Source organism: Capsicum annuum, chromosome 10 (genome assembly GCF_002878395.1).
Source record: "Capsicum annuum cultivar UCD-10X-F1 chromosome 10, UCD10Xv1.1, whole genome shotgun sequence".
In the NCBI taxonomy this organism is placed as follows: Eukaryota; Viridiplantae; Streptophyta; class Magnoliopsida; order Solanales; family Solanaceae; genus Capsicum; species Capsicum annuum.
This window is the reverse complement of record NC_061120.1, coordinates 196,556,512-196,700,690: the sequence shown is the minus strand read 5'-3', so window position 1 is coordinate 196,700,690 and position 144,179 is coordinate 196,556,512. Positions and strand designations below refer to the sequence as shown.

The 144,179-nt window shown below is 34.8% G+C and overlaps 1 pseudogene; it reads left to right on the top strand.

Moving 5' to 3' along the window:
• Positions 1 to 44,879: 44,879 nt before the first annotated feature.
• Positions 44,880 to 140,140, top strand: LOC107855227 (annotated as a pseudogene).
• Positions 140,141 to 144,179: the final 4,039 nt, after the last annotated feature.

The following is a 144,179-nucleotide window of genomic DNA, read 5'->3' as shown; positions in this document are numbered from 1 at the left end:
GACCTCAGATCAGGCTATCATTAGCTCAGTATCAGAGATGGTGACATTCCGAAGACAGTTTTCAAAACTTGGTATAGTCACTTTGAATTCTTAGTTATGTCATCTGGCCTTACCAATGCCCCAGCAGCTTTCATAGACTTGATAAACTGTGCATTCTAGAAGTACTTGGACATGTTTTTCATAGCCTTCATTAATGACATTCTTGCCTATTCCCAAAGAAAACTGATCATGCAGATCATCTTAGAATTGTATTCTAGAATCTCAAAACCCATTAGTTATCATGATTTTTGCTTATATCTTACATGTCAGCTCTATGATCGTAGCTTATACTCATGCACGTCAGCAATCATGAATGCCTATAGTTCCTAGTACAAGGAGTTCAAGTTCACTCAGTATTACGAATCATGTTCCATGAATATAGAAACTCAAGACTTAGGTCATGCAGCTCATGACTCATGTACTCATATCAATCTTCATAGTATGTTCAGTTCCCATGACTTATGTTATACCCCTAACAATCAGCTAAATTCACATTATGTTATGCATATCCTCAGCTTAGGTCTCTTGGTGAATCTATGATATTGACATTCTCTTCCTAAGGCCTCAGTTAGGTATTAAATTTTGTATAACATTCATTCATACTTTAGGTCCTCATTTTTTAACCTTTTGGTGAACTCTCCTTATGAAATGATGTAGTGATGAGTGATTGCTTATATGGGAGAGAATAAATATTTCATGTTTAGGAAAGATTTTTGCATAGTTGTGATACACAAGACTATAGTAATGAAGATAAACTTGAATTTCATGTTTGTTTGCAAGTAAATAACTAGCAATAAGTTGTATTCAGTTGCTGAAGGAAGGGGAAATTAGGATTTTTCATGAGATTAGAAGATGAGAAAATACAGAGTGTGAGTGTTTATTCAGACCCTCGATTTATATCAGTCTCTATCACGTAGTTATCAGAACCCAGAATTTAGTTCTAGTATGAGTCTCAATTACAGTCTCAGTTACAGCTTCAATTACCATCTTATTTACAGTCTCAGTCACAATCATAGTCCAGTAATCAGATCAGTAACTCAGTTTAGTTTTAGATTAGCTTGCCCATAGCGTACAACATTTATTCAGTTATTATTATTCTAGTACCTTAGTTTACAGACTATTTTGGAATTATGTTATACGCTTGGTCTTCCATTGTCAAATAATACAGTCTTCACGTATTCATGCTCAGTATATCATGTTTCTCAGTCAACTTCATACATAAAATACTTTATAGTTTCAGTCCATACTAAGTACAGTTCAATATTACATGACCATTATTCGCTATCAGCCATTCAATTAATTAGACAAGTTAGTATGTTTATGCATTCAGGCTCAACGCCCATGTGAATATTTATAGTAGTCTCAAATAAAGTGTCATACTGGGGTGGAGAGTATAGTTGAGAAAGTATTCGAGGAATATGTCTAAGCTTGAAAATTTGTAGTTGCAGTGCATAAGGCTTAGTCAATCTATCTTATATAATGATTCATAGTCCTCGCCTCATATTACAAAATTTTAGATAGGATGTGATTTCTTATTAAGTTATTTTATTCAGCCTATGCCAAGATTCCTTGCTCCCTAAAGTCACTAGAACTCTATAGAAAGAGTGTCAAGGAAATGCTCTAGTCGTGTATTAGTTTTCATCATGAGTTAGTCTGTAAGCCAATAATTCATTTTAGCAACTAGGCAGACAAGTTCATATGGTTTGGTTTCCCATCTTTCCATCTAGTCGCACTCTCTGAAGCCTCATGAATGTAACTATTCCAAGATGGAGCAACCAAGTAGTTGCGTGTTTATCTCAGTTCATGTATTATACCCCAGTTTTAGATCCAAGATATTCAATCATGACTCAGCTCAGAGCTGCCCTATGTATTATCCTAGATTTTCCTCGGTATCTCAACTAAGTCAGCATTCTTCAAGGGACATAATGTCCTAATGGGGAGATACACCATAACCCCTGATCTTTCATGTCCTAAACCTCCCAGTTTCTCTTCACGTAATGAATCTAGTTTTGAATAGTGTGTACTCATGAGTGGACCCTTAAGTTCCAATTCCATCCGTAAGACATGTATTCAAGGGGCTCAATTCAGTTCACGATATTCAGTTCATGTATCACATTTTAGGATCACTTATGTTCTCATATTCCTATGCATGCGTGTTTAGTAACTGATCTCAAGTTCAATTGGTGATTTTGTGTTCGTGAAAATCTTTCCCACTAAAGGAGTGAAGAGGTTCGGCATGAAGGGAAAATCTTAATCCTCGATATGTCAGTCCTTACCGAATTCTCAGTCGTTTTGAAAAAGTTTATTACCAGATTGAGTTACCTTCAGATCTAGATTCAGTACATCTAGCATTTTATACCTCCTTGCTAAAGAATTGCATAAGTGACCCAGCAGTTGTAGTCCCTATAGAGGCATAGATATTCAAAACAATCTCTCTTGCGAAGAGGTCCTAGTCAAAATCCCTCACTAATCAGATTCACAGACTGAGGAACAAAGAGGTCCCTCTAGTCAAAGTTCTTTGACGGAATTAATCCATTGAGGGAGCTACTTGGTAAGCAGAAGAAGACATGCGGACCAAGTATCCTCACCTCTTCTCCGCAAATTCAAACTCAGCCCAAGGTAACAGTTTTCCCTTGAACTTAATCAGTTCCATGCTCAGATTTCCCTTTGATAGATTTGGTATCAGTTACCATTGAATTTTTTAGTTATGTATTCATGCATCAGATATTAATGTTCAGCATGAGAAACTCAGCTTATCAGTAATTTCATTCATGCATTGATGAATCATGTTCAGCTAACTACTCATGCATCAAATATGCATGTTCATTATAAAATTTCAGCATGCCAGTAGTGTTGGTCATGAAATCATGTTCCAGTCATGCATGTCCAGTAAACAAGTTTAGTCTGTCAGTATTCCCAACCTTGTTAGTCCCATTCGAGGACAAATATTCCCAAGGGGGAGATATTGTAAGACCCTAAAAAATCCTTAGCTTAACTAAGTCCTTTTAGCTTGTTAAAGGGGTCTCAAACTTAGAAAATTTTAGATAAGTATTCATATTTAGTGTTATTTTAGACTTCGTAAGTTAGCGAGTCTACTTTACAACCTTTATGACCTTAAAGTAATGATTTTTAGGTTGAATCATGATCAGTAATGTCAGTGGGTGTTCCCGAACAAGTTTTGGATTTTTTGGACTTTGTTTGGATCATATTTGAAAGCTCAAACCAGTGCATCAATGCGATCTCAATACGCCGCATCACCCATCGCGTCGATGAATATTTTCCTCCAGCTCTCAATTGAAATTCTAGTGAATCGACATGGACTCCATGTGGCGCGTTAGCCATCGCATCGATGACAATAATGCAGTGCATCGGTCTACGCATCACTAAATCAGTTTTTAATCATTAAAAAGTCACTTCCTCAGGGGTAATTGGTTCTTTTCCCACCCTATGTCAACCCCCAAAACATGAGAATAAGCCCCTTTATAAGAAAGATTCATTCATCTTTCTCAAAATTTCTTAAGAAACAAACCCTAGGATATCCAATTCAAGATTCAGCCTTTAAGAACACTCCATCAATCTTTGCAAATTGGAATACCAAGGTATATCAAATGTTCATCCAAGGGTTCCTTCCACCATTGGAGTCCAATAAACTCTTTTAAACTTTAAGCAAATGGATTCCATGACTTCTATGATTTGGATTCAAGTGTATTCATGATTATGATATTTATTGCGTTTTTATACCATGATTAAGTGCAAGATTTAAATAATTATTATGTAAGTAGTATCATGTGAATTTATGTTAAATCCTTGAAATTATGATGCTCATGTGTTGATTAGTAGTATGTGCATATACAATGCCTTTGAAGTGTTTGATGAGTTATTCATGTGAATTAAATAGTGGGATTATATCATGTTAGCATGCATACTAGTTATAGAACCCAAGGATGCTATGCAAGGTCATGTGATTCCTTACTTTTATGCCATCGAGTCCTGGGGTATTTAATACCCGACAATTTAGCTGATTACATAGATCCAGTGTTAGTTACATAATAATATCAGTCATGTCTTGATCAATAGCACTCTCAGTCAGTTATAGAACTCAGGAAAAATTTAGTAGACTCAGTATCAATCTAGTCCAATTCATTATTTAGTTCAGACCTTAGTAAATTCAGTCAGTTAATAGAATTCAGTAGTATTCCATCACTCAACGACACTCAGTGAACTCAGTTCAGTTAAGTTAGATAGTATAATCAGTAACAGTTCAGTCAAGCCTAGTATGACTAGGAATCAGTTCAGTGTCTATTCAGTTGGGAGTACGATTCAGCATTGAGTGAACCCAAGGATGGGGACTCACCTGCTAGTAGAGGGTGTGATCCTTAGAAGTAGTCCTATGTTCCAAAACTACGTAGCCAGCATAGGATGAAACATCAACCTTCCAATTGAGGGTTGATGAGGTGTCCTACCTGCCAGTTGAGGGTACTACCATTCTCATTGATAGCACCTGCTAGATGAGAGTGACTCAGCTTATCTTTACTTGTGGTACGATACTGACACCCTTCTAGCTGGAGTTATAGTTAGACCCTAATCTATTTAGAGTGGGGAATGTTGGTTAGATGATTACCTCTCACAGTCTTAGTTTCAGTCTTCAGAATGGAACTCAATTTAGTTCTACAAAAATTAAGACTGTCAGACACAGTCACTCAGTTTAGTACGTAACTCATAATAGTTCCACAGAATCAGGATTGTTAGATATAGTCACATAGTTAATAGTAATATAGTATCAGTGAACTCAAATATCAGTACACCAGTGATTCAGAACTCAGTATCCAGTGTTATCATAACCTTATTTGCAGTTTACGTATTCATGTATGTACTCTCATCCAGTTATGTTCATGCTATTCAGTCAGCTATTATTAATGCATATGAATCCATGCATGTCAGCCTACCTCACTTAGCATACCAGTACATTTAAAGTACCGACTCATACCTTTCTTTTGCGCTATGTTGTCTTATATCATAGGTTCAGACGCACGGGCTCTCGATCATACTTAGCAGCCCGATCCATCAGCAGTAGACTAGTGGGGAGTCCTTATTGTTTGACGAAAGATTTATTGTTCTTGTATTTTAGTACTCCATTTATTTCAGTAGTCAGAGTTAGACGGGGACTTGTCTCAGCAACTCCTGGTTCAGATAGTAGAGACATTTTTAGACATAGAGTATTTTTTAAACAGATGTTTAGTTTACAATATTGATTTCAGTATTCACTAATTGATTTTTAGTTTTGAACCTTATGGCTATTTCCACCTATATTCTGTATTTTTCTATACTGTAATTTTGTTATTACTACAGGTACCAGTCATGGGTTAGATTGTGATCCTTCAGGATTATAAGCACCGCGTAGCATCTGAGGTACAGACTCGAGGCGTTACAAAACTACAAGATAATTTCTTTCATGAATTTCATGTTGTATTCATGATTATGGTGTTATTTGAGTTTTAACCCATGATTTATTACAAATTTCATATGAAGTAATTAACATGGGTATAGGGTTATGTGAACTTATGTTAAAGCCCTTTGAATTGTGAGATGGGATTGTGAACATGATGCTTGCATGTTGATTATTATTATGTGCATAAGTTATGCCCGCAAGCATTTGATAAAATATTCATGTGAGTTGAATAGTGAAATCATAACATGTTAGCATGTATTTAAGTTTATACCATGCAAGTGTTTGATAAAATGCCTCAACGGATGAATTGTGACAAAGTGGTTAGTTATCATGCTTTCAAAATTGTGCTATGTTTTACTTTCAAAGCTATCGAGTCCTGGGGGTATTCAATACTCAAAATTTAGTTATTTACTTAGAATTCTAGTAGCTACAGAATAGTCTCAATGATGTCACATACAGTGTACTCAGTCAGTTAACCAAACTCAGTGTACTAAGTCAGTTACAGAACTCAGTGTACTCAGTCAGTTAATAAAACTCAGTGAACTCAGCCCAGTTCAGTCATCTAGCATGATCAGTAACAGTTCAGTCAAGCCTAGTATAGTCTAGTGATAAGTTCAGTGTCTATTCAGTTGGGAGTAGGATTAAGCACCAAGCAAATCCAGGGATGGGGGTATTTCTATCAGTGTAGGGTTTGATCCTTAGTAGCAATCTCTATGTTACAGAACTACGTAGGCAACGTAGATTGAGATATCTTCCTCCCAGATAAGGGTTGATACATCCCACACGAGTTTTCCTACTAATGAGGATTGATGAAATGTCTTCCTACCGGATAGGGTTAATTCACAATCATTGTTAGTATCCCTTGGAAAGGTGCTAACACCCTTCCAACTGGGGTCACATATTGGACCCCAACTCAGTTTATAATCGGGGTTTGTTGGTTAGATGAACACTCCCATAATTTTAGTTTCAATTTCAGACTCAGTATAAAATCTCAGTTCAGTTTTTCAGAATCAAGATTGTCAGACATAGTCACTCATCTTAGTACCGAACTAAGCTTAGCTCCACAGAATTAAGACTGTCAGAAATAGTCTCCCAATTAACAGTAATACATATCAGTAAACTCAGATATCAATCATTCAGTTATCATTACTCAGTATCCAGTATTAATGTGATCTTAGTTACAGTATACATAGTTGTTTGAATAGTATTGCATAATCAGTAATTATAGCAGCTTCAAAGATACATGTACTCTTATTCAGTTATATTCATGTTACTCAACCAGTTATTGTTCATAAATGTGAACCCATGTATATCAGCCTACCTCACTTAGCATACCAGTACATTCAAAATACTAACGCACATAGGTTCAAACGCATGAGCTCCTGGCCGTACTTAGTATCCCAGACTATCAGCAATAGATTTAGTAGAAAGTCCTCATAGTTCAAGGACAAAGTTATCATTTCAGTATTTTAGTAATCCAGCATGTTCATTAGTCTAAGTTAGTTGAGGACTTGTCCCATCAACTCCATGTTCAGATAGTTTGAGGCTTTCAGGCTAGATTATTTCAGACAAATGTTCAGTTTTTAGTATTCAACATTTATTTTTTAGTTATAAACCTTACTACAACTTCAGCCTAACTTTCATAGTTATTTCAGTATTATTATTTAGTGCTCACAGCAGGTACCAATCATGAGTTAGCTTGTGCTCCTTCGGGGTCGTAAGCACCGTGTGGTGTCCAGGGTGCAGACTCAGGGAGTTACACTTAATATGTTCAATAAAAGGATTATTTAAGTTTATACCTTCAACAAGAAAATTGTGGATTATGACTTGTGACTCTTAGACTTAGGTAACTATAGTTTTGTCGTCTACCATCTTAAAGTCCTAAAATCTTGCAACAATGAACTTTTTCATTTTGACATCCTCTATTTTATATCCTCAAACATGTATTTACTTTCTTTTGATGTCTGTTACTATGTATTGTATATTATATTTTAGTTACTGCATTATTTCATATCTCTACATAACCTATAGGTCACGCCATCACTGAGGTCATGTCGTGGAAGTATCCACTAATGCCTGTACTATGGTAAATTCTCTATGTGACACTCTTAGGATGCAACTCTTTCACAGATTCTGCTAATGTAAAATGTTTTATGCACTGGACTACCTTATGCATACCATTCAATGGAAATTATTGTACCATTACTTGTTTGTCGAGGTCATGATATTAATTATTGAAGGTTATTAGACACATATTTTTTTACTTATGTTTTATGAGTTACAAATACACAGTGAAGTAACTCATGACCTCTTATGATCATAACAATATAATACAACTAATTGTAACAAATTAATTAACAATAATAGAAATTATTATGATAAAGTAAAAGATAACAACCTGAAAATCATGATAAAAGAGAATTAAAAATTATTTACCAAGAAACTAACAACACAATCTTATGATTTGGACTTTTATTAGAGATAGAATTAGGTTTTCATAATTTGTACTCTGTAAAATTATAACGTACGACATTAGTTATGAATTCAAATATTTTTTAAGAATAATAATAAATTAATTAAAATGAAAAGTATTATATGAATTTAGTTTTTGAATTCTTAATTCTGATTTAAGAAAGAACTCTTTCATAAGCCCCAATACAATCTACTGCTTTCCTTACTAATTGACATATTTTCTTCACTATCATTTTTTATTTTCATAAAAAAAAATTTAATATGGTATACTTTGATATCTTCATTACAGTGATTTCATATATCCAAAGGATAACTTTATTGTTGGAAATTGATCTCATAAATGTTTTATCACATTGCTGTCAAGGTTCTTCAAGCATAGTAGTTTCATCAGTTTCATTCTCCGGCTTAAAAGTAAGTATTTTTTTACTTTTAATCTATATCTAATAATACTATTTCACTTTATATTATGAATATTTTCTATGTGTTAGATTTTAATCCATATCTAATAATGTTATTTCATTCTAGATTATGAATATTTTCTATGTGTTAGTGTCAGTTTGATTAGTTAGGATTTCTAAATAATCCGATTCAGAATTTTATTTTATATTATATTAAGAGTAATGTTCTTAAGTTAAATGGTTTAACTAATAAGAAAGACAAGAGCATCTAGGTTTTCCTCTCTAGAAAACATAGGTAGCTGCACATTTTATCGTTGATCGCATCAAAATGGCCAATATGGCCGCTGGTCAGCCTCCGTCTATGGCTGACCAACCCTATCTTAACAACTTTATTTTACTTCCTACAAAAGGTACGGAGTCATAAATACTGCAACCTATATCACCAATTCTAAATTATGCGAACATTCTAAAATCTAAATCTTTTATTGAGGGAAATAATAGTTCGACACATAAAGTGGATCCAATTCCTATTAAGAAGCAGCACTTTATTAATGAAAGTCCTCGTGTAAGGTGGATTGAGGAAGAGGTTAATAGGATAAACATAATTAAAGGACTAAAATATGCGGTCATTGGTAAGTTTTCATATGAATGACCTGATTTAGAGAATCTAAAACTGCAACTCCCTAGGCAGCTTAATGCAAAAAGTGTATGTAATATTGGTCTATTGAGACATCGTCACATTCTTATGATATTTTAAAAAGTTGAAGATTTTGTTAAAATTATGCCGAAAATAGTCTATTACATTAATTCCAAGAATGGATACTTTTGCTAGATGAGACCTTTAATTTATGACGCTAAGTTTAATCCTAAGGTAGAAACTACACAAGCAATGGCTTGGATATCTTTTCCTGGCCTTAAACTAACATATTTTGTGAAAGAATCTCTTTTGACATTAGTTTTTGCTATTGGTAAATCTATTCACTTAGATAGCTACTGTGAACAAGACAAGAGCTAGTTGTGCTAGGGTTAAGGTGCAGGTGGATATTATAGTTGATCTTCCTAATTATTTTTAGATGAAAATAGTGAATTCAATAACGAATGAGGCAAGAGTGGAGAAGGTAAAAATTCAATATGATTTCTTGCCTAAATATTATAAAAGGTGTATTCTTCAAGGACATAATAAGCAATAATGTAGGATTCTACATCCTGAATCAAACCAAGGTTACGGAGATGATGAAAAGCAAGATGTTTCAGTACATTGTACTGATAAGAACAAAGTGGAGGAATCTAACAAGCACAAGGGATGGGACAAGGTGGAGGAAGAAATGCTCAAGCGAAAAAATGGAACCCTACAAGAAAGATATTTCCCATAAAGGGATACCAGGATGAGAAGAATTTTTTTCCTGACATACAATGCAATGAAATCAGTTTAATGCTCTAGTAGAATTGGAGGATGAAAACAAACAAAATAATAATAATAATAATAATAATAATAATAATAATAATAATAATAATAATCAACTCAAATCATTAAGCAAGTTGGGAAAGAAAAAGAGGTGACGTCAACTAGAGAATAGGTTGTTAGCTCCTTCCATTATCAGGATAATTATAAAAAAAAAAAAAAAAAAAAGAGCCAACTAGTACTAAGGAGGAACCCCTGCCAGACAGGCTCTGCCCCAGTTAATGTAAACAATTTAAATCATGAGTAGAGAGAGAAAGAAAAACACTAGCAATGCATAACTGACACTTTCCAAAGTGACTTAATAGTTTGAACTCTTAGATATTTTTTTGGTCTTTTTGGAACTAGGTCAGGTCACTTTTGGGCTTGACCCAATCATTGGTAATAACATTATTTTATCTTTATAAAATGGGCTGCAACCGATTTAACTTAAAAAAAAAAAAAGAGTAATGTTTTAGTGATGACCAGTTAGAATTCATGTGCAGGAAACGTATAGTAAATTAGTAATATATTAAAAGTGTAAAAGTGTGAAAATCTTTAGAAAAGCGATTTGAACTTTTTATCCTTCATTAAGGGGTTGTTTAGTACGAGATAAGTAATGCAGGGATTAGTAATGCAGGGAATAGCAATGCAGGTCTTGTAGTGCTTGGATTATTTTTTTACCAAGTGTTTGGTTCATTATATTAAAAAATAGATATACCATGTATTGTGTTTGATTCAAAATGCTACAAAAATCTCCTTTACAATTATACCCTTAAATATCTGTGGGTTTTCTATTTCATTAAATTAGTCAAGTTAAAAATTAAAATATGAATAAAAATTTATTACTAATTTTTAGGTGTGATGTGTCACTATCAAAATTCTTGATAGCTCCATATTCGATTGATATTGGATTTTATTTAGCAACAGACAACTCTCTCTGAATAATAAAATTTGTAAACTAATTTATGTTAATAAATTTATTCGTACAAATATAAAAAAATAAAATCAAGAAAATTAAAAAAAAATGTTTAAAAGAATTTGAGAGATATTTTTGTCTTTACACATATTAGTCATATGGTATTAAAACTCATGTATTACTAATACCACCAAATGGGATGTATAAGTTATACACCCTATAATACCATGTAGGGTGTATAACCAATACATGTATTAGTTATATATTGGTCCAAAATCCTACCAAACATAGTACTAAATAATCCCAAACTTAATACATGGATTATTTCTCATAATACACTCTACCAAACGCCTCCTAAAAGTCTATACTTTGTACAAAATCATATTCATGAGTTCTAGAATCTAAGGGAAGAAATTGAGAATCTTAAAATATGTGGAAAGAAATTATCAGTTTTTATATTTTTTTATTAATTTTTTTCTTCAGTAAATTGGCGTACACTAATATTAAGCAAGTTATAAACTATTTGTGATTTATTTACGTGATTATTTTCTTATTATATAGTCAGGTAATATTATGTTCTAGAATCTATGGGAAGAAATTGAGAATCTTAAAATATGTGGAAAGAAATTATCAGTTTTTATATTTTTTTATTATTTTTTTTCTTCAGTAAATTGGCGTACACTAATATTAAGCAAGTTATAAACTATTTGTGATTTATTTACGTGATTATTTTCTTATTATATAGTCAGGTAATATTATGATAATAACTTTGAAAAGTCAAAAAAAAATATCAACAAAAGTAAGGCACATGTCACACAGTACAATTTCGACAACTTTTTAAGGTTAAAACCATAAGAAAATAAAGGTTTTAATATGCAAATAAGTAAGAAACTTATTAGTACTAAACTCCTATATCGATGGGGGAAAATCTTTATCTTTTTGATAAAGTAAAAAGTTTTACTTCTATAAATTGAAAATCATTTAATAACATACACAACGTAAATTTTGAGATGACCTGCTTAGGGGAGATTCTCAATAATATTTTATTTTTAAAATTTTTTAAGTCAACCGACCAAATCAATTTAATATATACCATGAGTCTTTTTATTTTTTTTGTTATTGTTATTCAGGATATCTTTGTTAGTTTTCGCATGGTGCCTGTTGTTTCGCTCTCAGCCACATGGTCATAATTTGAGTTCAGTCATATTGATTCAAGTTGTCTTCTTTCATTTATTATCATTATATTCTTTTTTCTTATCTTTATTCCTTTTAGTTAAAAAATTTTAAGATTATACATGAATTATATATAATCAATTATATATGAATTATGCATAATCAATAATTGATAATATATTCTCCACTTTTAATAATTTTTCATGTTTCTCTTTCTATTGAAATTTTTTAATAAAAAAATGGATGAAACAATTGTGTTGTTGCCGAATAAAGTAGCCAGAAAAATTAAAGATTTATCTCACCACTAAAATCAAAATTTATACTATGGAAATGATTGTCTCTTTTTGTTGCCACAAATTTTACACCTATTAAAGGTATTTATTAACGTAATTTATTAACGTAACACTGTATAACACTATTGATTTGCGTTGATTCGATTATTGTTCGTTTTCTCTTTGAAGGGTTTTGGAGACCTACAGCTATTAGTATTGACATTTATTTTATTATGTTTGATTATAATTATATTAGGTAGATAGATCAAACAATTAATTACTTATTCGATCTTTGAGCTTTATTCCGTTCTGGAGTCTTTAATTTTCTATTTCTATTTGAACTACACACAATTTTATCTTACATGAATTCTTTTCTACTTGCACTTAAGAATACAACGACTACTTCTAAATAAAAATTAAAGGATGTATATTGGTCGATTTTATGTATCACCGGTTAGTTTATTAGTTTTCTACTTCTAAACACAAGAAATCATAACCAAATCAGTAAGGTATTTATTAATTTTTTAGCCTTAATGATTCGATTTTTGATTTAAATTTGAAGTTAAGTATATGCAGTATGATTTCGTATTACTTTAATGTCTATTTTATAGCTTAATTATAATTAATGTCATACACACGTGTAAAGCACATACACTTTACTAGTTTTAAAAAAGTCATACTGATGCATTCGTTCTCACTTTGTATGAGGTTTGTGGGTGCGGATTAGGCGCGGTAAGTTTACTAGATAATAAATACGTGTGTATTTATTTTTATATAGTGTATTTTGTGAATATTATTGATTGGAATAATTTTTATTTTTATCTTCTTGACTTAAGATATTTTATTAATTCATTTTCTAGATTAGATATTATCATAATTAAATTATCTAGTGTTTTAGGATCCTCGTTAGTATTATGTAACCTTTTGTATTCTAGGTATAAACTATATAGTTGGGTTTCTATTTCTTTTAATGATTTATTCTTTTCGTAAGATGTATCCATTAATTTATGTAATTGTTAAATTCTTTGTAGTAATATTCATTAACTGTTTTTCTTCGTTCTTGTTTTTTTTATTTTTATATATTTTATTAATATATTCAATTTTACTGATATTCATATTTTGGGGGATGATTAAATGGTAGTTGATTAAATGTTTTGCTATAATATTCTTTAGTTTTTTCTCTTAGTTTTTGTAAATCTTCTATAATATTTTTAAGATATTCTAAATATTCTATATCTTTTGTTTTAAAGTATTCAATTAAATTAGTTTTTATAAGGTTTTCTGTTAATCTTATTTCTTCTATTTCTTGTTTCCAATATTTTAGATATTCGTACTTTATCATTTTATTCTAAAGTAAATGTATAATAATCTATTCTATTTGTACTATATTTAATATCTTGTTTGAGGTTATTTATGCTACTAACTATTTCTTCTTGTTCTCTTTTTAATGAATTTCTTAAACCATTTAAACTTTTATATTTGATTTTTTCTAGAATTTTTAAGGTTTCGTCTATCCATTTTAATTTTTCTATTAGATTTTTCATTATTTCTCTAATTTGTTTTCTATAATTAATTTCTTTATGGAGGTCTTCTTAGTTTGCTCTAATTTTCTTAATATATCCTGACATATTTAGTCTGTATAATATCCATCTGAATCTAAATAATATTGTTGTTCATAATATATGTGTAAGTTTTCTATACTGTTTAATAATTCTTCCTCTTCATAATCTTGTAATTTTTCCCATATTATTTTCTTTATGTCCATAATTTCTATATCTCTAAGTATATATAAAACAAGTATTTTAATATCCTCTGTCATTTAGGCTTGATTAAATGTTTTTTCATAATATTTTTCAGTTATTTGTTTTAGTCTAAGTAGTTCTTGCATATTTTCATTAAGGAATTCGATATATTTTACATCTTTAGTTTCCATTTATTTGTCTAAATTTGCTTTTATTTGTTTTTCTACTAATTGTACGTTTCTCATATCTTTTTTTCAAAATTCTAAATATACATAATTTATCATAGTTAGTGTGTGGGTTTGGCATGTAAGTATTTATAAGAGTAGTTCGGTAGGTGTGGTATATAATTAATTCTAGCCATAAAGTATCTACCAAATATTTTTCTAATATGATTTTTCTTATATCCACTATTTCTATATCCTTAAGTACATATAAAACGAGTATTTTAAATTTATCTACCATTTCGTCAGATAAATAATTATCCATATTCATAAAATTGTTATTTTCAAAATATTCCCTTCAATCATGCACATAACAAAATATGATCACTTTAGATTGTTATATACTAGATTATTCTTAAATAACATATTCTTTGGTTACTATTAGCATGGTAATCTGGATACTTTTCCCTTAAATAGCGCCTCTACTTTGGTTACTCCCCTATCACGGCTTTCTTGCCTCACCGGTTTCACCTTTAGGATGGCATAGTTCTTAGGAATTTTTCTCCTTTTCCACGTTGCTAATAAACTTCTTAACATGCTATTTTACGAATAATTCTACTATAAAGCAACTAACATGAACTTATTTTATTATATCATGATTGTTAGAAATTTATGAATTTAGTTATTCATAATAGTAAATGAATATACCTGTTCTGGTAGTTTTGATAATTTTAAGCTTTGTTCCTCCATAGATTTTTCCATTAAAATATACCTGTTTTTTTTTTTAATAAATAAGCAAAATTTTTTATTGTGGACAAGGGATTTTTTTGCTTCAATGTATGAAGGTCTGCCTTCATCTGAGCAAGTGCTCGTTTATTTATATGAAAATGCGTACACTGTTTTTCTTTACATCTGTCAGCTATTTTACAAAAATAAGAAAAATGTTTCTGCAAAGAGTCCTAAAGCTAATGTCTAATCTAATAATGGAACTACTTGCCAAAAATCTAATAATGGCACTACTTGCCATAAAAGACTAAGAAAAGTCAAAAATCATAGTTACATGATATTTTAATGATATTTCAAACTAATTGAAAAGAAAAGTAAGACAAACAAAATGAAACAAAGGAAATATATTTACAAGGTGAAAAGATAACTTTGTTTATGTACTTTCGATCATTATTCCCTTAGTACTTTATTATATTAACCTATTTGTACTTAATAGTATTACATTATCTCTCTTATTTTGGAGTTTTCCAAACAATTCTTTCAATTTATTCTTCTTAATTTACTTTGGGTTTTTCCTAACAATGTTTTTCAACTTGTTCTTCTTAATTATATTAGAAGTATTTAAAATGTAATCTCCATAACCCACACCACTATATTTTTATAACTTTTTTTTTAATAATATTCATTAATCTTTGACTCCACATTCGTCATATTCATAACTCATACTCTTAATAATCGTCATTACTTCTATGTCTCTTCAAGTTCAAAACTACTACATTTAATACAATAATTTTGTTTAAAGTATTATTTTTTTTTCTTAATTATCTTAGTAGTATTAAAAAGGTCATCTCCATAACTCACACTTCTTCATTTTCATAACTTTTATTTTAATAATATTTATTAATCTTTAACTCCACATTCTTTTATTCATAACTCCTACTCTTAATAATCTTCATTTATTTCTATTTCTCTTCAAGTTCATAATAAAAAATAATTTACTTATAAAGTTTAATATTTTAACAAAATTTTCATACATTTTCATTTGGTCACAAGTGTTTGTCCCTCTCCTCTTTTTCATTAGAAACTACACTTGATTCTAAGGTATGTTGCATTTTTTGTTCTTTTTCATACTCTTTAAAATACTCTTTAATTTATTTTTATATTTATTTTAATAATATAATAGATAATTTATTTTCACCACATTATTTAGAAACGGTTGATTTATGAACTTACTTTTTAAAATTTTTTTTTAATGTTTGTGAAAAATAGATCAGTGATTGTTATTGTTTGAGAAATTAAACCTAACATTCAAAAAATAACAAAATCAAAACAATGATTATAAGAATTTCAGCAGAAGTATTTTTTCTAGAAAAAAATATTGAAAACTTCACAGAGAAAGAAAAAAAAAAGGGAAAACAACTAATAATTTGAAGCGTTAGATTTTAGATGATTGATTACTTGACATACATTAATAAAACATGTTAAAATTAAGAAAGCACGTTCAAATATATAAAAGTAAAAAAAAAAAAGCTGGACAAAAAAAATTACTTATCTTCATATACTTTTTCTCAGTCATGTGTTAGTTAATTCGTAAATTAAAATGATGAAGAAGAGAAGATAACCTTGAATGAGAATCTCTATGAACTAAATATAAATTTTTATAGGCAAAAAATAAAAACTTCGAAGAATAGTTAGCTAAGAGTTAAAAGGAAAGAATAATCTTATTATCAACACAAGACAATCAAATTTTCTCTAAACTACAAAGAGAATCAAAGATAAAATATCCAATCAAATTCTCTAAGAACTATAAAGAAAAGCAAAGAGAAAAAAATCAAATAATTAAAAACATGAGTTAAAGAGGAAAGAAAAACCTTGTTGTCAACTTAACATAATCAAATTCTTTCAAAACTTCAAAGAAAATAAAACATATTAATCAAAGTCTCTAAAAACTACAAAGAGAAGCAAAGAGAAAAATTAATTTTCTTTTTAAGGAATCATATCATCAAAACTCAAACAAATAATATTACATGTATAATACAACAACAAAAAAAAAAACTGTCATTATATTAGACATATCAATTCATTTTACCTCCTAAAATTGAACCATGCATAAATATCTAACTATTTTCATTATAATATCTCCTTGTAATCTGCAAAATTAAATAAATAAATTAAAATATTAATCAACGAAAGAGTCAAAAGATGAAGAATATGGAGAAATGAAAATAAAGTAATCATTATATATAACTTAAAATAATTTTTTATTAGTGTGATTTTAATGTATCATAAACTTGTATAATAAATTTGAGGGTTATGAATGTAAAAGGATTGAGTTATCAATATTATTAATATCAATTAAGGAGATGATTTTATAAGATTAAATAATTAAAAAAAATGAGAAAAAATAAAAAAAAAAAGAGAAAAAAGATAAATAAGAATGGAGACCATAGAGAGGTGTCATGTCACCTCTTCTATGACTTTCCTTTATATTATATAAGATTACATACAACTCTCTTCGTCCTATATTAGTTGGTTATTTTTCTTTTTACATACACATTCAGAAATTATAAATAAAAAAGTAATTTTAATAATTCACTTCACAAAAAACTTCTTGAAAACTTTACAAATGAGTGTAAACACTTTAAAAAAAAATTGCAAAGGTAATCTGAAAAAAATTTAATTAATACTTTTTTGATTTAGTAAGGTAATAAATTAATATGTGACAACTATTTTTAATAGGGATATAGCAACCATTAAACAAAAGAACTCATAAATGGTAAAAAAAAAAAAAAAAAGGAAGAAGAAGAAAAACCGTAATAAATGGGAAAAAGACGCAAATGATAATGCAAGATTAATCAATTGAAAATTGCAATTAACGGCTATTGATCATGAAATAATTTTGTTTATTTCTGTAACTAATGGACATTAAAAGCACCCAAAGTGGTTTAACCTCAAATTATCAACCAGGAAAAGTAGACAGAAGTACACTTCACCATCTCAAAATACTGATCATACTTTTCATTGACACATTCCTCACAAAAATATTATTTTTAAAAAATATTTGACTATTTACCTTTATTAATATCTTAAATATAAATATAATATAATTTCATTAAATATCTATTTTATTTAGATATTTGTAATCTTCAGAAATAATTACTATTACGGATAAAAAGAAAAAAATATACTTAGTTTTGTCTTGATAAATAATTTTAGGCAAAGATAAGCGTATGACATTTGAAAAGGTAAATTGGTCTAATGTAATTATTTTTCATTGCTAATAAACAGTTTAAAACAAATGTCATAGAAAAATTACAGTAAAAAAGTAAGCGTTATATGGTAAATCATGAATGTTAGTGTGATAAGATGAAACATAATGAAAAATATCTAAAACGGAAAAGGGCCTAAAATGTCCTTTAATTATGTAAAATGATGCAAAAACGTCCTCCGTCTATTTATTGGGCTTAAAATACCCTTTCCATCTACCTATTGAGCAAAAGATGCCCTTCTCGCTTACCTATTGAACCTAAAATGTCTTTCCCGTCTACCTATTGAGCCTATTTTGCCTTTTATTTAGAAAAATTACGTAAAAAGACCATCCTTAAAACGTAATTACATAAATAATAATACTTTTTCAATATTACAAAATTATTATTTTTTTACATATATAGACATTTAAAAAATCAAAAAAGATAATTATAATTCCTAATTTAATGTTATAACTAATTATCGATTCATCTTAATTTAAGAGATATATTTTCAATTTTCAAATTAAAAGTGAAAAAGATAATCTCTGCTTTCGAATCTTTCTCTCTTATTTTCAAAATTCAAATATTTTTAAATAAATTAAGTATTCCATTATTTGCTTGTGTATATTCATTTTATTTTCATGTATCTTAATCAACTAGTATTATTTCATTATCGTGTAATTTTTAATTCTAATGTAATGAGTTAACCATAATTTTTTATGAATAAATATTAATAGAGTAAAAATCATTTTGTTGGAAGTACATTTATACCATGTATTTTTATTGTATAAATATAATTTATGTCAAAGTCAGATTAATATTATATTTTTGATATAATTTATGAAATAAATATTCATGGTATATCTCATTATGTTGGAACTACTTTTCTTGTTAAAAATTATTTATTAAATATAATTATATATTTTCAGTATTACATGATATAAACTTTTTATATCTAAAATATACCATGTATGTTTATAAATAAATATAATATGGTATAAATATAATTTGTATGGTATAAATATACTATTTATTTTTATAATTATATAAATATAATTTATATAATATATAAATACACCATGAATTTTTATGGTATAAATATACCATATATTTTTATGAAGGCATCGTGAAAGCAGACAATGAAAATGAAAAATATAAAATTTTGATATATTATATAAAAATGTCTTTCTGTGTATGTTGCCTAAATAGTACCCCTATTAATTGTTGGTTATTATTAAGCCCGGCAACGGATCGAAACGGAACAACCGGAATGATTTTACCGAAACTGGATCCGATACAGGAAAGAATATCCGGTGTATTATACCGGAACCGGTACCACCAAAAAATATGGTCCTTCCACCCCGATCCGGTTGTCACCGGTGCGGTACCGTGTCGGGCCAGTACGAAAATCGAAGTTCCGACGTTTTACTATTTGCATCTCACTGTTTGTTTAATTTTTTATTAATGTTATGACTTTTATAATAAAAGAATGTATGTATAATTATAACATTTACTTTTTAACTTTAAAAAAATTAAAAGTATATAATTATTTTAATAATTTAAATTATTTTATTAATATAATTATAAAGTTATGCTAAAAAAAGTTAACACCAACTTGATATATAATTTTTAAAATAGTTATAAGTTTAACTCATAACATTAACTTTTTATTACATAACCTTAAAAAAATTATATTTATTCAAATTTAATACATTACGTTGTACATTTATTATAAATATTAAAAGAGAATCTAATCTACACAGCCACCTTCTAGGAAGGGTTTTGTTTGAATTAGATCTGTACTCTAGAATCTTAATATCTATAATGTCCATAATATTCTATACGTAAGTTATCTATTTCTATATTTTTCGGAATTGGTCTTTTTCCTTGTTCTTCCATTGCTTCCATTCCATCATCACTATTCTCCTCAAATATTTCATCTATTTCGTCTTCAATCTGGAGTGGTAATTTTGGGAGCCCAAAATTTCTTCTTTCTACATTAATCCAATCTCTAAATAATATTGAAATTTTCAAACTATCTTTCGCCAACGAATATCGATGATCTCCAATCATAAATCTTCCTGCACTAAAAGCTTGCTCCGATGTGACTCAAGAAGCTTGACTTGCTAGCAAATCTCGAACCACCCTTGATAGTTTTGAAAATTGTCTGGTACGGGTCTTCCACCATCCTAAAAGTTGTTGTTGTCCATTTGCATCACTAATACATTCCTGATCCTGAGAAATATATGAATCAAAATCATTACTGCTACAACATTGAAGATCAAGTTCTTACCCATCTCATCATCTAAATCATCATATCTATGTCTAAAAGTAGGTGGTACGACTGGCGCAATATTATGTTCCATAACTTGATACATGTTATATAAACTCCTGTCTTTAGGTACTATGCTAGCACAACACGTTTCAACCGATGGCCTTTAATGAGGTTCAATTTCTAAATTAGTGTAAATTTTTTGAACCATCATAATTACACCATGTTCTTTGTAAAATGGGTTGGATAAAGTAGCTGTCAAATAAATTTGTGAAATCGAAAAAAAATATTTTTTAAATTTGTCAACCATAACGTCAATTGCCTCTTTGTAAGGACAATTTTTTTTATAATTAGCAAGTACTTTAGAAATAACAGTAATATTTACTAAAACGGAAGAAATAGTTGGAGTATATTGTGCAGATACTGTGTTCGTAGCTTGATAAAAAGTTTTTAAAAATTTATAAAGTTCTTCTATTTCAATCCAATATTCAGAACCTAGCCTTAAATCATTAGCCGTATTAAGCGAATTATAAACTAATTGTATAGGTTCACGATACACACTAGCAACTTCAAGCATTTGATACAAAGAATTCCATCTAGTAGGAATTTCTCTTGGAACTTTTCTATATGGAAGGTCACATTTTTTACATTGATATTTAAAATCATCTATTATAGGCTTTTTAAAAAAAAAAATAAAATAAAACTACATGCAATGCGAATCTTATAACAACCATCTCCAAATAACTCAACACCATCATGTACTATCAAATTTAAAATATATGCAGTACATCTAACATGAAAATAATCATTATCCATGGGATATAGTCTAGTATCTAAAAAATCAATGGCTTTCAAATTATTAGAAGCATTATCTAATGTACATGTCATAATTTTATCAATAAGTCTAAAATATTTTAAGCATTCCGCTATTGTAAAAGATATATATTTACCGATTTTAGGTTTGTCAACATATTTATAAGCAATAATTCCTTTTTGCATGTTCCAATGGTGATCAATCCAATGAACCGTGACAGTAAAATAATCATTACCGATAATACTACGATCCATATCAGAAGTAATAGATATTCTACCATCAAATTTACTAAATAAGCAACAAAGAAAATGACAATGTTCACCTTGAAATTTAAAAATATCATTTTAATTGTATTTTGTGAAAAACCTTTCAAAGAAGGATTATATACTCATTGAATATAATGAATAAAACCGGGATGCGAAGGAAAACTGAAAGACAATCCCATAACAACAACCATTTTCGCTAGTTCTTTTCTATCTACATCTTCATTATATGTCAATGTAGAACTTGAGCTAGTTGGGTTAAACCTATCTAAACGCGTTTGAACCATATTACCTCGCGCAGATTCTTCCGTCAATGGTGTACCACCTTTTTTTGCCTTAGCCTCATTTTCTAGATGAATAAATTCTGTATTACATTTTCTCAAATGTGTAATAAGCAACTCTGTCCCACTATTTCCCCTCACAGTCAAATGTTTCATAACTCTCTTACATTTATTGGAAGTAACAATATTTTTTTCCTTATCTTGACTCATAAATTGCCAAACTAAAGACCGTTTAAGCCGTTCAGTACCTTTGGCCCTACTAAATTCCGGTAAAGAGGGAAGTACATCATTGTCTTTTGATATTTCCGTAACTGGACTAGTAGGGGTAGGGGTTTCGCCTAACCCTTGTACTTCTATATCATCTTCTTCCGGTAAGTCTTCCTTAAAATTATTATAACGCCTACTTAGTGTTTCATGGTCTAATTCCATATCGGCACCAACATTAAAACCATTAGGTTGTGATAAAGAATTTTCATTAAATCTAGGCGATAATGAACTAGTAGTAGCATTATTTTTTTTATTTCTACGAAAAACCTTACCAAAGATTGGTCTCTTACCACTACTTTTATTTGCATCCATAATTAAATTTAAATATAATTAAAATGTTAAAACAAGCAATATAAATATTATAAATCAAAAAATAAACATAAGACTGTAAGCAAACAAATATAGATATTAAAAATAAAAAATATAGAGATTAAAGTTGGAACGAATATACCGAACGTCTGCGTAAAAGCAGACGTATACCAAATGTCATAATTGAAATATGATAATTGAAGCTTGTAGTATCTTTAAAAAATCCACAACTCTAATTAATACAAAAATTATAAATATTGAGTATGAGAATATTAAGATTTAAGATTTAGAGAGTATGAGAAATTAAGAAATTTGTGAGAAAAAAAATTGATTTAAAAGGATATTTATAGTAGAAAATTAATGGTGTAGTGGACTAATTGGGAGGGGGAGGCACAAAATAGCCTTTTCCCCCTCCAACAACTATTTTACAACGATCAACAACGGCCAAATTTTTTTTTTTTTTTTTTTAAAATTAATATGCACCGGTCAACGCCGGACCGGATCCGGCCAACTGGCACCGAAACTGGTAAATCAAAACCGAAAGTACCGGAAAAAATGCCCCTCCACACCGGTACCGTATTCTGGATCGTTTGGTATCGGTAAACCGGTACAAACTGGTACCATTGCGTTACCGGATCGGACAATGATCGGAAACGGACCTGAACCAGATTAACTCTGGTCCGCCGCCACCCTTAGTTACTATTATGTCTTGAAATCACAATTTAGAGAATAAACAATAAGTTGTAAGGATAAAATAGGAAAAAAAATTATCTTTCTATTTATGGTTTCATGTAAAAAGAAAAAATAAACAATTAATATAGGATGATGGGAATAGTATGTAATTACAACAACAACAACAAACCCAGTGTATTCCCATATAGTGAGGTCTGGGGAGCGTAAGATGTACGCAGTCTATACCTCTACCTCTCAAGAAGTAGAAACGCTGTTTCCGATAGACTCCCGGCTCGAGACACGGCATACTAAACAAATTCATAGTAAAACATGGAATAAGATGGTATAACATAAATACGACACCCACAAGTAATAGTAAACAGAGAAAAGTAAACAGACTCATAATAAGGCGTGAAACAAGGTATCATAACAAGAATAATATTCCCACCAAGTAATTCCCTACACTAGCGACCCAAACTGACCCTAGCCTTCTGCCCTAATTCGCGTCTTCCAGATCTTCCTATCTAGGGTCATGTCCTCAGTGAGCCGTAACTGCTCTATGTGCCGCCTAATCACCTCTCCCCAGTACTTCTTCGGCCGACCCCTACCTCGCCTAAAACCATCCAAAGCTAGCCTCTCACACCTACGAACTGGGGCATCAAAGTAAAGAAATTCTACACTACAAGCGTAATATACATATGATATAACTCCATTTTTTTTACTCTCTTTGTTTGTTTTATTTGTCATATTTTGACTTGACATATTCATTAAAAAATAATTATTAATATGATTATTTTATCATAATACTCCTATAACTGATGGTTACTATAATATCTTGAAATTATCATTAAGAGAATAAATAATTAGTGATAAGGATAAATAGGAATAAAAATTATCTTTTTTTTGATAGGCCAAAAATAATAAGTAAACATGAAAATTCAATAAAAAAATCAATGACAAGTAAAAGCAGACGGGAGTATATCACAAAAGGCTCAAACTGTATTGAAATTCTCGTACTATTTTTTTTTGTCCAATGTTTGAAATTGCGATTGGACCTCGATTTATTGAACTGGCCTTATGCATATATAGTCTGATAAAAATATAAACACTTCTTACCACAATTTCTTTTTTTATTCATAATTATAAACCAAAGCTTCTTTCATAAGAAAAATTAAATTAAATAGATTAAAATAGCAGGATCTTACACTTCCATGTCCTCCATTTTTCTTCGAAAAAGTGAACTAATTCTTGTTCATGCTTTAATATATATTTCGCCAAGGAAAAATAAATATAAAGATGCTTTTTTCATTTCTTTCTTTTTTGTTGGCTATGGAGATTTTCTTTTTTTTGTTGGCTATGGAGATTTTCTTACTTTTCTTTCGAAATATTATTCCCAAATACTATTTAAATAAAATTGGTATAATTTTTCAAAATTTCAAAATTTAACAAACTCATAAGAAAAATCCAAAAATAAGTTAAATTTGTATTCATGTCCCTTTCAAAGAAGATTAACATGACCCTTACTAAGATTAACGTGTCCCTTACTCAAAGATGACATACGATAAATTGAGAAGTACTGGTCCAATTTTTTTTTATAATTCATATCCAAGAGCAATTCAATTTTCAAATACTATTTTCAACCTTTTTTCACATACTATTTTTTTTTTTTTCAAAATTTATCATAAAGGAAAAAACACTTTACGTTTTAACTTTCATAATCCACAACACTAGAAGTACACAATGATAACATCCTTTCGAAAACACCACACAAAGCCTTACAACAAATTTTCTTCATTGTCTTCACTGTTGCAAACCTTCTCGTCATACGCCTCCGCCTTCTCCTACCGTATTTTCCCCTTCTTTTACCGTCTTTCGCCATTCTTTCTCTTACTTTTTCTAAACACATTTTAGTTTTTTGAGGAATAGTTTCTTTTCTTATAAATGTATATGAGCTATGCAAGGATAGTTGCCTGCATGACACGGTGTCCACCACCGTAGAGGGGTGGTAGAGTTGTCCTCTTTTGTCCCCGGACATTACCCGAGAATTTGTTTACAGTTTTTTATTTGTGTATAAATGGGAATGAAACGGTTTTGTAAGAAAAGAGGTTATTATATATATGGGTGGTTGGTGAAATAAGAGAAATATGATTTAATGATTAATGCAACGACAATGTAGGATGTCCGGAATTTTCTAAATTGGGTTGCAATTATGTTTTATTTGTAAAATTTTTCTTTAAATAAATGATTTTATTTATGGAAAAGGATTTTATCATATTTGTTTGTTTCTTTGAAGTTTAAGATTTTTATAAATCTAAGAGAAAGATTTACTCTCTTAATAATTTTAGAGTATTTTCTGTATTAGTTAATTGATCATACTCATATCATATCATAAAATCTTTTTATAGTATTTTATGGTTGACGAATTTATCATTATTAAAGATTTTTTTTATTTGTATTTACACTGCGCCTGTTGTTTTGATAACAAAATAAATTGCTACTAAATTTTATTTAGATAACCTAACTACTATTTGTTCTAATTAAGCATGTGAACATATGATAATGTGTTTTTATTAGATATTTTGGTTCAAATATTACAAAAAATTTGCATGCATTATCAATTGTTTATTAGATAGTTAAATTTACCATATAAAATATGTCATCTTCTTTAATTATACATCAGTTTTAGTGAAACATGCTTGAGTTTCTCTAGCTTATTGAGGTTAATGTGTATAACTAAAAGAGATGACATATTTTAATTAGTGATTAATTTATCTACGTAATGATCATTTAAGAATACATACAATTTTTTTTTTAAAAAATTAAAGTAAAAGTGTCTAATAAAAATATTTTATCATATATTCAGATGTTCAACTAAAATAATCGTAATTTAAATATCTAAATAAAATTTATTAATAAATTAATGAATTGTGGACGTACTAAACCTGAATAAGAAGTTTGACAGATAACGTGGGGCATCGATATTAGTGAGATAATGCTTCATGTGTGGTATACGATAGTAATAAGTTCACATTTCTAGCAATGAAAGTGCCTTAATCATGCAAATTTTCTTTGAAAGAATTAGGTTGACTTAATAAACAATTTTAGAGAAATAGATATCGAGCTAATTATCAGTGGCAGAGATTATTATTAAAGGAGTTATTTCGTTCCTGGGATAGGATAGAGAAAAATATCTCATGAAATTAAGAATTCCACTTTCTTATATGGAATGGTTAATTCAGTCATAACCAAATGTAGAATAAAATAATTTCATATGTTATCTTAAAATTATTATTCTTATTCCACCTATCAATCAATCAAAACTATAAAATCAATAAATTGATGGAACCAATTGACCTGCTCCAACTTCGTCTCCCCGAAGTTCAAATTGCCAACCGCCCTTTGGTTGAACTTTTGCTAACCTACTAACTTCAATCAGTCTACCTTAACGAGGGTTATGCGAGAAGAAATAATTGTAGTTTTGACCCACCACTCTTAATTAACTTAGTTATTTATTACCCAAAACTTTTAATAAATACTCAAAATTTATTCACAATTTCATAGAAATAGGTTAAATATGTAAATTGACTAAAAGCACGTTCCGGATCAACTGAAAACATTAACATACCTGATTGAGGTTATCTTGATCAAAAGTTGACCAATATTTGGTTCAACTTTCTCAAACTCAATAACCCCATTAATGACTTAAATTACTTACGTATATCTAAAAAATTGATACTACTCATCCCGTGAATCATAAATCACATACACAAACTACGGAGAGACTTAGAATTTAAAAGATGAGAAAATTTCAAATTTCACAAGCGATCAGGAGAGTCGTTACATCAGATACCAATTAAACAACCGTTCGTCTTCAAACGGGTACACACAAGACAAGAAGGGGAAATAAGGAGTTACTCGAATCAGCAAAAAGATGTGGATACTTGCTACGCATGTCTGCTTCAGTCTCGCAAGTGTCCTCTATAGGAGGATTCTTCCACTGAACCTTCACAGATGGAATCTCCTTAGTCCTCAACTTACGGATATATTTATAAAGAATAGCAACAGGTTCCTCTTCATAAGAGAGGTTTTTATCCAACAGGACCAAAAACCAACGAATTATGTAGTTACCATCATCATGAAACTTCTTCAGGATAGGTACATATAACACAGGGTGAACTCCCGACAAACTCAGAGGCAATGCCAATCTATAGGCCACCGGCTCCACACACTGAAGAATCTCAAACGGCCCATTATATCCAGGGCTAAGCTTACCTTACTTCCCAAAATACATGAAACCCTTCATGGATGAAGCTTTGAGCAATATTTGCTCACCCTTCATAAAGTGCATATCACTAATTTTTTGATCTGCATATTCATTTTGCTTGCTTTGAGCCGCTATAAGCTTCTCTTAGATGAACCTAACCTTCTCTAATGAGTCTCTTAATAGATAATCGAATGATAACTTCTATTATTTGCAAACTCAGCCAAAGATAGAAACTGATCCCAATGACCTTCAAAATCCATCACACACGCACGAAGCATATCATTCAATACCTGATTCATTCGCTCGAATTGCCCATTGGTCTGAGCGTGAAAAGCTGTACTAAGGTCCAACCTAGTACCCAACTCCTCATATAACTTCTTCCAAAAGATAAAGGTAAATTTAATACCCCTATCCGAGATAATAGAAATTGGGACCCCATGCAACCGAGCAATCTCCTTAAGATAAATCTTGGCTAACTTTTCTGTATTATAAGTCACTTGAACTGGAATGAAATATGCAGACTTTAGTTAACCTATCAATAATAACCCATATAGAATCATACTATCGCAAAGTCTTGGGAAGACCAATAACTAACTTCATAGCTATCCTCTCCTATTTTCATTCAGGAATGGTCATCCTCTAAAAAGTACCACCAGACTTCTAATGCTCGTACTTTATCTGCTGGGAACTTTGGCATTTAGCAACAAAATCAACTATGTCACGCTTTATCCGCCCCTACCACTAATGTTGCCTTAAATCAAAGTACATCCTAGTCACTCCAGAATGTATAGTATACTTCAAACAATGAGCCTCAGCTAGAATAGTAGAAATCAAATCATCAACACGAGGTACACAAACTCGCCCTTTAATCCAAAACACACCATCACCATCAAGATTTGCCTATTTGGACTTACCCTAAAAAACCTTAGCAGGAATGTTGCTTAACTTACTTAAATTGTTTAGTCTTGCTTTGATCAAGAAATGTGGACCTTGCCTCAATGCTGGCTAGAATTTCTCCCCCCAGTCACCTCAAGTCGAATAAATTTGTTAGCTAGAGTCTGAATCTCTTTAGCCGATAGACGCCTTCTAGAATTCAAATAAGCTAAATTACCCATACTTACTGACTTCCTGCATAATGCATCAGTGACCAAATTAGCCTTTCTTGGATGGTAAAGAATGGTGATATAATAATTTTTAAGCAACTCCATTTATCTACGCTGTCTCAAATTCAAATCCCTCTACGTGAATATATACTGTAAACTATGGTAATCAGTGAACACCTCATAATGAACCCCATATAAGTAATGCTTTTATATCTTAAGCATAAAGACCACAACAGCTAACTCCAAATCATGTGTGGGATAATTCTTCTCATTGGGCTTCAATTGCCTCAAAGCATAAGTAGTAACATTCCTTTCCTACATCAACACAACACCAAAACCAGAATGTGAGGTATTACAATAAATAATAAAATCCTTACCCTCTACCGACAAGGTAAGAATAGGAGCGATATTCAATAAGGTATTGAGCTTTGAAAGCTCTCCTTACCCTCATCAGACCAAATAAAAGGTACATCCTTTTGAGTCAACCATGTTATACGAGTAGCAATAGAAGCAAACCCCTTCATGAACCTGTGGTAATAACTTTCTAAGACAATAACTTTACGAACCTCTGTCACTGAAGTAGGCCTAGACCAATTCTTAACCACTTCAATCTTCTGCGGGTCTACCATTACTCCTTTCTTTGAAACTATATGCCCCAAAAAGGATCTAAAATCCAACCAGAACTTACACTTAGAAAACTTTGCATAAAGTTTTTTCTCTTTTAACAAACCTAAAACAATCCTTAAGTGATTCTCATGCTCCTCTTTACTCTTAGAATACACTAGAATATCATAAATAAAGACAATCATGAAAGAATCCAAATAGGGTTTATATCTTATTCATCAAACTCATAAAAGCATCTGGAGCATTAGTCAGCCCAAAAGACATCACAAAAAACTCATAGTACCCATACATGGTTCAAAAAGCAGTCTTAGGAATATCGTCAAGCCGAATCTTAAGTTGATGATGCCCATAAATCAAATTAATCTTAGAAAATACGGATGCACCCTGTAACTGATCAAATAAATCATCGATACAGGGCAAAGAATACTTATTATGGATCGTAACTTTGTTCAACTGCTTATAGACTATACACATACGAAGACTACCATCCCTTTTCTTTACAAATAAGATAGGAGTACCCCATTGAGAGGCACTTAGATGGATAAAAGCCTTACTCAACAAATCCTGTAACAAGGCCTTTAGCTCCTTTAACTCAGTCGAATCCATCCTATAGGGAGGGAATAGAAATAGGATGAGCACTTGGATCTAGATCAATATAGAAATCAATGTCACGATCTTGTGGCATACTAGGCAAATCTGTAGGAGAAACCTCTTGGAACTCATACTATAGAAACTAACTCAATAGATGGGACCTCTGTGAAAGTGTCTCGAAGATGTGCTAGGAAGGCTAAACAACCTCTCCTAATTAACCTCTTTGAACGTAGAAAGAAAATATGCTTCATTGGAGCAAGACTATAATCACCCCTCCCACTCAAGTCTATCCATTCCCTAAAAAGTCATAGTCACTATCTTAGCATGGCAATATAATGTAGCATGATATGGAGACAACCAACTGACACCCAAAATTATGTCAAAATCTACCATATCTAGAATCACTAAATCTGCCTAAGTTTAATACCCCATAAGCATAATATAACAAGAATGATAAACCCTATGAACAACAAAATCACTAACATGGGTAGACATATGAATCGAAAAGTCAAAAATTCACACACCATGTCCAATCCCACAATAAAATTAGTAGATACGTATGAAAAAGTAGAGCCAACATCAAATAATATAGTCACTATCTAACCATAGATAGGAATAATACCTTTAATAACATCGTCTGATGCCTCTGCTTTGGGCCTGCCTGGAAAGGTAAAGATGTGGGCCCTACTACTAGTCTGAACGTCACCTCTGCCAAGATGAGAACCACCTTGATGAGGTTGATTACCACCCTACCTGCCTGATGACCACTATGACCACTCTATGGATGACTGTTACTATTACCACCACTTTTCCTACCTCCTGGAAATAAAGCTCTAGGAGCATACTGCCGGCTAGACTAACCAAACTGCCTCACATTTAGGACAAAACCTCTTGATATGACCAACTCCGCTGCACTCATAAAATAAATGATCTAAGGTAGGCTGCTGAGCTGACGAAGATGAAGTGAGGTAACCACCAAAGTCTAAAAATTGATCATTAGATCCTAAAAGACCACCAATAGAAACCTGTATTATTGACTGAATAGAGTAGGCAAGGTATCCCTATAAACTCTGACCTTTAGAATAAGAACCACTAAAACTTCCTTCTTTATGGGCCTTCTTTTCTACTGCTTTGGAATAACCTTCTTGCCTTATGCCTTTCATTTTCTTGTCAAAATCAAATGTCTTCTGAAAATACCTACCTATAGATGTCATTTAAAGAGCAAAAATCTAGCGACCTGTATTCAAACTCTTTACAAAAACTGGACACTTACGTCCTTATTTTTGGAAAATAAGATGCATATTGAGATAATGAATGAAATTTAGCCTCATAGGCTGCAACTGATATGTTCCCCTACTTAAGATTACTAAACTCATTCTTTTTTCTATCTCTCAAAGTATGAGGCCTATACTTTTCTAGGAAAAAAGAGTAAAATTTAGTCCAAATTAAGGGAGGTAAACTTGCATCTCTACACTCTACATAAGCTCTCCACCACATCTTATCATCCTTCTAAAATTGAAAAGTAACCAGCTCTACACCATACCTCTCAACTACACCCATATTATGAAGCCTCTTATGACATTCAATAATAAACATGTAGGCATCTTCAACTCGATTCCATGAAAAATAAGAGGCTTTATCTTGATAAACTTTCAAAATAACTCATGCTTATTTTCGGTCATCACCGAACCCACTAGCTATCTTAGAAAAACATCTAACCCTAATACTTCTTCCATCTGAGGAGATACAGGAAAAGTATATTGCAACCATATATTCTGGATAACGGGTTCTATAGACATAGTCCCTGCTCCTGCCAAAGAACTCAGAAAACTTAGAACCTGCTGAATCATAACAAAAGATATCTAAATCAGAGCTGCGCCTACCTGAACTGGTGCAATCCCATCATGAACCGACACTTGTTCATTCTACTAGCATAACTCCATCCTTTGCTACCTTAAGCAAATCCTCATGTGGGGGAGGAGATACTGGCCTCTCCCTAGTAGGTCTTGAAACCTGAGCTCTGCCCCTGGTAGGCGCTACTTTCCTTACTCTACCTCATCCATCTTTTGCATGGCCTCTACCCTAAACTGCAGTCTTGGTAGCCAGTTCATGCACCTCAACTCTTCCCCATTCTTTTGTGTTCTTACCATCTGTGAGAAAAGAGTGAAAAATGTCAAATACCAATTGGAATCACCAAATACCAATTGAAATTAAGTAATAGCACGTAAGATAAAAAATTTGAATTTTCTTATTACTCTATAGCCTCTCAAAGAAAAGTACAGATATCTCTGTACCATTCCATAAGACTCTACTAAACATGTTCTTATACGACGAGATTGACAAATCTTGGGCTCTAATACCAACTTTTTCAAAACCCAAAAGGCCATGAGTGGCATCCATACTAATCTTCCTGTAGGAGAACTATCTAAAAAAAATCATTACCTAATCACTTAGTTAAGATTAAAATGATATTATCATAAAACTAACTTAATAATAATAATAATCTAGAGTTAATTATTATCAATGCAAAAATCAACAAATTACTCACTGAAATCCCCAAGACCCAAAAGTCATCATATAAGAACTCCTAACAAAGATCATGTCTAAAAGAGATATCCAAAAATAAAATAAATAAAGAATGTTTCATTTCTCTAAAGATAGAAAAGAACAAATAGGATGACCCATGGTAGCCTGGAGACGGAGTGCTCACCCTTGGATTAAGATCTACTATCAAACTCTAGAGGGGAGGTCATGTATGTGCCTCTGGAATACTTTTTGCACTAAACAAAAGAAGAGCATAGGGTAGTATCAGTACAACCCACTATGTACTGGTAGGTATTATAAGCCAACTCAATTTAATAACATGTACACAATATAATTCAAATTACAAGTAGATAGGCATCATCACATAACAATTACTCAATGAATCAACAATACAACAATAATAGGTAAACAGTGCTCACAAACAAGCCACACAACCATCAAGAGTATCAACCTTACTGTAAATATCCACAGAATCAATATAAATATGTACACAAATTCATGACCATTGGGGAACAATCTATGTTCATGTACCGTACCGACGTGGTACCCGATCCTCAATAACAAATAATGTCAATATAATATCTGTACCAGCGTGGTACCCATTCCTCCATAAATAAGTAATATCAATATACATATCTGTACCATTATGGTACCCAATCCTCCATAAATAAGTAATAACAATTTACATATATATACCAACGTGGTACCTAATCATCTATAAATTAGTAATATCAATATACCTATTTGTACCAACATGGTACCCAATCAACTACAAATATAAGATTCGCCAAAATCCTAACTTAACTAAGTCCGTTAAAGCTTGAAAAGAGGTCCCAGACTTAGAAATTTCAGCTAAGTGTTTATACTTAGAATAATTTTAGCCTTCATAAGTTGGCGATCCTATTTTATGACCCTTATAACTTTAAAACGTTGATCCTTGGATTGAATCATGATCAGGTGTGTCAATAGGTCACTCCGGGTGAGTTTTAGATTTTTTGGGCCTTGTTTGAATCATATTCATATGACCAAAATAGTGGGTTGATGCAATCTCGACACATATCATCGCCCATCGTGTCGATAAATAATTTTTCCTTAGCTTTCAATGCAATTCTAATAAACCAATTCAAACTCAACGTGGCTAGTTGGTCATTGCGTTGATGCCATCGATGCGGCACATCGGTATGTGTATTGCTAGGCATGCTTTTCAGTAATTAAATCATCATCCAGAGGGGTATTTAGGATATTTTCTCCACTTCTATTCAACTGTAAAACACCAGATTAAACCCATCAATAGGGAAAATACTCTCAAGAATAAACCCTAGTCCACAAAGTCAAGATCAAGATTTAAGAAATTCACCATCAATCTTCACAAATTCAAGCATCAAGGTTTATTAGGTGTTCATCCAATGGTTTCTTTCCACCCTTAGAGTTTAAAAACCCTTTTCAAATTACAAGTTGATTTCTTTCACTAACTTCATTATGAATTTGATTATATTTATGATTATGATGTAGTTGAGTTTACAATCGATGATTAGTTATAAATTTCTTGAGAAATAAATAGCATGTGTGCGTTGTTATATGGTTTCATGTTTAAAACCCTTAAATTTGTGAGTTTGGAATTTTGATCATGATGCTTGCATGTTGTAGTATAATCACGTGTATAAATTATGCTCCCCAAGTGTTTGATGAATTAGTCATGTGAGTTGAGTAATGAAAGCATATCATGTTAGCATGTATACAAGTTCATACCTTTCAAATATTTGCTAAAATGCCTCAATAAATGAATTGTGACAAAGTGTCTAGCTATTATGCTTTCACGATTGTGCTATGTTTTACAATTTATGCAATTGAGTCCTGGGGATATTTAATACCTGACAATCTAGCTACTTACCTTGATTTATAGTAGTTTCAGAATAGTCTTAGTGATATCACGTAGAGTATTACTCAGTTAGATAATAGAACTTAGTATATTCAGCCAATTAACAAAACTCAATGTATTCAGTTAGTTATCCAAACTAAGTAAGCTTAGTCCAGTTTAGATAGATAGCATGATCAGTAACAGTTAAGTCAAGCCTTGTATAATCTAGAAATCAATTCAGTATCTATTTCGTTGGGAATCAGTACCGAGTGAACCCAGGGACGGGGGTATTCCTATCAGTAAAGGGTTTAATCCTTAGTAGCAGTCCCTACATTACAAAAATATGTAGACAATGTATGTTGAGATGTCTTCCTGCCAGTCTAGGGTTGATACATCTTGTAGGAGTTTTCCTGCTAGCGAGGGTTGACAAAAGTGCTTTCTTTTAGAGAGGGTTAACTGATAGCCATTGTTAGTATCCCTTGGCAAAGTGCTAAAACCCTTCCAAACGGGGTTATAGGTTGGACCCCTACTCAGTTCATAATCGGGGTATGTCAGTAAGATAAACACTCTTAAAGTTTTAGTTTTAGTTTTAAACTCAATATAAAATCTTAGTTCTATTTCAGAATCAGGACTGTCAGATACAGTCACCCAGCTTAGTATAGAACTCAGTTTAGTTTTATGGAATTAAGACTATCAGAAATAGTTACTCAGTTAACATTAATATAGTATCAGTAACTCAGATATCAGTCATTCAGTATTTTTAAATTTATCATCTAGTGTTAATGAAATCTCAGTTACAGATTCATAGTTGTGCATAGCATTGCATAATCAGTATTCACAAAAGTTTCAAATATATATGTACTGTTATTCAGTTATATTTATGCCATTCAGTCAGTTATTGTTCATGCATATGAACCCATGCATTCGGCCTTACCTAACCTAGCATACCAGTACATTCAAAGTGAAGGCTCGTACCTTTCTTTTGCACTATGATGTTTTATATTATAGGTTCAAATGAATAGGCTCTTGGCCGTACTTAGCAGCCTAGATCATCGTCAGCAGATTTAAAGGTGAGTCCTCATAGTTTGAGGACAGACTATTATTTTAGTTTAGCAGTACTTCAGTAGTTAGAGTTAGTTGGGCGTCTATCCCATCATCTTTACTTTCAGACAGTTCAGCTAGAGGCTTTTTAGACTAGAGTATTTCAGATAAATATTCAGTTTACTGTATTGATTTTCAGTATTCAGCATTTGATTTCAGTTTTGAATCTTATGGCAAATTTTTTGCCTATTTTCTACATTAAATAGTATTATTATTCAGTGATTGCAGAAGGTAATAGTCATGGGTTTGCTTGTTATCCTTTAGGATTATGAGCATGGTGTGACATCCGGGGTGGAGACTTAGGGCATTACAAATTTTGTATCAGAGCCTAAGGTTCAGTAGAGTCCTTGAAAGTCTGAAAGCCACGTCTAGTAGAGTCTTGAGCATGGGTGTGAAGCACACCACACTTATGGACAAGAGGCTATGTGGCATTTCAGGAAAAGTTTCCCTTCGCTCAGTATTCATATCGTGAGAGTGATCATGATCTTAAGTTATATTCTTAGTCTAATCCTTTTCTTACTTTCGTTTACAGAACATGCCTTCCAAAAAGAACAATAAAAAGAGAACAAAAAATCAGCCAGAACCTCTACCCATCCAGCCAGATCCTCAGGACAAACATGTTTCCTATGAAGAATTTAGAGCATCTTTCACCACTCTAGCTTATTTTGTAGTAGCCCAGAATGAGTGCCCAACTGTCATTCTGGACAACCCAGTAGCCAATACTGCTGTAGTTAGAATTTGGGACTTTACCAGAATGAATCCTCCAGCCTTTACTGGGTCTAATTCAGATGAGGACCTATAGGAATTCCTTGATTGGGTGCAAGAAGCTATAAATATTATAGGGGTGATTGTGAGTGAGGGCACGGAGTTTGCCACATATCAGTTGTAGGATGTGTCTCACACATGGTTCAAGTAGTGGAAGGTAGAGAGGGTAGCAAATACAGGGCCCGTAGAATGGGAGGAGTTTGCCATTGCTTTTGTGGATAGGTTCTTCCCACTTGAGTTGAGGAAAGTAAAGTTTTTGGAGTTCGTTAATCTGAAATAGGGCAACATGACAGTGAAAGAGTATTCTCTCAAGTTTACTCAGTTAGCCAGATATGCCTCTCATGTCATAGCAGATAGTAGATCTAAGATGAGTAAGTTTGTGTTTGGTGTGTCTAACAGTGTAGTCAAGAAGTATAGGACCGAATGCTGATTAAGGAGATGGACATATACAGGCTCATGGTCCATAACTAAAAAATTTAGAAGGCTAATAATAAGGATAAAGAGAGGGAGAACAAGAGAGATAGAACAGGTAACTTTAACTTCACATAGCCTGTTAGAGAATAGGAGTTGTTCTCAGTTTTACCCAAAATATTCAGTTCCAGCTCCATCCTTAGCCAGTTCTCCACTGCCAAAATTCAGATATGACAATAAAGATAGGTCAAAAGGTCCTAAACCTTAGGGTAGTGTTAGTAGTGCCCGAACAAATCCTCTTTTCCAAAAGTGTGGCAGAAACCACCAGAGTATCTGCAAGGCTGACAGTGATATATGTTTCAGATGTGGCAAGCCAGGCCATAGGGTTAGAGAGTGTCCTTAGGTGGGTTCTCAGAGTTAGCATAATTGTCCTTCAACTAGTCTAGTCGCCCGAATCAGCGGGTGCTACTTTCCCGTGCCACCAGTGGGCAACGTTCAAACAGGCTTTATGCACTTTACTTCGAACAGGATCAGGAAAGTTCTTCTGATATTATCACTGGTACGTTATAATTTTATCATTTATACGTTTATTCTTTCCTAGATCCAGTAGTTTCTTTTTCATTTATAACTCCTTATATAGCTATTAACTTCAGACTCTACCCTAGTGGGTAAATCTATCATAGCTCGATGGGTATACAAGAATTGTCTGGTTATGATATCTCAAAAAGTCACTTTAATAGACTTAGTAGAATTAGAGATGACCAATTTTGATGTCATTCTCGACATGGATTAGCTTCATTCATGCTATGCTTCATTTGTCTACAGAAATAGAGTTGTCCATTTTCAGTTTTTGAATGAACCTGTCCTTGAGTGGAGGGGTAGTACTTCAGAACTTAAAGGTCAACTTTTTTCCTACCGTAGGGAAAGAAAAATAATATCTGAAGGGTGTTTTTATCATCTCATTTGAGTTAAAGACTCTAGTTCAGATACCCCTAATCTTGAGTTTGTTCTAGCAGCATGTGAATTCCCCGATGTGTTTCTTGAAGATCTTCCAGGAGTACCTCCCAAATGGGAAATTTACTTTGGAATAGACCTTCTTCCAGATACTCATCCTATCTTTATCCCTCACTACAGAATGGCCCCAGCAAAATTCAAAGAGTTAAAAGAATAGTTGAAGGATCTCCTAGATAAGGGATTCATCAGACCCAACATATACTCTTAGGGTGGACTAGTTCTATTCGTGCGTAATAAAGACGGTTCTCTTAGAATGTGTATAGACTACTATCATCTAAATAAAGTCATGGTCAAGAACAAGTATCCACTTCTCAGAATTAATGACTTGTTTGACCAACTTTAGGGTGCCAGCTACTTTTATAAGATAGACCTTAGATCAAGCTATCATCAACTGAGAGTCAGAGAATATAACATTCTGATGGCATCTTTTAAAACTCGATATGGTCACTTTGAATTCCTAATTATGTCATTTGGTCTTACAAATGCTCCAGTAGCCTTCATGACTTGATGAACTGCGTGTTCAAGCAGTACTTGGACATGTTTATCATAGTCTTCATTGATAACATTATTGTGTACTCTTGCATTGAACATGATTATGCAGACCATTTTAGAATAGTATTACAAACTCTCAGAACCCACCAATTGTTTGCCAAATTCAGTAAGTATGAATTTTGGCTAAGGGCAGTAGCTTTACTTGGTCATATAGTTTACGGTTATGGCATTAGAGTTTATTCTCAAAAGATCAAAATAGTAAGAAACTAGCCCAGACTTATCTCTCCATCAAATATCAGGAGTTTTTGGTTTGGCTGGCTATTACCAATGGTTTCTTGAAGAATTTTCATCCATTACATCCCCCATGTCCAAATTGACTTAGAAGAAAGTCAAGTTCCATGGTCAGATTCTTACGAGAAGAGTTTTCAAGAGTTAAAGACTTGACTCACTATAACATATGCCTCTAGAAAGATTATGCCCCAGAAAAAGAATTACCCTACTCATGATCTTGAGTTAGAAACTGTTGTATTTGCCTTAAATATTTAGAGGCATAATTTGTATGGTGTACATGTAGATGTGTTCACAGACCACAAGATCCTGCAGTATGTTTTTTCTTAGAAATAAGCTATGTTAGAGAAGATGGTTAGAGTTGTTGAAAGACTACAACATGAGTATTCTGTATCATCTAGGAAAGGCTAATGTAGTGGCTGAGGCTCTCAGTAGGATATCTATGGGTAGTGTTGATCACGTAGAGGATGGTAAGAAGAAATTATTCAGGAAGTTCATCAGCCTGCCCGACTAGTTGTTCCCTTAGTCTATTCAGCAAAAGTTAGTATGTGGGTGAAGAATACTTTATAATTATCTCTGGTTTTTGAAGTGAAGAAAAAGCAGGACAAAGATCCCAGTTTAGTCAAGTTGAAAGAGTCAGTCAAAGATCAGAAAGTTAAAGTTTTCTCCTAAGAGGAGATGGTGTGTTGTGTGCCAGGTGTAGATAACTTGAGGCAATAAATTCTTGCAGATGCGCATGGTGCACGTTACTCTATTCATCCAGGGGCCACCATTATGTACCGATATTTATGAGAAATCTATTGGTGGAGTGGGATGAAGAAGGATATTATAGAGTTTGTAGGTAAGTGCTTTACGTGTCAGCAGGTTAAGATTAAGCATCAGAAGCCTAGTGGATCTATGCAGGAGTTCAGCATTTCCATATAGAAGTGGGAGAAAGTGAACATGGATTTTTTGATGGGTTTTACCCATACTCGTCATCAACATGATTCAATTTAGGTCATTATAGATAGGATGAACAAATCATCTCACTTCTTGCCAGTTCATAACTCTTATTCAGCTGAGGACTGTGCCAAACTCTATGTCAAAAAGTTGGTCAGGTTACACGGAGTCCCAGTAGCCATTATCTTAGATAGAGGTACCCAGTTTACCTCTTATTTTTGGAAAGCCTTCCAAAATGGGTCTTGGTACCTAAGTTTATCTCAGTACAACCTTTCACCCTTAGACAGATGGTCAATTTGAAAGGACTATTCAGACTTTGGAATATATATTAAGAGCATGTGCCATTAACTTTAAGGGTTTTGGGATGACCACTTTCCCTTGATTAAGTTTGCATATAATAACAGTTATTAGTCTAGCATTCAGATGGCTCCATTTGAGGCAATCTATTAAAGAATATGTAGATCTCCCATTGATTGGTTTTAAGTTGGTGAGACCACAGTGGTAGGGCCTCACTTGGTATTTGATGCCTTAGAAAATAGTTTAGTTGATCAGGGAAACCTTAAGATAGCTCAGAGCCAATAGAAATTGTATGTAGATGTGCGAAAAAAAGATCTTGAGTTTGATATTGGTGACTTAGTGTATTTGAAAATCTCTCCTATGAAGGGAGTGAAGAGGTTTGGCAAGAAGGGGAAACTCAGTCCCTGATATGTCAATCCTTAGCGAATTGTCAGTCATTTCGGAAAGGTAGCTTACGAGCTTGAGTTTCCTTCAGACTTAGCTTTAGTGCACCTAGTGTTTCATGTCTCCTTGCTAAAGAAGTGCATAGGTGACCCAGCAATTGTAGTCGCAATAGAGGGCATTGATGTCCAGAATGACCTCTCTTATGAAGAAATCCCAGTCGAAATTCTTGTTTTTCAGGTGCGTAGACTAAGGAACAAAGAGGTTCCTCTAATCAAAGTTCTTTGGCAGAATTAGTCTGTTGAGGGAGCTACTTGGGAAGCAGAAGCATATATGCGAACCAAGTATCCTCACTTCTTCTCCACAAACTCAGACTTAGCTCAAGGTAACAGTTTTCCTTGAATTTACTCAGTTCCATGCTCAGATTACCTTTATAACTCTGTATCTATTGAGTTGCTTAGAATTATCATATCATGCATAACTTTATAAAATAGTTCAGTCATGTGTCATGATTTTAGAACTTAGTCATGCTTTAGTTATGCATTCAATATGATAAATCAGTATATTAGTATTTAGTCAAGTAATCATTCTTTATTTGTGCATGTTCAATATATATAAATTATGTGTATCAATATTCTTAGCTTAGTCAGTCTCATTTAAGGACGAATGTTTCCAACGGGGAGATATTGTAAGACCCTGCAAAATCCTAAGCTTAACTCAGTCCGTTAAAGCTTGAAAAAAGGTCCCAGACGTAGAAATTTCAACTAAGTGTTTATACTTAGAATTATTTTAGCCTTCATAAGTTGGCTATCCTATTTTATGACCCTTAGTAGTAGTCCCTGCATTACAGAACTACGCAGTCAGCGTAGGTTAAGATGTCTTCCTTCCAATCTAGGGTTGATACATCTTGTACAAGTTTTCCTGCCAGCTAGGGTTGATGAAAGGGCTTTCTATTAGAGAGGGTTAACTTATATTCATTGTTAGTATCCCTTGACAAGGTGATAACACCCTTCTAACAGAGGTCACAGGTTGGACCCTAACTCAGTTCATAATTGGGTATATTGGCTATATGAACACTCCCATAGTTTCAATTTCTGACTCGGTATAAATTTTCAGTTCAATTTCAGAATTAGGACTGTCAGATATAGTTACCCAGCTCACTATAGAACTCAGTTCAGTTCTACAGAATAAGGACTGTCAGAAACAGTTACTTAGTTAATAGTAATACAGTATCATTAAAATCAGATATCAGTCATTCAATTTTTTGAACTTATCATCTAGTGTTAATGAAATCTCAGTTACAAATTTATAGTTATGTGTATAACATTGCATAATTAGTATTTACAATAGTTTTAGATATACATGTACTCTCATTCAGTTATGTTCATGCCCTTCAGTCAGTTATTGTACATGCACATAAAACCATGTATTCAGCCTTACCTCACCTAGAATACTAGCACATTTAAAGTATTGACACATACCTTTCTTTTGTGCTATGATGTCTTATATCATAGGTTCAGATGCATGGGCTCCTAAACGTACTTAGCATCCCAGATCACCAGCAGTAGATTTAGTGGTGAGTCCTCATAGTTCAAGGACCGAGTATTATTTCGGTTTATCATTAATTCAGTAGTTGGAGTTAGTTGGGGGCTTGTCCCATCAACTACATTTTCATATAGTTCATTTAGAAGCTTTTCATACTAGAGTATTTTAGACAAATGTTCAGTTTATAGTATTGATTTTCAGTATTCAACATTTGATTTCAGTTTTGAACCTTGAGGCATATTTTTTGCCTAAGTTCCACATTATATAATATTAATATTCAACGATTGCAGCAGGTATCAGTCATGAGTTAGCTTGTGGTCCTTCGGGATTATGAGCACTATGTGACGTCCAGGGTGTAGACTCAAGGCATTACAATAAACAAATAATATCAATATACATATTTGTATTGGCGTGGTACCTAATCCACCGTAAACAAGTAATATCAATATCAAAATTAGACTACCCCATAGCATTCAATACGATGTACCAAGTTTACAAGGACATTTAAAGTCAAAAGAAAATTCCATCAGATAAATTTTCAATAAATATTTACACAAATCTCAAAATCAAACTATCATCAATTTCAAGCATGTATAAATACCAATCAACAAACATTAAATTTAGGAGCATACACACAATTTAATCGAGTCTAAACTCTAATTAAACCATAACCTACCTCAACAAAGAATCCAAATGCAAGCAAATTTAGGTCTTGCCCTTCCGTAAAGCTTTTGAATGATTTGAATCTGTCCATATGTATAATCCCCATAAAGCACTGCAAAAAAAGGTCTATTTAAGACCAACATTTAGGGACCGTAATATAATCTCTTCTCTAAAAATATATTTATTGAGACGAGATTATATTCCCATCCCTAATTGTGCGATTTATTGCGAAGGTATAAAATTTGTTCCTAAAAAAATTTAACTGGTCTTTAATAATTTAGAATCTTAAGTGGTAAAGAAATACAGCAATGTAATGCCCCAAGAACCCATCCCAAGACGTCACACGGTGCTTAAGGTAACACGTGGCCTCAAGCTAACCCTCTAAGCCTGTCATCACTTTCAGAACTCACTGTAACACAATCATGCTAAGATAAAGAGGAATAAGTATGTCATGACCATGCTTAGATACAAAATAATAATGTCCTGTACAACCAAAATACTGAGATCCTGTACATACTGGCACACTAATCTGACAAAGCCTCTACTACATAAGACTGAGGAGACCTTGGGATAGATCCCCAACTGACTCGTACTGAACTAAAAAAAATGACCATCTATCAGCAAGACAAAATGAGAGATACACGTCCTCGAACCATGAGGACTCACCAACTACAGAGATGTAGAAGAAGATACTCGAAAATCACTGTCGCTGCTGAGACTGAGCACCTGAACCTATATCATGATGAAATATAGAATACTAAAGAGTATGGGATTCAGTACTTGGGAATGTACTGAGTATGCGGGGCTGGATGCAACATTTAAATAATATCATAAATGTATAAGAAAATCATACATGCTGACCATGATGATTCTCTTTGCTTGAATTATCTGAAACATTTTTCTCATAAATCATCAGTAGTAATACATGCTTCATAAATCTCGTAAATCATTTATCTCAACTCAAACTCTTTAACTCATGACTTAGAGTGACTCAGTAACTCAAGAGACTTAAATCATTATGGACGTGGGAGTTTCTTATAACCGACATGACTACACCATGTGAGCCGTATGGAGTCCAACATTTTGCCCTCATAAGGAGAGAACCCAACATTGGCAGGGGTGTTGTACTCTTGCCAAGGAGTACAACCTCAATCTCATCTTCACAATCTCATACTCGGCCTTTGGCCCACAATTATCAACATCAATCCTACGGTGACACGTAGTTTTGGGGAAAATACCAAATTTCCCACTCGGTACTAAATACTCCTCCTAGACTCAGCTCAGAACGTGTTAGGAAATCCACCTCTATCAATATCAACTCATGGTTCTATTATAAAGACCAAAACATAAATATATATCTCATCTAAAAATTATAAACATCTTGTGGATTCCTAACTCGACTCAACTCAACACAAGCTTTTTCAATATCAAGTACATTTGTTTATCAAATCATTTCAAATATCAACAACTTCATGAAAACACCATAAGACTCATTCTTGCCTCTCAATTTCACATATCAATATACATTCAATAGTTGAATTTCTCATGGAAAGGCATAACTCATGACACTTGTCTCAAATCATTCAAAAATCATCAATTAGTAATAAAATTATTCAACTCATGGAACTTGACTTAAATTGATTAGAAATCATCAATACATAATGATAATATACGACTCATGGAATAAATTCTCAATTTAAGAAATATGATGGTGAAATATTCATAAATATCAAACTTATTCAACTCAAATCTCGTAAATCAATAATAGAGAAATTTGGGTGTAAACCCACTTGCAATATCATGTAAATCAATAATAGAAAGTAAATCTTTAGGCACAAGAACAAAAGGAGTGTTCTTCTTCAAACCCCACATACCTTGGATTTTGATTTTTTTGGAGATGTAGAAACTTGTTTGAAACTTCTTCCTTACACTTTGAGACCAAGATTCTTGATGCCTTTGACTTGGGGAACTTAATTATTGAATCACTTTGAATCACTATGGAGGATTCTTGAATTTATTTGGAAGAAGATTGGATTTTTGGGTTTTAGAAGAAACCCTAATCTCTAGATGTTTCTTGGAAGAGGAAAGGAGAAAAGAGAGAAAATAATCTCCTCTTATCTACTTATATATATATATATATATATATATATATATATATATATATATATATAGGGCCATAAGGAGCGAAAATGACCAAAATACCCTTTTGAAAAATTTGAAAATTGCAGATCGGGGCCTGGACGGTCGATCTGACGGTCCATCAAATAAGCTGACGGTCCACCAGGTCGTCCGTCACTCAAGTGACAAATCTGGAACGTTCTACCTCGGAGTGATGGTCAGAGTGACGGTCTATCAAAGGGTGTGATGATCTACCAAGTCGTCTGTCACTCGAGGCCCAGGAATGGGACATTCTATCTTGGCCTGATGGACCCATTTGACGGTCCGTCAACTTGTTGACGGTCCACCAACCAGGCCATCACACAATGGCCCAAAAATAAGGTTACTGCCTTGGCTTGATGGGACACTTGATGTGCCACCAGGGACCTGATGGTCCGCCAAGTCTATCGTCAAACCTGGGCGTTCTGATACCGTTTAGTAAAACGGCCATAACTCCTTCGTCCGATGTTAGATTTTTATGAAATTAGTATCGATGGAAAGCTTATTCAATGCTCTACATGAAAAAAGTGGAAATTACAGAAATACAACATGGTTTAAACATCAATCACTTTAGAAGTTATACATATCCATTCAAAAAGACAGATTTAGGCTTAAGGAATGATCGGGGTATTACACGCAAAAACTCTAGTAAATTTTTTAATTAAAATAAAATTCATTTAACATTATCTTTTTAACAAAATTAGCCCTAATTTGCACCTCAATTTTCTCTTCTCACTGTGCATGAAATTTTTAGCTTCTCACTGTGTGAACTTTGATCTAGCTAGTTGCTTTGATTGATAGTAGGATTCACGTGTTCAAAATTCCTGACACTCAATTCCCTATGGTGAGCTCTACTTTACTTTGTTTTTCCTCTCCAACTTGTTTTGTGTTTTATCATAAATCTGGTGTTAGTTTGCATTAGTTTCAATGAAACCTGGTGTCTTTTTCATTTGGTTTGGTACAATTTTGTTTATATTGTTTTGGGTATGTCTAACTCTTGAATACTATGATTACTTTTTGATAAATTTGGTACTTGAGAATGTTGTCAGTAACTCTAGCATAAAACCACCATTTATCTTATATTTATTCGTCGTTGTGATTGGGGATGAGTCATTATCATATGTACCAAGAGTCATTACCTTCTGTTTATTCATCATTGTTTATTCTTTGATAAAATTTGTCTCTCTAAATCATTATGGTAAACTAAGCTTGTGGGTCATGAATTTTAAGAAAGATAACATAGAGATTTACAATCTATAGATTTACAATTTTTATGTTTATGATAAAACATGATTTGCCTATTGTGGATCCAAAATAGGGAACACAACCATAACAGAGGGTTTCGAATGCTACTGTTAATGTTTATGTTGCACGATAAACATTCCAAATCCAGTCATAATTTTTGCACTGCTCTCTTGGGTTTTTCGTAAGAGTCTAGTGATTTTGGATGCATAAAACCTTATTTTGTTAGCTTCTATATTTTTAGCGATAGTCTTCTATTAATGGAAATCATTGTGGTATTTGGATTCTTCGCTCTGATAAAGATAGTGATGGTGTCAATAGGGCCTTTATTTCTTTATGCCTTCATTGAAGTGGCCAAAGGAAAGGGAGCTTTCAAATATGAAGGTTATGTGCTAGCAGGGGAAACCCTTATTTCTAAATGCATAGAATAATTAGCAGAGAGGAAATGGTTTTTCAGGACTAGATTAATAGGCCTTCAAGTTAAATCTTTGCTAACTGTAGCCATCTATGATAAGTAAATCCGCCTTTCAAATGCGGCAAAGAATACTCATTCACTTGGTGAGATAATAAACTATTCCACATTTCATACCTTTAAAGTTGGTGAATTTCCATATTGGTTTTATCAATTATGCACAAGATGCATTCATATATGCATTGCATTAGTCATAATTTATTATGCTGTGGGACTGGCTAACGTACCAGCTCTACTATTAGTTGTAGCAAGTGTGCTAGGAAATTCTCCTGTTGCCAAACATTAGAACATATACTTGACAGAGCTTATTGTTGCACAAGACAGAATTCTAAAGGCTATAGCAGAACCCCTTATTAGTATGAAAGTGTTGAAGTTGTACTCATTGGAAAAACATTTTAAGATTTCCATTGAAAAACTAAAATAAGAAAAATATTGATGGTTATCAGCAGTGCAGATCCAGAAAGGCTATTACCTGGTTTTGTTTTGGTCAACACCAATCATTGTATCCGCAGTTACTTTCGGGTCTTGCTACTTACTCAAAGTACCTCTTTATACCTATAATGTTTTCACATTCCTTACCACTTTATGAATCATTCCAGAACCTGTTAGTTCAGTTCTTGATATTCTTGGAGTATTCATAGAAGCAAAAGTCTCCTTATCTCAAATTATAGAATTTCTTGAGGCTTTCGAGTTGCAAAATAGATGTATTGAGTAGAAGTACAGGGGAAATAAACTTGAGTCTTCCATAATCATCAAGTCCAATGGGATATCATGGGTAGCAAGTTCTCCTATTTCTGCAGTGTAAAGTGTAAAGCTTTACATTAAACAAGGGAAAAACTAGCCATCTGTAGAGAGGTTGGTTCTAGTAAATCAACTCTTTTAGCTGCAATCCTCAAGGAGGTTCCATATGTTGATGGCCTAGTGTAACGCCCCGAATTTGGTACCTAAAATGATACATGGTGCTCATGATCCCGAAGGACCACAAGCAAACCCATGATGGATATCTGTACCTGTACACTGTATAATATAACATAATAATATGGAAATATATATTAAAAGGCCATAAGGTTCAATACTGAATGTAAGCTGAATAATATAACATCTGGGTGGGATAATAGAACACCCAAAACAAAACTAAAAGTACTAAAGTCTAAAATGTAATAGTCTAGAAAACCTCTACACATGACTGTCTGAATGAATATGGAGTTGATGGGACATGTTTCCAACTAACTCCAACTAATAAACTAATTAATGAAATAATAGAGAAATAATCATGTCCTTGAAGGATAAGGACTCACTTCTAACTCTGATTGCTGAGGCTAGAATCTACTGCTGTTCTGGTGCTTGTGTCTCTGAACCTATGGTATAAGACACCATAGCATGAATGCGTCAGCACGAATGAATGTACTGGTATACATATAAGGTAGGCTAAAGGCATGGGGTTCATATGCATGAACAATGATAATAATAGCTGACTAACTATCATGAGCGTAAGAATACATGCATGAGACGTAATAACAAACACTGATATCATGAATATACAATAATTGAATCTGGGTAATGATATCATGACATATAGATAACTGATATAACTGATAACATAAGTGACTATAGCTAATAGTCCTGAATCTGATGGAACTATCTGAGTTTTTGTAATGTAACTGTGTTGACTGTATTTGACAGTGCTGCAAAACTGAAGAACTATCTGAATTTTTTTACTGATACTGATACTGAAACTGTGTGAAGTAGTTATTTAATTGAAATGACCCTAATGAGCCATTATGGTTGCATTGGGGTCTAATAGGTAACCCTAATTGGAAGGGTGTCAATACCGCGCCACTAGTTAGAACAACTGTGACGAGCCTATACTGGCAGTTACTCAAAATTAGAATGGTGGGAACCCCAAACTGACAGATTAAGCCACCTTATCAACCCTAGACTAATAGGTTAGATGTCTCAACCTATGCTAGCTACATAGTTCTGGAACACAAGGATTGCTTCTAAGAATCACACCCTAATATTGCAGGGGAATTCCCATCCTTAGGTTTGCTCGATGCTAATTTCTACTCCCATCTGAATGGACACTGAACATGATTTATTGAACTGAAAATGGATTTAGTTACTAAATTTTGTTAACTGACAAAACACTACGGATATATGACAATTCACTAAGTACAAGAGATCAAGGTGATTTTTTGAGTCATACGACCGTGTGAAGTCTAAGGATTCATAGCTTGACTGAGAGTATCATGAAAACATGACATGGATCTAGGCACACAACTAATATTTTGGGTACAAGTACCCCCAGGACTCGATGGAAGGAAACTAAAAAACATGACTCACTTGAATACATAACAATTACCCTAATAAATTTATTGAAGCATTTCATCAAACATGTGATAGGCATAAACTTGTACACACATGGAGATTTCATGATATCATGATAGTAAAGCAATTTTCCTTTATCTAAGCATTTAATCAAACATATGGTAGGCATGGTACAGGTAAATATCATTGTACAACAATTAAATATTTTGATTCAATTCTAGTTTTATCATTCAAAGGTTTAGTCATAAGGTTGTATGAATCTATATCTAAAATAATTAAACCCACATAGAAATTATCACCCAATATGGAGTAGAATTCAATATCTCATTTATCAACATGAACAAGAGAAGCCCAAATCATGAAATCATAAAGAAAATCCATAACTTGAAGTTGGAAAAGGGATTCTTGGGCTTCATGGACAAAAAGAGTCCATGAATGAACACTATGCTTACCTGGGATGATGTTCTTGATGTTCTATAGAGGAAAACTTGAATTATTGGCTTGGAATCAAGCACCTAGGGTTTCTTGTTCTTGAGGATTGATCCTTGAGAAAAACCTTAACTGTTGTTGTGAAATAATAATGGATAAAATAAATGAAATCGGATATAATTGGGTATATATAGGAAGGTGGTAAATGACCAAAATACCTTGTTAAAATTACTTAAAATAACTAAGTAGATCATCCGATGGTGGGGTACGACGGTCCATCCAATCTCTCTATCGGACTGAGAAGGAACTAGGACTTACTGCCAATGAGTGACGGTGGGGTGTGATGGTCCGTCATTGCATTGATGGTCTGTCGGACCTTGTTGTTGTACATTTCCAGAAAGTTAAGTCACTACTCGATGCAACAGTCATGTTTGATGGTCCGCCGCTTGTCCGATGATCCGTAGCCCATACCGTCACACCTGGGTGATTTTTCTACTTTCCGTATCTCGGCCATAACTTCCTCACCTGACACCGGATTTTGATGAAATTGGTATCGATGGAAAGCATATTTAATTTTCCACGTGATAGAAAGGGAAAATATTAAAAATTCCACTTGTATAAAAATGAATTTGTATATCAAAGAAAGTTTTCCCATTCTTGAGATGACTTCAAGATAAGAAAAGGTATGGGTGTTACAATATCTCCCTATTGAGGACATTCATCCTCCAATAAGACTGACTGATTGGGAAAGCAATAAGCTAAATATGAACTAAACATGAATGACTAAAACATGATCTCATGACTGACAGGACTAATAAGCTAAACATAACATACTGAACATCCATATCTGAGGCATATGTAACTGATTCATGAATGCATGACTTAGTGTTCTGAGGAACTAAGTTTTATCACCATGAGAATGCATGTTTGATGCATAATTATGTAACTAAACTGATACATGAATGTATGACTGAGTATGCAATGGTATTTGATACCAAGTTTATGACGAACACTGAAGCTGAAACTGAGTAAGCATAAGGAGAACTATTACCTTGAGATTGATCTGAGTTGGCAGGGAAGAGGTGAGAATACTTGGTACGTATATCTTCTTCTACTTTTGAAGTACCTCCCTTAACGAACTGATTTTGCCAAAGAACTTTAACTAGAGGGACTTCTTTGTTCCTCAATCTACGAGTCTGATAGTCTAGGATTTTGACTGGGATCTCTTCATAAGAGAGTTTATTTTGAACATATATGCTCTGAATAGGGACTACAACTGACGGGTCACCTATGTACTTCTTGAGCAAAGAGAAATGAAAGACTGGATGAACTGAGGCTAGATATAAAGGCAATTCGAGCTTATATGCTACCTTGCCAAAGCAACTGAGAATCTTAAAGGGACTGACATATCAAGGACTGAGTTTTCCCTTCTTGCTGAATCTCTTTACTCCCTTCATAGGAGAGATCTTTAGGTAGACATAATCACCAGTCTCAAACTCAAGATATTTTATACAAACATCTACATAAGACTTCTGTTGGCTCTAAGCAGCCCAGAGTCTTTCCCCGATTAACTGGACTTTCTCTAAGGTGTCAAATACTAAGTCAGGCCCTATAACTAAGGCCTCACTAACATCGAACCAACCAATCGGAGATCTACATCTCCTACTATAGAGAGCTTTGAACGGAGCCATCTGGATACTGGAATGATAGCATTATTATATGCAAACTCAATCAAAGGCAAGTGGTCATCCTAACTACCCTTGAAATCAATTGCGCACGCTCTTAGCATATCTTCTAGAGTTTGGATGGTCCCTTCTTCTTAACCATCTGTCTGAGGATGAAAGGCTGTACTAAGATGAACCTGGGTACCAAGACCCTTTTGGAATGATTTCCAAAAATGAGAGGTGAACTAGGTACCTCTGTCTAAGATAATGGACAATAAAAAACCTTGCAATATGAACAACTCCTTGATGTAGAGTTTGGCATAATCCTCGGCTAAATAAGAGGTATGAACTGGAAGGAAATGAGATGATTTGGTTATTTTGTCTATAATGACCCAGACTAAAGCATGCTGATGACGAGTTTGGGGCAAACCCATCACGAAGTCTATATTCACTTATTCCCACTTCCAAGTAGGAATAATGAACCCTTGTATAGGACCACTAGGCTTCTGATGCTCGATCTTAACCTACTAACATATGGAGCACTTATCCATAAACTCTACAATATCTCTCTTTATCTCACTCCACCAATAGATCTCTTGTCAGTCGCGGTACATCTTAGTAGCCCCTGGATAAATAAAGTAGCACACACTATGCTCTTCTGCGAGAATTCACTGCCTTAAGTCATCTATACCAGGAACACAGAGATGACCCTGACAACGAAGGAAACCATATTCTCCTTAGAAGGAAACCTCTATTTTCTGATTCTTGACTGACTCTTTCAACTTGACAAGGTTGGGACCTCTATCTTGCTTTTCTTTCACCTCGGAAACTAGAGATGATTTTGAACTACTCTGAACACATACACCACCCTCTGAAAAATCGACTAAGTGAATGCTTAGTCTGGCAAGATGATAGACTTCCTGAGCTAACTTCTTCTTACTGATCTCAACATGAGAAACACTACCCATAGATAGTCTACTGAGACCGTCGGCCACTACGTTAGCCTTGCCTAGATGATAAAGGACACTCATGTTATAATCTTTCAAGAGATTTACCTACCTTCTCTGATAAAGATTGAGATCTTTCTGCAAAAATACATACTGAAGACTCTTATGATCTATGAATACATATACATAAACACCATATAAGTAATGACTCAAAATCTTTAAGGCGAATACTATGGCTGCTAGCTCTACATCATGAGTAGGATAATTCTTGTCATGGGATTTAAGCTTTCTGGAGGAGTAGGTTATGACCTTACCATGATGAATGAGGACACAACCCAAACCCACTCTAGATGCATTAAGATACACCAAAAAACCATCTGAACCATTAGGTAATGCTAGAACTAGAGCTGAGGTGAGTCGAGTCTTCAACTCCTGAAAACTCTTCTTGCAAGGATCTGACAACTAAAACTTGACTTTTTTCTGAGTCAACTTGGACATAGGGGATGCAATTGAAGAAAATCCTTTAATAAACCATCTGTAATAGCTAGCCAAACCTAAGAAACTCCTGATATTTGATGGAGAGAAAGAGCGAGTCTAGTTTCTTACCACTTCAGTCTTTTGAGGATCTATTTTAATGCCATCATAAAAAACAACATGGCCAAGGAATGCTACTGACCTTAGCCAAAATTTGTACTTACTGAATTTGGCAAATAATTGATGATCTCTGAAAGTCTAAAGTACTATTCTGAAATGGTCTGCATGATCTCGCTCAGAGCGAGAATAGACTAGAATATCATCTATGAAGACTATGATGAACATGTCCAAGTACTTCTTGAACACATGGTTCATCAAGTCCATGAAGGCGGCTGGGGCATTGGTAATACCAAATTACATGACTAGAAATTTGAAGTAACCATACCGAATACGGAAAGCTATTTTTGAAATGTCATATTCTCTGGCTCTGAGCTGATGATAGCTGGATCTGAGGTCCATCTTAGAGAAATAACTAGCACTTCGATGTTGGTCAAACAAGTCATGATTCTAGAAAGAGAATACTTGTTCTTAATCATCACCTTATTGAGTTGACGATAATCAATACATATCATGAGAGAACCGTCTTTCTTGCACACAAATAAAACTAGTGTGCCCCATGGGGAAATACTGGGTTTGATGAATCCCTTATTTAAGAGATCTTTCAACTATTCTTTCAATTCTTGAAGTTCTTCTGGTGCCATTATGTATGGCAGAATAGAGATAGGCTCAGTGTCTGGGAGAATATCAATACCAAAGTCTATTTCCCTTTTGGGAGGAATTCTTGGAAGATCTTCGAGAAAAACGTCTGAATACCCATTTACAATTGGAAGTGATTCAAGACTGGGAGTCTTGGAACTAGAATCCTTAACATGAATAAGATGATAGACGCATCCCTTAGATATCAATTTCCTTGCCTGAAGGTAGGAAATAAGTTAACCTTTAAAAGCTGATACACTACCCTTCCACTCTAGTATGGGTTCATTTAGGAACTGAAAATGGACTATTCTATTTCTATAGTCGACTGTGGCATAGCAAGAAATAAAGCCATTCCATGCCAAGAATGACATCAAAATTAGTTATCTCTAATTCAACTAAGTCTACTGAAGTGACTTTCTGAAATATCATAATCGGGGAGTTCCTGTATACTCGTTGGGCTATGATGGTTTTACCCACTGGGATAGAGACTGAAAAGGGATCTGCTAGAATTTTGGGACTGATTCCAAAATCGCCTGCTATATAAGGAGAACAAAAGACAAAAAAGCTCCTGGATCTAGCAAAGCATAAACATGCACATGAAAGATCTTTAACGTACCAGTAACTACATTAGGAGAATTTTCCTAATCCTGTCGGGTCTAGAGAGCATAAGTCTATTTGGGCATTGCCCACTAGTAGACTAGAAGTGGCGCCCTACTAATTTGGGTGATTGGACTGAGCTACAAAATAATTCTGCTGACACTAAGAACCTGTCTGAGGACACTCTCAAACTCTTTAGCCTGGCTTGCCACATCCAAAACACATATCACTACAAGATCTGCAAACACCCTTGTAGTTCTTACCATAAGTCTGACAAAGAGGATAAGTGCAAGCACTGCTAATATTTCCCCTAAGACTGAGGGCCGAGAACTCTATATCTGAACTTAAGAGCAGGAGCACTGGCTTAAGATGGAGCTGGAATTGATAGATTAGGAAAAAATAAGAACGGTTTCCTCCTTTTGTTTTGGGATGATCAAAGTTGAAACTACCAGTCTTTGCTCTCTTATTCTACTTCTCCCTCATCTTAATTTTCTACTCGTCTATCTACTGAGCATGGGTCATAGGTTTTGCTAAGGTCATGTCACTATTTATCATGGCAGATTTGCACTCATTTACCATGCTATAAATTACCCCTGAAACGAACTTACTCATTATTGCCTAGCTAATTGCAACCACGCGAGGGGCATATTTGGCTAATTGAGTAAACTTAAGAGAATACTCTTTCACTGTCATATTGAATTGACTGAGGTTGATAAAATTTTGCACATTAGCTTCTCTAAGAAAGAATCTGTCAAGAAACGCGGAAGTAAACTCTTCCCACTCAACTGACCCTGCATCATCTGCCTTTTCTGACTTTCACTGCTTGAATCAAGTATGAGCCACATCCTACAATTTATATGCAGCTAGCTTAGCACTCTCAATAGTAGTCACCCCCATGATATCTGTCACCTTCTGCACCTAATCTAGGAATTCCTGAGGGTCCTTGTCTGTCTTAGACCCAAGAAAGATTGGAGGATTTATTTGGGTAAAGTCCTAAATCCTAGATACAGTTGAGTTGGCCACTGGGTTGGTCATAACAATAGCTAGTCGTTTATTCTAGGCAGCAACAAACTGAGCAATAGTAGTAAATGCAGCCCTGACTTCTGCATGAGAAACATGATCGCCTAAAGATTCTTTAGGCTGAGGGGCTGCCTGATTTCTTCTCTTGGGAGGCATATTCTGAAATAAAGAGAAGAAACGGATTAGACAGAGAGATTGACTTGAGATTATGCTCACTGGAACGAAATGAATACTGAAAGAAGGAAAACAATTCCTAAACATCTTATAGCCACCTGCACATAAATGTGGCGCGCAACACATCCATTTACAAGACTCTACTAAATGCGACTTTCAAACTTCCTAGGACTCTGTTGAACCTTAGGCTCTAATACCAAGTTTGTAATGCCCCGAATCTAGTACCCAGAATGCTACATGGTGCTCATGACCCTGAAGGACCACAAGCAAATCTATGACTGATATTTGTACCTGTACACTGTATAATATAACATAATAATACAAAAACATGTACTGAAAGGCCATAAGGTTCAATACTGAACATAAGATAAATAATATAAAATCTGGGTGGGGTAATAGAATACCCAAAACAAAACAGAAAGTATTGAAGTCTAAAACATAATAGTCTGGAAAGCCTCTAAACATGGCTGTCTGAATGAGTAAGGAGTTGATGGGACATGTCCCTAACTAACTCCAACAAATAAACTAATTAATGGGATAATAAATAAATAATCATTTCATCGAAGGATAAGGACTCACTTCTAACTCTGACTACTAAGGCTGGAATCTACTGCTGTTCTGAAGCTCGTGTCTCTAAACCTATGGTATAAGACACCATAGTGCGAATGTGTTATTACGATTGAATGTACTAGTATGTATGTGAGGTAGGCTAAAGGCATGGGGTTCATATGCATGAACAATGATAATAATAGATGACTAACAATCATAAGAGTGAGAATACATGCATGAGACGTAATAACTTACACTGATACCTTGAATACAAAATAACTGAATTTGGGTACTGATACCATGACATACTGATAACTAATATAACTAATAACATCAGTAACTGTAGATAAAAGTCTTGAATCTGATGGAACTATCTGAGTTTCCATACTATTATTGAGTTGACTGTATCTGATAGTCTTAAAAACTGAAGAACTATTTGAGTTCTTTTACTGAGACTGATACTGAAACTATGGGAAGTAGTTATTTAACCAACATAACCCTAATATGCCATTATGGCTACGTTGGGGTCACATCTGTAACCCCAATTAGAAGGGTATCAATACTGCACCACTAATAAGGACAAGTTGTGACAAGCCTATACTTGCAAGTACTCAAAATTAGAACGGTGGGAACCCCAAACTGACAGGTTAAGCCACCTTATCAACCCTAGGCTGACAGGTTAGATGTCTCAACCTATGCCAGCTACGTAGTTCTGGAACACAAGGATTGCTTCTAAGAATCACACCCTAATCTTGCAGGTGAGTTCCCATCCTTAGGTTTGCTCAATGCTAATTTCTACTCCCATCTGAATAGACACTGAACATATTTATTAAAATAAACATAGTGAGTTACTAAATTTCGCTGACTGACGGAACATTACTGTTATCTAACAACTGACTGAGTACATGAGGTCATGGATATTTCTTGAGTTATACGACTGTGTGAAGTTTAAGGATTCATAGCTTGACTGAGAGTATCGTGAAAACATGACATGGCTCTAGTCACACAGCTAATATTTCAAGTACAAGTACCCCCAGGACTCGATGGAAGGAAACTAATAAACATGACTCACTTGAATACATAATAATCACCACAATATATTTATTGAAGCATTTCATCAAACATGTGATAGGCATAAGCTTGTACACACATGAGGATTTCATGATATCATGCTAGTTAAGCAATTTTCCTTCATCTAAGAATTTAATCAAATATATGGTTGTCATGGTACAGGTAAACATCATTGTACAACAATTAAACATTTTGATTCAATTCTAGTTACATCATTCAAGGGTTTAGTCATAAGGTTGCATGAATCTGTATCTAAAGTAATTAAACCCACGTAGAAATTATCATCCAACATGGAGTAGAATTCAATTTCTCATTTATCAACATGAACAAGAGCAGCCCAAATCCTAAAATTATAAAGAAAATCCATAACCTAAAGTTAGAAAAAGGATTCTTGGGCTTCATGGATGAAATGAGTCAATGAATGAATACTATGCATACCTGGGATGATGTTCTTAATGTTATATGGAGGAAAACTTGAATTATTGGCTTGGAATAAAGCACCTAGGGTTTCTTGTTCTTGGGGTTTGATTCTTGAGAGAAACACTAATTGTTGTTGTGAAATAATAATGGATAAAAATGGCTGAAATCGGATATAATTGGGTATATATAGGCAAGTGGTAAATGATCAAAATACCTTATTAAAATGACTTAAAATAATTGAGTAGGTCAACCGACAGTGTGGTGCGATGGTTCGTCGGACCTCTCCGTCAGACTGAGATAGAACTGGGACTTACTTCTAATGAGCAATGATAGGGTACGATGATCCATCGCTGGGTCGACGGTCCATCGGACCTTGCTATCGTACATTTCCAAAAATTTAAGTCACTGCCTCGATGGGAAGGTCATGGTCGATGGTCTATTTCTTGTTCGATGGTCTATCACCTGTACCATCGCTACTGGGCATTTTTTTTTTTCTGCATCTCAGCCATAACTTCCTCATCTGACATCGGATTTTGATAAAATTGGTATCGATGGAAATCTTATTCAATTTCCCATGTGATAGAACGGGAAAATATTAAAAACACCATGTGTACAAAAATATATTTGTATATCAAATCAAGTTCTACCATTCTTGAGATGACTTCATGCTAATAAAAGGCAAGGGTATTACACCTAGTAAGTTTTATGTGGACTTCTTATTCTATTTTAACTGTCAAATTTTTTTGTAATAATTAGATCTCAATGAATGATAAACCTGTTTCATTGGCTTCTCAATATTCAGGTTCAAGTTCATGGAATAGTGGTATATATTTCTCAGAATTAATGGATTCAAACAGGAACAGTAAGGGAAAACATAATATTTGGTTCTACCATAGATCATATCAAATACCAAGAAGTACTTGAAAGGTGCTCTCTTGTCAAGGACCTTGAAATGCTTTCTTTTGGAGAACACATAATTATTGAATAAAGAGGTGTTAACCCCAGTTGGGTACAAAAGCAACGAGTTCAGCTGGCACATGCACTGTATCAAGATTCTGACATATACCTATTGGACAATCCATTTAGCATAGTTTATGCACATACCTCAACCTTTCTATTTAATGTAAGAATATTCATTTTGAAAAACTAAAGACCTAAAACATTTTGTAAAATTGCTAACTTGGAATGCTATTAGGATTATATCATGGGAGCTTTTTCTGGAAAGGTAGTCTTGCTTGTGACTCATCAAGTAGATTTCCTTCCTACATTAGATTCAATATAGGTTAGTAATCTATTTTGGATATCTTAATATCACTTACTATGCATGATGATCCTATAATTAATAATTTCAAACTTTCTCTCCATTATGACGACCTTGTTTGCCACACTTATTTAGATGTTTTTTTATGCAAGTATGGGATTTAACAAACTTTTATTTTGTCAAAAGATAATGTCCAAAGGGAACATCATGCAGTCAACCTCCTTTGATCAGCTGCTTCTTTTTAGTGAAGAGATTCAAAACCTTATTCATGCACATGGCGAACCCTGGCCTTAACCTTCACCACATACTTCAGCTTAGGACTATTGGATGCTCTCATATGTCAAATCATGATTGTTATTATACCAATAATTTATATGACAGTGATTTTACAAGTGCACATATTACCTACTCATGATTCATTACTAGTCCTTATATCGACTGCCTGCTCAAACTTTTAGTCCATTATTTTGATGTTCTATACAAAGATTCTACTTTGCTTCAGAAAAGGAACTCATGAGAATTGATGGCACAACAAAGTCATCAGTTGATATCAATATTATTGAAGCCATAGCAGGAGGAATGACTATAAGAGCTTTCGAGGAGAAGGACCATTTTTGCATAAAATATATGCACCTTGTTGATAGAAATGCAATTGTATTTTACATAGCTTTTTAGCAACTGAGTGGTCGATCTAATGTCTAAAAATTCTTTGTACAATAGTACTTTCATCATCGGCCTTAGCTATGATTTTAATTCCCTTTAAAGCTTTTCACTCAGGTAATGAAGTTCATTACATCATGAAGCTAAACTAGAACAAAATAATGTTCAATTCATATACTGAGACTTTGGCATTTGATTTTTAGGATATATTGGTATGGCTTTGTCGTACACTCTTTCCTTAAATTTGTTTCTAGTTGCTTTAGTCCAAAACCAATGCATGCTAGAAAACTACATCATTTTAGTAGGAAGACTAGAGCAATCCATGCATATTCCTAGTGAACCGCCTGAAATAATACAAGGCAACAGACCCGATCCTTCTTGTCCTTACACTGGTAAACTGGAGATTATTGATTTAAAGGTTATTATCCAAATTTGATTTAAAGGTTAGTATCCAAATTTATTAGTTTTCTATCTTCCTTTATTCATCGACGTAGAAAAAAAATCACACAAAATTTATATTCCTAGTTAGATATCAACCAAAAGCTTCACTAGTTCTACAAGGCATTAGCTGTATAATTGAAGTTGGATATAAAATTGGAATTATTGGAAGGACAGGTAGTGGCAAAAAAAATCTTATTAGTTCCTTGTTTCTCTTGGTAGAGCCAATAGAAGTAAGGATGATCATTGATGGATTAAATATTTCAACAATCGGTATTCTTGAGCTTCAATCTTCTTTATCCATCATTCCACAAGATCCTACACTTTTTAGCGGTACTGTTAGATATAATCTTGACCCCTTGTCAGAGCACACTGATCAAGATATATGGGAGGTAACATTTCTTTATAAACATTGTCAAAACTTATCATTCTGCAGCATAGCATCCTTCAGTCTGCTGCAATATTTTTCATTTTTTCCATCTAAAGGGCTTTTCTACTGTTCTAACAGAAGCGTTATCATCACTTTCTACCAAATTCATCAATTTTTATAATCACATTCAACACTTTTATCTATTAACATAACTATTTATCTATAAAATCAGTTGTAACATATATTTCCATTGTCATCATTGTAACGCCCTGCATTTTGAGCTATAATATAGACCATGATTTTGATATGTTGATAAATCCCAAAGCCATAAATCCTATGCCAATACGGTATTTTAATTATTTGTGTAGCATGTGAATCTATTCAAGCTTGAATTTAGACCATAGAGGTCCTTCAACTCAAGGACGAGTTGAAATTATTTTGATCGATTAAGTTTTAGTGAACGTTGTAATTTTTGTCAGCTTTCATCGACTATAACTCTCTGTATATGTCGAATTAGAGAACCTACTATGTGTCAAATGATAGGTCTTCGAGTTATCTTTCAAACAATACCAATTTTGCTAAAATCCAACACCCGAGCAAAATTTATGGCCTTTTAAAGTAATATGCGTCACCTAACCAATCGCACATGGCCACTGGAAAGCATAGGCGATAGCCTAGGCGGCGCCTATGTAAACATAGGCGATGGCATAGGTGGCACCTATGTAAAGGTTTCAAGTGGCTTAAACACTCTATTTTTGGGGCAAAATGGTCTTTTTCCACCCTTACTTAGTCCTAAACACGAAATTCAGTTCCAAAGACCCCAAAATACACCTTCATTCATCAAAAGTGCTCAAGGATTCTCCTTAGGGTTTCAAAATAAAACCCAAGAAACTCAAGATTCAACCGGGGGTTTTAGAAACTAATCGCATATTTGGAATCCCCAGAACGTAGGCTTCAAGAAGTACCTATAATTTGCGCATATAGAGGTATGTGGGGTTATCTCAAAAATCTCATGGGCTTTAAAAATTCATGTTTTCAAATGGTGATTTTGAAATTATGAATATTATTATGTTTTAAACGTTTTATGATATTGATTTGGCCCTTAGGACTACTCCCAAAGTGATTTGCTATATGATATGTGTATATGCATGTGTTCTGAAAAGATGTTAACTTGAGAGCATGAATGATATGAAATTTCCTCTCTTGATGTGAATTTGTTTTAAATTTTCATATGATGTAAATTGTTTGAAAATATCTTGAAGAGCATGACATGAAATATTTTGAGAATTGATATGATTTTGACTTGAAAATGAGAAGGTTCTTCATGTTGAATACAATGGTTGAATGAGAAGAATAATGTGATATTGATGGCTTGCAAGTAGGGTATGATGATACCCTATAGAGTATGGCATGTGATTGATTTAAACAAAGTTTGAATGCATTGATTTTCATGAGAAAGGTGGATGCCCGAAGAAGGTAGCTGAGTAAAAGGGCTCATCGCTAGAAACCGTAGTTATTGATGTGGGTCGTATGATATAGTATCCTACATGGGAGGATACTAAAATAATTGGGACATCTCACATGGGGAGATTCCCTATGGTGTACTCACATGGGGGGTATACCGGCTCCAAATCCTAGCGGCTACTTGGATTGGAGGCTTGGCCGCCGAGCACCAGAGGCGGATTCCACATAGCCGTGGAATTAAATTGTAGGGTATTCCACCTAGCTCAATAGCATTACATTGGTATTGAAAACTATTACATTATTCCCATGTGTTTTCAAATAATTTGATATGAAACTGCTTTATAATGGCTCTCACCTATATTGTGTAAAAATATTATATTTTTATTTTGATTTCTCTGCGTACCAGTACTTTTGTATTAACCCTCTCTCCTCCTAGGTTTGAAGGCATAATCTAGGGGTCCAAACAACCAATAGATTCCTTTCGATAGATCGCAAAATCAAGTGGTGAGCCTTCTATATTTCAGAAGGCCTGATGTCTGCAGTTTAATTTATCATTTATTAGTTTTGAGTCTACTAGGGGCCTTGTCCCAGTTTTCAGATAGACATTTATTTTAGTCACGTAGTAGAGATTTTGCAGACGTTACAGAGATGTTGATTGAGATTGTGGGACATTATTCCCCATTATTGTTTTCATATGATTCTTGACCATGTTTCCGTTATATACTGTATCTTCCACATTTCTTTTCATATAAGTCATGTCCATGATTACCAGATAGATAAGGGGTGTTTTGGGCCTTGATGGTTCAGAATACTCGTCACGATTAGGGTCCCAGTTTGGATCGTGACAATCATGTGTGCAAGGTTTTAGGAAAATGCCAACTTCGAGATGTTGTTCAATAGAAACAAACTAGACTCTTCAGGTAATCAAAAAAACAACATATATAGCTTGATGATAACTTGAATCCATAGCCAGGACTCTTCAAAAATGTCATCGTGTACACGTTAGGCCTCCCTGATACGTGTGCAACAACATTTTTGGAGATTCCAAGCTTTCCCTTGAAAGATATGTGTCTAATTCTCGATCAACTTGTATGCTAAGGGAGCAGGATCGGTCCTGAGTTTTCTGAAAGGTTCTTTGGCACTCTCTAAGCATTTTTCTATGGCTACCAAATACTTCAGCATTACTATCAGTTTTGGTTAGTTTCGTCTTATGCTCAATTACTTTCTCTGATACCAAAAATCACTTTTTCTTATCAAAGTGTACAATACATGAGTGTGTATAATACATGAGTTTGACCTCTCTCATTTTTCTATTGATGATCATAACCATGCAATATTGTTTGCATTGGGGTGGCTGAAACTATATTCTATCGGGGATGAAAATCTCAAAAGAGAATAGTGTTTATTCTCAAATGTGTTTGCTCCTTTGTGTGGAATAGACAAATTATTATCAAAACAATGTTGCTTTTTTAAAACACCGTGTAATAAAAAATTGTTAGAATGAAAAATGTAGAAAGAGATGGAAGCAACATGGGCAATATGCTTCGACACTAGTGCTATCAAGGACAGGCAAAATAACGTAGACGTGGAGCATTTTAACTCTGACTATTAGAAAAAGACCAGGAGATGGTGTGTTGAAATACTTCATATCCAACTTAAATCAAGTATATTTTCTATCCATAGAACACTTAGAATGGCAAGAGAGATAGATGTAGACAATTATTTAGGCCTTTTGGTTGTTTTTAGGATAAACTAGCTAGAGATCAAAATTTCAGCTTCAATTATAATTGTAGATTTTGTTTTATACTAGCGGGGGAGAACAAATAGGGATGTCTAATGAAGATGAAATTTGTAATAACTCTTGCTGGTAAACATCTGCATGGCACAGGAACCATTTAACCACTTGAACTTGTCCACAGGACAATGGTATGGTACCGAGTGATGCAAATGATTCATCAAATGACCTCTCTTGTTCATGCTATACAAGATCTTATCTTTCATATTTAATTCAAATCTATGCCTATATTGATGCCATTCATTATGTTCCTGTTCTTCTATTTACATTTTCTTTTTGTTTCTATCCAAATGTGTTATGTGATCCTAAAAATTCGCAGGAAGCATCAAGTCTCTCATAAGCTTGCCTTGCTTCATGTCCCATGCAAGTAGACCGGTTGAAGTATGAGAGACTATAGATATTACTGAGGATCTGGTTAGAATTTTAGTTGGGATTGCATATGTCAATGACTTGATCGATGATTTAGACTATGCACTCAAGACCTGCGTAGAGGATTAAGAAAATTTGTGACAACTGATACCAAGCTTAAATGCACCTTCTATTCTACTGGTGATGCATAATTTCATCTCAAATGTTTATTTGATATTTGCAGCTTAATTAAAAATGTAATCATTTTAGAGTTATCATTTTTGATTTTTGGGAAAAAAATAAAGATTTGAAAAGGTGAGAAATTCATGGCATGCTAGACAAGTTAGTTGCTCGTCTCTAAATGTTGATTAAGTTTTCTGGTCTCTAATTATATCATGCTTTTGTATCAAGATTCTCGATAGCAATTTGATCTAGGATTAGAATATCGCTCGTCTGTAAAAGTTGATCAACGACCAGGATGTTGCTAGTCCTTAAAAGTTGATCTAGGAAAAGAATTTTGCTCGTCACCAAAGAGTAATTTAGGACCAAGTATTTCTCTTCCCTAAAAGATAATTAAGGAATAGGTAGTTAGTCTATTTGAGATGAGATATACCATTACTATAAGATAATTATGACGTAGTTAGTCTATATGGGATGAGATATATCGACACTAAAAGATACTTATGACCAAGATGTTAGTCTATTTGGGACCAGATATACCGTCACTAAAACATAATTATGACCAAGTAGTTAGTCTATTTGGGACGAGATATATCGTCGCAAAAGGATTATAACGACCAGGTATTTAGTCTATTGGGACAAGATATACCGTTGCTAAAAGATATTTAGGACTGAGTTTTTTACCATCTCAAAAGAATTTTAAGGACAAGCTTTGTTGATTCGTCGCTATTGAGATTTAGCAGCAGAGCTTGTTAGGATCGGACGAGACCTGTTTTTCTGTCCTAAAAGATCAATTGGGACAAGATTTGGACTTTTTGGAACCATATTTCTCTTCCTTTTAGGTTATTTTTCGTGTAGTGAAAATATGAATTTAGTAACACCTATTTTATAACTTCCAACTCCAAAACTTCTAAACCATTAACCTAATTTCCACCAAAATGGTAACCAGTTCCATGAGAAAAACTTCAATTTGAAAGTAACCGAGAAGCAGTGGCCTACGCCACCTTTATGGAACAAACTTGTTAATTTATTATAATTTTAACATTATTTTAATAATTTTTCTACCAATTCTTATGGATCTGCCACTGACCTCCCTTTACGCAATTTGTTGACTTCTCTACCTTACACTAACAATAATCTAACATTCTGTCAAACCCACATGCAACATTAACTCTTCCCCTCCAAATTCCTTTTTATCTAGTCACATAATCGTAATTTATATTTAATCCTAGGAATATTATTTATAAAACAGTATGAGAGCTTATGGATGGGGCTTACCTGAAGAAGTAATTTTCGTCTCCCCGAAGTTCAAATTGCCAACCACCCTTTGGTAGAACTTCTGCTAAGACTTCAATCAGTCCACCTTAACGTGAGTTATGTGAGAAGAAAAAATTGTAGTTTTGACCCACTACTCTTAATTAACTTAATTATTTATTACACAAAACTTTTAATAAATACTCAAAATTTATTCACAATTTTATAGGAATAGATTAAATATGTAAATTGACTAAAAAGCATGTTTCAGACCAATTGAAAACAGTAACATAACCAATTGAGGTCGTCTTGATCAAAAGTTGACCATTATTGGATTTAACTTTCTCAAACTCAATAACCCCATGGAAGGGGAGCCTTGGAGTAACTAGTAAAGTTGCTGCCATGTGACCAGGAGGTCACGGGTTTCAAGCCTTGGAAACAGACTTTGGCAGAAATGCAAGGTAAAGCTGCGTACGATATACCCTTGTGGTGGGGCCCTTTCCCGGACACCGCGCATAGCGGTAGCTTTAGTGTACCGGGCTGCCATTTTTTTTTAAACTCAATAACCCCATTAATGACTTAAATTATTTTCTTACATCTCAAAAATTGATACTAATTATTCCGTGAGTCATAAATCACGTACACAAACTACGGAGAGAGCTAAAATAAGGAAAAATGAGAAAATTTCAAAATGACTGGGAGGGTCATTATATCTTCAAACAAATATTGTTACTATAGAAAGACTTACTGTAATACAAATTACCAAAGACATATGGGAGATTTTTTTAATTAGCTGCTCATAATCCATTAATGGGAAAATAACTATAATAGTCAAATGTTCAATTTGAAGTTTTCATAACTGAAATTTATACTGGTTGGCGGAAATTTCGACTTTTGAGAGTTACCACTTAATTTTGAAAAGGAATTAAGAAACCTCTATGAAATACGTTAAATGACCCAAAACAGAAAAATCGTTTAAATTTAAAGATTCTAAGTGGTTCTTATTAATGTTTTAGGAAGGTTTTTAAACCACCTAAAATGTCCGCTAACTTGCGGTTATCCAAACTATTTGAAAACATATTTTGACTAACTTCAAAAAGATTGATTTGTTAGTGATCGATTTTTAAGCATAAACTAGTGTAAAATAGATTTAGGTGAATTAGTAGGGATTTTAACTAAGTCTAAACAAAACTAATAAGCAAATAAACACATAAAAGGAGAAAGAGAGGAGAAAGTAAAAGATTTAGTCCATTGGACGCAAATTAATGAGGCCTGTCCTAGTCTAGTTGTGCTTTCGACCCATTTTACTTGTCCTAATCTAGTTTTTGAGCTTTGGCTTGAGTCTTTATACACCTGTATTAAATTTACAGCATTGGATTTGAGACCCCAAATAAATAAATGAACGAATAAATAAGTAAATAAATAAAGAAAACAATGAATAAATAAATAAAATTAAAAACATGAGACTTTCAAGTCTCTTGGACACTTCATAGATTGGACCCATTTCTTCTTATCTCAACTCCGTGTATTCGGTCATAAGATTGATATTGGGATTTCTATAGGAATTGGTCCGATGAGGGAAATGATAGACAGTTCATGGTGAACTCAGACACAACATATTCACATGCAACAAAATAATAGAAAAAGGATTAAGATTTAAATTAACCAGTTTGATCTTATATAACTAATCGCACGTTATAATGCGGATAATAATCACTCATGAAATTCAAATCCATACAAGATCCTTCAAAGAAAGCATGAGAAAATTTTAACAGTCTCTGTCAAGTGAGAGTTTAGGAGAAGGCTTAATTCATGGAAAACGAATCAATAAAGTGTGGAGAGATTCTCATAGATTCACTAATTACAAGAGTGCAATTCTGTTTTTTCTTACGATAAAGCATCAAATTTCGATCACACCAAGAAGGAAAACAACAAAAATTTAAATATCAATGAGGATTGCTAAAGTTTCCAGGGGCCTAAAACAACATGAGTTTGTATTTATACTTAAATCGATGACATAATAACATCATAAAATAATTCTATATACGAGAATGATATTCGCACAAACCAATATTGATAATGGAAAACTCATGAACCAAACAAACTCTCAAAATTTCCTTTTTGATCCCAAAGGAAAGAAAACCTCTAACTATTTGCAGGAAATCAATATTGATAATGAACAAAACAACTCCCAAAGTTTCTGCTTTTAATCCCAAAGACAACTTCTAACTATTGCAGGAAACCAATATTGACAGTGGAAGATTCATGAACAAAACAAACTCCCAAAGTTTTCCCTTTTAATCCCAAAGAAAACTTCTAACTATTATAGGAAATCAATATTGACAGTGGAAAGCTCATGAACCAAACAAACTCTCAAAATTCCCTTTTTTATCCCAAAGAAAAGAAAACCTCTAACCATTTGTAGGAAATTAATATTGGCAGTGAACAAAACAAACTTCCAAGATTTCCCCTATAATCCCAAAGAAGACTTCTAACTATTGCAGGAAATTGATATTGATAGTAGAAGGTTCATGAACAAAACAAACTCGGAAATCGATATTGATAGTAGAAGATTCATGAACAAAATAAACTCTCAAAATTCCTCTTTTCGGTCCTAAATAGGATCCCTAACCACTGTAGGGTGCAAAAAAAAATAAAACAAACTAAAAAGAACTTATTATTAGCAACAACAAGCACAAAACTTGAATTGCAGCTATTCTCCATATGTAGCCTTACAAAAATCTGAAAGTTTTAGATCCTGAAATCTATAGTTAAAGAAATTCCATGAACCAAGATCAAGAGAGAATATGCAAAATGCATGACTTTTCAACGTTAAATGCAACAAAGAAGACCAAATTTTAGTATACAAAGTTTTGTAATTTTGACAGCAGACAACACTCAGCAATAGAGACCCCATCACCTTTTTTTTATTCAAGCATAAAACACAAGCCATCACTGTATACAACTTTACCTTACCACATTCGACAATACGATTCACACACACTCACACGGCCAGCTCACCATATACTTCGCCCCATTTTATTCCCAATGGATACCCATAAACAATAAAATAATATATATATAACAATGATTATGAGCTACATAGAAAACTCATACGCATCATCCCACCACACACATAGAGCAAACATATATCGATGCAAAAGAGAGGAAATAAATGGGAAGTAGCGAGCTCATTCAAACAGTCCAATTAAAAACCAAAACACAATAATCCTTCGACAAACCAGAGTAACAACTATCACAAAAAATAATTCCTACAACCCTCACGGCCATCTACAGCAGACAACCCAGCATACGGTACTACTAAAAGTTTTCTCACAACTATAGAAGGTTGAGAGGAAGTAGAAATAATTGAAAGCTTAAAAGAAATAGGAAATTACCTGTTTGAGAGCACAAAACAGGACTACTAGCTGACGTCGGACTCCACCACCACTGGAAAGTTCAATGCTATGACTCCAAAAGCTTCGAGCAGTTGTCGATTTTTATACAAAAGAACTTCTACTAAAAAAATCTATATTTCTTTTCTTCAGAAATTTTTGCAATTTTTTTGAACCCCCTTTTTAGCTCTAAGGAGAGATATTTATAGCAAGAGTCTCAGAATCCATTCTTGAGGCTCATCCGATGTGGAATTAGGATATTTGGAGGACAATTTCAGAATTCACAATAAAGGGGAAATTCAAATTTAGCTCTGGGTAGGATTTTCCACCAACAAATTGAATGAATTTTTTGTGTTTCCTCATAAAATACAAAATTCAACCATCAATAGAATTGAGGAATCCCCTTTCTTTTATGAGCCTATGAAAATTGCACAAATATGTATGAAATTATACTAATTAACCCAAGATTCTAGGAATTTAACCATTGGAGAGGCCACCTAAGCACTTCTAGAAAATTCTTGGCATCTTTTTCATATAAAATCGGCATGGTATGTGTGGGTTTAATTACATGTCGGGTTTGGAGAAGAAACGAATGGTGGTGCTTTGCTGGGTCAATATCTGATCGAAACTGAGTCGGGTATTGTTGTGCTGTTAACGTTGATTTCATTTGGCTATTGTGTATTATCATTGTGGTTGTTTATTGTTTGAATGGTTGTTGATTTTTGTTGGCTATTGTTTGAAGGAAATAAAGAAAAAGGCTGAACCGAGTTGGGTCTTGAATTGGATAGGGATGAAATTATTGAGATAGGATGCTGATGTTGTTGATTAGCTGATTTGGGATGGTTGGTAAAAAGATATGGGCTTGGACGAATTAGGTTAGAATTGGTTTAATTGGGATTAAAATAACCCCAATTACATTTAATTGGATCAAAATAATCCTAATTAAATTTATTTGGATTAAAATAAACCTAACTAAATTTAACTAGATTAAAATAAACCTAATTACATTAGAAGTTTGATAATTTTTGGGATTCTTTAAAAAAAATAACCTCAATTAGACTGAAGGTTATTCAAAAAGTAATTTCTATTAAGATTTAGTCTATTCTATTTAAATTATGATCAAATTAAAAGTTAATTGGCCAGTTGCATTGCAATTGTAACCAATGACGATACTATCACGACTCGAGACAAGAACTTGGCCGCGACGAGCATCCCAAACAATGAAGGCCCGAGCACCCTTCACTATTTGGCAATCATGTGTACATTCATATTCTATAGAAAAAAATAAGGAAATGAACAACAATATAGAATCATGGTCAATATTATAATTTAATTGAACAAATTCGGAATGAAATCCATAGATCTCTAACAGTATCTAACATCAGTATCTAAAATCTCTATACATTGAATACAACATCTTGTCTAGAACTGGGACAAGGCCCCCAGTCAGACTGTAAAACAAAAGAAATAACAATGTTTAATGACCCGACCTTTCAAAAAAGAGAAGGCTCACCAATTACAACTTTTGACACACAAGTCTACTGCTAAACGGGACCCCAGGACTATGCCTCAGATCCTAAAATAGAGGGGGTTAGTAAAAAGGTACTAGTGTGTGAAACAACCCAAAATATTATGCATTTATACAAAATAAGTGAGAGCATTTCACAATAACATTGAACATTATATAAGTAAAATACATGGGCATATTTAATAAATTTCAAATCAATTCTTGACAACCTTGACTCATTTTTTGTCATTATTAGAAGCTAATCGGTACACCCTACAATTCTGTAATTCCATGAGCTAAGTGAAATTTGCCCTTGACTCGGCAGCGAAGCCCCCAATCAAAGTAGTCGCCAGGATTGAAGATGGTGATACCCCACATGTGAGCACATCATAGGAATCCCACCATGTGAGATGTCAAAATTATTTTATTATCTTTCATGTAGGATACAATATTATAAGTCCTACATCGGCAACTATGGTTTCCATCGATGAGCCCTTACACTCAAATGCCTTCTTCGGGTGACCAACTAGCTCTCTAAAGTCCAAATTTTAGTTCTTTAAAACAAAAATGATTCATACAATAAAAATATTCAATACTTATCTTGTTAAGGACATATAATCACTGGGTATCATCATACCTTAACTTGCAAATCAATCAAATCACATCACATCATATCTGCAATCCTTTTCACTTTTTATCATATTATTGACCAACCATAGTTTTAAAAATTAGGTAAAAGAGAGTTGTACAAGAAATTTTCATTCAAATTCCATCAAAATACTCTACTCTCAATTGTACAATCAATAGGTAGTCATTTTATGCTTACATAGTTCAAAATCCTTAGAAGTTGTTAATTTTGACAAAATAAATGTTTTCCATTTAGAATCACCCTCTCAACATATCATAAACCATGTAGTTTCATGATCATCAGTAAAGCATTCACCATTTAGTTTTCTTTCATGAAATCCACACCTTTACACAAACCACAACACTTGAAATCAAAGATATCATAAAGGAGAGGGATTTTTATCAAGCATTCTCTCAATTAAAATCTTCATTACTAATGAAAAAATATGTACATAGTTATATTTAAGTTTCATGAGAAATATTTCAAAAAACCATAAGCACTACCCAAACAATTCCATGCCACTTACTTTTTTGTAACAATATCAAAACTCTTCTTTATAAACATATTTAGGGATCTTTAATCTTGTCAAAATAGTAAAAATTATGCCAATTGTGTTTAGAGTAGTCTCAAATACCTTAAGTTATTTAGTTCGAGAATGGAACTCTAGTCTTGACTCTTTTTTTAGGAAATCTTGGATTAAAAGGATTGAATTTTTGCCTTAGAGAAAACCCTAAATTCTCTTGTTCTTGAGGGTAAAGAGGATTTGATATATTTTAAAACTGATAATTGTTGATTAATAAAGTTTAGATTATAATTTAATTTGTGTGTGAAGTTTTTGGGGAGGAAAAGTTCCAAAATGCCCATTAAAAACACACTTTTTGGGCGATTCGACCTCAATTGATGGTTTGGTTGATGGACCGTCAGTCTAGTGATGGACCATCATTCAAACCATTAGTTATTGGACATAAAAGTAGCTTAATTCTTCAGGATTTATGGGAAACTTGATGGGCAATCACTGGTTTGATGGTCTGTCAGTCTGGCCATCTCACTTCGGCAGACTAATACCTCTCAATAAAATGGACATAAATTTTTACCATATTATCTGATTAAGGAAAAACTAGGGGAGTTGAAAATAATACTCAAATACCTTTAATTTGATATATAGTATACCCTTAAACTCATTATATTCAAGAAGTTATGGTCGATGAAAGTTGACCCAAGTTTAGACTTTCACTAAAACCTAATTAATAGGAAAATTTTCAACTCTCCTTTGGATTAAGGGACCTCTATGATCTTAATTCATGATCAACTATGTTCCCACACTACATAATTTGTCAAAACACTAAATTTGCATACGAGTTAGTCTTTTGCAACTTTCATGCATAGGAATGACAGTTTATGTTCTAGCCCGAAATGTGGGTTGTTACAGATACCCTATTTTTGATGTGCACAAAGATATTAAGAAAGAAACAACTTTTCAAAGAAGATATGTTTTACAGATTCTAAAACTGGGCTTAAGAGAGTTAGATGGTTATCCAAAGAAGGCACAGGTTAGATGACTCATAGCTCAAAACTGTGATTTACTGACATAGGTTCATGTTTGACTGAAAGTGAATTGTACGTTTGCGATGGCCCTGTAGAATAGTAGAGATATAAAGAATCCAAACCTTATGAAAAACTTGGGGTGGTGGCTTAGCCGTCGAGTCAAGAGAGGATTCCTTATATCCCACGGAATTACAGATTGTAGGGTGTACCATCTAGCTCAGAAGAGAAATAAAGAGTAGAGTCATGATTTTAAGAAAGTGTTTTGAAATTTATCAAACAATGCCCATGCATTTTTACAATATCGTATGTAAACTATTTTATGAATTGCTCTCCCTTATGTTGTATAAAATACATTATTTTTTATTGCTCTGTATACCAGTATATTTGTATTGACCCCTTATATTTTAGGATCTTAGGCACAATCCTGGGGTCCTGCTAAGCCGTAGATTGATTTGTCAGACGATTGAAGTTGGTGAGCCTCCCATATTTTGGAAGGCCTTGTCTCATGTTTTGAATGGATTTGGGTTTTGTTCAAATTATAACCGTATGGTTTTGTTGAAATTAGATAACCATGATTCTATTTTGTTTTTTGCATCTTTATAGTATATGAATTGTGTATATGATCGCCAATTCGAGAGGCTCTCAGGTCTTCATGGTTTAGGATACCCTTCGTAGTAAGGGCCTCGATTCGGGTTGTGATATCCGCATAGTCAATTGATCAACTGTATAATATTTGACTTAGATTCATAATCTACTCAAATTCTATGTTTACCATTTTTCCAGCCTAAAATTGATTTAGGCATATTAAAGTCGAAATGAAACTATTCATCATCTGAACAAAACAACAGTGTTTCCCAGTTCAATTTTCAATAGGTCATAAACTAGATTAGAATCATTTTTAACATCACTAGATGCATTTGTGGATTCTCTAACATGATGGTTTCTAGAAGCATTGATCACTTAACAACTTTTTTCTAGAATAAATCTATGTCCTTAATGCTACCTAAAACAAACATCTAGGGATCTTAATCTTAAACTCCTCTGCCAACTTAAACACGAGTTTTCCATGATCATAAGGGCATTACAGAATCTACCTTGGGTTAGTAGTCATGTATGTTGTGCTCTTCTAGTCTCAACAATGATGGAACCTTTTGTATTTTCTTTCTAGTTGAGCATGACCTATTTATTAGTTGGCATCCTATAACTTGAAAAGATTCACATGAAATGGCTACTCTTTCTCCCATTTCATGATCACCTATGATTTGAGAAGTTGTCATTATAACTTTCTTGCTTGGACTTACCTTGACTTAGTTGGATAGATGTAGGAAGATGTTATTACAGTACGAATAATATAGGGTTGATAAGGGACAACCCCGTACATCTCTCACTTGACATCATTAAGTTTCAACACTACTCCACTCTAACATGATGGTTTCTAGAAGCATTGATCACTTAAAAACTTTTTTATAGAATAAATCTATGTCCTTAATGCTACCTGAAACAAATATCTAGGGATCTTAATCTTGAACTCCTCTGCCAACTTAAGCACGAGTTTGCCATGATGGTAAGGGCCTTGCAGAATCCACCTGGGGTTAGTAGTCATGTATGTTATGCTCCTCTATGGAACCTTTTGTATTTACTTTCTAGCTGAGCATGACCTTTTTATTAGTTGGCATCCTGCAACTTAAAAAGATTCACATGAAATGCCTACTCTTTCTCCCATTTCATGATCACCTATGATTTGAGAAGTTGTCAGTATAAATTTCTTGCTTGGCCTTACCTTGACTTATTTGGATAGATATAGGAAGATGTTATTACAGTATGAACAATATAGGGGTTGAGAAGGACAACCCTACACATCTCTCACTCGACATCATTAAGTTTCAACACTACCCCACCCTACCAAGACATGATATTTGGTAGTTGGTGGAGGAGGATGGGAACAAGTGGAGGAAGGATAAGGTGTTGGACTGTATTTGATAATGAAATTATAAAGTCAGGAGTCAAACCATTATATATTATAACACAACGGTATTTCGTTACTTAAAATGTGCATGAAATAAGCCCTTAAGATCTTAATATCAAAGATAAGCACCTAAGATTGGGTTTGAATTTGTTGGGGGTATTCTTAGGCTTAGAAAAAACCCCTGTATCCCAAAATAGGCACCCCATGACAGCCCCGTGCCATGAAAGAGCTCGTGATAGTCTACTGCCTTGGCCTCGTATTGAGTGTTGCGCTATGAGCCTCTAGGTTTGCATCAGGGTTCATGCTGTGAACCTCCTGGATAGCGATGGGGGTCACACCATGAATCCCCTCTCCATGCATCGATTAGCTTTGTTTTAGTTATATTTTAAAGATGCTAAATATCTTTTCACACCCTTAAGTCTTTTCCAATACTCTATGTAAGTGATTAGGGTCAACAAAATAACTTTTTATCTCATAGATCTCCTAACCATCATTCAAAGAGCAAAACAGGAGAAAACCACCAAAGATATGGGAATTCTAAGCTTTTAGAGTCTATTTACATTACGTTCTCTCCATTTCAAGGTATGCAAAACTATCTTAACTCTCATGGGAACAAGTATGATGTTTTAGTAACTCTATGTCATATATCTATGAACTAATTCATTGAAATTGATTAAAAATCATGAATTACAAAACCACTTTCTATGATGTATTATGAATTTACTATGGGGCTTTGAAGAACTTGAGATTTGATTGATATATACATGTTACAAGTTTTAAAGTGTTTGAACTGTGAAACCCCCAATTTATGACAAGAATTATGTGTTTTACAATTGTTGTAGGTTCTCAAATGAGTTTGAAAATATTGATATTTTGAATGGTTTTTCATTAACTTATGCACTAATTTCCTTATATGATTTCCAAAGAGAAGTTAATGTATTCCCATGTAATACTTAGTAAGATCCTAAGCTCAATTCAACTCCTAGTTGCATGCTTAAAGGTCCAAGGCTTGAAAATCTCTCTAAGTATTGAGGACTTAGTCGTTTTCACGACCCCTAAACTTTATGGAAATTTAGTTTGGCCTTTCTGACCTTAAATGTTGGTTTTTAAGTTGATTCATGGTTAGGGAGGTTAAAAGTGTATCTCAAGTGAGTTTTGAGATTTTTGGATGAGGTTTGAGAAATGTTGGATCTCTAAAATAGTGAAGTAATATGATAACGCTGCGATGCATTGCTCTCTCCCATGGTGAGAAGCTCTTCAATGAGTTTCTCTCTTCCCCATAGAAATATACACGATGTGTTGCTCTGTCTTGCACAGTGTAATGGTTTGAGTGACCAAGGGGAATTTAGGTTATTTCCCCTCATCCTATTTTATCCGTAACATGATTTGGGGTTTCCAAAAGGGCATTATTCACCCCTTTCACTCCAAATTGCTCTCAACAAGCCCTTCTTCTTCCCTAGGAACAAATTCAAGCTTCATTCTCAAGAAATCAAGAGTTCAAGATTTCAATCCAAGATATCTTCAAGAATTTAGTTTTTATGGTATGTAGGATGTTCATCCATGGGTCCCTTTCACCCATGGAGCCCTAAAACCTCTTTTGGTTTAATTTATGAGTTTCTACATGTTCAAGGTAAAATAAATCCATGATTCCCTTGTTAATTTAATTACAAGTTATGGTTAAAAGTATTTTTACGTGGAATGAGTCATATTATGTTTTGTGTGTTTAATTTCCATGTCATGTTAAATTGGTTTCAGGATAAATCCCCAAATGATGAATTTAGCCATGTAATAATGTTGTTTTCCATGTTTTAAGAATTTCTATCACAAAGTTCATGATTCTCATATGTTTTATGAAATATTTATGTTTTGTGTCTTTGAATAATGACTCCCCACTATAGTTTTAAGATTTAATATGGTGTTATGAGTATTTAGTGCTGACGGGTCATGAACACCTGATACCTATGTGTTTAATTATATTTCAAGTCTTTTAAGTAATGATTTCACTTAAACAATGAACATTACCATTTACTCAGTTGTTATGATCATGACGAGCAAAATTAATAGTTATGTTCAGTCAAACTTAAGTTTGTGCCATAGTTAGTTTAGTTGGGATTAGGATTTAGCACCGAGCCAACCCAGGGATAGGGTCTCATTTTCTAGTAGAGGGTGTAACCTTTAGTAGAAGTTCCTGAGTTCCAAAACTACGTAGCAAGGCGTAGGTTTGAGATATCGACCTGCCAGTTGAGGGTTTACACTTATCTCATGAGAGCATCTGCCAGTAGAGTATTTTCCTTTAGTCCTTGAAGACACCAATTTAGTGGATCCACACAGCTAGTGTTAGTACTCATGGAATGTTCCTCACACCCTTCTAACTAGGGTTAAAGGTTGGACCCTGATTATCTCATATTAGGGTTAGTCGGTTGTATGATACCTCCCACAGTCTTAGTATAACATTCAGTATTTTTTTATTTAGGTTTGCTTGACCAAGTGTACAAAATTTCAGTTATTCAGTTATATAGATTTCAGTCATCCAGATTACAGATTATCTCATAAACATATTTATGCTTCGTCTTGCATTCTCTTGTATTACATATTCATGCATTTATGCTCAGTTACACCATGTATTTCAGCCAGTGCTCATCTCATGTACTAGTACATTCAAAGTTGTGAAAGCATACTTTTCTTTGAGATATGTTGTATTATAACATAGGTTCAGACGCACAGTTTCTCGACCGTTCTTAGACAACTCTACATTACTCAATAGTAGCAGTGGTGATTCCTTATCCATCGAGGAAATAATTTATTTATTTTAGTTATTTCAGTACATCCTTATGTTCAATTAGTTAGAGTTAGTTGGGAGTTTGTCCCATTAATTCCTCATGATATTTACTGATTTTCAGACAATTAGTTAGATATTCAGTCAGTTCTTATAGTATTATCAATTGCTCAGTCAAATATTTTAATTTCTAGTATTCTATCAGATATTTCAGACATGTTTTGATATGTATTTCAATATCCAATTTATAGTAGCTTATTAGTTTGCCTTCTGCACATGTGTTGTATTATTATTATTATTTTTTTCAGTGCTCAGAGCAGGTACTAACTCATGGGTTAGATTGTGGTCACTTATGGCAATAAGCACCGTTGTTGTGACTAAGGGGTAGCCTCGGGTTATGACAAAACTTGGAAGAAGAGCCTAAGGTTTTAAAGTTTTTGAGGTAGTCTGAAAGCAGCTTTAAGTAGAGTCTTGTGCATGGGTGTGAAGTGCTCCACACTTATGGACAAGAGTCTATGAAATATCTTTTGTAAAGTTTCCCTTCTTTCAGTATTCATGTCATGCAAAAGGGCATGAGACCTATTTAAACTCTTTCCAATTCATTCTTTGTTCTGTTTACAGATAATGCCTCCCCAAAAAATAATGGAATAAGGAATGGGGATCAGCCTACACCATTACCTATTTAGGAAGATCAAATATATGAGCATGACTTTTATACTGAATTCAGGTTTTTTTTCACAACCCTGGCCCATTCAATAACTGCTCAGAAAAACCAGCAAACTATTGCCCTTGCCAATCTAGTGGAAAATACTGCTATAGTTAGGATTTAGGATTTCACATGGATGAATCCCCTTTTGTTTTCTAGATCCAAGTCTGAAGAGGATCCACACAAGTTTCTAGATATGGTTCAAAAGGTGAAAGATATCATTGGTGTCACTTTAAGTGGGAGTACAAAGTTAGCTGCATATCAGATGCAAGATATTTCTCACACCTAGTTTAAGCAGTGGAAGGAGGATCGAGGTGTGGAGGAATGGATTTTTGACTGAGATAAGTTTACCACGACTTTCTTAGATAGGTTCTTTCCATTAGAGTTGAGGGAAGCTAAGTTGCAGGAGTTCATTAATCTGAAGTAAGAAAGATGATATCTAAAGGGTGTGTTTACCGTCTTGTTTGAGTCAAAGACTCTAGTTTTTAGACTCTAAGTATCGAGATAGTTTCAGTAGTAAGGGAATTTCCAAATTTGTTCCCTGAAGATATTCTCAAAGTTTCTCTCAAAAGGGAAATTGACTTCGGGATAAATCTTCTTCCAGATACCTAGCCTATTTCTATTCCACCACACATAATGGCTCTAGTTAAGCTTAAGGAGTTGAAAGAATAGTTAAGATATCTCTTAGATAAGGGTTTTATTAGGACAAGTGTTTCCCCATGAGGCGATCACGTCTTGTTCGTGCATAAGAAAGATTGTTCTCTCAGAATATGAATCAATTACTGTTAGTTGAACAAAGTCACAATTAAGAATAAGTATCCACTCCCAATAATTGATGACTTGTTCGACTAACTTTAGGGTGGTAGTTATTTCTATTATATAGACCTCAGATCTATATATCAATAGCTTAGAGCCAGAGAATGTTACATTTCGAAGGCAGCTTTCAGAACTCGATATGGTCACTTCAAATTCCTAGTTATGTCTTTTGGACTAATGAATGCCCCTGCAACTTTCAGGGAATTGATAAACAGGGTGTTCAAGTAGTACTTGGACAGGTTCATCATAGTCTTCATTGATGATATCCTTATCTATTCCTATAGCAAGAATGATCATGTAGACATCTAAGAATTGTGTTACAGAACCTTAGAGCTCATCAGTTATTCGCTAAATTTAGTAAGTACAAATTTTGGCTAAGATCAGTAGCTTTCCTTGGCCATATTAATTTTGGTGATGGCATTAGAGTTGACCCTCAAAAGACCAAAGCAATTAGAAACTATCCCAAACCCATCTCTCCATCAGATATCAGGAGTTTCTTAGTTGTGGCTAGCTATTACAGGTGGTTTGTTGAAGGGTTTTATCTTATCACATCCCCTATGTCTCGATTGACTCAGAAGAAAGTCTATTTTTAGTGGTCAGATTCCCGCGATAAAAGTTTTTAGGAGTTGAAGACTTGACTTACTTTCGCCCAGTCTTGACTTGACGGGATGGTTCAGATGGATTTGTAGTTTACTGTGATCCTTCTAGAGTTGGTCTTTGTTATGTTTTGTTGTAGAGAGACACGGTCATAGCCTATGCCTCTAGAAAGCTTAAACACCATGAAAAAAATAATCTTATTCATTATCTTGAGCTGGCAGCTATTTTTTTGACTTGAAAATTTTGAGACATTATCTTTATGGGGTTTATGTGGATTTGTTGGCCGACCATAAGAGTTTACAATATGTGTTCACACAAAAAGATCTGAATCTTAATCAGAGAAGGTGGCTTAATTTATTAAAAAATTATGATATGAGTGTGTTGTATCATTTAGGAAAGGACAATATAGTGGCGGTGCCCTTAGCAGTTTTTTCATAGGAAGTATTTCTTATGTTGAGAAGGATAAGAGGAACTTAGTTTATGAGTTTCATTATATTACTTGATTTGGTTTTTGGTTAGTTGATTTAGCTTAGGGTAGTATATGGGTTTAAAATTGGTCAAAATCATCATTGGTTGCTGAAGTGAAGGACAAACAAGATAGAGATCCTAGTTTGATGAAGTTAAAAGAGGCTGTTAGGGAGCAGAAAATAAAGGTTTTCTCTCAAGAGGGAGATGGTGTGCTTCATTTTCAGGTTGGATTATGTGTTCTATTTGTTGATGGCTTGAGATAGCGAATTCTTGTAGAAGTGCATGGTGCATGGTATTTTATTCACCCAGGAGCCACTAAGATATACCATGATTTGTGAAAAATCTATTAGTGGAGTGGTATAAAGAAGGATATTATAGAGTTTGTGGCTAAGTTTCCTAATTATCAATAGGTCAAGGTTGAGCACAAAGGCCTAGTTGTACATTGCTGGAGTTCAACATGATCCAATATGAGTCATTGTAGACAAAATGATCAAATCAGCTTATTTCTTACCAGTTCATACTTTGTAATCACCGAAGGATTATGCAAAACTTTATATTAGGGAGTTGGTTAAGTTTCATCGGGTTCTTTTGTCTATTATTTCAGATAGAGGTACTCAATTTACCTCTAACTTTTGGAATGCTTTTTAGAAGGGTCTTGGTACCTAAGTTCATCTCAATACATCTTTTCATCCTCAGATAGATGGTCAAGTAGAGAGGACCATTTAGACCTTAAAGGACATGTTGAGGGCATGTGTTATTGACCTTATTGGTAGTTGGTATGACCACTTAACTTTGATTGAGTTTTCCTATAACAACAGTTATCACTCCATTATTCCGATGAATCCATTTAAGGCTGTCTATGTAGCTAGATGTAGATCTCTTATTAGTTGGTTTAAGGTAGGTAAAGCATCCTTAATAGGACCAGATGCAGTATTTGATGTGATGGAGAAAATTCAGTTGATTTAGGAGAGGCTGATGACAACCCAACACCATAAAAAATCTAATGCAGGTATGATGAGGGAAGATCTTGAGTTTGACATTAGTGACTTGGTTTATTTAAAGATTTCACCTATAAAGGGAGTGTAGAGATTTGAAAAAAAGGGGAAACTCAGTCCTGCTTGTTGGGTCATATAGAATCTTGAGTAGTTTTTGGAAGGTAGCTTATAAGCTAGAGTTGCCTGCAGATTTGGCATCAGTACATCTGGTATTTCATGTTTCCTTGTTAAAAAAATGTATTGGTGATTAGCTGTAGTTGTTCCTGTAGAGGATATGGATGTTAAGGATAGTCTTTCCTAGTAAGAAGTCCTAGTGGAGATCCTTGATCATCAGATTCATAGGCTAAGAACTAAAGAAGTTCCCTTGGTTAAAGTTGTTTGGCGGAATCAATCTGTTGAGGGAGCTACTTGGGAAGCAGAAGCAAATATGCAGACTAAGTACCCTCATCGTTTCTCTGCAAGCTCAGATTCATCTTGAGGTAATGATTTCCCTTAGATTAACTCTTTTCTTTTCTCTGTTTCAGCTATGTAACTAATCTTAGGTCATTACATGCATTCAAGAAAATAGTTCAGTCCAGGTATCATGTTTTACAGCCAGTTAAGTAATCATATTTCAAGTCATGCATGTTTAGTATATGATCTCAATTTTCTCAGTATTCTTAGCTAAAAAAGTCTCATCCGAGGATGAATGTTCCCAGGAGGAGATATTGTAATACCCTGTAAGATCCTATGCTCGATTAAGTTTTTAGTTGCACGCATAAGTGGTCTAAGGCTAGAAAATCTCAATAAATATTACGGACTTAGTCATTTTCAAGACCCCTAAACTTTATGGATTTTAAGTTTGGCCTTCTCGACCTCGAAATATTATTTTTTAAGTTAATTCATGGTTAGGGAGGTTAAAAGTATGTATCGGGTAAGTTTTAAGATTTTTGGACAAGGTTCGTGACGTGTTTGGATAGCTAAAATAGTGAAGCAACGCGATAAGGCCAAGTTGTGTTGCTCTCTCCCATGGTGAGGAGCTATTTGACATATGGCTCTCATCCTTGGAGAAAGTGATACATCACGTTGATCTCTATCGCAGAGAGAGAGGCACAAGACTTGGCTCTGTCCTACATAGTGTAATGGTTTAATTGGCTAAGGGGTATTTAGGTTATTTCCCCTCATCCTATTTCATCTATAACACAATTTGGGGCTTCCAAAAGATCATTATTCACCCCATCACTAAAAATTGCACTCAAGAAACGTTCATCTTTCCCATGAACAAATTAAATCTTCATTCAAAAGAAATCAAGAGTTCAAGCTTCCAATCGAAGAAATCTTCAAGAATTCAGTTGTTAAGGTATGTGGGATGTTCATCCATGGGTCCCTTTCACCCATAAAGCCTAAAAATCCTATTTTAGTTTAGTTTACAAAGTTTCTATGTGTTCAAGGTGAAATAGATCCATGAATCCCTTGTTAATTCAATTACAAGTTATGGTTACAAGTGTTTTCAAGTGGAATGAGTCATATCATGTTTTGAGTGTTGAAATTCAAATGTCATGTTTAATTGGTTTCAGGATAAATCCCTTAATTATGAATTTATCCATGTAATCATGCTATTTTCCCATGTTTTAAGACATTCCCATGTCCAAGTTCATGATTCTCACATATTAAATGAAATGTCTATGTTTCAGGTCTTTGAATAATGACACACTAATATAGTTTTATGCTTTAATATTGTGTTATGAGTATTCAGTGCTGGAGGGTTATGAATACCTGATACCTATGCATTTACTTATATTTCAGGTCTTTCAAGTAATGATTTCATTTAAACCATTAATATTACCATTTAATCAGTTGTTATGATGTTGCTGAGAAATATCAATTATTATGTTCAGTCTAACTTAATTCAGTGCCAGTGCCAGTTAAGTTGGGTATAAGATTTAGCACCAGGCAAACCCAAGTATGGGGGCTCATCTACCAGTAGAGGGTGTGGCCTTTTAGTACCAGTCCCTGAGTTCCAAAATTAAGTAGCCAGCGCACGTTTAAGATGTCCCACCTGCCAGTTGAGGGTTGACACATATCTCATGAGAGAACTTGCCATTAGAGGGTGACTTCTTAGCACTTCAGGACACTAAATTAGTGGATCTACTAAGCCACTATTAGTACTCATAAAATGGTACGACACCCTTCCAATTATGGTTACTGGTTGGACTTCGAGTGCATGTCGGTTATATGATACCTCCCACAGTCTCAGTACAATATTAGATGTTTTTTAGTTTAGGTTTGCTTGACCAAGTGTACAGAATTTTAGTTATTTAGTTATACAGATTTTAGTCATTTAGATTACAGATTATCTCATAAACATGTTTATGCTTGGTCTTGAATTCTCATATATTACATGTTCATGCATTTATGCTCAGTTACCCCATGCATTTCAGCCCATCCTTATCTCATGTACTAGTACATTCAAAGTACTAAACGCTTACTTTTCTTTATGCTATGTTTTTTTATAACATAGGTTTGGACACACAGTCTCCTGACCATTCATAGACAGCTCAACATTACTCATCAGCAGTAGTGGAGAGTCCTCATCTATCAAGGACATGATTTGTTTATTTAAGTTATTTCAGTACTTACTTATGTTCAGTCAGTCAAAGTTAGATGGGGTTTAGTCCCATTAATTCCTCATGATGTTTAGAGGCTTTCAAATAATCAGTTAGACACTCATCTAGTTCTCTCAGTATTATCAGTTTCTTAGACATATAGTTTGATTTTTAGTATTCTATAAGATATTTTCAGACATGTTTTGATATGTATTTTAGTATCCCATTTACAGTATCTTAGCAGTTTACCTTCCGCACATGTGTTGTATTACTATTTTTTTTCAGTACTCACAGTAGGTACCATTCATGGGTTAGATTGTAGTCACTTATGGCCGTAAGCACTGTTGTCGTGACTAGGGGGTAGCCTCGGGTCGTTTATCCCAAAACACTTTTGTTTATCATGAAACTTGTATGAATTATTAAAGAGATGACCACTTAAGAGTTTTGTATTGAAAGGAATTTGTTTTCCCTAAACCTGTATGTCCTTTATAAAAGAGAACTCTTTGTAATACTTGAATATTTTCTAGTGGTCAATAATAAGTTTTGGAATAAGTGGGCTATGGATATGATATGATATGATATGATATAGCTTGCAAGACTATGTATGGCAATATTTTGTTATGATATGCCCTTAAATAAATAAGATACAAACATTTACAAGTAAGAAGTATGATTTTAAGAGGCTAAAAATGGGCTCTAAGAGAGATTCATTGCTTGAAATCATGGTTTGCCAATATGATTTTAGTATGTACTGAAAGATGGTTTGTTTTCTTTCCATGTGCTTTTGGCTTATTAGATAGTAGAAACTCCAACCCTTGAGACAAACTTGGGTTGGGAGTTTAGATGACAAGTTAATGGAGCATTCCATATAGCCAGTGGGATTGTAGAACTGTAGGTTGCGCCATCTAGGTCAGAAGTAAAATAAAGAGTTTTTTCTTACTTTTACAAGAATTATTTGAACCCCTCTTTATAATGCTGATGTGCTTTGGTATCTATTATGGTAAACTATTTTCATAATGCTCTCGATTATTTTATTTAAAAAATATATTTTTTAGTTAGTTCTACATACTAATACATTCAAAGTACTGAATATCCCCGTGGCAGATGCATTGTCTTATAGTGAAGGTTCTGAGGCACAGTCCCATATTCTAGCTCAACAGTAGATTACTTTTAGAGATTTAGAGTTGGTGAGTCTACTTTAATTCGAAAGGCATTTTATCCATATGTTTGTTTCATTTAGTTTTATGGTCCTATCGGGGGCCTTATCCAGACTTAGACAAACTTGTGTTTTAGTAGAGGCTTTGTAGATTGGTTTATACAGGATTTGGGTTTATATTTTGATTACATGATGTATTAAATTCAATTATGAGACTTTCACTTGTTTCAGTTTATCTTGCGCTTTACATGTATGCATTATGTTTGCGATAGTAGTTTAGGATGCTTGTTGTAGCTAGGGCCTAGGGTTAGGTCGTGACAACTTGGTATTAGAACAAGGTTCAAGGTCCTAGTATGTGTATAAAGTCGTGTTGAGTAGAGTTCTTTTAATGGATATGTAGTGTGCCACACTTATAAATAGGAAGCTACGGGGAATTTAGGAATGCTTCCCCTTTTCTTCATGTTCTAGTTTGTGCCATAGATTCTGAGTGTTTCCTAACATATGAATTTTCGTGTTTCAGATTTCTCCTTCCCAAAGATCCAATGGTAAGAACCTCTCACAACGGGACACTCTGTTCCAATTGTGAAAAATACTGAGGAGATATGCCTTACTTATGGGATGTAGACTTGTTACAAGGCATGTACTCTGGAGTTCATAGCTCCTTCAGGGGTTCTGCCCGTCTGTAATACCCCCTAAATCCAAACCAATGTTAGCGTCATGTTCAAGCTCATGCATAGTAAATTATGGTTCCTTGGTAGCTTTATGAGTTAGTTTGATGTGTATTAAGGTCTCATTAACTCCCAGCTATTAGATGAATCAAAATAATCCTTACCGATTGAATTTTTGTATAAGAATGTTGCTTTAGTCAATTTCAAATAGGAATATCTTTTGCTCTACTCATAATTTTCCAGATCAATACCAACCAAACGGTAACAAATTGAATTATGTTTCCAACGATACCAAGTTCGTCCAAATATGACAATCGGGTGAATAGTTATGGCACTTTTAGCGAAAGCAGTAGCTCAACACGAGCAGCACCGCATCGTGATGACCCCAAAAATGGCGTTCATTCTTTTCCAGTGTTCCACCATTATAAGAACCGCATTTCTCTGATATGCTATTTCACAATTGTCCTTTTCTAGTAAGGCACCGCAATGGCGCCATTTTGCACCAAAGTTCAAGTTCGCAGTGGTTAGTTTTCCAGTGGCCCGACGCAATTGCGTCTCACCATGCCAGGAGTAAAAATCGGGATTTCTAGTTCCGGTTCTTAGTTTTAATTTGTCCAAGGGAATTAAAGTCCTTTCCCCTCTCCGCATTCAGTTAAAACATGAGATTTAAGTCCCAATAGAGCATTATTTGCTCATTATTTCACAATTCTCTCAAATTAATCTAATCCTTTTTCAAGAACAAAAACCCTAGCCTTGAAAATTGAAGATGCAATCTCAAGAATTCACCATCATTTCTCCCAAATTCATTAACCAAGTATGTTAAGTGTTCATTTACGGTCCCATTCACCCATGGAGACCAAGTATCCAATTTTAAATTCAAGTTATGTTCCTTACAAGTTATTATGATTTTAAATTGTGATTTTAACCATGAACACCCATGAATTGTAATTCTATGCCATGTTTACATGAAATTGTTGTTGTTATCAAACCCCATATGTTTTAGTATGTTTAAATGCTGATTAAATTCCTAATTGGTGATGTTGATATTGAAATCGTGCTATCACTACAAGCTTTAAACTATTCCCATGCTTAGCTTGAACTTTGAACATTAAATGTTTGATTAAATGCCTACAAGAATGGATTTTGATATAAATGTGTTCATGCTAAGTCATTAAAGTTTTTAGTATTATTTTACTAGTATTGCTATCGAGTCTTAGGGGTTATGAATACTCAAAAAACTTAATCGTTTACTTAGTCTCAGTATCTTCAGATAAGTTTCAAAATATGTTATGAGCATAATCAGTTCAGTCATTTATCATAATAAGTTAAACTTAAAACAATTCAGTATTTCGAGTCAGTTGGGAGTAGGATTTAGCACTGAGTGAACCCAGGGATATAGCTTGTGTAGGTTGAGATGTTAACCTGCCAATTGAGGGTTGATATCCTTCAAGTACCTTCCAGTTGAGTGTAACCTTTAGTCCTTCGAGGAAGAACTTTAGTGGATCTACACAACCAGTGTTAGTACTCGTGGCACTATACTGATACCCTTCCAACTAGGGTCATAGGTTCGATCCCAAATTGCTCATTGGGGCATATAGGTTTAATGATAGCTCCCATAGTCTCAGTATAGTAATCAGTTCAGTAATTTAGTCTCAGCTACTTGACCATAGCATACAGATATTAGTAATTCAATGATCATATTTTATCACTTTAGTATTTACAGATTATATTAAAAATATGTTATATTCTTGGTCATGCATCCTCAACAATTACTGATTTCATGCATTCTTAATATTGATAGATTTTATGCATCTCCAGTACTTACAGATTTGATGCATTCTATTCAGTATTTCATGCTACTTATTCAGTCAGTTATTACTCTTGTTCATGAAACCATGCATGTCAACCTACCTCACTTAGCATACTAGTACATTTAAAGTACTAATCGTATACTCTTTTCTTGCACTATGACGTATCATATCATAGGTTCGAATGCTCAATTCCCGGATTGCTTATAAACTTTCCAGATTATCAGTCGTAGTAGTGGTGAGTCCTCATATTTAGAGGACATACTATTTTTATCTTCATGTTTTCATCTTATTAGTTAGATAGAGTTAGTTGGGGCCTATCCGATTTACTCTTATTCAGGAAATTTAGAGGCTTTCGAACATTTCACATAGTTAGTTGGTTTATCTTTATTTTATCAGTTTACGACAGTTGTTTTTCAGAATCATGATTTAGTATTGTTTTTAGTTGCTAAAACCTTATGGCTTGTCAATTGTTCTTCCATTTATGTTATTATATTATTTAGTGCTCACTCCAGATACTAGCTAATAGGTTAACTTATGGTCCCTTGAGACTTTAAGCATTATATGGCACCCAGGGTGTACTCTTAGGGTTTTACAAACTTGGTATCAAAGCCTAAGGTTTTAGAATGTCCTAGGAAGTCTGAAAGCCACGTCAAGTAGAGTCTTGTGCATGGGTGTGAAGTGCTCCACACTTATGGGCAAGAGGCTCTGAGGTGTTTTAGGAAAAGTTCCCTTCTTTCAGTTATTATGTCGTGCGACTAATCAATTTTCCCTTCTGTTTAATTTATTCTCCCTTCCGTTTATAGAACACGCCTCCTAGAAAGACTATAGGAAGAAAAAATGTAAACCTGCTAGCACCTCCGTCCATTTAGGAAGATCCCCTAAATAAGCATGTTTCTCATGGAGAGTTTAGAGCTGAATTCACTACTGTAGCCCATTCTGTGGCAGTTCAGAATGTTCGATCAACCCAGTGGCCAATACTGCAGTAGCTAGGATTTGGGACTTTACCCAAAAGAATCCTACTCTATTTGCAGGATTCAAATCTGAAGAGGATCCATAGGAATTCTTAGATATAATGGAAAAGGTAACAAATATTATGGCGGTGACTTCTAGTGAGAGTGCTGAATTAGCTACTTATTAGTTGCAGGATGTGGCTTATACATAGTTTAAGTAGTGGAAGGTAGATAGAGGCACAGATGCAGGGCCTATAGAATGGGAAGAGTTTGCTACAACCTTCTTAGATAGATTCTTTTTGTTAGAGTTGAGAAAAGCCAAGGTGTTAGAATTTATTAACTTGAGGTAGGGCAACATGAGTGTGAAGGAGTATTCCCTTAAATTTACTCAGTTAGCTAGGTATGCTCCTCATGTAGTAGCAGATAGCAGGTCTAAGATGTGTTAATTTATGTATGGCGTATCTAAGAGTGTGGTAAAAGAGTGTAGGACTACAATGTTGATTAAGAAGATGGACATGTCTTGGCTTATGGTCCATGCTCAATAGTATAAGAACAAGAGTGCTAAGGAGAGAGAGAGAGAGGGAGAATAAGAGGGCAGGAAAAGGTAGCTTTAATTTCAACCAGCCAAGGTTAGAAGGTGGTAACCATTCTCAATTTTGTCAGAAATTGTAAAACCCCGCAAAGTTCCCTCGTGGTTTGAGCCCTAGAGCATGTTGAAATAAGTGTAATTCTGGCCCTATAGGATTGAGAAAAGACTTCCCAAATTTTTAGTGTTTTAACCTTGTTGAATTCTCCTGAAAATGACTTCCTATAGTGTGGAAAACTGAGTTATCTTTCAAACAATACCCTTTTTATCCAAATCTGATGTCAGAATAGCATAATAAGGACTTTTCCAGAATGCAGTGAAGTCACTCAGGTGAGATGAAAGGTTCCGACACACCTTTAGATGGTCGACGGACCATCGAACCCCACTATCATAGAGAGGTAGAGAGTTGATTCATTAGCCAAGTATGACGGAAAGGGTCTATGGGCTACCGGGTTTCTGGTGGATCGTCGTACTTCACCGTCGTAGGGAGGTAGTGGATGAGTTCACTGGAAAGATATGACGATGAGCTATGATATACTATCTGGGCTCTGATGAACCATCACAATCGAGATAGAAACTCACTTTCTGGACGATGTTCGACGGTCAGGACCGATGGACCATCGGGACTGCGATGGACCGTCGTAACCTATCATCACATATCCTACGTAGAATTTTTAACCCATTTTAAATCAAGCTTTTCATTCTTTTCCATTCTTTTAAGCCCTCATATATATTTTGACGAAGCAGCTGGCTTAATTTCTCATCTCTATCATAAGATAGTTAGGGTTTTTCTCTCTCAAGATCAATCTAAAAACCTTCTCCAATAAATTCATGAGCTCACCATAGATTCTACAAATTTAGTTGATAATCAAGCTCTCCAAGTCAAGTGTTGCAAGAACATTCCCTCTCAAGGATAAAAAGAAGAGTCTAGAGCAAGCTTATTCATCCAATGTCATAATCTAAGGTATGTGGGGTTTTGAACAAAGGTAACCCTTTCACCCCTTTTCCCAAAGGTTGATTTAAATCACGATTTTCCTGAAATCTATGAGGTTTTACATGAATTTGAACCAGGGTTTGTTACCCATTATTATTGATTTCAATACTTTGATGTTTTCCATGAATTGAGAGTCAAATGGCATGGTTTCTGCATGTTTTCTTGAGAAATTACAGCTGGGCCTATACCCCATGATTCTAATCCTTGAGAAGATAATATTTGCAATGTTTGAGCTATTGAAAGTATATGAGTATATTGAGATTTTGAGATAAATTGCTGTAACTTCTAGATTTCTACGTGCACTATGAATCTAAATTCTATCTATTATGCTTTTGATAAGTTTTAATTTGAGATTGAACTATGGGTTAGTAAGCCATACTTGAGACTTGCAGTTTCATGAACTCTTGTGCTATAAGCACCCATGATTTGAGTATTTTGAGATTGTTGAGAATTAATTTGACCTAATGGTCATAGACCTTTGAAATCCACTCTCCTAGATGCGATTACAGATTAGATTATTGGGTTCTTGGTGAACCATGAGATTATTCTAAAAGTGAATTTTTATGAGATGAGAACAAATAATTTAAAGGGAGTAGTATTTAGCACTGAGTGGGTAAGTTACTATGGTTTCTTACCCTAGGACTACATGCCACCATTGGTTGGGCTTGAGGCCTAGTTTATTATTGGGCCTAAGGTCAAGTTGATATTGGGTCTGAGGTAGAGATTTTTTTAGTAATCACTAAACCTAGGTTATACTCCCTGGCAAAGAGTATGACGGTTCTCCCCTACGTGTCGTCTATTTCTTAGGAGGACAAAACGTTGAACTCTATGTAGCTCGCATGGTTTATGTCGGTTAAGAGACCCCCCCCTTAATACTTAAGCTTTGAGATAAGTTACTTTCTTAAAAACTAAAGTATTTTACTTTGCTATAAACTATTTTCCTAATGGTAAAGTTGCAAAATTGTTCCCTAACTAAAGTATTTCCTTGATGTGAGTTATTTCCCTAAATGAAGGTATCCTCCCTTGACATGGTATTTTTCATAAAGATTTGAGATAGGTTATTTCCCTAGACTAGAGTATCTTTCCATTGAGATAGAGTGATTTCCCTAAAGTTTGAAATAAGAAACTTAAAGTGAATGAAATGCCTTCAAGTATGCTTTTAAGTTATATGATTCTGAATTCCAAGTATTTGAGTTCAAAAGAGTTATGAGTTCTTGAGCATAAAAGAAGTTACTCTTCATAAGACATATGCATGAGTTAAAAGTATTTTTTAAATTTCCTGTAGACTTTGAGTATTGAGAATAAGAGAATATTTTTGATTTCAAGATTAAAGAATGGTGACTCACGAGATTTGTGTAACATGCTCCATCCTTCATGATTTATGATCTTTACATTTTATAATTATTCAAGCCATGTGAGTCATCCCATATTGCATGCATGATTTGATTGAAGAAGATTGATTCTGTTTTATATAAATGCATCACCCCTATATACTCAGTACATTCCTAAGTGTTGATCCACATGTATGTCTATGTGCTACATTGTCTTATAATGTAGGTTTAGGTGCTCAGTCCTAGCCTTATCAGTGATTTTTGAGTACCTTGCCTGTGTTTCTACAGTGGTGAGTCCTCATGGTTCGAGGACCAATTTCCAAATATTCCAGTATTTTAGAGACTATGTTATTACTTTATTTCGAGTCAATTGGGGGCTTGTCCCAACGACTCTCTAGATTATGGATTTATAGAGGGTTTGTCAAACTAGTAACAGATGTTCGCTGTGTTGAGGTTTCTATTTTGTGGTTGTTTGAACCTAGTATTTATTTTCTTATTTCCTTTCCTATGATATGACTATGCTAGTGTTTGAATTATTTCATCTTGAAATAAGTGTTATTAGTAGAAACCAGCTCAAAATGTTAGCTTGGGGCTACTTGTAGCCTTAAGCACTGTGTGACATCCCAAGAGGTGATTTTGGGTTGTTACAAACTTGGTATCAGAGCCAGGTTTCTAAAGAGTCCTAGGGAGTCTGACAAGCCATGTTGAGTAGAGTCTTGATCATCGGTGTGTAGTGCACCACACCTATGAGCAGGAGGCTACAAGACGTCTTAGGAAAAGGTTATTTCTTCTTTTAGATTCTATCATGTCTATAATTGTCCCTCTTATCTAATGATCCATGCTCTTTTATTTTTAGATAATGCCTCTCCGAAGAATGAATGTCCATAGAAACATTGACGGGCAACCCCTACCTGTTGATCCTATGAATGAGATGGTGTCCCATACTGAGTTTTGGGTGGCCTTTCAGAAGTTATCCCAAGTAGTCACTGCTAATGTTAGGGCTAATAACTAAGCCCCAGTTGCTAATCAACAGGGAGGTGATGTTACTGCAACTAGGATTCATGAATTTATATGGATGAATCTGCCTAAGTTCTATGGTTCGAAGGCAGATGATGACCATCAGTTATACTTGGAGAAGGTAAGAAAGATCACAAAAGTGATTCATGTTTTGGAGGAAGAAAGTATTAAGTTTGCATCCTACAGACTGAAGAACATTGCTTATTATTGGGTTGTATCATGGAGGAAGAGTAGAGGTGTGAATGCCGCTCCTAAGACTTGGAAAGTATTCCAAGATGTATTCTTGGACAAGTTCTTTCCAATTGAAATAAGGAAGGAAAAAATTGAGGAGTTCATGAACTTGAGGCTGGCTCCATAACTGTTAAGAAGTACTGCTTGAAGTTCAATCAGTTGGCCAAGTACGCTCCTAGTTTGATTTCTGACACCTGGGCTAGTATGAGTTAGTTCGTGACTGGTGTTTTTGGGTTAGTGCTAAAGGCGTATAGGACAATGATGTTGCATAGAGATATGGATATTTTTAGGTTGATGATGCATGCCCAGTAGATAGAGCTGAATAATCTTAGAGAGAGATAGAATAAGGGGTAACAAAAGGGCTAGATCTGAGTAACATGAGTTTAGCCGGTCTAGGTTCCATGGAGGGAACCACCCTCAGTTTTAGAGACATCCGTCTATTCTAGTGCCTTCATTAGCTAGTGCTCCCACACCTAGATGCAGGCCGAAGCAAGGAAGTAGGTCTTTTATGTCTGAATCGCAGGATAGTGTTGGTAATAGTCCTAACAATCCTCCTTGTGCTAAGTGTGGTAGGAGTTATCTCAGTGAGTGTTTGGTAGATCTGAGGGGTTGTTTTGGTTGTGGAAAGTAGGTCCACAGACTTAGAGATTGTCCCCATGATAGACAAGGAAATAGAGATGCCCGACCTCAGGCACAGGCTGCTAGTGCACTAGCTCCGATACCCCATCCCGCCCCTATCAGGGCACTTCTTCTAGCATTACTGGTGGTCAGCGCCAGAATAGATTCTATGCCTTGCCATCCCATCGAGAGCAAGAGGACTTTTCTGATGTCATTACTGGTATGCTCTTATCTTTTGTCTTGATGTTTATGTGTTGCTGGACCCAGGTCAAATATCTCTTATGTGACCCTACTTATGGCTGTGAATTTTAAAATGAATCTCAAAAAGATTCCCAAGCCTTTCCTAGTTTCTACACTAGTCGAGGAGTCAGTTCTTGCTAAACAAGTGTATAGAGATTGCCTCGTTACCATGCTTCATAGAGTCATACTTGAGGATTTATTGCCTTGTTACCATGCTTCATAGAGTCATACTTGCGAATTTGATAGTGTTAGACATGGTGAATTTTGACCTTATTTTGGGTATGGATTGGCTTCATTCTTATTATGCATCTATAGACTGTTGTATCCATGTGGTCAAGTTTTAATTCCCTGATGAGCCAGTGTTTGAGTGGTCTAGGAGTTTGGTATCTCCCAAGAGTCATTTTATCTCCTATCTCAATGCCAAAAAACTAATATCTAAAGGTTGTATCTATCACCTTGTAAGAGTGAAAGACACACAGTTCGAGACTCTAACTACTCAGTCAGTTAATATTATTAATAAGTTTCCAAATGTCTTTCCAGAAGATCTCCTAGGGGTACCTCCCAATAGAGAGATAGAGTTCGGGATTAACCTTCTTCCCGATACTCGACCTATTTCTATTCTTCCATACCGCATGGCACCTATAGAGCTTAAGGAGTTAAAAGAGCAACTCAAAGATCTTTTAGATAAAGGTTTCATTAGGTCCAATGTTTCTCCTTGGGGTGAACCTATTTTATTTGTGCAATAGAAGGACGGTTCTTAGCATATGTGCATTGACTATCATAAACTTAACAAGGTCACAGTAAAAAATAAGTATCCTCTTTTGAGAATTGATGACCTGTTTGATTAGTTGCAAGGTTTTAGTTATTTATCCAAGATAGACCTTAGGTTCGGCTATCATCAACTTAAGGTAAGGGAATGTGATATTCCCAAGACAACCTTCTAAACCCGCTATGGTCACTTTGAGTTTCTAGTTATGTCTTTTGGGCTAACCAATGCCCCAGCAGCCTTCATGGACCTCATGAATCGAGTGTTCAAGCAATATCTTGAGATATTTGTCATTATTTTCATAGTTGATATCCTTCTATACTTCCGCACTGAGAATGACCATGGAGCTCATCTTAGAATTGTCTTGCAAACTCTTAGAGATCACCAGCTATTCACCAAATTTAGTAAGTATGAATTTTAGCTGAGGTCTGTAGACTTTTTGGGTCATATCATTTCAGCCGAAGGAATTAAAGTTGATCCCCAAAAGCAAAAGCTATGAAAAATTAGCCTAGATCTATCTCTCCATTTGATATTAGAAGTTTCTTGGGTCTAGCAGGATATTATCATTATTTTATTGAGGGTTTCTCTTCTATTACATCTCTTATGATCCGATTGACCAAAAATAAAGTTACATTTCAGTGGTCAGATTCTTGTGAGAAAAGTTTTCAGGAGTTGAAGAGTCAACTTACTTCAGCCCCTGTATTGACTTTTCTTGATGGTACTGATCATTTTATGGTGTATTGTGATACTTCTAGAGTTGGTTTGGGTTGTGTGTTGATGCAAAGAGGTAAGGTTATAGACTATGCCTCTAGACATTTGAAGCCGCATGAGAAGAGCTACCCAACCCATGATCTTGAGTTAGCTGCTGTGGTCTTTGCTTTGAAAATTTGGAGATACTATATTTATGGTGTCCATGTTGATGTGTTTACTAATTATAAGGCCCTGCAATATTGTTTATTCATAAGGAGTTGAATCTTAGGTAGAGGAGGTGGTTGGAGTTTTTAAAAGACTATGATATGAGTGTGTTGTATCATACAAGCAAGGCCAATATAGTGGCGGATACCCTTAGCAGATTGTCTATGGGTAGTGTTACTTATATAAAGGAAAGTAAAAAAGAGTTAGCTTGTGATGTGTATTGTATGGGTAGGTTGGGCGTTAGGTTTCTTAATTCAATGAAGGGGAGTACGTTGGTGTAGAGTAGTTTAGAATCCTCTTAGTTTTGGAAGTGAAGGAAAAGCAAGATAGGGATCCTAGTTTGGTCAGACTGAAAGAGTCAGTTAAGGACCAAAATGTAGAGGTTTTCTTCCAAGGGGGAGATGGCGTGTTGAGGTTGTATGGTAGGTTGTGTGTTCCATGTTTTGATGATCTGAGATAGAGAATTTTGGCAGAAGTGCATGGCACACAGTATTCCATTGATCTTGGCACCCCAAAATGTACCGCGACTTACAGGAAATCTATTGGTGGAATGGTATGAAGAAGGATATAGCCGAGTTCCTAGCAAGGTGTGCATGTGCCAACAGGTTAAGGCAGAGCACCAAAGACCTGGTAGTGTGATGCTAGAGTTTGGTATACCCACCTGGAAGTGGGAGGTGGTGAATATAAACTTCTTAATCGGGTTACCTATTTTGAATTGTCATCATGATTCTATTTAGGTTGTTGTGGATAGGTTGACTAAGTTCGCACATTTCTTTCCCGTGCATACATCTTATACGATTGAGGATTATGTTAGATTGTATATCCGGGAGTTGGTCAGGCTGCATGGATTTCCTTTGTCTATCATTTCGGATAGGGGTACTCAATTTACTCCTCAGTTTTAGAGGGTGTTTCTGTAGGGTCTTGGTACCCAAGTTCTTTTGAGTTCAGCTTTTCACCCGCAGACAGATGGTCAGGCCGAGAGAATCATATAGACCTTAAAGGATATGTTGAGGGAGTGTGATCTTGATTTCAAAGGTAGTTGGGATAAGCATTTTCCATTGATAGAGTTTTCCTATAACAATAGTTACTATGCTAGCATTGAGATGGCACCATTTGAGGCCTTGTATGGTAGGAGGTGTAGATCACCTATAGGTTGATTTAAAGTGGGTGAAGCTGCCGCGATTGGGCCTGATGAAGTGTTTGAATCTATGGAGAAAGTTAAGTTGATTAGAGAAAGGTTGAAGACATCTTAGAATTGTCAAAAGTCATATGCCAATGTGATGAGAAGAGATCTTGAGTTTGAGGTTGGTTATTTGGTATGCTTGAAGATTTCACCCATAAAAAGGGTAAAAAGGTTTGGTAAGAAGGGAAAGCTGAGTCCTCGTTATGTTGGCCCATATAGGGTCTTGAGCCATGTTGGTAGAGTATCCTATGAGGTTGAGTTGCCCTCAAAGTTATCTGCCGTTCATCCTATTTTTCATGTCTCCATGCTCAAGAAGTATATTGGTAATTCTATTGTGGTTGATGCTTCAGAGAGTGTTGATATTTAGGATAGTGTTTAATTCGACGAGGTTCTCATTGAGATTCTAGATTTTTAGATCCGTAGACTGAGGAATAAAGAAGTTTCCTTGGTCAAAGTTTTATGGCTGAACAGTCTGTTAAGGGTGCTACTTGGGAGGCAGAAGCAGACATGCGAACCAAGTACCCACACTACTTTTTTGCAAGTTCAGACCAAGACGAAGGTATTATTCTTCCTTAATTAAGCCCTTCTAGTATAAAGTTCAGTTATGCACCTATCCTTGTATAAAATTTTGCAATTTCTGAGTATTCAAGAGTTTAGAAAGGACTTGAGCCGTCTAGCAATTGTTTCATCTATGTGTACTATGTTTTTCCTATATTCCTAGCCTAACTAACGACATTCAAGGACGAATGTTCCCAAAGGGGAGATATTGTAAGACCCTACAAAGTTCCCTCGTGGTTTGAGCCTTAGAGCATGTCGAAAGAAGTGTAATTCCAGCCCTATAAGATTGAGAAAAGACTTCCCAAACGTTTAGTGTTTTAAACTTGTTGAATTCTCCTGAAAATGACTTCTTATAATGTGGGAAATTGAGTTATCTTTCCAACGATACCCTTTTTGTCATAATTTGATGTCAGAATAGAAAGATAGGGCCTTTTTCAAGAATGCAGTGAAGTTGCCCAGGTGCAACGGAGGGTTTCGACGGACCGTCGGATGGTCAATGGACTGTCGAACCCCACCGTCGCAGAGAGAAAGAGAGTTGATTCACTGGCTAAGTATGATGAAGAGGGCCAATGGGCTCTTGGGTTTTCTACGGACCATCGCACTCCACCATCGCAGGGAGGCAGTGGATGAGTTCACAAAAAAAAAATTACAATGAGGTCCGACGAACCGTCAGTGATTTGACAGACCATCGCATCCTTATGGATAATGTTTGACATCAGGACCGATGGACCGTCGAGACTCCGATGGACCGTTGCACCCCATCATCGCTTGTCCTGCGCAGAATTTTTAACCTATTTTAAAAAGGGATTTTTGATATTTTTCACTCTTTTAAGCCCTTATATATATTTTAGACGAAGCAGCTGGCTTCATTTCTCATCTCTAACATAAGAAAGTTAAGGTTCCTCTCTCTCAAGATCAATCTAAAACCCTTCTACAAGAAATTTATGAGGTCAACATAGATTCTACAAATTTAGTTGAGAATCAAGCTCTCCAAGTCAAGTGTTGCAAGAACCTTCCCTCTCAAGGATAAAAAGAAGAGTCTAGAGCAAGCTTATTCATCCAATTTCATAATCTAAGGTATGCGGGGTTTTAAACAAGGGTAACCTTTTCACCCTTTTTCCTAAAGGTTGATTTAAATCACGATTTTCCTAAAATCCATGAGGTTTTACATGAATTTGAACTAGGGGTTTTCACCCATTATTATTGATTTCAATACTTTGATGTTTTCCATGAATTGAGAGTCAAATGGCATGATTTCTACATGTTTTCTTATGAAATTACAGCTGGGCCTATACTCCATTATACTAATCCTTTAGAAGCTAATTTTTGCAATGTTTGAGATATTGAAAGTATATGAGTATATGGAGTTTTTGAGATAAATTGCTGTAATTTCCAGATTTCTACATGAGCTATGAATCTAAATGCTATCTATTATGGTTTTGATGAGTTTTAATTTGAGACTGAACTATGGGTTAGTAAGCCCTACTTGAGACTTGCAGTTTTATGAACTCTTGTGCTATAAGAACCTATGATTTGAGTATTTTGAGATTGTTGAGAAATGATTTGACCTAATGGTCATAGAGCTTTGAAATTCACTCTCCTATATGAGATTACAGATTTGATTAGTGTATTCTTGGTGAACCATGAGATTATTATAAAAGTGGATTTTTATGAGATAAGCGCAGATAATCTAAAGGTAGTAGTATTTAGCACCGAATGGGTAAGTTACTACGGTTTCTTACCCTTGAACTATGTGCCACCATAGGTTGGGCCTGAGGCTGAGTTTATTATTTGGCCTAAGACCGAGTTGATATTGGGCCCAAGGCCGAGTTTTGCTTTGTGATCACTATACCTAGGTTATAATCCCTGGCAAAGAGTATTATGCTCCTCCCCAACGTGAGGTCTCTTCCTTAGGAGGATAAAATGTTGGACTCTATGTAGCTCGCATGGATTATGTCGGTTAAGAGAACCTCCCCTGGAACTTAAGCTTTGAGATCAGTTACTTCCTTGAAAACTAATGTATTTTCCCTTTCTATAAGCTATTTTCCTAATGGTAAAGTTGCAAAATTGTTCCCTAACTAAAGTATTTCCTTTATGCGAGTTATTTCCCTAAATCTAGTTATCCTCCCTTGATATGGTATTTTTTGTAAAGCTTTGAGATAAGTTATTTCCCTAAACTAGAGTTTCTTTCCATTGAGATAGAATGATTTCCCTAAAGTTTGAAATAAGACACTTTCCTAACGTGAATTAAATGCCTTCAAGTATGTTTCCAAGTTATATGATTCAAAATTCCAAGTATTTGGGTTCAAAAGATTATGAGTTCTTGGGCATTAAAGAAGTTACTCTTCAAGTGACAAATGCATGAGTTAAAAGTATTGTTTATTGTTCCTGTAGCCTTTGAGTATTGAGAATAAGAGAAGATTTCTGATTTCAAGGTTAAAGAATGGTGATTCACGAGATTTGTGTTACACGCTTCATCCTTCATGATTTATGAGCTTTACATTTTATACTTGTTCAAGCCATGTGATTCATCCCATATTGCATGCATGATTTGATTGAAGAAGATTGATACTATTTTATATAAAGCATTCACCTCCATATACTTAGTACATTCCCAAGTGCTGATCTACATATATGTCTATGTGCTACATTATCTTTTAATGTAGGTTCAGGTGCTCAGTCCTAGCCTCGTCAGTGATTTTTGAATTCCTTGCCTGCGTTTCTATAGTGGTGAGTCCTCATGGTTCGAGGAACATTTTCCAAACATTCCAATATTTGAGAGACTATGTTATTACTTTATTTAGAGTCAGTTAGGGGCCTGTCCCAACGGCTCTTGAGATTATAGATTCATATAAGCTTTGTCAGACTAGTATCAGATGTTAGTTGTGGTGAGGTTTCAGTATTATGGTCATTTGGACCTAGTATTTATTTCCATATTTTATTTCATATGATATAACTATGCTAGTGTTTGATTAGTTCATCTTAAAATGAGTGTTATTCATAGAAACTGACTCAAAAGGTTAGCTTGGGCTACTTGTATTCTTAAACACCGTGTAATGTCCCGGCAGGCAATTTTGGGTCGTTACAAAAATCTTCATTCCCAACTCCATCTCCATCTAGTACTCCAGTACCTAAATTTAGAAATGATAGCTAGGATAGGGTGTAGGGCTCTAAGTCCTAAGGCAGTGTTCACAGTGTTCGTACAAATCCTCTTTGCCAAAAATATGGTAGAAACTACCAGGGTGTTTGTAGAGCCAGTAGTGATGTATGTTTTGTGTGTGGAAATCCAGGCCACAGAGCTAGAGATTGTCCAAAGAGTGGTCAACAGGGTTAGTCTAGTCATCCCCTAATTTCTTTCGGTCACCTAACTCAGTTGGGTGTCACTTCCAGTGCTACTAGTGTTAGCATCCACACAGATTGTATTCACTTTAGTCTAAGATCAAGAAAATTCTCTTGATGTGATTACTGGTACTTTACAGTAATTTTATTTACACTATGCTTTATTAACCCTAGAGCTTTTCTTTCTTTTGTAACCCTTTATATAGAAATCAACTTTGGAGTCAGTCACGAAATCTTTGCAGAGCCCTTTTTAGTGTATACCCTAGTGGATGTCTCTTTTGTATCGTGGCGGGTATATAGGAACTACCTAGTTACAGTGTCTAAAAATGTCCCTTTAATTGATCTGTGGAGTTAGAGATGACAAATTTTGACATTATTCTTGGCATGGATTGGCTCCACTAATGCTTTGCTTCAGTTGATTGCAAAAAGTAGAGCAGTTCATTTTCAGTTTCCAAATGAACCATTCCTTGAATAGATGGGTAGTACTAAAGCTCTTAGGGGTTATTTTGTTTCGTACCTTAGGGGGAGGAAAATGATATCCAAGGGGTGTATTTATCATATTGTTCGAGTTAATGATTCTAATTCCAAGACTCCAAATCTTGAGTCTATTTCAGTTATGAGGCAATTTCTAGATGTGTTCCCTAAATATCTTTTTAGAGTTCCTCTCAAAAGAAAAATTAACTTTAGAATAGACTTTCTTCCAGATACTCAGCCTATCTCTATTTCACCATAAAAATGGCTCTAGCAAAACTCAAAAAGTTGAAAGAATAGTTGAAAGATCTCCTAGATAAAGGATTCATTTGGCCCAACGAATCCTATTGAGGCACACCAGTTCTGTTCGTGTGTAAGAAAAATGGTTCTCTCAGAATATATATTGACTACCACTAGCTGAACAAAGTCACAACCAAGAACAAGAATCTATATACCAGAATTGATAACTTGTTCAACCTACTTCAGGGTGCCAGTTATTTTTCTAAGATAAACCTTAGATCCAGTTATCATCATCTCAGAGTTAGAGAATATGACATTCCAAAAATAGCTTTTAGAACTTGGTATTGTCACTTCAAGTTTCTATTTATGTCCTTTGGTCTAACGAATTCCCCAGCATCCTTCATGAACTTAATGAACTAAATGTTCAAGAAGTACTTGGACATATTCATCATAGTCTTTATTGATGACATTCTTGTCTACTACTGTATAAAAAATGATCATGCATACCACCTCAGGATAGTATTACAGACGCTTATAGACCATCAGTTATTTTCTAAATTCAATAAGTTTGAATTTTGCCTAAGATCAGTAGCTTTCCATGGCCATATTATTTCTTGTGATGGCATTAGAGTTGATCCTCACAAGACCGAGGTAGTGAGAAACTAGCCCAGACCTATCTCTCTATCAAATATTAGGAGTTTATTGGGTATGGTAGGTTATTAACAATGGTTTGTTAAAGGATTTTCAGATATTGCATCCCCCATGTCCAGATTAACTTAGAAGAAAGTTCAGTTTTAGAGGTTAGATTCTTGTGAGAAGAGTTTTCAAGAGTTGAAGACTCGACTCACTACAACCCCAGTTTTGACATTGCTAGATGGTTCGGATGGGTTTGTATATACGGTGATACATCCAGAGTTGGGTTGGGATGTGTTTTGATGCAGAGGGGTAAAGTTGTGGCCTATGCCGCTAGACAACTCAAGCCTCATGAAAAGAATTATCCCACCTATGATCTTGGGTTAGAAACTGTTATTTTTTCCTTAAAAATTTGAAGGCACTGTTTGTATGGTATGCATGTTGATGTGTTCATAGATCACAAAAACTTTTAGTATATGTTTTTGTAGAAGGATTTGAATCTGCGTCAAAGGACATTGTTAGAGTTGCTGAAAGATTATGATATGAGTGTTTTGTATCAGCCAGGCAAGGGTAATGTAGTGGTAGATGCCCTAAGTAGATTGTCTATAGGTAGCATTGCTTAAGTTGAGGATGAAAAAATAAAGTTAGTTACAGAAGTTCATCAGCGTGGGTCATAATTAGTTCTATACCTTATTTACTCGCCAGGAATCAGAGGCTCACCAAATATTGTTACAGGTATGTTACAAATTTTTTCCCTTGATGTATATATGCTACTTGAACCCTGTCCTACTGTGTCTTATGTAACTCCTTATGTCGTAGTAAGTTTTGGTTTTGAGCCCAAAAAATATTTCTGAATCTTTTTCTCTCTCAAACCCTATTGGTGGTTTTATTGTTGCTAGAAGAGTTTATAAGAATTGTGAGGTGTCTATCTTGCATCGGGATATTATAGTATACCTTGTAGAGCTAAATATTATAATACCCAGCATTTTTTAGGCTAGGATTTGAACCATCATCCCTATGTGTGTAAACTCTCATCTAAAGATTTGGATATGAACATATGTGTCATGATAATTCAACTGGTGTATAAAGTGTTTTCGATGCAAATCAAGGTCATAGGAAGCACTTACAGAAAAGTCGAGTTAAGAACACTTTTATTTATTGAGTTTATGTATTCGATCCTACAAGGGGCAAATTTAAATGAGTGTAATTCCTAGAATTTAATGATTTTAGTGTCCTAATATATATCAAATGAAAGACCTTTGAATCTTTTTTCCAATGCAACTGGTGTCACCTTAATCCAATATCGGGGTAGAAAGTTATGCTCATTTGACTTTGGAGTGTTCGTCTATCAACAAGGTGATGACTTGAGGTGATAAGCCGTCAACTAAGTGATGAGCTATCAACCTTGTTGTTAGCCTTAACTAGAATGTGACTAAATCCAGCTACAAGGTGATAACTTGAGGTGATAAGCCGTCAACTAAGTGAAAAGCTATCAACCTCATCGTCATACTTAACCAAATCATTAATAGAAGGTGATGACAAAGTTGATAAGCCATCAACTAGTTGTAAAGTTATAACTAAGTCATCAACTAAAAATTTCTGTAATTTTTATTCAGTTTCTTTAGGGTATTTTGGTCTTTTTCTTACCTCAAACCCAACCCCCATGACTTAAATCACCCTATAAATGATCATTACACATCATTAGTCAGTTTTCAACGTTTACTCTCCTCTCTACTCTCAAGAGAAAAGAAATTAGGGTTTTATCCCAAAGTTCAACTTCCAAGGATCCAAATTCACGTTTTCCTTCAAAAAATCAAGAAATTAAGAAAATTCAAGTTTGTGGGGTATTCATTAGTGGGTGAATTGAGTCCCAAAATCCCGTTTTGTTCCATTCTGAGTTTTTAATCTTCTTTTATGAAATTATCCATGTAATCATGAATTTAATCCATTTTATCTTAGTAATTTGAATTCAATCCATGACAACATATGTTCCCATGTAAACTAGTCTATTTCATGCCTCAAAATTCAATTACTCATGTTTTATTCAAGTGATTTCATGGAAAATCTTCAAATTACGAATTAACCCTTGTGAAATTGTTATCCTCCATAGTTTAGTACATTTAAATATTCAAATTCATGGACTTTATAGTTTTGGTGACACTTATTATATTTTGGGTCTTTGAATAGGGACTTTATGTCATTGTTTCAAGTGTTGTTATCGAATTTTATAATCATTTAGTGATCATGGGTAATGAAAACTAGATATAAATGTGTTTACTTACGTTTTGGACCTTTCAAGTAGTAAGTGAGTCAACTCATGATTTTATAGTTGTACTCAGTTTGTGATGACCATGATGAACACTATCATTTTACATGTTTATAATTACTTCAAACTCTGCACGTACTATTGTTTTCAAAATATCACGACCTGAGCTTATCAGTTATCAGTGCATGTACCAGATAGTATTTTAGTGTCTTTCAATTGAAAGTAGGATTTAGCACCGATAGGGAAGTGTGGGTTCAGCGCATCCTACTTCCCTAATACTACTTGCCACCATAGGTTTAGGGTCCTCGCCAAAGAGTGTCCCCTCTTTTTCCCAATATGGGCTTAGTTTAGATCACTATAGTTCAGGTTTTACTTGATGGCAAAGATAGCATAGCCCTCCTCAAAGTGGTTCAGATGTTGAACTCCGTCATAGCTCACATGGTTTATGTCGGTTATATGATTGCTCCCACAATTTCAGTTAGTATTTAGCTTATCTCAGTTCATGTTTTCTTGACCAAGTATAAAAATTTCGGTATTTATTTAGTTAGTTTTACAGATTATCTTAGTTATTCAAATATTAGTTATTCAGGTCATTTCATTAAATGCTTTTCTTGGTCTTGCATTCTCAGTTTTACATGTTCATGTTTTCATGCACAGTATCCATACATGATCCTTAGTACAGTTTATTATTTATTCAGCTTTTCATGAGATTTATATATACTATTCATGTTTTTCCATTCTCATCTTATAGAATTGTTTTTAACTCATGATTTATAAATCTCACCACGACTTACAGTTTTCCCGCATAGGCATGTTTTAAATGTATGTTTCAATAAATAAATTATGTCCTCAGTTTTAAAGCACATTTAAATATTTCCATAATTTAATGCATGCCTCTATATACTATATACATTTGTGGCTATATTCCTTCATAATATAGGTACTAGATGTAGCATATACTCCAAGGTTAGACAGTTCTCAGCTCTTAGCCAGCAGGTGATGAGTTGTCCTATTTTGGGAACTCTAGTAAGTTATAGTTCATGTACTATATTGTTAACATTATTATGTATTGATTTGTCGTCATTAGAGGCATGTCCCAGCCGCCTAAAGTCAGTGTAGTAGAGTCTTCATAGATAGTCAGTTAGAGTCATGATATGTAATTCTAGTTCTTTCTTTAGTCTTATCATATTGTAAACTTTAATAGTATTACATTCATTTAGACTTTCTCATGATTATGTTTTTTCTCAGGAAATTTAAATTTTATTTACATTATAAATCAGTTGTTCAAGCAGTATGTTAGTTCATGAATTAGCTTTGGATCACTTATGGTTCCAAGAATCATGTTACGAATAGGGGGTAGCCTAGGGTTATGACAGATATGGTGGACTTTGAGGCTATTTTAGGGATGGATTGGCTTCACTCGTGCTATGCTACACTAGATTGTTGCACCAGAAAGGTCACTTTCTTTTTCTTTAATGAGCTAATTTTAAAATGGAGGGGGGGGGGGGGGTATTCTTTTGCACCTAAAGGGAAGTTCATATCTTAACTTAGGGCCTATAAGCTTATATCCAGAGGTTCTTTGTACCATGTTGTTCAGGTCTAAGATTCTAGCACTGAAAGTCCTTTCCTTCATTCGGTCCTAGTACTTAATGAATTACAATAAGTCTTTCTTGATGACCTCCCTAGGATACCCACAAATAGGGAGATATATTTTGACATTGACATATTGCCAGACACTCAGCCTATTTTTATTCTACCATATAGAATGGCTTCTTCAGAAATGAAAGAATTGACAAAGTAGTTAAAAGATATTCTTAATAAGGGATTCATTCACCGTAGTCTCTCCCCATGAGGTGCTCCTATACTCTTCATGCATATGAAAGATGTCTCCCTTTTTCTGTGCATAGATTAACGTCAATTAAATGAAGTCACAGTTAAGAATAAATACCTTTTTTCCCGCATTGATGATCTGTTTGACAAACTTCAGGGTGCTAGTTTTTTCTCTAAGATTGACCTTCATTTCGGTTATTATCAGTTGAAGGTTATAGAGGATGGTATTCCTAAAACAACTTTTTGAACTCGGTATGGTCACTATGAATTCCTGGTCATGTCCTTTGGACAGACTAATTCCCTTGCAGCATTTATGGACCTCATGAATAGGGTGTTCCATTAGTTCTTGGATTTATTTGTTGTAGTATTCATAGATGATATTTTGATTTACTCTAAGAGTTAGGAAGATCATGCCAATCACCTTTGAGTTATCCTTCAGACTCTTAAGGACCATGAGTCGTATGCTAAATTCTCTAAGTATGAGTTCTAGCTAAGTGGAATAGCTTTCTTGGGGCATATTGTTTTTAGTAAAAGGATTAAGGCGGATCCCCAAAAGATTAAGATAATGAGGAAGTGTCCTAGACCCACAAATCCAATCGATATTTGGAGCGTCTTGGGGTTGGCAGGATATTATAGGAGGATTATAGAGAGTTTTTTAATCTATATTTTCCCTACATACCTAGTTAACTCAGAAAAAGGTAAAGTATTTGTGGTGTAAGGATTGTGGAATAGCTTTGAAAGACTAAACAATAAATTGACTACTGTGCCTATTTTTACTCTTCCTGGGCGTACAAAGGGGTTGGTTGTATACTGTGATGTGTCCTGGGTGGGATTGGGTGTGTACTTATGCATCATGGTAGGGTGGTATCCTATGTATCTAGAAAATTGAAAGTGCATAAGAAAAACTATCCGACCTATGATTTAGAGTTGGTAGCTATGGTTTTTGGACTTAAAATTTGGCATCATTAACTTTATGGGGTTTATGTTGACATCTTTACTGATCATAAAAGTTTGCATTACGTGTTAACCTAGAAGGAGTTGAATCTTAGGCAGAAGCAATGGTGGGACTGTTGAAGGATTATGACATGAGCTTGCACTATCATCAAGGTAAAGCTAATGTACATGCCGATGCTCTTAGAAGGTTATTCATTGGTATCCTTTCTTATGCTGAAGAAGAAAAGAGGAATTTGGTTAAGGACATTTATTGACTCGCTAATTTAGGAGTTCAACTCTTGGACTCTGAGGATTGATGGTTGTTTGTCCAAGAAGTAGCTTAATCATCCTTATGTGTTGAGGTTAAGGAAAAGCAAGCTAGAGATACTATATTGATGTAGATTAAGGAAGATATTGGTCAACAAATGGTTATGATATTTGAAAATGGAGGAGATGGTATTTTGAGATACCGAGTTAGGTTTTATTTGCCAAATATGGATGGTTTATGAGAATGGATTCTCAATAAATCTCATACTTCCTGGTATGTTATCCACCCTGGCTCCACTAAAATGTATCTTGACCTAAAAGAGATTTACTGTTGGAATAACATTAAAAGAGATGTTACTAACTTTGTAGCTAAGTGTTTAAATTTCCAAAAAGTTAAGGTGGAATATTTGAGGATAGGTGGTACCTCTCAAGACATAGATTTGCCTCTATAGAAATGGGAGATGATCAATACGGACTTTGTTGTTGGTCTCATGCTATCTCAAAACCAATACAATTCTATTTGGGTTATTTTTGATAGGATGACTAAGTTCGCTCATTTCTTACTTGTAAGGACTAGTTATTTGGAAATGATTATATAAAGTTGTACATTCAAGAAATAGTTTGATTACATTTGGCTTCGATATCCATTATATCCAACTGAGGTACACAATTCTCTTATCAATTTTGGTAGTCTTTAGAAAGGTTCGTGTACCCAGGTGAAGCTTAGCACCACTTTCCACCCTCAAACAGATAGGGAAGTGAAATATACCATTCATAATTTAGAGGATATGCTAAGAACTTACGTGATTAACTTTAAAGGTAGTTGGGTAGATCACTTTCCCTAATAGAATCCTCTTACAACAATAGTTATCACTCCAACATACAAATCCTCCTTTTGAAGCCCTCTATGTGAGTTAGGTGTAGATCACCAATTAGTTGCTATGAGGTAGGTAAAACCCATTTATTTAGACCTATCTTGTTCATTGGGAAATGAAGAAAGTGAAAGTCATTACAGAGATACTTAAGACCATCCAAAGTTGCCAAAGTCCTATGCAGAAATAAGAAGAAGGGAGTTAGAATTCGAGTTTGATGAATGGGCGTTTCTGAAAGTCTCCCCTTTGAAGGGAGTCATAAGATTTGGGAGGAAATAATAACTCAGTCCTCGTAACATTGGTCCTTATCAAATTACGAGGAGGATTGGTAGAGTTGCATATGAATTAGATTTGCTTGCAAGCTTAGCTTCAGTTTATCCTATCTTTCACGTATCGATGCTTAAGAAATGTATTGGAGATCATTTACTTGTATTTCTTATTAAGGAGATTGTTGTGAAGGATTTATTTTTATACATAGAATTACCATAGAAATATTGGATCTACGAGTTTGAAAATTAAGAAGAAAAGAGGTAGCTTCGGTTAAAGTATTATGGAGGAACCAAAAGATAGAGGAAGCCACTTAAAAATCAGAGGGTGATGTTCTTTCAAGGTACCCACCACTTTTTGAATCATCAGACGATATCATAGAAAGTATTAATCTTATGCTACTCATTTTATTCCATGTAACTTTTTAAATCATTCTTAAGATATTCTGAGCCATCATTCAGGGATCAATGATCCCAAGGTGGATAATGTAACACCCCGGCCTTTTTATGCTTAAAACATGAATGAAATTATCCCTTAAGATCACAATATTGAATATAAACCACCTAAGGTTGGGTTTGAATGGGTTTGGGACATTTTTAGGCTTAGAAAAGACCCTTGTAGCAAAGTAAGCACCCCACAGTAGCCCTACACTGTAAAGGGGCCAACGATAGGTTACTATATTAGGTTTGCATTAGGGGTCGAACCTCGAACCACCATGTTCTCCCAGGGTTCACACTGCAAACCTCTAAGTTTGTGATGGTTGGTCACATTGTGAACCCCTCCCTAAGCGTCGATTATGCTCCATTTTAGTTATATTTTAATGGCATTAGGGTTTTTTCACACCCTTAAGTCTTTATCAATCCTCTATGTACTTGATTAGGGTCTTAAAAATGACTTTTTATCTAAAAAATCTCCTAACCATCATTCAAAAATTAAAAGAAATGAAAACACTTAGGGTTTTAGAATTTTAAGTTTCGAGAGTCAATTTATGTTACATTCTCTTTATTTTAAGGTATGTAGAACTATCCTAACTCTCATGGGTACAATTATGATGTTTTAGTAACCCTACGTCATATATGTAAGAATTAATGATTTGAAATTGCAATGTCCCTTCAAGTTATTTTCCATATTTATGCTTATCTTTAGCTTCTCCATAGCTTTCCTAAGTCATTTATGACTTTCTGGGACCAACAGTTCGGTTAACGGGTAGTTTGTTTGGTTCTAATAGTCAGTTTCCATTTTGAAGTCTTCGATGGTTCTAAATGGATACCGTCCGAAAACTTCAATGAAACGATCTCACGTGCAAATTTCAACTATGCCATTTGATCCAAATTATCAGTTTTAGTGTAGGTAGTCCTTTGGTTTGGGTTCTAATGTTCTCAAGCGCATTTCGACCTATTGGTTGGAAAGTTAGTGTAACACCTGTATCATTCTCGACTTGATTCCACTCATAATTAAATACATAGGAAGTTTAGGACATGAAATTATTGGAAGTGTTGAAAGACTTAGGAATATTTTAATCCTCTTAGTTTCAAAGATTTTTAAATGGGACTTTCCGACACCGACACATGGCTTTTTGAGCTGTTTCATGTTCAGGGGTGTAAAGGACAAGTCTCAGGGAAGTTTTTGACTTTTCAAACGAGGATTGGGGCACTGTAATGGCCCAAGAACCTATGTCGAGACGTCACACGGTGCTTAAGGCCAGTCATGGCCTCAAGACAACCCTCTAAGCCTGTCATTACTTTCAGAACTCACTATAACACTAATCATGCTAAAATAGAGAAGAATAATCATGTCATGAACATACTGGAATATGAAGAAATACTGGCCTACACAACTAAAATACTGAAATTTCTGTACACACTAGTTCTTTAATCTGACAAATCCTCTACTACATAAAATTGAGGAGTCATTGGGAAATATTCCCAACTGACTCGTAATGAACTAAAAGAAAACAACCATCTACTAGCAAGACAAAATCAGGGACATAGGTCCTCGAACCATGAGGACTCACCAACTGCATGTGTAGATGAAGGTACTTAAAGATCACTGTCGTTGCTGATACTGAGCACCTGAACCAACATCACGAGGAAATATAGAATACAGAAGGGTATGGGAATCAGTACTTGGGAAGGTACTGAGTATGTGGGGGTGTATACAACATTTTAACAATAATATCATAAATGTAAAATAAAATCATGCATGCTGACAATAATGACTCTCTTCGCTTTAATTTCCTGAAACATAATTTCCAAAAATCATCAATAATAACACATGCTTCATAAATCTAATAAATCATCAGACTCAACTCAAACTCTTTTACTCATGACTTAGAGTGTCTAGGTAACTCATGAAACTTGGACTATTATGGACTTGGGAGTTTCTTATAATCGACATAAACCATGTAAGCCGCATGGAGTCCAACGTTTTGCCCTCTTAAGGAAGAAACCCCACATTGGCGGGACCGTTATAATCTTGCCAGGGAGTATAACCTCAAACACATCCCTGTGATCACAAAATCAGCACTTTGGCCCTCAAATCTCAATCCTACGGGGGCACGTAGTTATGGGGAAGCAGGATGCGCTGAACCCATACTTCCTGCTCGGTGCTAAATACTCCTCCTGTACTCAGCTCAAAACGCGTTAGGAAATCCACCTCAATCAACTCAAGGGTCTATCATGAAGACCAAAATATAAATATATCTTATCTGTAAATCATAAACAATTTGTGGATTCCTAACTCGATTCAAACTCAAAACAGTCTTTCTCAACATCTAGCACACTTACTTATCAAATCACATCGAGTATCAAAAGCTTCGAGAAAACATCATAGGACTCATTCTTGACCCTCAAGCTCAAATGTCAATCTATATTCAATAATCAACTTCTCATGAAAAATCTAAAATCATGACTCTTATCATTTATCACTTAGAAATCATCAATTCATAGTCGCAATATACGATTCATAGAATAAATTCTCAATTTAAGAATAAAAAAATGAAATAGTCATGTATATCAATCTTGAATAGCTCAATTCTCATAAATCAATGATAAAATAAGTTGGGTATAAATCTACTTGCACAATCATGAAATTTCGATAGTGAAAATTAATTCTTTGGGCATAAGAATGAAAGGATATTCTTTTTCAAACCCCACATACTTTGATTATAATATGGAATGAATAAACTTGCTATAGACTTCTTTTCCCACTCCTTGAGTTAGAATTCTTGGTGTTCTTGTCCTGAAAGTTTTAAATCTTGAACTAATTTTTGAAAACTATGGCTCGATTTTGAGATGTTTAGACAAGAATTGGATTTGATTTTTGAGAGAAATCCTAGCTTTTGGATGGAATGGAAGATAAAAATGAGGATTTTCTCCTCTATTTGTATATATAAAGAGGGAGTAGATGGGTGAAAGGACCAAAATACCCTTGAGCAAATTGTAGAACTGGAGCTTGAATTTTGGCCTTGGTACTACGCGCCATGATAGCAGACCTTCACTGGATTTTGACAATTAGGAAACTACTCAGTGGCTCGATGCGGTGAAGTCGCATTTGCCACCTTGGTATAAGCATCAATCACTTTGGAATTCATCCATATTTACTCCAAAGATGGATTTAGGCTTAAGTAACGATCGTGGTATTACAATATCTCCCCCTTGGAAACATTCATCCTCGAATGTTGCTAGTTAGGCTCAAGATCAAAGAAAAAATTGGAAATACTTTATGGGAACGATTTGCTTAGCCAACTTACTTCACTCTAGATTTTCGAGTACTCCATAGAATGCATGAATCATAGAATGGATATTTATATAACTGAATAGGCTGTATTAGTCGGAAACTGAATTAAAGAAGAATAGTACCTTTGGCTTGATTTGAACTCATGGGGAAAAAATGAGGGTATCTGGCTCGCATATCTGCTTCTGCTTCCCAAGTAGCACCCTCGACTGATTGATTTTTCCATAGAACTTTAACCAAGGGAACTTCCTTGTTCCTTAGTCTACGGACTTGATAATCTAGGTTCTCGACCAGAACTTCATCATAAGAAAGACTATCCTGAATATCTAAGCTCTCTGATGGATCAACAACAACTGAATTACCAATGTGTTTCTTGAGCATAGAAACGTGAAAGATAGGGTGGACAATTTGCAACTCTGCAGGTAACTCAATCTCATCAGATGCTTTCCCAACACAATTCAAAACTCTATAAGGGCCAACGTATCGGGGACTAAGCTTCCTTTTCATACCAAATCTTTTCACCCCCTTCATGGGTGAAATCTTATAGTACACCAGATCGTAAACCTCAAACTCAAGAGCGCTTCTTCTCATATCTGCATATGACTTCTGACGACTCTGGGCTGCCTTCAACCTTTCCCGAATCAGCTTAACTTTCTCCATAGCCTCAAATGCAATATCAGGTCCAATCACAGCGGCTTCACCCACTTCAAACCAGCCTATGGGTGACCTACATCTACTTCCATACAAGGCCTAAAATGGAGCCATTCCAATACTAGCATGAAAACTACTGTTATACGCAAATTCAATCAATGGCAAATGTTCATCCCAACTTTCTCTGAAGTCAAGAATACATGCCCTTAACATATCCTCTAAAGTCTGGATGGTCCTCTCAGCCTGACCATCGGTCTGGGGATGAAATGTGGAGCTAAGATGAACTTGGGTGCCAAGACCCTTAAAAAGGCTCTCCAAAAATGAGAAGTAAATTGAGTACCTCTATCATAGATAATAGACAAAGGAACTCCACGCAACCTGACTAATTCTTGAATGTACAGCTTAGCATAGTCCTCAGCGGTGAAAGATGTATGTACTAGCAAGAAATGTGCGCACTTAGTCAACCTGTCTACAAAGACTCAAATCGAATCATGATGACGTCGATAAGAAGGTAAACTAGAAAAAAAATCCATATTCACTTCCTCCCACTTCCAAGTAGGACTACTGAATTCTTGCATCGTTCCATCGGGTCTTTGGTGCTTTATCTTAACTTGTTGTCTAGTTGTGCACTTCTCTACAAACTTTGCTATATCCTTCTTTATACCATTCCACTAATAAATTTCTCACAATTAGCGGTACATCTTGGTAGCACTGGGATGAATAGAATACCGTGTGTCATGAGCTTTATCCATAATTCTCTTCCTTAAATCATCAACATAGGGCACACACAATCTATTATGAAATATCAATACACTATCTCCCCCTTGGGAGAAAACCTCTACCTTTTGGTCTTTAACGGACCCTTTCAGTTCGACCAAACAAAAATCCATATCCTGCTTCTTCTTTACTTCTGAAACTAGAGAAGATTCAGAATTACTTTGAACCCAAACATTACCCTCAGCTGAATCAAGAAATCTGACACCCAACCTAGCCAAATGATGCACTTCATAAACCAATTCCTTTTTATAGTTCTCTACATGCGTCACACTACCTATGGACTACCTGCTAAGGGCATCCGCTACTACATTTGCCTTTCCCGGGTGATACAACACGCTCATATATGTTCAACTCTCTCTGAGTAAACACATACTGTAAACTTTTGTGATACTTAAAGACTGATTTAACATGAACAACGTACAAGTAGTGTCTCCAGATTTTAAGGCAAAAACCACTGCAACTAGCTCGAGGTCAGGAGTCGGCTAATTCTTCTCATGCAGTTTTAACTATCTAGAGGTATAGGATATGACCTTATCCTTCTGCATCAACACACAACCCTACCTAACTCTTGAGGCATCACAATACACCACAAAATTATCTACGCCATTAGGCAGGGTCAATACAGGGGTTGAATTGAGTTGAGTCTTCAAATCCTGAAAACTCTTCTTGCAAGAATCTAACCACTGGAATTTAGCAATCGTTTGGGTTAACCAGGTCAGTGGAGCAGTAATGGAGGAGAAACCTTCAAAAAAAAGATGATAGTAACCAGCTAGACCCAAGAAACTCCTAATGTCATATCAGGAAATAGGTCTAGGCCAATTTTTAATAGCTTCTACCTTTTGGGGATCAACTCGAATACCTTCAGAAGAAACAATTATGATGCAGAATGGAAACTGACCTTAGCTAAAATTCTACTTGCTAAATTTGTTAAACAACTGATGATCTCTAAGGGTTTGCAAGACTATTCGAAGATGATTTGCATGGTCGTTTTCATATCGGAAGTATATAGGGATATCATCTATGAACACAACAATAAACATATCCAGGTACTGTCTGAACACCCAATTCATGAGGTCCATAAAAGCTGCTGGGGCATTAGTTATCCCAAAAGACATGACCAGGAATTCAAAATGACCATAACGGGTATGAAAAGCTGTCTTTACAATATCACACTCTCTGACTTTAGGTTGGTGATAACCGAATCTCAAAGTTATTTTTGAGAAATAACTGGCACCTTGCAGCTGATCAAACAAGTCATCATTCTAGGAAGAGGGTACTTGTTCTTGACTGTGACCTTGTTGAGTTGACAATAGTCAATGCACATACGGAATAAAACATCTTTCTTTCGCATTAATAGAATGGGTGCACCCCAAAGAGACATACTAGGCCTTATAAAACCCTTATCTATAAGATCTTTGAGTTTCTCTTTCAAATCCTTAAGTTCTGTAGGGGCCATATGATACAGAGGAATAGAAATAGGTTGTGTATCAGGAAGAAGATCAATCCTAAATTCTATCTCTCTATCGGGAGGTACCCCTAGGAGATCTTCCGGGAAAACATCTTGAAACTCATTGACAACACTAATAGACTGAATAGTCAGAGTCTCGGACTTAGTGTCTTTAACTCAAAGCCAATGATAGATACAACCCTTAGATATTAATTTCCTGTATTTAAGGTAGGATATAAAATGACTTTTGGGAGCTACAGAATTTTTGGACCACTCAAAAGCTAGATCATTGTGAAACTGAAACCTGACTACATGGGTACAATAGTCTATAGACGCATAATAAGAGTGAAGCCAATCCATACCCAAAATAATGTCAAAATCAACAATGTCTAGATCAATCAAGTCTGCAAACATGATTCTATTAAGGACAATGGTAGGACACTTCTTATATACCTTCTTAGCAACAATAGATTTACCTACTGGAGTAGAAACTAGAAAAGGCTCAGGAATCTTTTCAGTACTGATCTCAAAATTCGCTGCCACCAATGGAGTCACATAAGAAAGACTTGACCCAGGGTCCATCAATATATACACATCGAAATAAAATACACGGAGCATACCAGTAACAATATCTAGTGAATCCTCTTGCTCCTGATGGAGTGGTATAACATAAGAGAAATTCTGGTGCTAACCACCTGCAGCACTAGATGAAACAACTTGAGGAGGAATTGGATGAGCTAAAGGGGATGGAGTACTAATAGCCTGACTTTAGGGATGAATATCATGACTCCCTTGTCTAGCATATGGCCAATCCCTGAATCTCTAGCCCAACTTACCACAACCAAAACAACCCCTCCAATCAACTAAGCACTCACCAGAATGGTCTCTACCACACTTTGGACATTAAGAAGGATGAGGTCTGTTACTCACACTGTCTTGGGACCTGGTTATAGTAGGCCTATTACCCTGCTCATGCCTGATTCTGAATGTAGGAGCACTGGATGATGAAGGCACTGGCACAAGTGAATAGTTCTGAGACTAATGGCGATTCTCTCTAGAAAATCTAGTCTGACCATACCCCTACTTCTCTAATCTAACTCTCTTATTTTTCCTTACTTTTTCTTTCTCCTTCACCTTGTACGCTTTAATCTGTTAAGCATGTATTATTAATTTATAAAGGTCCATGTCCCTATTAAGCATAGTCGATCTATACTTTTTCACAACATAACTTGACACACCAACCAAAAACTTACTCATACTAGTTCTAGAATCAGCCAGCATACCGGGAACATACTTAGATAACTGGTTGAAATTATGACAATACTCCTTAACTTTCATGAGGCCCTATCTCAAGTTCATAAATTCTTCTAATTTTGCTTTCTTCATCTCTGGGGGGAAGAATCTATCTAAGAACGCATCTTGGAAAAACTGCCAAGTCATGGGAGCGGCATCCCCCTACTCTTCCTCCACATATCCACCCAATCATAAGCAATATCTTTTAAGCGATAGAAAGAAAGATCCATACTTTCTTCCTCCATTACATGTATAATTTGGGTGATATTTTTCACCTCATCAAGGTACATCTGTGGGTCCTAACCTATCTTTAATCCATAATACTTTGGTGGATTTATTCGCATAAAGTTATGAACCCAAGCTTCCACTAAATTACCTTCTTGCAGAGGTGGAACTGTGACCTGTGCATGGGTCTGAGCATTGGCAGTAACCCCCTGGCCTAGCGCTTGAAAATCTATCCAGAATTCAGTGTAGGACACCGTCTTACCTAAAAGATCAATGGGTTGAGGTCATTCATTATTTCTGTGTGCTCTATGAGGAGGTATTTTCTGTCATAATAGAGGACAAATTAATAGTAGAGAGAAATATTCATAGGCATGATAGACTTTTGAAAGAATGAAATGACTTTTCCTAAAATGTCCCATAGCCTCTTGCTCATAGATGTGTTGCGCTACACACTAATGATCAAGACTCTACGTAATGTGGCTTGTCAATCTCCCTAGGACTCTTCAAACCTTAGACTTTGATACCAATCTTGTAATACCCCAAGAACCTATCTCGAGACCTCATAGGTGCTTAAGGCCACTTGTGGCCTTAAGCTAACCCTCTAAGCCTGTCATTACTTTCAAAACTCACTATAGCACTAATCATGCTAAAATAGGGAAGAATAATCATGTCATAAACATACTGGAATATGAAGAAATACTGGCCTGTACAACCCAAATACTAAAATTTCTGTACATACTACTTCTCTAGTCCGACAAAGCCTCTACTACATAAAACTAAGGATCCATTGGCACAAATCACCAACTGACTCGTACTGAACTAAAAGGAAACAACCGTCTACTAGCAAGACAAAATCAGGGCTATAGGTCCTTGAACCATGAGGACTCACCAACTGCAGAAATACAGATGAAGGTACTCAAAGATCACTGTCGCTACTGAGAATGAGCACCTGAACCTACATTACAAGGAAATATAGAACACAGAAGGGTATGGGAATCAGTACTTGGGAATGTACTGAGTATGTTGGGGTGTATGCAACATTTTAAAGATAATGTCATAAATGTAAAATAAAATCATGCATGCTGACAATAATGACTCTCTTCTCTTGAATTTCCAGAAACATAATTTCCATAAATCATCAATAATAACACATGCTTCATAAATCTCATAAATTATTAGACTCAACTAAAACTCTTTGACTCATGACTTAGGGTGACTCAGTAACTAATGACACTTAGACTATATGGACTTGGGAGTTTCTTATAACCGACATAAACCATGTGAGCCTTATGGAGTCCAACATTTTTCCCTCCTAAGAAAGGAACCCTACATTGGCGGGAGCGTTATACTCTTGCCAGGGGGTATAACCTCAAACTTACCTCTGCGGTCACAAACTAAGCACTTTGGCTCTCAAATCTCAATCCTACGGTGGCACGTAGTTATGGGGAAGTAGGATACGTAGAAACCACACTTCCTACTCGATTCTAAATACTCCTCCCAGATTTAGCTCAGAATGCGTTAGGAAATCCACCTCAATCAACTCAAGGGTCTGTAATAAAGACCAAAATATAAATAAATCTCATCTGTAAATCACAAACAACTTGTGGATTCCTAACTCGACTCAAACTCAATAGAGTCTTTCTCAATATCTAGTACATTTACTTATCAAATCACACCAAGTATCAAAAACTTCTATAAAACATCATAGGACTCATTCTTGACTCTCAAGATCAAATGTCAATATGTATTCAATAATCAACTTCTCATGGAAAATCTAAATTCAGGACTCTTAATATTTATCACTTAGAAATCATCAATTCATAGTCACAACATACGATTCATATCATAAATTTTCAATTTAAGAATAAAACAATGAAATGGTCATGGCTATCAATCTTGAATATCTCAATTCTCATAAATCAATGATAAAATAATTTGGGTATAAATCCATTTACACAATCAAGAAATTTTGATAGTGAAAATCAATTCTTTGGGCACAAGAATGAAAGGATATTCTTGTTCAAGCCCCACATACCTTGATTATAATTTGGAATGAATAAACTTGATATAGACTTTTTTTCCTACTCCTTGAGTTAGATTTGTTGATGTTCTTGACTTGAAAGTAGTAAATCTTGAACTAATTTGTGAAAACTACAACTTGATTTTGAGATGTTTAGACAAGAATTGGATTGGATTTTGGAGAGAAACCCTAGCTTTTGGATGGAATGGAAGAGGAAAATGAGGATTTTCTCCTCTATTTATATAAATATAAAGGGTAAGGATGGGTGGAAGGACCAAAATACCCTTGAGCAAATTCTAGAACCAGAGCCCGAGTTTTGGCCTTGGCGTGACGCACCATGATCGCAGACCTTCACTGGATTTTGAAATTGGGAAACTACTCAATGGCGCGATGTGGTGAAGTCGCATTTGCCACCTTGGTCGTGACCTGGATGGGTACTGTGACGAGTTGGAATCGTGTTTGTGCACTGGAATTTGACAATCCTAAAATTGAGCCTTGGAGCGATGTGCAAATATCGCGAAGGCTTGCTGGAAAATGATAATTGCCATTTTGGCTGGCTTCGCAATGTGGTAAAGTGCCAGGTGGTATACTGTCTCACTAAAATGGCTCTAACTCTTCACCCAAGTGTCAAATTTGGGAGAATTTGGTATCAATGGAAATATTATTCAATGCTCTATATGAAAAAAAAATAGAAATTAGAGAAATACAACATGGTATAAACATCAATCACTTTGGAAGTCATCCATATTTACTCCAAAGACTGATTTAGGCTTAAGGAATGATCAGGGTATTATAGGCACGTATGGATTTCAATTCCAGAACCTTACCGTGATTACACCGCATCGCGATGGGTATATAGATGGAGGTGTCATCGCATTGTGGTGCATCCCAAAAATGGGATTCAGTAACGAACTTAATTTCCAAAAGGCAATCCTGTCTTTTCCCCATGCCCCAAGTCGTAATAACACAGGATTAAGTCATTATTAGGGAATTGTATGGAAAATTTTTGCCCAATTTCTCTCCCAAAATAAACCTTAACTCTTTCCTAAAGATCAAGAATTGAACCCGTAAGTTTAAGATTTTAAGAAAGAAGTCAAGACTAGGGTTCTAATTTTCATACTAAGTAATATAAGGTAAGTGGGGCTGTCCTAAAACTCTATGGGCATAATTTATTGTTTTACTAATCTTTTGAAATCATATTATGATTTTTATAACAAGTGTTTTATAAATTATTTTAAATAGCCAAATCATTAGAATCCTTTTAAACTACATATATAGTTTAGGCCTTGAGGGCTTGGCTGGCAAGTTAATGGAGGACCCATATAGATCATGGGTAGTACACTTATAGGGTGTACCATTTGTCTTAGAAGTAAGATAAAGAGTGAGTCATGATTTCAAGAAAATGTTTCAAAGTCTTTTAAGTATGCCCATGTGTTTTCACATATTGTATGTAAAATATTTTTTTATGAATATCTCTCACTTATGTTGTATAATAAGTATGTTATTTTGGATTGCTCTGCGTACCAATATATTTGTATTGGCCCCCTATATTTAAATATCTGAGGCAAAGTCCTGAGGTTCATCTAAGCATTAGATTAGCTTATCATACTTTGAAGTTGGTGAGCCTTCATAGCTTCAGAGGACCTTTGTTCATGCTATATATTAATTTTCTTTTAGTTTATGGTCCGACCGGAGGACTTGTCTCAATGTCAGACAAATATTATTTTCATATTGTTAGAGATTTCCCAGACTGGTGTTAGATGTTTCTAAATTTTTATGAACTCATATTTTTATTAATTAGTTGAAGAAATAAAATGAACATGTTTCCATTTTGTTATGTTTTTCGCTTTTCTTTATAGTATATGAATTATGCATATGATATCCAGTTAGAAGGGGCACTCGGGCCTTTATGGCTCGGCATGCCCGTTGCGGCCAGGGCCTCATTTTGAATCACGAAAAACTTGGTATCAAGGCATAGTTCATTGTCCCAGGTTGTCTTCAAAGTCGCATCGGGTAGAGTCTTTTTTATGGGTGTGTTTCGTGCCACACTTATAAGGGAGAAACTACTAGGCGCTTAGGAATGTCTATTTTTCTTCATGATCTAGTTCATGCTATTTAGCCTGAATGTCCTCTAATCAATGATTTCCTATATTTCTAATATTAGTCATGCCTCCCCGTAGAACGAATAAACAAAATACCCAAGCTGAGGATGGCCATCCTACTCATGGGATGCAGACCCCTAATAGAGCTCATACCATAGAGTTTTTTGCTACTATAGGAGTTCCTCTAGTCCTAAATAGTCCACCTCGAGCTCCACGGAGTGGCGTTAACTGTCCCTAGACTCTTCAGAGTATAATTTCAAATGATGAGTTCTGATAGTACATCTATATGATTGCTCAGTTAGTGGCCTCTCAGACTCTTTAGTCAAAAGATGTGGGTTCTCTTTTTGGTTCATTTGAACTTACTCGGGCTGGGCAATTCATGTGGCTAAACCCACCCATATTTACTGGCATAAAGGTTGAGGAGGACCATCAAGTATTCATTGATAAAATGGATAAAATTTATAGAGTTATATATGCTAATTTGTTGAAGGGATTTAGTTGGCAGCCAATAAGTTGAAGGACATAGATAACCAGTTGTATAATGAGTCGAAGGATTTAAAGGTTGGTGATGTTGAACATTTTGTCTAGGGTGAGTTTGTAGAAGCTTTCCTAGACCTTTTTTTCCCAGGAATTGAGAGAGGCAAAGGCTAAAGAATTTGTGAATTGGAAACAAAGATAGATAAGTGTTAAGAAGTATGCATTGATATTCATCTAGCTATCTCGTTATGCTTCAGAGTTAGCATGCAACATGAGGGCTCACATGAGAAAGTTTGTATTTGGTCTCTCAGATGATTCATAGTTGGATTACAAGGGAGCAATGCTGAATAGGGACATGGATTTCTCCTGGTTATGAGTGTATATGAAATAGGTAGAAGAGAAGAAGAAGAGGTTGGCTGAAGTAAGGGAAAAAGAATGGCATGTAAAAAGAGCTAGGTCTGCAGACAAGAATGCTAGTTAGCATCAGGGTGGCAATTGGGGTAATAAGTGGTCTAAGAAAAAGTTTTGGAGCAATGCTCAGTCTTTATCTAGTACCCATATGTCCAGTTGATCAGCGATTTCATAACTCCCAGTCGAAAAGCAGGCAAAGGATACAGGGTATTTAGTCCTAAAGAAGTATAACCCAGTTGTTTAGGCAATACCCTCCCAGCAATGCCTGTAGGTAGAACCACTCAAGAAAATGTTAGTATGGTACTCTTATGTGTTATGATTGTGGGAAGGCCAGTCATTTTAAGAAGGATTATCCCTCTGCAAAGGTGGTTTTTGGGGTTGCTAGAGCCAAGTCTACTAACCCAGTCCATACAGCAAAGGGTGTGGCATCTAGCATCAGTGGAGGTTATAACCATTTGTATGCCTTGTCTACTCGTCAGGATTTAGAGGCTTCACCAGATATGGTCATGAGTATGTTACAAATTTTCTCTCTGATATATATGTGTTAGTTGATCCTAGATATACCTTGTCTTATGTAACCCCTTATGTGGTAGTTGGTTTTGGTTTTGAGCCTAAAAATATTTCAAAACCCTTCTCTATTTCCACTCTTGTTGGTGATTATATTGTTGCTAGGAGAGTTTATACAAATTGTGTAGTGTTGGTTTGTCATCATAATACTGTGGCTGATCTTGTTGAATTAGAAATAATTGATTTTGATGCTATATTGGAAATGGATTGGCTCAATTCGTGCTATGCTATATTAGACTATAAGACTAGAAGGGTCACTTTCTCTTTCCCTAATGAACTTGTCATAGAGTGAGAGGAATATTCTCTATCACCTAGGGGGAAATTCATAGCTTATCTTAGGGCCTATAGGCTTATAGAAAAGGGTTTTCTATACCATTTTGTTGGTCAAAGATTCCAGTACTTAAAATCCTTCCCTCCGGTCTGCTCCTATATTTAATGAATTCCTAGAAGTTATTTTTGATGACCTTCTCGGAATACTACCAGATAGAGAGATAAATTTTTACATTGATTTGTTGCCAGACACCTGCCTATCTCTATTTCACCACACAAATTGGCCCCTGTATAATTGTAGGTGTAAAAAGAATAGTTAATAGACCTTCTTGACAAAGGCTTTATTTGTCCAACTATCTCTCCCTGGGGTGCTCCTGTACTCTTTATGAGTAATAAAGATGGCACCCTCCATTTATGTATAGATTACCATCAACTAAACAAACTCACAGTTAAAAATAAATACCCTCTTCCCAAAATCAAAGATCTCTTCAACCAACTTTAAGGTGCCAAATGTTTATAAAAAATAGACCTTTGTTTGGGGTACCATCAATTAAAGGTTAGAGATGCAGATATTCCCAAAAAATCCTTCCAAACCTGTTACGGTCACTATGAATTCCTAGTTATGTCCTTTTGGCTGACTAATTCTCCCGCAACCTTTATGGACCTAATGAATAGGGTGTTTCATCAGTTTCTAGACCTGTTTGTTATAGTATTCATCGATGACATCTTGATTTATTCTAAGAGTGAGGAGGATCATGTAAATCACCTTTGAATCACCCTTCAGGCCCTTAAATATCATGACTTGTATGCTAAGTTTTCCAAGTGTGAATTATGGCTTAGTTCTATTTCTTTCCAAGGGCATATTTTTTCTAGTGAGGGAATTAAGGTTGATCTCCAAAAGGTTGAGGCAATAAGAAAATGGCCCAGACCCCTGACTAAACAATATCCAGAGTTTCTTAGGTTTGGTGGGGTATTATAGGAGATTTGTAGGGAGGTTTTCCTCCATAGCTGCTTAATTTCCTATATTAACTCTAAAAAGGAGAAGTTCCTGTGGTCTGACTCTTGTGATAATAGCTTTGAGAAATTGAAAAGCAAGTTGACTACCTCACCAGTTTTGACCATTCCTAAGGGTACATAGGGCTTTATTGTGTGTTGTGATGCTTCTCGGGTGGGACTTGGGTGTGTACTTATATAGCATGGTAAGTTGGTGGCCTATGAATCTAGACAATTAAAGGTGCATGAAAAGAACTACCCTACCCACGACATGGAGTTGGCGGTGGTGGTATTCACACTAAATATTTGGCGTCATAATTTTTATGGGGTGCATGTTGATATATTTACTGATCATAAAAGTTTGCAGTATGTTTTCACATAGAAAGAACTAAATCTCAGGCATAGTCAATGGCTAGAATTATTGAAGGATTATGATATGATCCTACATTACAATCTGGGCAAGGCTAATGAGGTAGCTGACACCCTTAGCAAACTGTCAATGGGCAATCTTTCTCTTGTGGAGGAACGAAAGAGGAATATGTTGTAAGACATTCACCGACTTGCAAATTTGGGAGCTTGAATTCTTGATTCCAAATATGGAGGGGCATTCATTCATGAGGTAGATAAATTATCCCTATGTGCTGAGGCTAAGGAAAAACAAATCAGAGATCCCATTTTTATGTAGATCAAGAAAGAGGTTGGGCAACAAAAATTGATGGATTTTGAAATTAGAGGTGATGGGATTTTGAGGTATCAAGGTAGGCTATGTGTGATAGATTTGGATTGGTTGCGAGACAAATTTCTCAATGAAGCTCATGGTTCTAGGTATGTTGTTCACCCCATCTCTACTTAGATGTACCGTGATGTTAAAGTTATTTACTGGTGGAATAATATGAAAATAGATATTCCTAACTTTGTGTCTAAGTGATTGATTAGTCAACAAGTTAAAGTGGAACATTTGATACCAGGTGGTACTTTCCAAGAGATAGCTTTCCTATATGGAAATTGGAGATGATCAATATGGACTTCATTATAGGTCTTCAAAGATACCGAAACAAATATGACTACATTTGGGTTATTGTAGACAGTATGACTAAGTCTGCCTATTTTCTTCCAGTGCTGACTAATTATTTTAGGGATGACTATGCTAAGATATACATTTAACAAATAGTCCAATTTCACGGGGCTCCTATTTCTATTATATCTGACCGAGGTACACAGTTTTCTTCTTAGTTTTTGTGGTCTTTTCAGAAGGGTTTAGGTACCTAAGTAAACCTTAGCACTGCCTTTTATCATCAAACTGATGGGTAAGTAGAATGAACCATTCTGACCTTAGAAGATATATTGAGGGCTTGCGTGATTTACTTTAAGGGTAGTTGGGTGGATTATTTACCATTGATAGAATTTTCCTAAAATAATAGCTACCATTCCACTATTCAGATGGCTAATTTTGAAGCTCTTTAAAGGAAAAGATGTAGATCTCTAATTGGGTCGTATGAAGTGGGTGAAACCCACTTGTTTGGACCTGACCTTATTTATCAGGATATGGATAAAGTCAAAGTCATTAGGGAGATACTTAAGATAGCATAGAGTTGTAGAAAGTCATACACAAATATTAAAAGAAGGGAGTTGTAGTTTGAGGTTTATGATTGGTTTTTTCTAAAAGTTTCTCCTATAAATATAACCATGAAAATTTGGATAGAAAGGGAAGCTTAGTCCTCGTTATATCGAACCATATACGATTTTAAGAAGGATTAGTGTTGTTTCTTATGAGTTTAATATGCCAGCAATTTTAGTTTCCATCCATCCAGTATATCATGTGTCAATGTTGAAGAAGTGTATTAGAGATCATTCTACTATGTTTCCTATGGAGGAAATTAATCTAAAGGACTCGGTGTCATATGAAGAAGAACCCATTGCTATTTTAGATCACCCAGTACGAAAGTTAAGGAGTAAGGAGATTATTTGGGTTAAGGTGTGGTGGAGGAATCAAAAAGCTGAGGAATCTACATGGGAGTTGGAGGCTGACCTGCTTACAAAGTAACCAAATATCTTTGAAAACATGGACGACGACATGGAAGGAACAACCATAAACTACTTTCTTTTCTTATGGCTCTTAAAAATCGTGCTTGTTATGTCCCGAGTCATCATTTGGAGATGAATGATCCCAAGGGGGGATAATGTAACATGCCATATCATTCCTGACTTGATTCCACTTTTAGTTGCATGCCTAGGAAGTTTAGGACCAGAAATTTTTCTACGTGTTGAAAGACTTAGGCATATTTTAAGCCTCTTAGTTTCAATGATTTTTAAATGGGACTTTCTGACCCCGAGTCATGGATTTTTTAGTTGTTTTATGTTCACGGGTGTAAAGGGCATGTCTCGAGGAAGTTTTAGACTTTTTGGATGAGGATTAGGTTACATTTTGATTTCAAATCAAGAACCACACTATGATTACACCAAATTTTGGTGGGTATAGCGAAGGAGGTGCCATCGCATCGCAGTGAGTCCCAAAAATGGGATTATGTTATGAACTTAATTTTAAAAGGGGAATCCCATCTTTTCTCTATGGTCCCAAGTCATAATAACACAAAATTAAGTTATCATTAGGGAATTGTATGCCAAAGTTTACCCAATTTCTCTCCGAAAATAAACCATAACTTTTCCCCAAAGTTCAGGAATTCAACCCGTAAGTTCATGATTTTCAAGAAAAAAGTCAAGACTAGGGTTCCAGTCTTCAAACTAAGTAACATAAGGTACGTGGGGCTGTCCTAAAACTCTATGGGCATAAGTTATTGTTTTTCAAAGATTTTGAAAGCATATTACGATGTTTATAACAAGGGCAAGGGTTTGAAGAATTCATTTAAATTGACAAATCATGAAAAAACTTTTAAATGATATATATGGTTTTGGACTTGATGCCTTCCATTGAACTTAATCTTGCTCGTGTATGTGTATGTATGCGATTTTAGTTTTGAAATTCAAATAAAGAGCATTAATAACTAAACTCCCTCTCTTTTTATAGCCCTATTAGTATCACATGTTATGAATTGTTCAATTTCATATTGAGAAGCATGAGATAAATGTTTTTACTACTTTTTAAGGACTTGATATTGGTTTGAATTGAAGAAAGGGTGTTTTCTTGTTTATATACACGAAAGATGATGATCGAAAGAAATGCATGATTTTCTATAAAGTAATTGACCACAAAATATTATGGATTTCAATAAGAGAAGCTTTGCATAAGTTTTCACATATTTTTAAAATATGAATTCTCTTACATTGTTTAAATATTTGGTGGTCCAATAATATGATTTGAATGAAAAGACTGTAATATGATACTGTATGGCTTATATGTCTTGCAAGTGTTGGTATGACAATACCAAACCAGACAAATGCAATAAAGACTCAGACAAGACTAGTCTACAAATTTTTCAGACACTAGACCACATTTTAGAAAGATGCATGAGTTAAAATGCTAAAAATAGGATTAAATAGAGTTAGATGGTGATCTAAAGATGGCAGGAGTTCATATAACTCATTGTCAGAAATTGATTTTTTCTTATTTGGGTGATATTATTGGCTAAGGACAATGTATACTTGTCTTAGAGACACTGGTATACTAGACTAGTACGTAGGATCCCTATCTTTGCGGCAAACTTTAATTTGGGGGCTTAGCCGACAAGTTAATGGAGGACCGATATAGCCCATGGGTACTAGACTTGTAGGGTGTACCATCTACCTCAGAAGTAACATAAAGAGTGAGTTGTGATTTCAAGGAAATGATTCAAAGTCTTTTAAGTATGCTCATGTGTTTTCACATATTGTATGTAAATTTTTTTTATGAATTGCTCTCACTTATGTTGTATAAAAAAAGTATGTTATTTTGGATTGCTCTACATATCAGTACATTTGTATTGACCCTCTATATTTAAGGATATGAGGCACAATCTTAGGGTCCCACTAAGCAGTAGGCCAATTTATCAGACTTTGAAGTTGGTGAGCCTCCTTCATTTTGGAGGACCTTAGTTCATGCTATATCTTTATTTGATTTTAGTTCATAGTTCGACCGAGATCCTTGTCCAAGTCTCAGACAGATGTTTTTTATGTATTGTTAGAGATTTCATAGATTGGTGTTAGATATTTCTGATTGTTTATGAACTCATATCATATTGAGTATTTGAAGTAAGAGAATGACCATGTTTTTATTTTGTTATGTTTTCCGCTTTTCTTTATAGTATATGAATTATTCATATGATTGCCAGTTTGAAGAGGATCTTTTGCCTTTATGTTTTGGCATGCCCTTTACGCCCAGGGCCTCAGCTCAGGTTGTGATAGTTGGAAAATAAAAATATGTGTGTGGGACTAACATTTGGTCGAAATGACCTCGAATAAAAAATTTCACATCTTCATTGCATCTAGAATATAAATTTTAGTGTAGAAGGACCCTTGGTTTAGGTCTCGAGGATTTCAAACTTATTTTGGGCTATTGAGCATATTTTATGAAAAATGGAACTATAGGTGTGGACCCTACTTTTTGCCAAAATGATATTGGATGAAATTTTGATGATTCAAATTTATTTGAAAGGCTGTTTACCCTAAAATTTAACTATTGGATCATGTTATTTGATTTTTTAATGAGTTCCAAGGCTGAAAAAAAGTTTTTTGACTTTTCTTTCATGGGGATACCTCGTCTCTTCGCTGAGTGGGTCTATATATAGACCCTAAGGCATTTTTCTTCATCTTTGAGAGCCTAAAATTGATAACTCCAAATTGAGTCTTGTGGGTATCTAGGGAGCTTTGTAAATATCTTTTACCATTATTATCATCCAGATTAAGGTAAGATTTTATAACATTATTTGTGAATCTCTTAGTTCTTAACCCAAAAAATCCAATTAAGCTTAGGGCTTGATTTAGCCCAAAATTTTATTTTTTTGCACCCATTAATTGAGTATTATGATTCCTTGGCAATGTATAAATATTGGGTTGACCTTAGAAACATGATTCCCATACATGGGATGTACTTGGGGTTCTTGGTGTCATTTTTTTTTCCAAAGCACAATAGTATAATATGGGCATCATTATACATGTATTGATGAGAAGATTATGTTTTTTTATAGCATGATGACATTTTGGGGTTTGTGAAGTTAAGACGAGCTTGTGGTGCATGGTGTGATGGTTTGCGGTTAGGCCTTCATGTAGGCTTCTATTTACTTTTCTTCCTAGATGATTTGTGATATAAGTTGAGTGTGGATATGGATGTTAGACTTGATTATGAGTAGGATGACTTAACCTCTATTGTTGATGTTTGGAGTTTAGATGAGGACTTGGGAGCCGTAAAATGGCATGTTTATACACCTTTTGAATCCTATTGGTTTCCTTCTCTAGTTTAGATTAGTTGTAGCATAGTTATTATGTAAACTATATTTGGGATGTGGTTTTAGCATTTGAAGCATGATTTGTATATTTAGCCTTGTTGGGCTAACATAGCAGTCTTGAAATCATAAGTCGGGTAAAGCTAACTTGTGTACCCTTGTTTCTTGTCGAAGTTGCTATCTTAGGCTTGAATATAACTTATTTGACATCTAGAAGATGAACTAGATACCTTAGACAAGTTTGGGGAATAGTGTGCCTAATTATGGAAATTGAGGAATAGAAGTGGATTTGTCCGGCCCACTTAGCCCTTAACTTGTGTTAAGTCTTGTGGACTTAGTTGAGAATATTAGATATAGATAAGGCTAGTAAACCTTAGAATATGGTAACTTTGTAACTTGGTAACCTATATTGATGTTCTTGGATTGTGGCTTTTGAGTTATAGTTATGATACTTCTTGTGGAAGTGATATTGAGCATTTAAAGATGATATTCCTCCTAGATACGGTATGTGTCTTATAGAGATGCTATTTCCTCTTAGACTTGATGATTGACCTATAGAGATACTATTTCCTCTTAGTTATGGAAATTGGCCTAGAGAGGTGATATTTCTCGTAGTCATGATGTATGACCTGTTGATATAAGATATCGTATAGACGATTGCATGTCTATCTATATTATTCCTCTAATATGTGATATAGCTCATATATGTGAGATGATTAGAGATATGCTACTACTTATAAATATGATTATCGATATGTATATAGGCCTAAGGCCGTGATTATGACGTTGTGACTATTTTGGATAAATTAATGGGCCAAGGGCCATGTTATGATAATGATTGAATATCCCAGGAGTGTTTATCAATGTAAAGGATATGATTACAGTTTATGAATACATATATATTTATATACATATCTTTTCGGTATGGGATGAAGAAAGATGTGGTATGTTGCTTAAGACTTTATTGATTGGATACTGGTGATGGCATGCATATATTTTGTACATTCATGAGTATTATATCAGTAATAGATGTAATTGTAGATGAAATATGATCTTATGATTCTTTTGCCTAATTAACGGTTAAACTATGTGGTAACTAGTTTTCTATTAGGAACTATATCACTTGATGGCTAGAAATCTAATCTATTAGTTAATAAATCTTACTTAGTTGAAATATGGTAGCTAGCGATGATTAATGCATGACTTATGGTGAGGTCCGATCTAGCATAGGTGAAGATTAGTTGGTAGTGATGACTAAGTTTGTGATGTCGATTAGTCAATAAACGAGGAGTTGTGTGTTAATAAGGCTAGATAATAAGAGATGTTGGTAATAAAAGGTTTAGTTAATAACTTTGAATAGTTGCTAAATGGTTAACTAATAAATAGTTAAGTAAGGATTCAGTTAATAAAAGATGGTTAGGTGACAAGTAACATTGTGTTTTCTAGTAATGATTAACAAATATAGGATGATTAGTTGATAATAATAAAAGGTTGATAAATAGTGGTTTTGGTATAGTGATAAACCTTGACTAGATGTTTAATATTGGTTATTAAATGAATAGTGGTTAGTGCTATCTCATGAATAAGGATTATGTGAAGGATAATGTTTAGGCTAATAACTAGAGGTTATGTGATGACGAGCAAACTAGTGATTCTATTCTAATAAGCATTGGTTAGGTAATAATGAGTAGTTGGGAAGTATTCACTAGATAGATATTCTATGGTGATATGACTATATTTATGAGTATTTTAGTGTATGTTATTAGGTAATGACTATTTTGATGATATGTTGATACTTGTAAAGGCCGGAGGATACTATGATGATGATATGTTGATACCCGATAAGGCCAGAGAATACTATTATGATGATATTGATACCTGTTAAGGCCATAGAATATTGTTGTAATGATGTTGATACTCAGCAAGGCCGGAGGATATATTGATGATATGTTGATACCCTCAAGGTAGGAGGACACTATTGATGATGTGTGGATACTTGACAAAGAAAGAGATTGATTATGATAATGATGGTCCTGATGAGGATAGTTATGATGAGTTATGATATTGATTGTGTACTTTGCATTCATTCCTGCATGTGCATCACCTATCACCAGTATACACCTATATTTATCAGTCGATATGGAACGATTGCATATATGGGTGAATAATATGCCTTGGGTTGTTGTATGATAATTGAACCTTCTAAGTCTAGGGTGATAAGGGTACACATAGGCTCGGCTAGGTATTAGGTTTTCTGGAGTAGCCAATTATTTACGATGTTATTGGTATTATTATTGTCATTGCTATGATCATTATTATCACTATCTATGAAAGATTCGTCATTGATCTAGTATCGGGATTGAGGTATGTCTTCAACCTCTGCTATATGATTGCATTACTATGCCAATTATTCTATGTCTAGCTATGTGGATTAGAATCCTAACTATGTTAGTGTTGAGTCCTGATAGTATTTAATAAGGTCTTATAATGAGAACATGATGATCTAGGTTAGGCTTGAGATGACCTCCTTCTTATATGTATTATATATATATATATATATATATAGCTATATGAAGATATGGTAATATCATCTATCCCTTCCTTTGTTGTTCATATTATATAGTCGTTTCTTCGCTTTGTATATTACTATATATCTTTCTTTAGCTCTTTATTCATATATTGACCTAGGATATATGGTATAATATTGATAGAATAGGATAGTTCACCTTGATACATTCTTTGTCTTATTATGTTAGACTCTTGGACATGAACAAAATGGTTGTCTCTTATTATTCTCATTGACTTGTTATATGATTTATGAACTCTTGGGTGTAGTTTTCATTATGTTTATATGCTATATATATCTGCTTTATCTTTAGAGATAAATTGGTTGTTTCCTACTGAGTACCATTCGTTTGGTACTCATACTAGACTTCTGCAGCTTGTAGATTATAGTATGGGTTATCGCCGTTGATGTATGGATCGTGTGGAGCATCTTTGATTCGGAGGCTTAAAATGAGCCCCTGATGTTTGGAGTATTACTTATCTCTCTCCTATGTTTAGGCTAGTCTCTAAGTTATGTTTGAAGATAAGTTGTATCAATGTATTTCTCCTTGATATATCACTTTTATACTCTTATTATATGTAGAAGCTCTTGAACTGATACCACCAAGTTTTGGGATTCTTCTATGTATTGATCTTTATTTCATATATTTTGTATTCTTTTTCTTATGTTAATGAGTAGTCTGTTACTAGCCATTCTAGACTACGGGTTGGCTTGCCAACAGGTGGGTTATGGTAGGCTCCAACATGACCTGAGAAGTTGGGTCATGATAAAAATTGATTAAAAAGCATGAATTGCAAAACCACTTTCCATGATGTATAATAAATTTACTATGGGGTTTTTGATGAAATGAAGATTTGATTGATATAAATACATTATGAGTTTTGAAGTGTTTGAAGTGTTTGAAGGGTTTGAACTATGAATCCCGATTTTTATGAGAAGAACTATGTTTTTTAAAATTATTGTAGGTTCTCAAATGAGTACGAAAAGATTGATGTTTCGAATGTTCTTTAATTAAATATGCACTAATTTCTTTTTATGATTTCTAGAGAGCAGTTAATGTATTCCCAAAACACTTTTCTTTGTCATGAAACTTGTATGAATTATGAAAGAGATGTCAACCTAAGAGTTTTGTCTTGAATGAAATTTATTTTGCCAAAGCCTGTATGTCTTTTACGATAGAGAAATCTTTGTAATACTTGCATTAATTATGGTGGTCAATAATAAATTTTTGAATAAGTGGGCTATGGATGCGATATGATTTGATATGGACCGTTTCGCTGGATCTGAAATGTTGAATTTATAATGAATTTCGACCCTTAATTTGGAAATTAGTAAAAAGGGATTCTCGAAGGTTAATTTATTGAAAATAATCCTTTTTAAAAAATACGCCATCGCCATGGAGTCTGGAAAATCATAATTAGTTTGGAAGCATATAGGATTTATTTTTTGTGGGACCCCAAGAATCTCAAGGGCTCCATCGGAGAATTCAAAGAGAGGAAAATCAACAAAGTTACTAATATGTGTTGTATGTTAGATCCTTCTTCACGAATCAAGAAATGATTTTCCTTCATCACGATCGTGAAGTGGTGGCCATAATCGCAAATAAAATTTGTGGCTGGGTCAGGTAATGCCTTCTCCGCGAAGCAAAGAGGCTATCGCAAATGAGATGGTCCAGATAGTTTACTCTTGCAAACATAAATCCTTGATCGTTAGCACGAAAGGCCAATTTAATGGATCAGCCAACATTGACCTTCACGCTCACGAAGTGGGGTCCTTAATCACTAGGTACTATTGACAAAATAGTATATAAACCTCATATTTATGATTTTTCATTGTTTTTGAACATCCAAGCTTTGAAAAAGGAAACTTTTGAGGGTTTTTCTTCTATGTTCAAGTGGGTAAACTCTAAACTCATAATCCCACTATTTTTCTTTGATTATGTCTTTGAAAACACCATTAAATTATGATTTCAAGTGTAATTTTGGAGTTTTTATTGGTAAATCTTGAAAATAATTTTTTGTTGATTTAGACTACATTTAAACTTGTTTTCATGTGAGTTTTCAGTTGTAGATTTCTATAACCTTGGAAATGTATTTCTAAAATAAAATTTTGATTCTACCCTTCTTATTTTTTAACTCATTTTTCAAGTTCGTTTTGGATCTATTTTAAATATGATCAATATGAGTATCGGTAGATTTCTTTCAACGTGTAGATGCAATATTTGAATGTGACTGTTGATTTTAAGGTAGTTAAAAAGGGAAATATACATTTTGAAAGACTATATGCTAAAATTTCATTGTTTTGAGGTAGGTTATGGCTTAACTTCTTTCAGGTCGTACTGAGTAGTTAATAAATAAATATCATATTATAGATGCTTCATCTATTGCAATAGATATATAGTCTATTGCATCATATGATTTACCTGTTGTAAAAAATGACTCGTCTGTTGAAATCAACTTCAAGAGCGTAACATGAATCCCAACAGGTAAGTAACTTCTTGCGACTGATCAGTTACTTGTTGCAATAGATTACATATCTATTGGCATTCATTTATGTCACTATATAATCAATATTAAATTTTTTTAACAAATGATTTTATTTAGGTACCACTAATGGAGGGATCAATAACAATAGAGGTGGATTGTCATGGTCAATAGATCGAGAAGAGCAATCAATATGTATAGCGTTGGAAGAAGTGTGAAATGTTAGAGATGATAGCTATGATAGTCCGAAATGATGTTTCGTATGATGGTTTTGTGAACTTAATCATCAACTATTGTATACTGAATTATCAACTAAAAAAAATCGTCATCAACTACATACACAACTCCTTTGAAAATCAGAGGGTACTACCTTTCAAGATAATCGATCAGGTTCGTTTGCGTGCTTATCTTAGTGATTTATCCAGGCCGGTGTTAAGAGTGTACGTGGTTGAAATGATGAGAGAGAATGAGAATCATAATGTATAAGAAAAACAGTAACAAGACATCTTTGATAAAAATTTGGATGATCTAGACATGAATTTTCCAAATAATGATCAAACACGTACGCTTGTTGATGCGACCAATACAGTGGGCAGTTCTTCTCGATCGACACAGTATGGAAATCTTCATGATGATGGGAACAACTTTTTCAATGGAATGTCATTTAAGAACAAGAATAAACTATCTACCATTGTATTTATTTCTTTCTTAAAAAAGATTTCATAAAAAAAAGAAGATTAATTCGAGTAGTGTCTTTTGCTACAAATATCCTAATCCAAACTGAAAGTAGTGGTTGAGAGAAGTAAGTACATAAGTTTTGATAGATTCGGCATTCATAAACGTGAAAAGCCTCACACATGTGATTTGGAGCACATCTTCGGACAAATCCTCAAGCCATGGTAAAGGTCCTTGGTGAATATGGATGGGGTGTGAGATACCTAAAATGACTGAAATAAACTATCTGAACATACTATAGTCTGAAAAGCCTTTAAAGTATAACTATCTGAATAAGAAGTTGATGGGATATGTCCCCAATTAACTTCAACTAATAAATAAATTAATGAGATACTAAATAAATGAACATTTAATCGAAGGATGAGGACTCACTACTAACTCTGACTGTGGATATATGGAATCTACTTATGCTCTGGAGGTCGTACTTCTGAACCTATGGTATAAAAAACCATAGCGCAAATACGTTAGTACTTTGAATGTACTGGTATACATATGAGGTGGGCTAAATGCATAGGGTTCATATGTATGAACAATACTAGCTAACTGACTAATAAGAACGTTAGAATACATACATGAATACATAGTAACTATATCTGAGATCGTGTCAACATGAATTTACTGATAACTAACATTAATGGTAAATGAGTTCTAATGACTGATATAACTGATAACATCAGTGAATGTGTTAGACAGTCCTGAATCTAATGGAACTAACTGAGTTCTGTATTGTACCTGAGTTGACTGTATCTGACAGTCTTGAATTCTGTAGAACTATCTGAATTCTATTATTGAGACTGAATGACTGTATCTGACAGTCTAAACTCTGTAACTGAAACTGTGGGAACTAGTTATCTAACCAATATTCCCCTAATACACCATTATTTCTAAGTTGCCAATCTTTAATCCCAATTAGAAGGGTGTCAATACCTCGCCACTGGTAAGGATAAGCTATGGGTGACCCTTATGTGACAGTGCTTATCCATCTCATCAACCCTTACCTAATAGTGTTGATGTCTCAACCTATGCTGGCTATATAGTTCTGGAATGCAAGGATTACTTCTAAGAATCACACCCTAATCCGACAGTATGTGTCCCCTCCTTGGGTTAAGTCGGTGCTAATTTCTACTCCCATTTGAATATACATTGAACATGGATTACTGAACTAAACTAGACTAAGCTAAATAGGTTCCGTTGACTGATGGAATAGTACTGAGATTGCTGTATTACTGAGCTTTCTAAGATTATTGGGATTTTTGAGTTTTCCTGAGTCACATGACTAGTTGAATTCTACTAAACATGGCTTGACTGAGGATATCATGAAAACATGACACTGGCTCTAGGAACACAGCTAAATTGTTGGGTACAAGTACCCCCAGGACTCGATGGAAAGAAACTGATATAGCATGAATTTCTTGAATACATAATCACATAATCCATCCATAATATAATAAATTGGAGAATTCATAAAGTACAAGTTGTAAAGAACCACAATGGCCACACATACATCCATAATTCATTGATAGGCATTTTATCAAACACTTGACATGCATGAACTTGTACATGAATGGGGATTTCATATTATCATACTAGTAGGGAACTTTTGCTTCACATAGGCATTTAATCAAACACATGGTGAGCATGGTATATATAGACAACATCACACAAAAAGTAAACATCATGACTCAACTCAAATTACACCATTCAAGGGTTTTATCATGGTCTCACATGAAGCTATACTTATAATAATTAATTTCACTTAAGTTTTATCACCAAAACATGGAATAGAATTCAATTGGTCATTATCAATATGAACAAAAGCAAACCCAACATGAAATTCATACAAATCCCTATACTTGAAACTTTGAAAAGAGATTCTTGGGGTTCATGGACAAAAGGAGTCAATGAATGAACACAACGCATACTTGGGTTGAGTTTCTTGAAGTTATTGAACTTGAAGAATTTGAATCTCTTTATTTCTTGAAGAAGATTTGGATTTTTTTTGTTGCTTAAGGATTTCTTTTAAGGAGAAACCCTAATTTTATATTGTGGAAGAATAATGAATTTAGGAGCCTTGGTCAGATATTACTAGGTATATAAACGGGTGATAAAATACCAAAAAGCCCTTTTAAAAAATGACTTACAAATAACTAAAGGGATGCGCGACGGTGGGTGCGGCGGTCCGTCGCTGGGTCGACGGTCCGTTGGTCTTGACCATCGCAGCTGGGCAGAATGGAGGCTCATTGCCTCCCTTGTGACAACATGAGCGATGGTCCGTTGCTGGTCCGATAATCCATTGGCCTGGACCGTCGCCCCTTAGCAGAAGCTAGTCACACTGCCTCACTATGACGGTCGTGGGCGATGGTCCATCGCTATTCTAATGGTCCATTGGCCTCCACCGTCGCACCTGGGCAGTTTTACTACCTTCTGTATTTCAGCCATAACTTTCTCTTCCAATGATGGATTTTGATTAAATTGGTATCATTGGAAAGCTAATTCAATTTTCCACATGACAATTCCATGTGTATAGAAGTGCTTTCATCTTCCATAGAAAGATTCTAACATTCTTGGGACAATTTCAAGGTAGGAAAAATGTACGGGGGGCATTACAATATCTCTCCTTTGAGAACATTCATCCTTGAATGAGATTGAGTGAGAGGGGAGAAGATAAACTGATGTACATACTAAATATGAATAACTGAAACATGATGTCATTACTAACATGACTGATAACTGAATTTATCATACTAAGCATGCATATCTTATGCATGTGTAATTGATTCATGAATGCATGACTGGGTGTTCTGAGGAACTAAGTTTCTCACAATGAGAATGCATATCTGATGCATAATTATATATAAATGAACCAGTACATGAATGCAAGACTAAAAATGCACTGGTATTTAATGCCAAGTTTATAACTAGATTCTGAACATAAGATAGATATCGAGCTTTTAACTGAAGTCTGAACATGAAACTGAAAAGCTTAAGGAGAACTATTACCTTGAGCTTGGTCTGAGTTGGTGGAGAAGAGGTGAGGATACTTGGTAGGCATGTCTATTTCTGCTTCCCAGGTAGCTCCCTCGGTGTGCTAATTTCCCTAAAGAACTTTGACTAGAGGGACTTCTTTGTTCAGTCTACGAGTCTAATAGTTTAGGATTTTGACTGGAATCTTTTCATAAGAGAGGCTGTTCTGAACATCTATGCTCTGAATAATGACTGCACCTGCTGGGTCACCTATGCACTTCTTGAGAAAAAAGACATGGAAAACTGGATGAACTGAGGATAGATCTGAAGGAAATTTGAGCTCATAGGCTACCTTGCTAAAATGACTAAGATTTTTTAAGGGACCGACATATCGGGGAATGAGCTTACCCTTCTTGCCAAATCTCTTCACTCTCTTCATAGAAGAGATATTTAGATAGACATAATCACCAATATAAAACTCGAGATCTTTTCTGCGCACATCTATGTAAGACTTCTGTCAGCACTGAGCAACCCAAAATCATTCTCTGATCAACTAGACTTTCTCTAAGGTATCGAATACTAAGTCAGACCCTCACTAATTTTAAACCAACCAAGTGGAGATCTGCACCTCATACCATAGAGATCTTTGAATGGAGCCATCCAAATACTGGAATAATAGCTGTTGTTATATGCAAACTCAATCAAAGGCAAGTGGTCATCCCAACTACCCTTGAAATCAATTGCATATGCCCTTAGCATATCTTCTAGGGTCTGACTGGTCCTTTATGCTTGACCATCTATCAGAGGATGAAAGACTGTACTGAGATGAACTTGGGTACCAAGACTGATAATGCTCAAACTACACCTCTCAATGAGAATGTAAGCAATCATTGTCAATGTAAAACCCAACTAGGTTGGGTTCGAATCCTACAGGGAATATGGTGTGAACGTAAGTTGTTTGCTAATTAATCAACTAATAGTTGGATTATTTCCTGAAATAGGGGTTTTTAAGTTCACTAGTAGTTGTCGGTTGCTTTAATCAGTGTATGTAATCAAGAGTTTATAGAGATACCAGAATTATGTTCACTAGGATCTTGGTACTTGACAGATGCTATTAGCGGTTCAAGATTCTCATGGTAGGTACGATGACAAGTTATCTTTATCGAAGTTATGCTTAAATTTCTCTCAACCTACTTAAGCATTTAATTACCTAATCTTCTCAGACTTAGGGACTTTATATTCACTACCCATATTTTACCTCAGGTTAACTAACCTTGTTACACTGTGGATTATTAAATAGAAATTTAGTGGTTCCAAGTCCCTGTTGATAATTCACTTCCCAGTATATTTGATTTAATTCTCAAGAAAATCAAAGCAGGTGTTATCTATTTTCTGCAACCAATAGACGTTAATTAAAACCTCAAAATTATCAAAAAGTCCTCCCACCTTTCAAACCTTGAACACTCAACACCTTATCAAGACCTAACCTTAGATCCTATAATTCAGGTTAAAGGACTTTAGCCACTCATGGCATAATAATCGAAGCAACTAGATGAATTCATACTTTGAAAGATAAACTTACCACAAGATGAATCAAAATTAGAGATTCTAAGTTTAAATCACAAAGGAAATCCCCAAAACAGTGAATATAATCCCTTCAAAGCAATTGTTCTTTAAAGTTAAGAAATTAGAGAGAAAATATCAAAGTATGTGTCTCAAAAATCAATATGCGGAACTCTTAAGAAAACCCTTAACAAGGCTTTAAATAGTTCACTCTAATTATGAAAAAAAAATAATAAAATTCAACAGTTCATCGGATTAGGTAACGCCATTTATGATAGCCTATCAGGAGGCTAACGACTTATCACAAATGTCATCAGCTCCCTCTTCAGTTTTGGCTCTTCCTGCTTAAGGCTGACAACAATCTTGATGCCTTATCATCTCCTTGATGTCCTATCACAAAATATTGTCAAAACTCTCCCTCAGATCTCATGTTCTGCTTAAGGCTGATGACAATCTTGATAGCTTATAGCTTCTTGACAACCTATCACAAAATATCATCACGGCTTTAAACTTAGGCGAATTCTCTGTCTACGGATAATGATGATCTTAACTTATCACAGGGCTGACAACCTATTAGAAATGTCATTATCCATCGTTCTCTTCTAATTTCTTCAGATTTCAACTTCTTTGTTTCCATTTTTGTTGGTTCTCTATCCTATTAGCTTGTACTACAAAATCAAACATAAACCAATCAAAAACGACAAAAGTTACTTAATATTTCATAATTATTCTTAGTTAATAGCCTCAATTATTTTAGTGTTAGCTCACACATAAACACTCTCAACTTAAAATAATTGCTTGTCCTCAAGCAAGTCAGCACAACTAAGAGAATACAAAGTATATTTGGCAGTCAATTGATATGTGAGCCTATGCTAACATATTTGAAGATTTTAACTTTAGATAATTGCGAAGTCTTGAGTAACTTTAGTCATTTTATATTATTTTACTTTGATTTTATAGCAAAAGTAGAGAAGAGGGGGAACCACAAATAAAGGAAGCAAAAAGCATGAAATCAAAATAAAATAAAGAGCTAAGTGTGGTTGATGACATCCATGACACGCCATCAGCCTGGTGATAGGCTGTTACGGATGTCGTTAACCTTAAATAGAAGATGTAAAGCTGTAAGAAGTTTTTGTGATGGCAATCATGACACGCCGTCAAGATGATCGTCACGATTGTCGTCAACCTTAGGCAGCAGGAGTTGAATTTGCAAAGAAGTTGACGATGTCCACGAAAGGCTATCAAGATCATGATAGGCCGTCACGGGCGCTGTCATCTAATCCTAAGAAAATTAGAAATTTTAATTTTATTTCCTTATTTAGGGTTAACTATTTAAATCCTTGTTTTAGGGTTTTTTTAAGGATCTGATTATCCATTGACATATTGACAACATACGACTTTTCTCTCTCTCTAAAAACCAATATTTTAGTGTTTGCCTTGTGATTCAATTACAAGTTCACTTTTGATTTCCTTCATTATTGTACGTTAATCTTTTCAACTATGAATTCAATTTGTGTGATTATTTCTTGCATCATGAGTGGCTAAATACCCTTAACCTGGATTATGGGATCTAGGGTTAGGTCATGATAAGGTGGTAATTAATTACTCAAGGTATAATAGGTGTTAGGATTTCTTGGTAATTTTGAGATTAGAATTTATGCCTGTTGATTGCAAACAATAGGCGTACCTACTTTGGTTTACTTGAGAAAGAAATCATAAACAGTAGGAAGTGAATTATCAACAGGGACTCGGAAAGGTTTCATTTAATAATCAGCGCTGTAACAAGGTGTATTAACTTGAGGTCAAATTTGGGCAGTTAATTGCGATTCCCTAAGTCCCAGAGGATTAGGAAATTAGATGCTTGAATAGGTCGTGATACATTTGAGCATATCATCAATATAGATAGATTGTCATCCTAACTACCGTGAAAATCTTGAGTTAATTTTAGCAACTATCATGTACCGTAAGCCCTAGTGAACATAATCCTGGTTATCTCATTAAATCTTGGTTACAAACATTAAATTAAAAGTGATAGTCAATTATATGCAAAACTTAAGTCCTTATTTCAGGAAATAGTAAACTACCAGTAAATTATATCGTAAACAACTTGAGTTCACACCTTATTCCCTGTGGAATTTGACCCCAACCTAGTTGGGTTTTATATTGACAATGATAGATTAAACCCATTCAAGAGTTTAATTTTAGCATTATCAAAAATGGCGACGTTGCCGGGGAATAAGGTTGTAAACTGAAAGTTTGTGTCCGCTATTTTGTTGTTAGTTAAGTTTTTTAGATTTATGTTTATTTGTTGTTTTTGTCTATTGTAGGTACTTTGTTGTTTATGCCAAAACCAAGAAGTTCTGGAGGACCATTATTACGAATCAATCAGGAATCTCAGCTGATAGAAAGAATAGCTGAACAACAGAAGGCAGAAAGACTAGCCATTTTAGCCAGGGCTGAGGTGAACATACATAATTTGGGTCAACAAGTACATCACCATAATCATGATGATGAAGACTCAGGTGATGAGGAATTATTGAATCCTCAAAACCCAAGGTGAGATGAGCAACTTGCTGCACTGGTGCAGCGAAATGCCAATAGAAACCATCCAGTCCGAGGAAGGTATGGTCAACAGCTTATTCATTATAAGGTTGATGAAGATTATGAAGAAATGGATGGATCTGGTACAATGGTTGCTATCATTCCTCCACCGTTCGCACCAGGTATAAAATTTAGCATAACAAGACCATGATCCAACTCCTGAATCTGAAGGGGTTGTTTGGGGGCTTGCCGAGTGATGATCCGAATATGAATTTGGTGAACTTCATCACCATTTATAAATCTTTCGACAATCCAGCAGTGAGCCAGAATGCAATACGACTGAGATTGTTTCCTTTGTCTTTGTCTGGAGAGGCAACAATGTAGTTAAATGAGCTAGAGCCCAATTCTATAACCAACTTGAGACTGTTGAAAGAGGCATTCCTAGAATAGTTCTTTCCACTCTCCAAGATGGTACATTTGAGGGACAAAATCAATAATTTCAAATAGATCCCTACTGAAGCATTGCACGATACCTAGGAGAGATTTAAGAAAAAAAATGGCGCAATGTCCAAACCACAACATGACAAACTTGCACATAATGAAGACTTTGTACAAATCTTTTAAATCTGTGACAATCCAATTGTAGACAATGCTATAGGTGGTTCATTCATTGACCTCTCTTTTCTGGATGCTTCAGAAATATTGAATAGAATGACCAAGCAGAGTCGGGCTTGGCACACCAGAGATTCTATGGTGGCTAGCCTGACTATTTTTGGTGGTATAACTGTGGAGCAGTGCAGAAGGGCTAAGGAGAGAGACCAGGACATGGCTCACTTAAAGACACAGATGGACTTGCTAACCAAGCACTTGCTGTCAGGAAAAACTAAAAGAGTTAAGGCTGTGAAATCTCAGGATACTGTTCCTAAATGTACTGATGCAGAGGAAATTATATGAGTAATCAGCGGGGTTTCTGAGGCAATAGCCAAGGGAACCAAGGTCAGAACCTAATTATAAAGATAGGGAGCAGGGACATTGGAGAAGCAATAATGACAAGAGTGGTTTATATGTTCCTCCTGGAAGTCAGGATGATACAACAACAAGCTCTAGCAAGATGTAAATGGAGAACATGATCGAAAAGTTGTTGAAGGGAGTTGAAGCTACCAACTTGAGGGTAACTACTATGAAGAGTGAATTCTCTACCCTCAGTCAGTTGGTTAGCTCATACTCTGATTTTTTTAAGAATTTTGAACAACAGATGAGCCAACTTTTTGCTACACTGAACTAGAGAAAAAGTACTACTTTACCTAGTGATACGGTTCAAAATTCATGAAATAAAGGCTCATGTATGGCGATCACCACTCGAAGTGGTAAGATATTACTTGGCCCTTGTGTGGGTAAATCTATAGAAGATGAGGTAATGGTTGATAAACCCGAAGAAAGTAATCCAGTGAAGCCTGAAAATTTGTATAGTTCTGCTGATGATCTGGAGAAGGAAAATGATAAGGAAGAGAAAGTGATTTTAAAGACTATCCCCAGACCACCTCCTCCCTTTCCTCAATAATTGAAGAAAAAGTTCGATGATACAAATTCGGTAATTTCATGGCAATGCTTAAGTAATTGACAATTAATGTGCCTTTGGTTAAGGCATTTGAGCAAATGCCACGTTATGCAAAGTTAATGAAAGAGCACATCATAAGGAAGACAAAGGTTAGAAGTGATAAGGTGGAAAATCTCCACCATTGCAGTGCAGTTTCCACATGATTCTTAGTGTAAAAGAAGGCTGACCCTGGAGCATTCACTATTCCGTGCAAAGTTAGGTCTCTAGATGTTGCAAGGGCATTATGTGATTTAGGTACAAATGTAAATCTGATGCACCTGGATGTGTATAAGAAGCTCAGTTTAGAAGCTCTGACAGCCACTAACATGTGACTTATGATAGCAGATAGGTCGATAAAGTAGCCTGTTGGAATTTTGTATGATGTGTTGATAAAACTAGTAGACTTTATTATTCCTGCTGATTTTGTGGTATTGGATTGTGATGTGGACTTTAAGGTACCCATTATTTTTGGTAGGCCATTCTTAGCAACAGGAAGAGTAATAGTTGATATGGAGTTAAATGAGCTTAAATTTAGGCTCGATAAGAAAGAGGCAAAATTCAAAATTCATCAACCTATGTCGCAACAAAATGATATGAATGTCTTCTTGATCGTTGATGTCTTCTATGATGATGTAAAAAGGGGAAACAACAAGTTGTCTTGGAAAAATCTGAGTAGTCAAGATAACCAAGTCATGTCGCGACAGTAATTCAGGCACTATTGGGAGGCAGCCAAAAGTTTTAATGTTTAAACAAGTGTTTTTAATTTTTACAATTAGGATTTAGTATAAAGGAGGTGTAAAAGTGAAAAGGTCAGTTAGAAGGTCATGATGACATCCGTGACAAACCGTCACAACTGTGATAAGCTATCACGAATGCCGTCAGCTGGACTAGGCTTGGGGAATTCTCTACTTAAGGGTGATGATGTTAGTGATAGGCTATCATAATCATGAAAAGCCGTCAAGAATTGTCGTCAGCCTAGAGCCTTAAAATCCAAAAACTGGGCCTAAATCTAACCAGATCTGAACCAGCCCAGTCGTGAACCTTTTCAAATTTCCATTGATTTTAACTTCTTTTTCTTTAGTATTTCTTTTATTAGTTAAAATATTTCCCATACTTTGCAAAAACATACAAAAAAAGCAATATTTCTTTGTGTGTGGGTTACACTAAAAAAAATCAAGAAAGTCTTCCTCCTTCACTCTTCCTTTGGTGTGTGATTTTAGTTTAATAGCTCCATCAGGTATACTCTACTCTAACTCTTCTATTTTATGATAATGTATGAAGAATGAAAGATAACCCAATATACCAAAGATAATTGAACTACGTTAAACTTAGAAAGTGGCTAAAAACGCACCTAGGGTTTGTTGTGCAACCCCAAAGGTTGAAAAGAGAGCTCACAATTCGAATTCAAGTAAATTTTAAGCAAGAATGGGGACCAAAAATTTAGCGGAAGTCAAAAATAGATTTTGATAAGTGTAATGATATCCATGATAGGCTATCACCATCATGACGGCTTATCAGGAATATCTTTAAAAGCTGACAAAATTAAAGTTGGTTCTAGATAGAGCTGATGATAATCATGACAAGCTATCACAATTATGATGGCCTATCATAACTGTCGTTAGAATCTATAATTTTTTTTTAGGTTCTATCTGAGGTTGATGACAACCGTGATAAGATATCATTGTCATGATCGCCTATCTAAAATTATCGTCTTACCTGGAGCCTGAAACATGAATGAGCTTGAAGGATTAATTTATTTGTGTTTGCACTCTTGAGGGTTGACTAATGTTCTTCTAATGTCTCCTAGTACTTTAAAATGGCACCAAAAAGAAAGAGTCCCACAGAACCAAAGAAAGCGATCAAAGAAAGTGTACGTCACAAGCTCATCGACGAAGAATCTGACTACGAGTAGGAGGAACCCTTTCTTAGAATGGTAAAGAAGAAGAAAAGTCCAAAGAAAACTACACCAACTCTACCAATTGAGGTAGAGGACAGCGATTACACTGAGTTGACCACAACTTCTGAGTAAGAGGAGTCTAAACATGCTGATGCTGATGAAGAGGATCAAGAAGGGTATGAAGAATCTAAGTCTGAGGAAACAGCTTCAGGATCTCCATCCATTTAGAAACAAAATGATGAAGGGTCTCCACCTCGGAAGACTCTTATCAAGTGTAAGAACCCTGAAGTACGAAATAATGCTTGATGGAAAATCCCTAGAGCTGAGGACATCTACATAGCTGGGCTTCATAGAACTGATAACAGAAATGCGAAAAGGCCAATTCAGGAGAAAAAGATGATTGTCACAAAAGGGTTGAGCAGTTATCCTGAAGTAGAGAAGAAGTTCAAAGACTACGGCCTAGGACGGACTACAGAAAGGGTATGTTTATTTTGCCCCACACTAGTTCGGGAGTTTTACGTGAACTACCAAGACTAATTAGAGAATATGTGCAGACTAGATGACAAAGAAGTAGATCATTCTCTTCTTGGGAGAGTTTGGGTAAGGGGTGTAAGAGTTGACGTCTCAACTAGAACCATCAATATATTCTTGCACATCCCCGACTTCATGCCTCAGGACACCACACCATTATTTTATGCTCGAATAAAGAATAAGGACAAACAACTTCCTTGGTTGGCCAACATCATAGATGATGGAGAGCCAGCTTGGATGACAAACCTAAATGAAAAAATCTGTAAGTCCTCATTAACCCAGGAGGCAAAATTTTGGTGGGTCATAGTGCAAGTTTGGCTAATGCCTACTAAGGGAGACAATATTATGGGCGATGACTGGGCTATTTTGGTAGCAAACTTGGTGCAGTAACTTTCCTTGAACTTTGGGGAAATAATTGCGGATGAGATAAAGATCAGGATGTTGAGGATCGACACTACTTAACCTTTTCCTTGTCTTATTACAGAACTGTGCAGAGATGCTAAGGTGTAAAATATTGTAGGAGTTGATGAAGATGTTCGTGCACGAAAAACTCACAACCCCATTCGGTTTGATGAGATTCAGCTAGGACTTAGACTTGACATGGGTGCAGAGGTAGCAGCGGACCCTTCAGTTATTAATGCAGAAGAAGCACCTCATGTAGATGTACAAGATTCTTTAGCATAGGAAGCTTCAGTTCCTAAGACTGAAGCCAGCCCCTCAGTTTCTCCAGTAGCAACAGCTTCTGTATTTTAGCCGATTGATATCAGGAAGGTGGCTAAGCAAGCCAAGTGGTATGAGTCCTAACTACATGCCTTTTCCAAATAGTTCACTGCTGCTGTGGACAAAAGAACCAAGGATGTACTGGAGCCCTTTGTGACATTGCCTGCGAGAGTTGCAGATTTGGAGAACAAATTCGATATTAGGGAAAAGGAGATGACAGGTTCTAATCTTGCTGCATTCAGGGATGT